Genomic DNA, 144,179 nt, shown 5'->3' on the forward strand with positions numbered 1-144,179 from the left:
CTGCTTCCTTTACTCTGGCATATTTGGATAAAACATCAAGACACTGAAAAGTCTAGGAAAATGGAAATCTTGATTTAGAATAAGTATCCCCTCTCTCTCTATTCTCTGTTTACTTCCAGCCAGTCTCCCGTAACCACATTCATAGACATTTTATGTGTTTCTGAACTTGCAAATCATACCATCAATCTATCTATAAACACACACACACACTTATTCATCTTTTTCCTATAAGACGTGCTTCAATGGATTGGGTGCTGAGATCAAACAAATAAGACATGGTCCTTGCTTCCCTAGAAGTTCTAGTTTAAATCAGACAATAAGAACACAAACATACAAACATTCAGGCAGCTGTGCAAACAATTACACTAATGAATAATGCATATCCATTTTAAAAATGTTAGTATACACCACCATGTGTAAAATAGATAGCTAGTGGGAACCTGCGGGGTAGTGCAGGAAGCTCAGCTTGATGCTCTGTGTATGAGCTAGAGGAGTGGGATGGGGCTGTGGGAGGCCCATGAGGAGAGGATCCTTGTACACACACAGCTGATTTCCCTGGTGCCTCAGTGTTAAGAACCCGTCTGCCAACGTAGGTGATGCAGGTTTGGTTCCTGGGTGTGGAAGGTCCCCTGGAAAAGGAAATGTCCACCCACTCCAGTCATCTTACCTGTGAAAGCCTATGGACAGAGGAGTCTGGTGGGCTATCGTCCATGGGGGTCTCAAAAGAGTCAGATAAGACTTGGTGACTCAACAACAACAAAATTAGCTGATTTACTTCATTGCACAGCAGAAACTAACACAACATTGTAAAGCAATTATGCTCCAGCTTTAAAAAATATTAGTAAACACGGGTTATGAGGGAGAAAATGGAAAGTGGACTGAAAAACCTTTCAATGGTTAGAACTGAAAGAGGACTTTGAGACTATCAGGGTCAGCAGCCTCATTGTACAGAAGGGAAATCTGCCAGCACTGTTTCAGAGCGTGGGTGAAGGGGAAGGAAATCATAACATTACCTTCCATTGGTGGAGCCAGGCTCTTTGTAGGTCAGATTTCTGACCTCTCTGAGCCGAAGGGATTGAGCTCTCTGTCCAAATGATGAGATACGTTATCAACCTGAAACCAACAAGGATTTTTCAAATGCTGACACTTGAAAAGGCCTTCTAAACCCCTATTTAGACTCAAAACCCTTCTCTTGTACCTTTAAGTAATCCCTTTTCTCAGAATCAGATATCTTGTGCAAATCTTCTCTTGCCATCTCAAACAAGCCTCCCAGCTTTTTGCCAAAGACACAGAAAATGGTCTCCAGGATAGATTTCAAGGTTTCCTGATTGCCAGACTACTGCAGTTAGGTTTCAAAAATGGTACTCCTGATTTCTGAGGTAAAGGATGAAGCTACATAGCACCTTTGCCCCCAAACACTAGCTTTTCTTTCTTTTTCAAGTGGTCCGAAGACACCAAAATGAAAGACCATGAAAGTCAATTTTAACAAGTCCATCTCAATATAACTGGGTGCAGAGGATCTTCAAATGTCCTATTTTATTCAAAATGCTATGTGGAGCAGAACAAGTAGTAATATAAAATGAATGTCTATCTTTTTCTGACCCCAAGTTCAATTGCATTATTAAAATATAAACCCTCATTTCCAAATATTATAATACTTTGAAAAGAACCTATAATATAAAAATGTTGAAACAGGCTTGGCTTTATTTTGGAAACTCTGACTGTCACCAATTTATCCCCAAAGGGAGGCATCAGCATTAATATTGACAATACCTTCCCTAAAATAGCCACCATGGAGTCCTGCATACACGGTGTACTCAGGAAAGCTTGCTCATCAATTTACTGACTCACTAAGACTGTTTCTGCTCTGTGTCATCAATTTAAAACATCTTTATCTGAAAATAATTTATAGAAATCCATGGTCCTTGAAAATTAAAAAAACATACTGTATTATTTTCAGATTTCACCATTCTGTTTTCTGATAAACATCCAAATGACAAGGCAGGCTTCAAGAACAGTCACTGCAGCCTCCTTTAATTCTTTTTACATGAGTTGTCCCTTCTTTTCTTTCTTTCTCTCTGTGTTCTGGCATAAATAGAAACCCCTATATTTAAATATTTAATCTAGAGGAGATTTCATTCCTGTTGGAGAGCCTTGGTTGATCAATGTGTCCAGTGATAATATCATCTTATTTAAGTCATTAAATCATCAAAACCATGAACTAAAGCCCCTGGTATAAGAGTGAGCATCCCCTTCCCATAAAAGCTTAAAAATCATGCATAACTAATGTAATTTAGTTCCCTGAAAAATATAAAACTTTCAACCTACTTGCATTTAAAGTTAAGAAACTAAGCACTTTTATTTATGAAAGCTATATGATCTGCTTACTACAAGAAGTTGACTTCCCTGGTGGCTCAGACGGTAGAGCATCTGTCTACAATGCGGGAGACCCAGGTTTGAGCCCCGGGTTGGGAAGATCACCTGAAGAAGGAAATGGCAACCCACTCTGGTACTATTGCCTGGAAAATCCCATGGACTGAGGAGCCTGGAAGGCTACAGTCTATGGGGTCGCAAAGAGTCAGACACAACTGAGAGACTTCACTTTCACTTTCATAGTGGAGGGGGGATAGCATAAACAGGGCAATGAGAAAGAAACGGAAAGGAAAACTTGAATATCAAAGTAAAAGATATGAAGACTCTGCCAGGAAAGTAAGCAGATTATTGTATTTGTTTCTGATTTTCTGACACTTAATGTGAATTTGTACTTCTATTTCAAGACCCAGGTCAGACAGCACCCTCTCTGTGAAGCCTCTTCTGAGTACCTAAGGGCCAGAACTCTAGTGGTCTTTTATACTTATGCTAATATGAGTACCTATCTGATTTTGTTACAGTACTACTTATAAATCTTCCTTTGTTTCTACGGTCAACTCAACTCACTAGAGTCAGGAACCTTCCCCTTTCTTAGGTTCCTATTGTTAAAACAGCATTTAGCATCCTCCAGTAACCTGATTTTCCTCTCTGGATGCTTTTGCAACTTTCCCATTATCCCTTGAGTTCTGAGGTGTCATATGTAGGTGAGTCTTTCATTCTGAAGACTTGCACTACCTTTCTTTGACTAGGACAAAACATGTATTAGAAATTTTTTCTAATACATATTAAATTATGTCAAAATTAAATTATGTCATTTTCATTTTCCCTACACTCTTTTCTATAACTCCCCCCCCAAAAAAAATCAGAGCCCCTGAATTGATTTTCAATAATCTATCCCTATTCTACTCATACATTTAATTCTTTTTCAATGTTTTGTGAGTTTATCAACTTTATCTTTCAAAAGAGATCACTAATTTGGTATATTTGATTTCCTTTGTAATTGTTCACAAAGAAAAGTTTTTAGTTACAAAAATGTTTGCTTATTTTTAGTAGTAGTCTGGTTTTCCTTTCTTCCTCCTTTTTCTTAAATATATTTAATATTGAAACAAATCTTTCTGAGAATGTAATCAGAATATCTAAGTTATCTTACCTTCACTGAACTATTTCTTTTTCCTCTATAGTCATTTGTTCTGTCCCTTTAGCTTGTTTCTTGGCACCCTTTGCATTTAAGAAAATCAGAACTAATTTTTTTAAACTCTCTGATCTTTTAGTTGGCAAATCATACTTGTGAATAAAGGACTTTATTGATGAATTAATTTAGCTGTTGCACCCTCTCTGAGTAGGTCTGGATCTATTTCCTCAAAAAGGCTTTCCCTGGAAATGAGCAGGCTGTTTTCCTGTCTGTGTGTAAATAGGTGAGGATGTGTCAACGTGTAGGAATGATTTAAGGATACGTGGCCAGAAGGTAAGCAGGCTACCTAAAATGCCAAAATAACAAAAATGTTACTCTGAGAATTGGGTATTTCAGTATGTTTTTCTCCTGACTTGAGAGGTCTTTCCTTTTACACCCCTTTTTGCGGTTGTACAGCTTGATGTGCAGTCAGCTGGGCTTCTGTCGCAAGAGACAAATGTCACACTGAATGGCTAGACCATCTTAGGCAGTTTATTTAATTTGTTTAGGAAGATGTTCTCTGGCTTAAGCTAAGGAAGAAATGCCTCTGCTGTCAGTCAATTTGTGGGGAAGTGGAGAAAACCACTAGAGTCCTGTTAGCCGGCAGATTTTTAAATACTTATCTTGACGACTGGTTTCAGTTCTCTCCCACCCCCATGCCTCCTGACTGAACTTGGAGTTTTTCCCAACATACCCAACACATCTCCTTTGACTGTGCTGCACTTCCTGTATGCTTTCTCCTAGTCTGGATTATTTATCAATAAGAACTTATTCTCTGGAAATCATTCACAATTTCATGTGTGCTGCTGGTATCACTTCTTATTTGCTTTGCAACTGTGGATTTACTTTTCCTGTAAAACAACTTTGATGTGTAATGGAACTGGGAAGGAAAAGGATAAACCCACTTCCTATGCTCTCCGTTTTTTAACTAGGGGCACTGTGAGCTTGGATTCCCAGTTGGAGTTTAGATTTGGTGCTTCATTTGGCCTCTGAGCTTCCAAAGGTAAGCATTTGTTATCTACTGTACCTTTAAATGTTTATTTAACTGATTTTCCATTCTTTAGAATGTTTCCTATGTCTAATTATTAATCTTTAGAAAGGTTCTAGTTTTATTCAGAAAATTACAAAAGCCAGACTCATAGATATTATCTTTGAGTCTATAATAGTGTTCAAAAAACATGAAGGTCAGCTGAATTCAGGCTCCGGGATGAATCTGATACCTGAGCCACAGGTGTCAATACAGCTGTGAATATTAAAGGGATAAAAATGTCCTTGATACAGATCATTTAATAACAATAAGAAGTAGGCTGCTTAAGTTAGTTAGGCTGCTTAATTAGTTTCAAAAAGTGTATCTAAGGTCCAATAAAAATCTGAATAATTGAGAGCATACATATAATATATGCTGTATCCTAATATAATATATAAGTACTACATATTGTATATAAATATGTATATGTATATATATTATATTTATATACCAATTTTTCTTTAAAAAAAGAGAAACAAAAGTAGCTCTCAGTTTCTTCATCACCTTTGATAAAAATTATCTTCTAAGAATTCTATCTAATTCTCTTCATGGAAAGTCACCAGCCATATGTTCATTTAATCCCACAATTAGAGTCTATCTTCTATTACTTTGCAGTCAGTGAGAATGAGAGGCCCTGACCTTCTCAGATTGCTCTGAAATCATAAGAAGTGCACTTTGAAAAAACAGTAGCTGTAGCTCTCTCTTGCCAGTTATTTAGTTTCAATACTTTTTAGTAATTCCAAAGACAAATTACATTTTCATTTTCCTTTGTGTTTCTCCATATTGATTCGGGCTAGAACATGGGTTTGTCTTTTGTTTTCTGGTGAAATTTATTTCATTAAATCTTTTTTAATAGGATAAAGTATATATTATTTTTCCCATATTTTTCTTTCTGTTTCAAACATACATTAAGCCACCTTTCACATACTCCAAAATACACTTTAAACCTTACCCAAGTATAAATTCATTGTGAAATTAAATATAATCTCCTATAATCTTTAAAAAAAAAATAACGTGTTTCATTCATCATGTCTAATTTTTCCAGTGAAAAAGTCAATATGTATCAGATCAGATGAGATAAAATTCACTTCACTGAATGAAGTCAAAATGCAAGAGAATGCAGGAATAATACTATATATGAAAGTGTGAGATGTACACATAGGGTGGAATGTAGACACAAGGGCTTAGGTGGATTAGTGTGGACTGAAATGCACTTCTCATCAACATTGAAGTAGGGACATAATAGCTACTGAATAAATGGTTATTGAATTAACAAAACAAACCATCAAGCAATGATGCTATCACACTGCAGTAGCCTGATGCATTCATTTCAAACATAGGATTGTTCCTCATTACGGAATTTGATTTCTATTGCATGCTAACATTTATTTACATGGTTTCTTCATCTAGGAACCTGTGGGATCTCTGGGTGCAAGGACTGTGTCTTATTTATTTTTATACCACAGTGCCCAGCAGCATACTTGGCACTGTTAGATGCTTAGTGACTTTCCTAATCAAATTGAAATAATTATATTAGCTAGACAAAATAGCCTCTCCCATTTAAGAAGTCTAGGAAAATTCCTAGCTCCAATAGATGAGCTTTTAAAGATGGTATTTACTGGGAAAACTACTTAGCTATACTAGCTTCATGAAACTCTCCATTCTCAGAAAATGACACTTATCAGAACACAAGCCAACATCTGATTTATGCTATACATATCACTGTCTGGTGAAGCTGGTCAAATTCTCTATAATTGTCCAAGTTGCATTTTTCTCCTTCTTAAAAATTCTCACTCGGTTCCTTACCTGTTCTTCCATGGTTTCCACTGCAAATGGCACACCGGCGTTGCATCTCTAAGGACCATCATCCACCCACTGGAAACCATTGTTTCCACCCACTGAAACGAGGACCACACTACTGCTGCCCTAGAATGTCTCTCTAACCCAGGGTCCTAACACTAACTGCATGTGCTCGACCAGCACCAAAGTAACTCTCAGCCTCCATCTGAAAGTGGTTTAAGGAGTTCTCCAGCAGCTCTCTGCTATCCCAGTGTATCGTATGCTCAGGAGCCTTGGAGGTAAAGTTAGTGGTAGATTGAGCACTGACACCTCTATTACAACATGTACAAAAATTTATTCTTCCCTGCCTTTTTATATGCTGATCTCTCCAGCAAAAAATCCATATAAAATACCACAATCAATATTTTATAAATTTTTCATTAAATTAACGAGCACCTTGATCAAATAATACATTAATCAATGGATTAAGAAAGCTGCATGTGCTTGGCAGAGCTGTTTACCTGCACAAGACTGCCTTGTTTTCTATTTCCTGTTCTCTAGCAACAGGGCAGCCAACTTCATGCCTTTTCTATTTTGAGATTTCAGGCAACTCTTTTGTCTTCTGTTCTAATGCATTTAGAAATGATAAATATAAATATACATATAAATATCTGACTCATAGTGAACTGATAGACAAAACACCAATTTTCACTGGAAACCCTTTATTATAACTCTATTAGAGGGATTTCTTCTGATATTTTTATATTAACATCACAAAGAACTTTTGCCTTTGGCATAACCACCAAAATAAGCTAAATAAACTATTGCACTATTTGTGTTTTTAATCCACCAGAGTGCTGGGGAGGCAAAGAACCCTAGTTGACTCAACTCCAAAACGTTAACAAATCCTGCTCTTATTTCTGGTGAGACATGCCCACTCTCACATTTGTTGAGTTGCTGTCAGGTCCGACTCTTTGCGACCCCATGGACAGCAGAACATCAGGCTTCCCTGTCCCTATCTCCCAGATATCTCCTCACTATCTCACTTTTAGTGGAATGGAAAGAGAACAAATATCTTATTAAAGGGTATAAGGAGGAAGAAACAAGCCACAGCTTGAATGAACTTCTAATGACCGTGGGAAGGCTGGCCTGACAGATACAATGCCAAGAAGACCCTGTCAGAGAGCGGATCCACACTCACCCAAGGACCCTTTTCCACACGCAGGTCTTCATTTGTAACACACTTATGGCTGACAGCTGGGCTGAGGACCCTCCTGAGAGAGCCTCCAGTGTGGCAGCCACTGAAACTAAGGTAGGCGATTTCAGAAGCCTGGAGGTAAGAGGAACGGAGAGAAAGCCTCCCAGGCAGCTTGCAGTGACCCTCGCGAAGCTAAAAGCAGAGGGGGAGGGCAGAGAGAGACAAAATCTCCATGGTTCAAAAAGATAGTAACTTCGCTGTAAAATGCAAAGATATCTCTGGAATCATGCTAGTACCCAGATGATAGAATTATCAAAGAGGGATTATTGAATAATGACAATAAAAATACCAAGGATCTAGTGGGAAAGATGGACCACATGTGAGGAGATGAGGAATTTTAGTGGAGAAATGTAAAACCCTGCAGGAGAACTATAGAAAAGATAGAAAGGAAGAATTCACAGCTTCACAGTTGGGCACAGAGGAAAAGATTGGCTCACTGGAAGTCGGGACAATAGAAAATATCCCAACTGAAATATAAAGAGGAAAAGAGTCCCTCTCTGTAGATCAATAGTAAACAGTCAGCATTGATGTAAAAATAATTTCAGGAGGAGAGGAAGGCGAGAAAATGAAAAAAAGAAATATTTAATAAAACATTGGATGAGAGCTTTCCAAAATTCAAGAAAATCATCCTCTCCATAGATATCAGAAACTCATTAAAACCAAAGCATAACAAATCCAAGGAAAACACGTACATAGGCATATGATAAACAAAATACTGAACACCAAAGATAATGAAAGCACCCTGAAGAAAACAGATACAGTACAACAAAGATATGTTATAAAAGATACATTGCAAAAAAGATACCAAAAAAAGAACCTCAATATGTGTGATGTCTGACTTTTCAACAGAAAAGAAGCCAGAAAAAGGAGGAACTGCACCATTAAAATGCTGAAAGAAAAAAGAAAAAGAAATTAATGTAGAATTTTATATTCAGAAAAATGCATCTATAATAAGAAAAAGGAAACACGTTTTCCTACTAACAAAAATCAGATATAGCTTGTTTCTAGACTTTTTGTACTATAAAACAAATGCTTTAAAAAGGGAGAAAGAAAATAATAGATTAAACCCTGGATCTACAGGAAAGAATGATGAACATCAGAAACATAAGATGTATTTTATAAACTATACATATCATTTATCTTTTCAAACTTTTCACTGTTTAAAATAAAAATAGTAATGTATTTGGTGTTTATAACATGTGTGAAGTAAAATATTAGAGCACAAAAACTGGGACTATGTGTTTAAGATGCATGAAAAAGTATCCAATTGTTTACAAGTGGACTATGATAAATTAAAGATACTCAGAGGGTAGCTCAGAGGGTAAAGGGTCTGCCTGCAATGTGGGAGACCCGGGTTCGATCCCTGGGTTGGGAAGATCCCGGAGAAGGAAATAGCAACCCACTTCAGTATTCTTGCCTGGAGAATCCCAGGGATGGAGGAGCCTGCTGGACTACAGTCCACGGGGTCGCAAAGAGTCAGACATGACTGAGCAACTTCACTTTCACTTTCATTTATTTATATTATAGAGTAGTTACTAAGCATATACACAAACACACATACAGAGGTTTACACACACACATACACACACAAAAAGGGTTCAATAAAATATGAAAAATACTTGATTCACCCAAAAAAGGCAAAAAAGGAAGAACATATTAAATAATGGATAAATATAAAACAAATAGTAGTTTCATAAATTTAAACACTTCAATATGAATAATTGTCAGACAAAATGAAAAAGCAAAGTTCAGTAAATGCTCTTTATAAGAAACAAATGATAATTATAAACAGAGTAAATACTTGAAAGTAAATATGTTGAAAAAGCTATACATGCAAACACTAAACATAATAAATCTGATATGGCTTTATTGCAAACCAGGGGTATCCAATTGTTGAACTCAAAGAAAACAAGACTCCCACTTCTGACCAACACAGAGTAAGAGAGGTTGAATTTATTCTCTTAATTGAATCAACCAAAAACAAACGAAATAAAGAAAACCACCATTCTGAAAGGACTGGGCACAAGGCAGTGAAGAAGAGCCACTTTTGAGGGTAAGGGGAGGAACCAGCTGAGGCCAAGGGTTCTCCTCAGAGGGCCTTGGGGGAGTTTCCAGAGTGCAGCACAAAGTGGGAGAATGTCTTTAGAACGATACGGATTCCCGAGTTGAGGAGACCAAGGAGGCTACAGTTCACGGCATCGACTGCAGGAACGTAGGAATTGTAGGAATCAGAGTGACGAAAGGAATCAAACATCTACCTCAACTTGGTTTTTCCCTCATTCAGCAAATTGTGTTGATGGTTTTTCCTCCAAAACAGTATTGATCAAATCTGGGGTATTTATTATTCTTCCTTGAAATTTCAGTAAGGCTCAAACTTGGTTGGTTGAAGATGGTTGTTGGTGGTGGTGGTTTAGTCACTAAGTCGTGTCTGACTCTTGTGACCCCATGGACTGTAGCCTGCCAGGCTCCTCTATGCATGGGATTCCCTAGGCAAGAACACAGGAGTGGGTTGCCAACTTGGTTGGCTGGTGCGGGGTAATTTAGCGTAAATCACTTTCACTTTTAGATAGTAAATGACCAAAAGTGCATTAGTCATCACAAATACTTGTTAGCTCATCTTCAAGTATTAGACCTTTCCTGTATCACAGCAGAGGCCCTTCACTACACCGTAACCTCAACCACTGAGCAAGCAAAGTTATAGTATTAACAGTTGCTTTGTTTCACGCTCAAGCTGACTGAGTTTTAGCAAGGGATGAAATAATTTTTACTGACAAAAATGTAGATGGTTTACATAGCCCTTTACAGCTTGGGCTGGAAACTTGAAAAAGAAGATGATAAACACCCTCCCACAGTTTTCTCAGGCTACTTGTAAATTAAACAATATCACATCTGTTTGTGAGTCAAAAGACTTAATCTATGGCTTTTGCCTTTTATCTTCATGTTTTCTACTCATAAATAATACATACATGACTATAGCTACACTGTATTTTAGTCAATATTGTTACATCCATACCTTTATATCTTTTTATAACACAAACACTATATTGTTTATATCATCTCCTGAGATCATATGGGAAAAAACATTCACTGTACATGATATGAAAAATTACCACCTCTTAACAAAAAAATAATGACTTGCAGAAATCATTAATTCAATAATGCAAAGTGCACTTTTATTTAGTGGACTTATTTATCATTCAGTGGAGAGAAACGACCATCAGGTCTACCTTCCTCAAACATATTCCATTAGTTTCAAATGAGTTGTTAAGGAAACTGTGATTTAGGATATTAGGAAAGACACCAGAACTAGAAGACAAGATGAAGTGCAACGGATAACAGAATTCATCAAGTGCAGGTATGAGTTTAGCCACAAGGATACAGAGCCAGCACGAGAGGCTTAGGGAGCTGAATCTGGAACAAAGCATTCAATAAGAGACCACTGGCTCATGCTGGGGTCTGAGCTACAAGGTGAGGTTTCAATGGAAATTTTAATACCTTCCAATGGGAAAGTAAAGATTAGTCTTCTTTTCTCCAAACTGTATTTCTCTGAAATTTGTACCAACTCTAGAAATGAGCTTAAACACAAAGGCTACAGTGTTTGAAAAGGGTTCTGGTTTGTAGGCTTCAATTACATCTCCAAGAAATAAGTGTGTACCTTGGTCCTTTGAGGGGCTTCTCCGGTAGCTCAGACTGTAAAAATCTGCCTGCAATGCAGGAGACCCAGGTTTGGTCCTGGGTCAAGAAGATCCCCTGGAGAAAGAAACGGCTACCCACTCCTGTATTCTTGACTGGAGAAATCCATGGACAGAGGAGCCTGGCAGGTCACAGTCCATGAGGTTGCAAAGAGTCGGACATGACTGAGCGACTAACTCTTTCACTTTCACTTTGGTCTTTTGCAGTTTTGAAACAAGACACCCTCTTCTCCCTCTGCAATAGCCTCTTTGGCCATAGTTTTTCTCAAAATAAACTATTCCATCCATAGGAAAATCTGCTGATGTGGGCAATGTCTCTCTTGATAAGGAGTACAGCAAATCACTTCCTCAGCAGTCAGCAGGCATTACCACATAATTTGATGATATATAGAAAGGATAACTGGCCTTGAGCTGGTGACTCATTCTGCTTTTCCAGAAAAAACAAAACAAAAAACTTTCATCATCAGCTCTTTCATCTCTACCTTCTCAAAGTCTTCTCTCTTGAAATAGTATTAGTTCAATAGGCATTTGCATTGATGCTGATTTTTCTAACCATGGTGAGTATTTTTAAATGAATAGTTTTTATTTTGTCTGTAACCATTCACTATAACCATTCTTTACCTTTTGCTGAGATAAGAATGCATTAACTGCCTAAATAACATGCATCACATGTTCAATGATTCTTTTGGTGTGTCCTTTTGAATTTTTCCTATACTCAAACAACTTTGCACTTCCAACAAGCTCATTTTGTTTCCATCATCATCATGATGCCTCTTCTTAAAACTCTCTTTCCGTATCTGTTGACCATAACAATTAATAATGGCCAACAGCAACACAACACGAAAGGCATTAAGCCTTGTAAACACTCACTGAAAGTGATTTTTAATCAGTTAAATTCAATTTTTTTTAATTTAACAAGTTATTTAATTTTTAATCTTAGTGAACACTTACCATAAATGTATACATTTCGGTTAACTTACTTATCTGCATTTATATTATGTGAAATGTATTTATAAGGATAGACTGAGGAGAAAAATACATTTATAAGTTGCTGTAGAATTATCTTCACATTTTTAGTATAGTGTTTTTCTCCCTGATTTTTTTCAAGATATTTTCTTGAAAATGATTCCACTGAATGTCTTAGAATAAAATAAATCTTCAAAATACCTTTTTTTCAAAGACAGAACCCAATAAATGCTCTTTATAGGGGATGAAGGAGACCCAGAGACTTTTAAAACCAGGTTTGTGTAAAGACCACTTTTAGTGCTATCTTAGTCATTATTCATATTTAAACAATAAGCATCCCACTCCAGTACTCTTGCCTGGAAAATCCCATGGATGGAGGAACCTGGTAGGCTGCAGTCCGTGGGGTCGCTAAGAGTCAGGCACGACTGAGCGACTTCACTTTCGCTCTTCACTTTCATGCATTGGAGAAGGAAATGGCAACCCACTCCAGTGTTCTTGCCTGGAGAATCCCAGGGAAGGGGGAGCCTGGTGGGCTGCCATCTATGGGGTTGCACAGAGTCGGACATGACTGAAGCGACTTAGCAGCAGCAGCAGCAGTGTGAAAATGATAGTAGCAATTTGTATAAAAGCAAAGACCATTTTCCATGAGCTATTGCCTCTGTGTGGAGAGTCCTTCTTCTTCCCTATTATTCCTAACCTTCAATTCCATACAAGTACAATTCTATACAGAAGTCACCTCTTTCAGTCAAACTCTCCCTGATTGCATCATATGGTAGATGTTTGTATCTCCCTCAAATTCATATGTTGGAATTCTCATGCCCAAGGTGATGGTGTGAATAGGTGAGGCTTTTGAAGGTAATTAGGTCATGAAGATACAGCCCTTGTGAATGGGATTAGTGCCTTTATGGAAAGTGACCCAGAGAGATCCCTTGCCCCTTAGCCTCGTGAGGACACAGGAATAAATCAGTGATCTGCAAACAAAAAAGAGGGTCTTCATGAGAACCCTACCATGCTGGCACCTTGATCTTGGCTTTCCAGCCTCTAAAACTATGCAAAATAAGTTTCTCTTGTTCTGTTGTATATTACCCAGTTTTTTATATTTTATTATAGTGGCTCAAATTGACTAAGACAGTAATCTAGCCAAAATGTGGGACTAAAATGTTCATACTTCCCTGCTCATGCCAGTTGTCATGGTAGGCAGATTTGAGTCACTATTCTTTTGGATCATAAGTTGAAAGATGCTATCTATACATAAAGCAAAAAACTGTAGGTAATTTGCTTTCTCTTTGTCCCATCCACCAGCCTGAAAGCTCTGTGAGGGCAAAATCATCTAAGGTCAATATCTCCAGTACATTCCATCACAAGTGTTCCATAATAATACACCTTCGTGTGTATTCTCTGAATTCAAATTTAAAAAAAAAAAAACACAAATTTATAAAAAATCTCTGATTTCAGAGGAAAGACAAAATTTCTTTAGAGTCACCTTTATCCACTTGCAATTGAACAGCAGAATTACCTAGGAAGATTTGTTTGAGGCCGCATATACTATGTTCTGCTGCTGCTACTTAGCAGTCGCATACTATCTTCTCCATACTGAATATGCTCTCATTTAAGAAAGTTTCCAGAACATAGTGCTATGTGTTTCTGATTTATAATCATAGAATTAAAGAATTTTTGATATTTGGATTATTTTTAATGTGCTATAGTCACAAGGCAATGAAGAAATAAATATGTATATGCAGGCCTTGTGAGCATGTGAGATGAGTGCAGTTGTGCAGTAGCTTGAACATGCTTTGGCATTGCCCTTCCTTGGGACTGGAATGAAAACAACATTTTCAGCCCTGTGGCCACTGCTAAGCTTTCCAAATTTGCTGGCATATTGAGTGCAGCACTTTCACAGCATCATCTTTCAGGATTTGAAATAGCTCCCCTGGAATTCCATCACCTCCACTAGTTTATTCATAGTGATGCTTCCTAAGGCTCACTTGACTTCACACCCCAGGATGTCTGGCTCTAGGTGAGTGATCACACCATCATGGTTATCCAGGCCATTAAGATATTCTTTGTATAGTTCTTCTGTGTATTCTTGCCACCTCTTAATATCCTCTGCTTCTGCTTATGTTAGGTCTATAACCTTTCTGTCCTTTATTGTGCCCATATTTGCATGAAGTGTTCCCTTGGTAACTCTGATTTTCTTGAAGTGATCTCTAGTCTTTCCTATTCTATTGTTTTCCTCTATTGCTTTGTATTGGTCACTGACGAAAGCATCCTTATCTCTCCTTGCAGCTCTTTGGAACTCAGCATTCAGATGGGTATTTCCTTTTCTCCTTTGCCTTTTGCTTCTCTTCTTTTCTCAGCTATTTGTAAGAGCTCCTCAGACAACCATTTTGCCTTTTGAGTAAGGTCATATTCAAAATATCCAAGGTAGGTTTCAACAGGACATGAACTGAGAACTTCCATATGTTTAAGCTGGATTTAGAAAAGGCAGAGGAACCAGAAGTCAAATTGCCAACATCCTTTGGATCATAGAAAAAGCAAGAGAATTCCAGAAAAAAAATCTACTTTTGCTTCATTGACTATGCTAAAGCTTTTGACAGTGTGGATCACAACAAACTATGGAAAATCCTTAAGGTTGGGAATAGCAGACCACCTTACCTGCCTCCTGACAAATCTGTATGCAGGTCAAGAAGCAACAGTTAGAAAAGGACATGGAAAAATGAACTGGTTCCAAGTTGGGAAAGGAGTACGTCAAGGCTGTATATAGTCACCCTGCTTATTTAACTTAAATGCAGAGTACATCATATGAAATGCTGGACTGGATGAATCACAAGCTGGAATCAAGATTGCTGGGAGGAATATCAATAACCTCAGATATGCAGATGACACCACCCTTATGGCAGAAAGCAAAGAGGAACTAAACAGCCTCTTAATGAAGCTGAAAGAGGAGAGTGAAAAAGCTGATTGAAAACTCAACATTCAAAAAGTGAAGATCACTACATCCAGTCCCATCACTTCATGGCAAATAGATGGGGAAATAATGGATTTAGTGACAGACTTTTTCCTTGGGCTCCAAAATCACTGTAGGACAGTGACTGGAGCCCTGAAAGTAAAAGATGCTTGCTCCTTGGAAGAAAAGCTATGACAAACCTAGATTGCATATTAAAAAGCAGAGACATTACTTTGCCAACAAAAGTCTGTATAGTCAAAGCTATGGATTTTCCAAAGAATTGATGCTTTCAAACTGTGGTGTTGAAGAAGACTCTTGAGAGTCCCTCAGATTGCAAAGAGATCAAACCAGTCAATCCTAAAGGAAACCAACTCTGAATATTCATTGGAAGGACTGATGCTGAAGCTGAAGCTTCAATACTTTGGCCACTTGATGTGAAGTGCCGACTCATTGGAAAAGACCCTGATGCTAGGAAAGACTGAAGGCAGGAGGAGAAGGGGACGACAGAGGAAGAGATGTTTGGATGGCATCACCAACTTAATCGACATGAGTTTGAGCAAGCCCTGGGAGATGGTAAAGGAGAGGGAAGCCTGGCATGCTGCAGTCTATGGGGTCACAAACAGTTGGACACAACTCAGTGACTGAACAACAACAATGAAAATATGCATGACCTGCACTTACTTACATATATACTATACATGTATATGCATATGTACATATTTAGAGGTAAATGCGCATGTATATATTTACCTATGAGTTTATTTACAGATTGATGAATATATAGGCAGATGAAATGGAAATAGTAGTGAAACATTTTATGTCTTTACACCCAAGAGTTGTAAATGCAGAATTCAAAAAATGAATAATATCAAATTTTTTGAATATGCACAAAGATGATTTAATTATTATAGAAAAAAAGAAAGAATAAGCATTTTTCAAAGTATCACATAAGCTGTTGTGCCCATTAAGGTATTAATCTGGTTTTCTTATAAATGGAGATGCTTCTGTATGTTGCCCTTCAATATTTCGAAATGCACATAAGGCAGGAGATTTACTAAACTTTTCAAGAAAAAAATTAGATATAAAGCATGTGTGGGACATCCCTGGTGGTCAAGAATCTTCGTGCTAATGCAGGGGTCATGGGTTTGATCCCTGGTCCGGGAGGATCCCACATGCTGCGGAGCAACTAAGCCTGTGCGCCACAACTAGAGAGACTGTGCGCTGCAGTGAAGATCCTACGTGTCACAACGGAGACTCAGTACAACCAAAGAAATAAATAAACATGCTTAAAAACATGTCTCCACCTCATCAAAACATTTTAACAATCAAAAGCAAAATCGAAGCTCATTTTTCAGTTTTAATTCTGCAGTGCCAAAGCTGGCCTTGAGTATAACAAAAACAAATGAGAGAAGGAGGGCCTTCACGATTACTTTTAGATGATCATGAAAATTATATACTACAACTGTCAAACAGATAAAATTGAATAAAAGAGTAAGTTGTATATATGCAGTATCATAAAGATGATAGTCAACTGTAGCAAAATACTAAGCATGAAATAAATGTAGTTACCTGGTTAACATCTGTGCCCTTCCCTCTTTCAGCCCTTATAGAGAGACTATTTGTTCTCTACTGCTGCATAGCAAACTACCCAAAATTTGGCAGCCTAAAACTTGTAGACATTTAGACTCCACATGTAAGTGGTATTATATGGTATTTGTCTTTGTCTGACTTACTTCACTTAGTATAATAATCTCTCTGTCCCATGAACTTATTTACAAAACAGAAAGAGACTCACAGACATAGAAAGCAAACTTATAGTTATCAAAGCAGAAAGTGGGGGGAGGGATAGGCTAGGAATTTGGGAGTGACATACACACAATACTACCTATAACATAGATAAATAACAAGGACCTATTGTATCACACAGGGAACTCTACTCAATATTTTGTAATAATCTATAATGGAAAAGAATCTGAAAAAGAATATATATATCTAACTGAATCACTTAAATATATACCTGAAGTTGGTATGACATTGTTTTTCAACTGTTTTTTTGTTTTTTTAACAAGTTGCTCAGTCGTGTCTGACTCTTTACTGGAGTGGGTAGCCTTTCTCTTCTCCAGGGTATCTTCCCAACCCAGGGATTGAACCCAGGTCTCCCGAATTGCAGGCGGACTCTTTATCAGCTGAGCCACAAGGGAAGCCCCAGAATACTGGAATGGGTAGCCTATCCCTTCTCCAGGAGATCTTCCCAACCCAAGAATTAAACTGGGGTCTCCTGCATTGCAGGTGGATTCTTTACCAACTGAGCTATGAGGGAAGCCCACTTCAATAAAAAAGAAAAAGAAAAAAACAGACTCGTAGTTTCAGCAGATCAGAAATCCAGGAATAGCTTAGCTAGATAGCTAAGACTCATGATTTCTCATGGCCTGCAGTAACAACTAGGTTGGGTAGGGAGGTCTCTTTCAAGCTCACTCATATCACTGTTGGAGGCCCTACTCCCTTACCACGTGGGTTTTTCCACAGGGCTGCCTCAAGGACTTGAAGCTGACTTTCCCCAGCTCTGAGCTATCCAGGAGAGAATGAGAGAGCTCAAACACCCACAAGATGAAAGCCACAATCTTTGAAACCCAGTCTTGGAAGTGGCAGCCTCTTACTTCTGCTGTATTCTGTTTACTGGAATCAAATCACTAACTCAAGCCTACACTTATTTCCTGGTATCACACAAAAAGGATTATATGAAAATCATTAGATGTCATCTCAGAAACTTTCTACATCAACCTGAAAAAGAACACTGCAAGCAATTATCACAACTCTGATGATGCCAGCAATTAAACTAGGTAGGGCTGTAAAAAGAGTAGGAATTTGCAACCCACTCCAGTATTCTTGCCCGGGAAATCTCAAGGACAGAAGAGCCTGGAGGGCTATAGAGTATAGGGTCACAAAGAATTGGACACAACTAAGCAAGGGCACACACCGAGAGATGTAAAAAGGGTAATCAAAATCCCCATTAAAGACACAGACAATTACTTCTACAAATCAGAAAGGAAAAATGCCCACAGACCGTTTCTTCCCGGTGGCTCAAATGGTAAAGAATCTGCCTACAATTCAGGAGACCCAGGTTGGATCCCTGGGTCAGGAAGATCCCCTGGAGAAGCAAATGGCACCCCATTCTAGCATTCTTGCCTGGAGAATTCCATGGACTGAGGAGTCTGGTGGACACAGTCCACGGGGTCGCAAAGAGTCGGACACGACTGAGCGACTAACACACACACACACACACACACACACACACGTAGAAGCTGAATACTGCCCTCTGACTGTTTCTCAAAGTTCCACTGAGAAAGATATCTTCCCACTCAATAGCTCCCATGCCCCATGGAACTGTGGAAGAGGTCTAGTAGGCTCCAAGCTGTGTTTGAAAGGATTAGAGTCCAGGAGTCAGAAGGACTGCAGTCTGGTTCCAGGTCTGATGATAAGTTTTCTAGGTATCAGCACCTCCAGGTATAAATGCAATGTTTTAAAGAGCTCCTTATGTCTTGCCAGTATTCAATAAATAACAGTTGGAAGAAAACCTGAGTAACACTACTTTCATGAGGCATTATCATTGTTTTTCTGCATATGAAATATAAACAAAAGTCTCATTTGAACTGCTTACACTTTTAATGCAGCTAAAGTCTCAAATGCCTAGACTTAAAACTCCAAATGAACGTCGACAACTGAGCAACTGAACACAACAACATTGCTGTAATTAGTCTTTTTTAAAATTGTAATTAACTCTTGATTGCAGGGTGTGTATATATGCATAGGTATTTAATAAATATTTAATTGGGGGATAATTTTGAATTTACTGAAAGGTTGCAAAGATAGTACAAAAAGTTTCCATATACCCATAACATAATTTTTCCTAAAGTCATCATCTTATGCAGGAATAGTGCATTTGACAAAAATGAAGAATAACATTGGTACATGATGATTAACTTAACTTCAGTCTTTATTCAGATTCCACCAGTTTTTCCTTTGTTCCAGGATCCAATCCAGAGCACTACAATGCATTAAGTCATCTGATCTCCTAATCTCCTGCAATCTGTGTGACATACTCAATCTTCCCTTATTTTTCATGACCATAACAATGTTGAGGAGTAGTGGTTATTTTGTAGACTATCCTTTCCTTTAGCTGTGTGGTATTTTCTCATGATTTGGCTGACAACATGACTTGAGACTTAGTGACTGAACAACAACAATAACAAAGGTTTGGGATAAAAACACAAAATAAGCTGACTGCTCATCACACCATATCAAGGGGTACATGATATCAGCATGAATTATTGCTGATGTTGTTAACCTTTATTCTTTGCTTAAAATGGTATCTGCCAGCTTTCCCCACTGTGCTTTTTCTTTTTTCCTTTACTATATCCTCTCAATAAAGATGAAAGTCACTACGTGTAGCCCACACTCAAGTGGATCAAAGGGCACATTTTATTATAAACATTATACCCAGCAGCAAAATTCATTTTGGAAATTCGAATACGAATACACCTTATCTCTGAACTTAAACCACTACGATTTTTCATACAAATTCATTTCCCAGTAAATGCTTCCTTACTCCATACTTCTCTTGCTTTAGGTCTACCTCGAAGAACATTTTGAACAGGAAAGAGAAGTATGAAACATTTAATCATCATTCTTTTTATTTGATTTATTTAGGGCTGCACTGGGTCTTCATTGCTGGATGTGGGCTTTCTCTAGTTTCAGGGACTGCTCCTCACTGCGGTGCCCAGGCTTTTCCTTGCGGTGGCTTCTCTTGCTGCAGAGAAGGGCTCTGGGCCCCCCAGAGTTCAGTAGTTGTGGCACACAGGCTTGTTACTCCGAAGCACGTGGAATCCTCCCAAACAAGGAAAGGAACATGTCTCCTGCATCTGCAGGTAGACTCCTAAACACAGGACCACTGTGAAAGTCTCCCATTGTTCTTGTTTTGTTTTTTTTTAATCGCAAGGCTAATGAGATTTTAGTTCCCTTAACAGGAATTAAACCCAAGCCCTCAGCAATGAGAGTCCTGAGTCCTAACCACTGGCCCACCAGAAAATTCCTAATCATCACTGAAGGACAAAGCAGAATAGAAACTACTGTCAAAATTGCATTAAATCTTAGTCATTTATCCTCAAGTCAATATGCAATGGTTCTGATGATGTATGAGGAAGGACACAAAACCAGAAAAACTGATTTTTTAAGAACTGGAAAAAATCCTGTATCTATAATTTCATGACAGAACACTTTAAATTATTCCAATTTTTTTTTAATGACAGTTAATTAGGCTAAAGATTTCAAAGACAAACTTTACAAAGTGATCTGTCCTTGCTAGGATGCTAACTCAAAGATCTTTTAGATTTCAGTCTTCCCAATTCGACTGTATGAACCCTGTCCACAGCTCTGAAGGTAATCTTCACCCATCTCAAAGGGCTAAAAAACTCTGTTTGCACAACAGAGTCTCCTCTTCCCTAAAAACTTAAAATAACAACATTTCTCTTTATCTCCTTCATTATTTAAGAAGCTTGGGTGTGATTCTCGAAGTAATGATTTGTGTTGCCGAATTTTGAGACTGGCAGAAAAAAAAAATCTCTTGATGAAGAAGTCCTACAGCTGTGAAATATTCTCTCACTGACACGGTTTCACTCTGGAGGCATTTAGAGCATGAGTAAGAGGCCACTTTTATTGGCTATGTGTGGGTTGTTTGGTTTCTTGGCAAACATGTTTTGCATGTTGAATGTTTCCCATGAATACTTTGTTTTTGTTTCATGTTTGGGGGCCTCTGGTTCTAGTAGGTAACCAATAAATTAAGCAAAACAATTTAGATATCCCTTTTTTTTCATGCTCTGGGTATACAAACTTCAGAGGAAAGTGTTTGGGGCCTAAATTTCCTACTTAATTGACTAAAGTTTAGATTTCTGTTTTGCTTGTTATAAGCCTTAAATGAGTTAGTAATTTCCTTTGAGGGTAGGGATTATCTAGTGTTTATTTTTTTCTACAGGCCTCCATACAGCATTCAGCATAACACATGACTTCAAAGTAGAAAGGGAAAAAAAAAAATCCCCAAAACAAAACAGAAAAAAACTACAAACCATTTTAGATTTTACTCATTCCTAAAAATTTTATAAAATGTTCATTAAGGAATGAATACTATAATACTAAATCAGGGTATAGCTTAAATATACAGTGACCAAAAGTTACACCAGTATTTCAGTAACATTTTTATACAAATCCTATGTTAAATATCGGTCGTTCTCGTTTATTTGTACAGTAGTCTTCTGCATAGGCTTCCCTGGTGGCTCAGAGGGTAAAGCGTCTGCCTGCAAGGAGGGAGACCCGGGTTCGATCCCTGGGTGGGGAAGATCCCCTGGAGAAGGAAAAGGCAACCCACTCCAGTATTCTTGCCTGGAGAATCCCATGGACGGAGAAGCCTGGCGGGCTACAGTCCACGGGGTCGCAAAGAGTCGGACATGACTGAGCGGCTTCACTTCTCACTTTTTCTTCTGCATATTTACTTTTCACCTCTCTACTAAATTTCTCATAGTTAACTTTTAAGAGAAATGTGAAACTCTTTCTTTTTTCCTATTCTTTCAGGTGTCCACTGTGTTACACCAAGAAATCAGCCTATTGAGATGGAGCAACAACTCACACATATTCATATATAATCTCACCTTATACAGTCTCTCACTGCAGCTCCTTTTCTATTCTACTATCCAGGCTCACATCCTCATCACCACAGCAGAAACCATCTACTATAGCCAATTCCTTCTTCATTTCATTTTTCAATTATTAATACATTTATCCTTATGACTCATCTTAACTCTTCCTTACTAAAATAAACCCAATAGTTTTCTACGTCCCATAAAGTAAAAAAAAAAAAAAGAAAAAGAAAAAGAAAGACTCCTAACAAATATTTCAAGAAAAATATAACATACAATAAACCAAGAGTTTATGGAAAAGAACATATGAGATGAAAATAGAAACATTAGATAGGTAGATAGCTAATAGAATAGATATGAAGATATTTCTCTATAATTTGAGGGGCTTTATTTGCTCCTTGGTAATGAGAAGTACTGAAAGATTTTTAGCAAGAAGGTGATACACTATTTGAATTTTAGGGACAGCTTTCAGACTTTATTAAAAAGGAAGAGTAAAAAGGAACTGATAGAAAATTTGGACAGAAGCCTATCTCAGTTGAGTACAAGTAAGAGATAAGTGGGTAGAAAGAAAGAGATACAATCAGGAGAAGAGTTGAAGGTACCTGATGACTGATTAGAGAATAGGAGGAGGAAGCTGAAAGAACAGAGAAAGACTTGAGGTTTCTAGTTTGGATGGTTTTTATCAATAACAAATATAGGAGATATTAGTGGAAGAATAGATTTGCTTGTAAGTGAAGAGCTGGGTGGTTCGTGATGGGAGTGAGGTATGAAGAGCCTGTTGAATTTAGTTTTGTATCTGCTGAGGTTGTGTGTCTTGTGGAACATACACAAAAGGCATTTAATATGAAAAATTTAGGCAGGATTCTGTGTATGTTTCTTTTATTTCCTGTAATGTTCAGAACAGCGCTTTTAGCTTTCAATAGAAACTTACCTGAATGAGAAATTATGGTTGAGGGAATGAATAAGTGAATGATTGCATTCAGGTTCCCAAACAGCAGAGGGATGTTCATAATTTTCCTCTACACCATCCTATAGGATGGCTCATGAGCACTTCAAGGAGCGAAGATCCCAGTCGAGTTCTCTGCAGGAAGACACCCTGTACTACCAATGTGATCAAGCGCCAGTGGCCATGTCCCACTTACTTGGTTCATAGAAACAACTAGCAAAAATAAAGTGTCCACTGATCAACCTCCAAATGTTCATCTATGCACAAAAATATGCTAACAGAAGCAAGAAAGGGTTTTTGTGAGTGAAAGTATTAGGTGCTCAGTTGTGTCTGACTCTGCAGCCTCATGGACTGTGGCCTGCCAGGCTGCTTTGTCCATGGAATTCTTCAGGCAAGAATACTGGAGTGGGTTGCCATTCCCTTCTCCAGGGGATCTTCCCAACCCAGGGACTGAACCCAGGTCTCCCACATTGCAGGCAGATTCTTTATCATTTTAGCAGTTCAGTTCAGTTCAGTCACTCAATCATGTCCGACTCTTTGCAACCCCATGAATTGCAGCACGCCAGGCCTCCTTGTTCATCACCAACAGTGGCCCGTAATGCTCCATGTGCTTGGAATTTATCTTTAATTTGTGTCTTCTCCTCCCCAACCATCCTCCTTTTTAAAAATTTCTTTTGTTTCCTAGGGCATCTTCTCTTCTTTTTGCTTTTCCTTTCCTGTTTATTAACTTTACTTATATGCAGAGTACATCATGAGAAACGCTGGGCTGGAAGAAGCATAAGCTGGAATCAAGATTGCCGGGAGAAATATCAATAACTTCAGATATGCAGATGACACCACCCTTATAGCAGAAAGTGAAGAGAAACTAAAGAGCCTCTTGATGAAAGTGAAAGAGGAGGGTGAAAAAGTTGGCTTAAAGCTCAACATTCAGAAAACTAATAAGATTATGGCATCTGGTCCCATCACTTCATGGGAAATAGATGGGGAAACAGTGGAAACAGTGTCAGACTATTTTTTGGGCTCCAAAATCACTGCAGATGGTGATTGCAGCCATGAAATTAAAAGACGCTTACTCCTCGGAAGGAAAGTTATGACCAACCTAGACAGCATACTGAAAAGCAGAGACATTACTTAGCCAAGAAAGGTCCATCTAGTCAAGGCTATGGTTTTTCCAGTGGTCATGTATGGATGTGAGAGTTGGACTGTGAAGAAAGCTGAGTGCCGAAGAATTGATGCTTTTGAACTGTGGTGGTGGAGAAGACTCTTGAGAGTCCCTTGGACTGCAAGGAGATCCAACCAGTGCATTCTAAAGGAGATCAGTCCTGGGTGTTCTTTGGAAGGAATGATGCTAAAGCTGAAACTCCAGTACTTTGGCCACCTCATGCGAAGAGTTGACTTATTGGAAAAGACTCTGATGCTGGGAGGGATTGGGGGCAGGAGGAGAAGGGGACGACAGAGGATGAGATGGCATCACTGACTTGATGGATGTGAGTTTGAGTGAACTCCGGGAGTTGGTGATGGACAGGGAGGCCAGGCGTGCTGCAATTCATGGGGTTGCAAAGAGTTGGATATGACTGAGCAAATGAACTGAATTGATTCTTCTTTTGATTCTTCTCATAAATATAATTTATCATATTTCAGAAATTGAGAAAAACTGCAGAGGGATTGTAGAAAATTTGAAAGTCATAATAGAAAAACTCAAAAACAATTTAATTCCACCTCAGCGTAAAAAGGGACTTTTAACTTATGGTTTAAAAGCGTTCAAGCAATATATGTTGTAACATAGGGATTCCCAGGTGGCACAGTGGTACCAAGAACCTACCTGCCCATGCAGGAAACACAAGTGACACCGGTGTGACCCCTGAGTCAGGAAGATCCCCTGGAGGAGGAAATGGCAACCTATTCCAGTATTCTTGCCTGGAAAATTCCATGGACAGAGGAGCCTGGTCCATGGGGTCACAAAGACCCAGACATGACTGAGGATGCACGCACAAACTCATGTTGTAATATAACTATTATCAAAAAAATCCAGAAATGGTAAAAATTAAAACCAGATACGTAAAATTTTGTTAGCAAGCATTTATTGTGTACATAAGAACAGTTCACAAACTGGTAATCTTCAAACCAAAAGCAGAGAAAAAAAAAGTAGAGAAGCTCAGGGATATGATACTGCAGAATCATCTTTATAAGCCATTATAAATATAAAGTGAAAACGAGGACATCATTTAACCCTTACGATGATTGGTAATTACAATGAGGATTTCCAGATGGCAGATTTTATACCATTTTAGAAAGATGAGTTAAGTTTATTTTATGATTATAAGATGAATACATATCTAAGTACACTAAGTTAAGTTTTGTTCATGAAGTAAGCTAGATTTAGCTTTGTTTATGTGGCTTAAATGACTTTATCTTCTTGGAGGATTATCAGGCCTGGTCTGCACTTTACTTTAACAACTCCTCCCTTTCGGTCACTCTCTCCACAAGCTGAGCATATGACCAACCAGTATAGTGCTATTTTCAGGTACCACTATGGACACAGTCATTCAGACAGATGGTCATGTAGCTGCTGTCACGTGACCAAACCGTTGCATCAGCATAACAGATATTGATACATGTGGTTGGATCAGTGACCCCTTTGACGTCTAATCTTGATGATACCATTTGAGATGTGAGTGGCAGCTACAATGTGTTTAAAAGCCTTGAGAGGATACAATGCACTAGGGAAGTTGTTAATACAATGACTGTGAGCAGGATAATAGCCAAGGATTTAAAATAACCCAGAGGAGACATTCCCAGGAGCAAAGATTGGAATAAATCAAATGAGTTATAATCAGATTCATGTTTCACATTTCTGAGTCAACTTACATATGCAGAGTAATACGCACTTGGGTTTCCATTTTTTCTTCTTTACAAGGCACACCATGTTGTATGAGCATCTCATATTCTCATGATTACTTAGGAAAGGATGGCATGATAATGTTTTATTTTAATTCATGAGATAGCATTGCAGGTGAGCTTCCACCTAAATTAGACCACTTATGATTTGAGGAATCAAACAATTTAGTATAAAGAATTTCTATGGAAACCAAACAGAAACAATGGTTAACAGTTGGAGCAAAATATAAACTCAGTATCTGAAATGAAGAGGTGCCAATTAAGAAAATTTCTAGATTTGAATTCAAAGCATCTTTAGATGGTAAATGTGGATGGCAGTTTCAATCTGATGAACCGTCTGAGTTTGCAGTTTGACTGTCTTTGATCGCATCCATGGGTGTTCTGCTGAACTCTTTTGAGAGTTCCATACAACAAGTCTGAAGGTTGTCCATATATCATCTGTTATGATTTCTCTGAAGTTTACATGGAAATAACAATATCTCAAAGACAGTGAAGAAGATTAGAATCTGATAACAGGTATACTATAGATTTCCATTAAAACCATTTTTGTCTGTATTTATATATTTTTGTCTACATTTTGTAAAAGTACTTTTATCAAAGATAGTTGCAGTGAGCCTAATGTGTTTATAAGTCTAGGCTCATTAAATATGGTCCGATTATTTACATGAAAGTAGCAAGAATAGTAATCACATGTATATTCTCAAATATAATGTTTTAGTCAAAGCTTTGGTAATATCCAGTGTGTTTATTAGCTCCATAAGGTTCAGTACTTAAAATTCTCAAGTAATAATAAATTCAGATGAGAACTTTAAAAGTCTCTTAGGCAGAGAAGCCAAGTTAGAGACTTGCCCAATTGTGTTCTATTATAGGGAGAACAGATTATTTAAGAACTTTTGCAAATACTTGTATTGTCATGAAAAATAAGAATATTTAATCAATGTTTCTGAGTTCTAGAGGAAATAGATAAGGAGGAAAAGATAAATGTTTCAATCTTTGCTTACAAAGGTATATTTTGCCAAACTGTTACAAGTTATAGATAGCTTAAAATTAAGGAGAAAAGTAGTTTGTTTAAATCTGGGGGGGGGGGGGGAGACAGCACTAAAGCACTAGCACTATTTCAAGCAAAGTCATAAACATTATTACCATCTTCAACTGTTCATTCATTTTTATGTAAACAATTCTTAATTTTCTTGATCTTGGACTAGCAGTTATTTGAATCAGTCAATTTTTCCACTAAAAATTCTTACTGAATTCAGCATTTTGATCTGAAATTAATAGAAACCCATATTCTAGAGTCATTGTCAAGTACTTTTCCATGAACCTGCTTGAAAGTGAAACAAGTTCGCCTGTAGTTGATTGTAAATGCTTTCAGAGGAGAATCAAGGGTAAAACAGTAATTGTCAGTGAGTGATAAAAGACCTAGAAAAAGCTACAGTAAACCATATAAGAGATAACATCAAACATACTAACATTTGCATTATAGGGATCCGAGAAGGAGGAGAGAGAGAAAAGGGACAGAAAACATTTAGAGAAATCAAGATTGAAAACCTCCCTAACCTGACAACAAAAGTAGATACTACATGATGATTAAAAGAGCAATCCAAGAAGAAGATGTAACAGCTATAACTACATATGCACCCAACATAAAAGTACCTAAATTCATAAAGCAAATATTAACAGACATAAAGGGAGAAATTGACAGTAACATGATAACAATAGGGGACATTAACTCCACACTTAAATCAATGGATACATCATCTAGACAGAAAATCTATAGGGACACACTGGCTTTAAGTGATACATTCAACCAAATGGACTTAATAGATTTAAACAGAATATTCCATCCAAAAGCAGCAGAATACACATTCATTTTAAATGCATGGGAAACATTTTCCAGGTCGGATCTCATGTTGGCCACAAAAAACGCCTCACAAATTTAATAAAATTGAAATAATATCAAGTTTCTTTTCCAACTAAAACATTATGAGATAAGAAATCAGCTATATAAAAAATGAAAAAAATAGAAACATGAGGAGGCTAAATACTATGCTACTAAACAACAGATGAATCACTGACCAAATCAAAGGGGAAATAAAAATATACCTGGAGACAAATGAAAGCAAAAAGAAATCATAATGATCAGAAAAGAAATAAATGTTCAGGGAACATGTGTACACCTGTGGCAGATTCATGCTGATATATTGGCAAAACCAATACAGTATTATAAAGTAAAATAAAGTACATAATAATAATAATAATAAAGAAAAGAAATCAATGAAATAAATGAAATAGAAACAGAAAAATAATAGAAAAGATCAATGAAACTGAGATCCAGTTATTTGGGAAGATAAACAATATTAATAAACTTTTAGCCATACTCATTAAAGAGAGAGAGAGCCCAAATCAATAAAATCATAAATTAAAAAGAAGCTGAAACCAACACTACAGAAATAAAAGAATCATAAGAGAGTACTATGAACCAGTATCTGTCAATAAAATGGACAATCTAGAAGAAATGGGCCAATTTGTAGACACATACTAAATCCCCACATTGAATCAGGAAGAAATAAAAATACAAACAGATCAGCTACCAGCAATGAAACTGAATCAGGGGAAAAAAAAAAAAAAAACTCCTAACAAAAGTTTGGGACTAGATGGCTTCACAGGAGAATTCTACCTAATATTTACAGATCATTAGGTAGGACCTATCCTTCTCACATTATTCCAAAAAATTTCATACAGAGGAACACATATCACTTATTCTACAAGGCCAGCATCACTCTGATACCAAAAGCAGAGAAAAATATCACAATAAAAATTACAGGCCAATATCACTGATAAACACAGATGCAAAAATCCTTAACAAAATACAGCTAATCAAATCCAACAATATTAAAAAGGATCATACACCATGAACAAGTGGGATTTATCCCAGGAATGCAAGGATTCTTCAATATCTGCAAATCAGTCTGATAGTCCACAGTAACAAACTGAAGAATAAAAACCATATGATCATCTCAGTAGATGGAGAAAAAGCTTTTGATAAAATTCATCCATTTATGATAAAAACTTTCCAGAAAGTGATCATAGAGAACCTATCTCAACATAATAAACGCCATTTACAACAAACTCACAACAAACATTATTCTCAATGGTGAAAAGCTGAAAACATTTCCTTTAAGATCAGGAACAAGACAAGGATGTCCACTCTAACCACTTTTTTTCAATAGTGTTGGAGGCTCTAACCACAAGCAATTACAAAAGAAAAAATAAACAAATGGCATCCAAATCAGACAGGAAAAATAAATCTTCTCCATATACAGATGATACAGTCTTATATATGTATTTTTAAAAGTCCCCAAAACCATAGTTATCTCCTTTTCTGAACAGAAGGATGACTTACTAAGAAGATTCCACAAACACAGGTATGTAAAATAAACTCAGAAAGTTCAAACTGCAAAAAAAAAAAAAAAAGAGAGAGAGAGAGAGAGAGAGAGAGAGCGCTTGAATCCAGTGGAAACTTATCCTAGGACCCTGAGACAAGTGAGAAAGCCATGAGTGCAATGGGCTCCGTGGGTACCAGCACATGGTTGCACATAAGCCTCAGAGTCACTGAGGGGGCTCTTCTTCGGTTCCTATTTCTGACACCAAGAACTATCAAAAATCCACTAACAGTAAAATCAAAACCAGATCAATAAAATAGTGTTCGTTGTGCATACAAGAGCAGTTCATGAACTAAGAGTCTTCAGACTAAAACTGTAATTAAGCTCAGAGGCATAATACTGCAGGACGGCTTATAAAGCAAAAATGAGGAAACTGTTTAACTCATAGAGTAATTGGTTATTGCACTGGGGGTTTCCAGATGACAGAGGACTGGTTAAAAATGATTTATCTTAAACCATTTTGGGAAAATGAGTTAAGTTTCTATTGTGATTATCAGAGGAATACATTTACAAGAAATGGCCTAAGTTTCACTTATTTCCATGAAATAAGTTAGATTTAGTTTTGCTAACATGACTGAGGGGCTTCCCAGGTGGCACAGTGGTAAAGAATCTGCCTGCCAATGCAGGAGATGCAGGAGACTCAGGTTCAATCCCTGGAGTGGGAAGATCCCCTGGAGGACGAAATGGCAACCCACTCCAATATTCTTGCCTGGAAAATTCCATGGACAGAGGAGCCTGGTGGACTACAGTCCGAGGGATCGCAAAGAGTCCGACGTGACTGAGTACGCAGGCATGCACGCACGCAACATGGCTTGGGCAATTTGCAAGCCTGGTCTCCAGTTTATTTTAACACTAGATGTTTTAGGAAGTATCTAGACCCCACCCACCCCACTCCAGTACTCTTGCCTGGAAAATCCCATGGACGGAGGAGGCTGGTAGGCTGCAGTCCATGAGGTCGCTAAGAGTCGGTCATGACTGAGGGACATCACTTTCACTTTTCACTTTCATGCATTGGAGAAGGAAATGGCAACCCACTCCAGTATTCTTGCCTGGAGAATCCCAGGGATGGGGGAGTCCGGTGGGCTACCGTCTAGGGGGTTGCACAGAGTCGGACACAACTGAAGTGACTTAGCAACAGTAGCAGCATTATGTAATCCAAGAGTTTGTTAAGTTTCAAAATATTTCAACAATGATGGGTTAAAATATCCTCATAACAACTAGAAATTTTGGTTTTTAAAAGTTCTTTTTCAAAGTATAGTACTTCAGATTCAAACTCCAGCCTGAAAGAAGAAATGGAATGTGTTAAAGATTTCTAGTAGGCTCAACAGTTTAACACTGACAATAGATGAACCATTGTTTTTTATTTTATTTTTGCCTGGGAAATGAGTATTCTCTTCCCAAATAGGTCTCCCATAACTGAAATGGAAAAAATACTTGAGTAGCTTAGAAAAAAAAATTTCTTGGTACACAACTCTCACTCAGTAAATATTTAAATATTTGTTAAATTAACAGATTTATCCTCAGAGTAGAAATGTATATGACTGTTTTGGTTAAATTATTACAAATTCTATTAGGCAGATTCGGAATTAGTATAATTCTTCTTTCTTGAGGCTGTATAGCAAAGTGGAGAAGAACATAGACTTTAGAGGATAAAAGTTTTTATGTAATTAATCCTCCAATTCTTATTAGCTACATGATAACAACTTGCTTAATCTAACTAAACTTCAGTTTCTGCTCCTGAAAAATGAAGACTATAGCACCTATCTCTTTGGGTTAGGTCAAATATGACTGTGAAACATTTAATACAGTAAACCCAAGTAGTACCTGTTAACTATTGCTATGTTCTGCAACAGTTTTTAATAGTTTTCATATAAGCAAAATAATATGTAAATTTATCACAACGTCAAACTACTGCTAAACAGTAATAGAAGAAATTTAGCTTTCTTTTATCAAATAATGAATGATGCTGAATGCTGTCACCTTTTCTATTGCTAACAAATCAAATTTGGTTTGCTTTACACATATTGAATTTCAGGGCTCTTTCTAGGGTACCTGGGGTCAGCATCATGTACCCAGATTTCTCAGGGGAGTATAAGTCAGGTAAGAAGATCCTTGCCAAGAGGCAGAGCAGGTCTAGTGACCTCTAGGATGTAGAGTGAAGAAAGTGCCAAGTGGAATTAATTTTACAGATGCTATTGATGAGCATGGGCAGCTAGAAAGTCCTTGAACAGGGGTCGGCAGCATGAGCCATTATTCTCAGCGAGTCACCTTTCTTGCAAAGATGGACAACAGGTGTGATATTCATGGAAATGACAGAGAAGGATGACTCACTGCATTTCAGTCTACATTACTTGTAGTGGGTAGGAATGTTCCAATTCAGAAGAGAGACAAAAGTTTCTATTATTTCTTCGGCCAGATCTTTTTGTTTGTCTTTGACCCTGCTTATCTCCAAATTAGATAAAGTAACAGAAATAGAGGTAAGGTTCATAGAGAGACCAAGATAAGAGAAAAGCCTGTGAAAATTCTGTCAGAATAGGATGGGAGAACTGCCCTGAACGAAAGGAACATGATCCAACTGTCACGAACTGAATAGGAGGAGAACCAGGACGTATAATAGCTATTTTCTTTCTATTTCAGAGAAGTATAGCTGCACATTTTTTTCCCTTTCAATTTAAACACTAGTAATGTAGAAGTCTTTCAAAATATTTGAGCTTTGTCTAGCACCTAGAAAATCAACTAAGACTTCCAATCGCTTCCTAGGCAAATAAGACTTGAGCCATTACTTTTTCCCCTTTCAGTTTGTTACCTTAATTTTGTTAAAGGAGCTCGAAGCCTTTATTAGCTAAAAACAAGGAAAGATCTGAATGGTGACAGATAAACGTGAGTGATAACATGGCAGAGTAATATACAGAAAGACTGTACTATTTTGGAAACAAGAGAATGAAACTTTCAGAACAAGCATAGCACATGCTCACATCAGTAACCAAACAACAGAGGGTCACTCTTTCCTTGACCAAAAGTATAAATATTTTGTGCTTTTAATCAGCTCACATAGTTGAGTCTTACCAGTCCTTGGAAATCTCTGACAAAAAGGATCTCTTGCCCAATTTTCCTAAATGAACATTTTAGGAGAAAGACTGAAATATATTACCTCTCCTCCCTCTCTCAAAGAGCTCAAAGCATGTTCAAATGAATGAATGAGTGAATAAACAAAGTAAATAAATCAATGCCTGGCTTAGTTAGAACTATTTAGCTCTCCCTGACACATGTTCCCTCATAGCAGCCTCGTAATCAGCTGTAGCTAAAACAGTTTGAAATGGTTTGCTCTCATTGTCATCATTTGACCCTTGTTTCTGAACTCAGTCCAGCATTTTTCTTATCACTGCATGAGGCACCATAAATTATAGTTCCAGTAACACTTCATTGACCTGCTTGCAGAGACTGTTTAAAGGGAATGAGTGTGGGGCTTTGGCACCAGTGACTTATTCTGTTATGGCTCAGTAAACAGGAACTATAAAGGACTGACTCTCTCTCTATGGTTGTGAGAGGAGTTCAAAGCCTGTGTTAGATACCTTCCTGCTGCTGAAGAATGGAGACATTCCCAAAATGCAGGGGAAAAACACATAGACTTACAACTGAAAGTTGATCTCAGATTTATACAAAATGGGATTTTCTTATTGTCTAAATAATGACTACAATGCAGTTTCCCTTGAACTAGACACAGCATAAAATATATTTCCAAAAGTTTTCTTAGAATAGTCATCCTAATGTAAAGCTACAAGCTCTTGTATTCTTTCAGTTTCTACGCGATATTCATCAAATATCCATTTCTAAGATAGCAACCCATACCTACAAACCTCCTAGGATATCAGGGCAAATGAATATATGAATAGAAATAAATCATGATTTATAATAATAAATAATGTTAGCAGCATATATGTTTAACTGACTTTAAATTGTGACAATTCTTAAACATTTTTCTTCCTTGGTGGCTAAAGAATCTTTCTGCAATGCAGGAGATTTGGATTCAATCCCTAGGTCGGAAAGATCCCTTGTAAAAGAGAATGGCTACCCACTGCAGTATTGTTGCCTGGAGAATTTCACAGACAGGGGAGACTGGCAGGCTACAGTCCATGGGGCTGCAAAGAGTTGGACTTGACTAAGCAACTAACACTTTCTTTCACTTTCATGTAGTTTAAGGATTCTAAATATGATAAATTCTATTCACAGTTCTCATAAATATTTGTGTCCATTTTTAAAGTCTTAGGTGAAATAGAATATTGAGTGGAGAGAAACCCACTCTGGTCAATCCAGGAATAAGTCAAATGAAGGGAAAGACTCCAAATAGAATATAAGCAACTCCACTCTTATTTGATTCTTCAACTTTTATTGACTGCTTTAGTAGTTCACAGATGAAAAGTCTGTGTTAAAATATACCACCCAAGACTGACATGAAAGTTCAATGAATGTCTAAAGCAGTCAGCCAATCACAGAAGGAAGACAGATACTAAAACTGGGTCATAACAGATGGTTCACAAGACCGTGGCACCTGTCTACATCCCAGGCAACCAGAAGGTGAAAAAAACAAAAGCATTTGTGCTTAGGGGTCTTCCTGGTTGGTCCAGTGGTTAAGAATCCTCTTTCCAATGCAGGGGATATAGGGTTAATCCCTGACTGGAGAAGTGAGATCCACCTAAGCCCATGCACCGCAACTAGTGAGAAGCCTACATGCCCCAACAAAGAGCCTACATGTGGAAACGGAAGATCCCAGATGCCAAAACTGAGGCCAAAAGCAGCCAAAAGGAAATAAATGCTTAGGAGCATTTTTATGAACGAGGCCTGGAAGTGGAAGATTCACTTTTATCCCATTCTGCTGCCTATAATTCAATCACGTGTCTACATTAACTTCAGGAAGGGGCTTCTCTGGTGGCTGACTGGTAAAGAATCCACCTGCCAATGCAGGAGACACTAGTTGGGCTCCTGGGTCAGGAAGATCCCCTGAAAAAGGAAATGGCAATCCACTCCTGTATTCTTTCCTGGAAAACCCCCATGGACAGAGGAGTCTGGTGGGCTATAGTCCATGGGCTCTGAAGAATCAGACATGTCTTAGTGACCAAACAAACTTCAAGGAAAGCTGGTTATACACACAAGTTGTGTGCCCAGGAAAATGAAGAGAATATGAATTTTAGTGAATGTACAATAATTCTTTCCATACAGTTAATCCTCAAACTTTTCTAAATTTTAATCTTGAATAGATTCAGATAGTCTTTTTTTTTTTAATGTGAATAAGTCAATAAGGTTCAGAAGATCAAGGTTCCAGGAAAAAGACAATATAAATGGTTTCCTATAGGTACATTTCATGCAAACATGGATACAATAAAGGAAAGAAATGGTATGGACCTAACAGAAGCAGAAGATATTAAGAGAGGTGGCAAGAATGCACAGAACTATACAAAAAAGATCTTCATGACCCAGATAATCACAATAGTGTGATCACTCACCTAAAGCCAGCTGTCTTGAAATGCAAAGTCAACTAGGCCTTAGGAAGCATCACTACAAACAAAGCTAGTGGAGGTGATGGAATTCCAGTTGAGCTATTTCAAATCCTGAAAGATGATGCTGTGAAAGTGCTGCACTCATTATGCCAGCAAATTTGGAAAACAGCAGTGGCCACAGGACTGGAAAAGGTCAGTTTTCATTCCAATCCCAAAGAAAGGCAATGCCAAAAAATGCTCAATCTACCGCACAATTGCACTCATCTCACATGCTAGTAAAGTAATGCTCAAAATTCTCCAAGCCAGGTTTCAAAGGTACATGAGCCATGAACTTCCAGACATTCAAGCTGGATTTCGGAAAGGCAGAGGAACAAGAGATAAAATTGCCAACACCCACTGGACCATCTAAAAAGCAAGAGAGTTCTAGGAAAACATCTATTTCTGCTTTATTGACTATGCCAAAGCCTTTGACTGTGTGGATCACAACAAACTGGAAAATTCTGAAAGAGATGGGAATACCAAACCACCTTACCTAACTTCTGAGAACTCTGTATATAGGTCAAGAAGCAACAGTTGGAACTGGACATGGAACAACAGACTGGTTCCAAATTGGGAAAGGAGTATTTCAAGGCTATATATTGTGATCCCACTTATTTAACTTATATGTAGAGTACATCATGTGAAATGCCAGGCTGGATGAAGCACAAGCTGGAATCAAGATTGCCAGGAGAAATATCAATAACCTCAGATATCAGATGACACCACCTTCATGGCAGAAAGTGAAGAAGAACTAAAGAGCCTCTTGATGAAAGTGAAAGAGGAGAGTAAAAACGTTGGCTTAAAGCTCAACATTCAGAAAACTAAGATCATGGCATCTGGTCCCATCACTTCATGGCAAATAGATGGGGAAACAATGGAAACAGTGAGAGACTTTCTTTTGGGGGGCTCCAAAATCACTGCAGATGGTGACTGCAGCCATGAAATTAAAAGATGCTTGCTTTTTGGAAGAAAGTCTATGACCAACCTAGACAGCATATTAAAAAGCAGGATATTACTTTGCCAACAAAGGTTCATGTAGTCAAAGCTATGATTTTTCAAGTAGTCATGTATGGATGTGAGAGTTAGACTATACAGAAAGCCAAGCACTGAATAATTGATGCTTTTGAACTGTGGTGTTGGAGAAGACTCTTGAGAGTCCCTTGGACTGCAAGGAGATCTGACCAGTCTATCCTAAAGGAAATCAGTTTTGAATATTCATTGGAAAGACTGATGCTGAAGCTGAAACTCCAAAGAACTGACTCATTTGAAAAGACCCCGATGCTGGGAAAGATTGAAGGTGGGAGGAGAAGGGGATGACAGAGGATGAGATGGTTGGATGGCATCACTGACTCAATGGACATGAGTTTGAGCAAGCTCTGAGAGTTGGTGATGGACAGGGAAGCCTGGAATGCTGCAGTCCATGGGGTCATAAAGAGTTGGACACGACTGAGTGACTGAACTGAACTGAACTGAACGGTACATCATGAGAACCTCTAGGTCACCTCTGGGGAGAAAAACAAAATTGATAGCCAGGGGTCTTTTAGCTTATTTACATGAGAAATTGTGTCAACGTGAAAATCACAGTGGTTTTACCAAAGATCCATAAACATCTTACTCTTGGAGTCTCTAATCACTAGCAGAATGTTTAGGTGTTTGAGACTATTGAACAAGCTTATTTTGTAATTATTTGAAAACTAAAATCCCATCTGTAGTCAAGAGTTTCCATTTTTTAAAATCTGTTCTGCATAAATTATCTCTAATTTCAGTTGTAATTTTCCTATTCCAAAGCATTGTCATTCAAATAAAAATACACTCAGTCCTAGAAGTTAAAAATTAAAATATGATATTTTTTCCTCTTTAAGTATGTCTTAGTTAATAACATAAGATTAACATTAGAGATACATTAGAGATACATTGTTTGAGGAAGAATTAAATCTATGTCTAAAACTCATCTTTCTTCTTTGATTTTTTTCAAGAAGAAAATAAATGCTCTTCACCCTGCATGTGTATTAATTTGTCTAATTTTTTGAATATACGATGAAGATAATTGGGACATTTTACCAAATTCTGAATGAAAATGACAATGAGCCATTTTCCCATTTCCTATGAATATTTGGGGGGAATTGATGGCAATTAAACCTAATAAATCTTTTGTTTTCATTTTTGATTGAACATTTTATTTTGAGATAATTGGAGATTCACTTCTAGTTGTAAGAAGTAATACAAGGAGATACTTTGAAACATTTACTCAATTTTCACCCAAAGCTTGCAGAATTATAGTATAATATCACCACTAAGATATTGACATTGATATAATCCACTGGTCTTACTCAAATTTCCTCAGTTTTATTTGCATTAATCGTGTGTGTGTGTGTGTGTTCAGTTTTGTGCAATTTACCATGTGTGTGTTTGTGTACCTACTGCCACAGTCAAGATGCAGAAAGTTCCTTCAGAACAAAGATTCCTGACTGTATTCTTTCATTATCAAGTCCACCTCCCAATTCTTCACTACCCTTCACCTTCCCTCAGTTCATTTCAGTTCAGTTCAGTCGCTCAGTCGTGTCCGACTCTTTGCAACCCCATGAACCGCAGCACGCCAGGCCTCCCTGTCCATCACTATCTCCCGGAGTTCACTCAGACTCACGTCCATTGAACCCGTGATGCCATCCAGCCATCTCATCCTCAGTCGTCCCCTTCTTCTCCTGCCCCCAATCCCTCCCAGCATCAGAGTCTTTTCCAATGAGTCAACTCTTTGCATGAGGTGGCCAAAGTACTGGAGTTTCAGCTTCAGCATCATTCCTTCCAAAGAAATCCCAGGGCTGATCTCCTTCAGACTCCTGGCAATCACTAATCTGTTCTCTATTTCTATAACTTTTTCATTTCTAGAATATTACATAAATAGAATCATAGTGTATATGTGAAAATAACTTTTTTTCACTCTATGTAATTCTCCTGAGACTTATTCAAGTTGTTGTGTATGCTACTAATAAAATTTTAAAATGTTAATAAAACAAATATAATCTTAGTCTTAACCTAGTTTTAGAATCACTGACTGACTTTTTTCTTCTTTTAATGGTCTAGTCTAGTGCTTCTTAGTCACCTAGAAGCTTGTTAAATTAAAATGCTTGCTGTACTTGCCTCTAGAGTTTCTGACAAAGTAGCCTGAGAATGTACCCTGGTGGCTCAGATGGTAAAGAATCTGCCTTCAGTGCAAGAGACCCGGATTCAATCCCTGGGTTGGGAAGATCCCCTGGAAAAGGGAATGTCTACCCACTCCAATCTTCTTGCCTGGAGAATGCCATGGGCAGAGGAGTCTGACGGTCATTCACTCGAACATGAGTGAGTGACTAAGCACATAAAAGGCTGATGCTTCTGGCTCTACTTTGAATAGTGCTGTTTAAATTTATATTAATAACTAAGAGAGCTCATCCTAATTCATGTTTGAAATATTGTTCTAAAATAATTCATTCTCACTTGTCTCTACCCAAAAGTTGTGGGTCTGAAAGAGAAGGTAGTCTGTTCTCAGACTTCTCAAGGAATACTCCATGGTTCCCAGGAGGAAAACAAATTTTCTAAATCAAATACTAAATAAACAAATAGAAAACAGGCAGTGTACAAAGGAGGAAATATAAATAGTCATAAACATATGAAAAATGTTTCTCAGTAGTAATTAAGGAAATGCAAATTAAAGAAGTGAGTTCATAATATCTTATGAGAAAATCATTTAAAATTTTAGTAACATGACATGTGGGTAAGAGAACAGAGAAACATGCAGCCATAATATATAGGGGGTACAACTACTTTAATGGGTAATTTTTCATAATTTAGTAACATTAAATATGCCTTATGATTCAGCTATGGCAGTACCAGATCTCTTCTCTGTAAAGAGAACAAAACATATGCCTAATACAGCATATTGTAAGAGAATCTGTTGCAGCTTTTTGATAAAGTAAACCTACATAAATGTCCATAGATAAAGGGAAAGCTAATCAATATCTCTCGGCATTTTAAGAAAATGATATCACTCTCCATGCACAAAGGTGGAAAAGGCTTATAATTTAGCACATATCTAGGGTCTGACTGCCATCCTACCTGAAGACCAAGGAAGCCAGTGGACATTTCCTCTGCCTTCTTCCTCTAGACTACTATAAATCACCAGTACTTCCCTGGAAGGAGCTTATACATAGTCTGCACTCCAGGCTAGGTGGCTGCCTTGTGACAGACAGGCTCCTGGATTGCCTGGTTCTGAAACCCAACAGTATTGTATTCACAAGTCCCATAGGATTGTAGCAAACAAAGAAGCAGTTCTTAACTGGCTATCTTCCCAGAACTCAGAGCAGAGGGGACAGAGAGAAACAACAGAAACACTCATCTCCCAGTCTGTCTCTGAAAGCAGTCAATTTGCATACTTTGAAAGCTGCTGCCTGAGCATCAAATTTCTAATTTAGCACACACCTATGGACTGAATGACATTCTTCCTGGAGACCAGGAAGCTTGTGGAACCTCTTCTGCTCTCTCCCTAGCCCACTTCAAGATGACAGTATATTTTCTGGAAGAAGCTTGTACACACACTTGGTTCCCCAACTTTTCCAGCTCTGCCCAGGATGGGCACTTGCATTACCTGACTGAGAGCTAACAGTGCTTTCATTCCCAAGTCCCATAGGACTTCAGGAAAGAAGCATTTTAATGGGTGCAGGAGCACCTCTACACACACAGTTTTACACTTGGACCAAGCACAAGGGGAGTAGGCAAAATGCCAGCATCCTGGCTTTTCCCTGGGTGTGGCCAAACTACAAATTTTCTAAGATGCTGAGAGCCCTGTTTCCAATAAACTGGCCTCTAAGTGCTGGCTGTGATTCTCCCCCTTTAGGACACTGATGGGTCTTGGTACATCATCAAATACTGACAGGCATCAAGAACAAAGAAGGCAGCTTGGTATTTACAAAAATTTAAGGGACAACTAAGACTTCAGGCTAGACTAATAGACAAGGTTCATCTCCCACATGAGGTCATCCAGTCAAGACTGGAAGAGGTGGATGCTTTATCTATGTGCAGAAATCAATACAGACAGCAAGAAAAATGAAGAAAGAGAATATATTCCAAAGAACAAAATAAAACTCCAGAAATAGATCTTAATGAAATGGAGATGAATGATTCATCTAATAGAGTTCAAAATAACAGTCATAAAGATATTTACCGAGGACATGAACAAAGTAAGAACATCAAAGTAGGAATATAAAATATTTAAAAGTATCAAACAAATCATAAAGCTGAAGAATACGATAAGTTGACTAAAAAATTCAATAGCAGGAGGGCAACAGCAGGCTAGGTGAAGCAGCAGAAGGAATCAGTGAACTTGAAAACAGGACAATGAAATTCATTTAGTCTGAGAAACAACAAAAATAAGAAAAACAACAAAGATAACTTAAGAGACTTTTGGTACATCTTCAAATGGAAAAATATGTGCTTTATAGGAATCCCAGAAGGACAAGACAGGTACAAAGAAACTGAAAGCTTATTCAAAGAAAAATAATGGTTGAAAATTTCCCTAATCCGGAGAAAGAAAGAGACATCTAAACCCAGGAAGCTCAGATTACTCTAAGAAGACATGTTGCAATGCTTTTTGACATGTTGTGATTAAATTGTCAATTGTTAGGGAAAAATAAACCTTAAAAAGCAAGTACAAAACAACTTGTTACATACAAAGGACTCTCCATAAGACTATCAACAGATTTTCAGCAGAAACTTGGCAGACCAGAAGGGAGTGGCATGATACAGCCAAAGTACTAAAAGAAAAAACTGCCAACCAAGAATACTAACCATGGCAAAGTTGCCCTTCAGAACTGAAGGAGAGATAAAGAGACAAGCAAAAGCGGAAGGAGTTCACAATCACTACACTGGCCCTACAGGCATTGTTAAAGTGAGCTTTTGTTGAAATGAAAAGACACTAACTAGGAGCAGGAAAACACATGCAAGTATAAAACTCACTAGTAAAGGTAAATATATAGTTAAATTCACAATACTGTAATGTAACAGTGGTGGGTCAATCACTTATAACTCTAGTATAAAGGTCAAAATACAAAAATATTAAAATTACTGTAACTACAACAACTTTGAATAGATACCCAATTTAAAAAGAGGTAAGTTGTGATATCAGATACATAAAATGTGAGATGGAGTGGATAAATGTAGAGCATATATATATATATATATATATATACACATGAAGTTGATAAATTAGTGTGATATACCATATTAAGAAAATGAAAGATAAAAATCATATGATCTTTTCTTATCTTTTTTTATTTGATGCATTTGATGAAATTGAACATCTGTTCTGGATAGAACCTCTCAACAAAATGTGTATGGAAAAAAAATCACACCTCAGCTTCAGTTCAGTTCAGTTCAGTAGCTCAGTCGTGTCTGACTCTGCAACCCCATAAACTGCAGCACACCAGGCCTCCCTGTCTGCCACCAACTCCTGGAGTTTACTCAAACTTATGTCCATTGAGTCAGTGATGACATCCAACCATCTCATTCTCTGTCAATCTCTTCTCCTCCCACCTTCAATCTTTCCCAGCATCAGGGTCTTTTCAATGAGTCAGTTCTTTGCATCAGGTGGCCAAAGGATTGGAGTTTCAATTTTAGCATCAGTCCTTCCAATGAATATTTAGGATTGATTTCCTTTAGGATTGACTGGCTGGATCTCCTTGCAGTCCAAGGGACTCTCAAGAGTCTTCTCCAACACCACAGTTTAAGTGCATCAATTCTTTGGCACTCAGCTTTCTTTGTAGTCCAACTCTCACATCCATACATGACTACTGGAAAATCCACAACTTTGACTAGATAGACTGTTGTGGGCAAAATAGTGTCTCTGCTTTTGAATATGCTATCTAGGTTGGCCATAACTTTTCTTCCAAGGAGTAAGTGTCTTTTAATTTCATGGCTGCAGTCACCATCTGCAGTGATATTGGACCTCAGCTTAATAAAGGCCATATATGACAAGCCCATCATAACAAACAGTTAAAAGCTGAAAGCTTTTTTTCTAAGATCAAGAACAAAACAAGGATGCCCATATTTCCCATCTTTATTCAAAATAGTATGAGAAGTCCTAGCAAAACAATTAAGCATGAAAAAGAAATAAAAGACATTCAGATCAGAATGGAAGAAGTAAAACTGTCACAGTTACAGATGAAATGTATTAAACATAGAAAACCCTAATGATTCTACCAAAAAACTATAGAACTAATAAATTCAGTAAAGTTGCAGGATACAAAATCAGTTGAATTTTTGAACATTAATAACAAACTATCAAAATAAGAAATTAAGAAAACAATCTAATTTATAATAACATGAAAAATAAAATACCTCAGAAAACATTTAATCAAGGAAGTGAAATAGCCATATATGCAAACTCTAAGGCATTGATGAAAGAAACTGAAGAAGACACAAATAAGTGGAAAGATATCCTATGCTCATAGGTTAGAAGAACTAATATTGCTAATTCCATACCACCCAAAGTGATCTACACATTCAATGCAATTCCTATCAACAGTCTAATGGTACTTTTCAAGAAATTGAAAAAAAAAAATCCTGAAATTTGTATGAAACAGCAAGCAACCTCAAAAGCCAAAGCAATATTGAAAGAGAAAAACAAATCTGGAAACATCACAATTCCTGATTTCAAACTATATCACAAAGCTATAGTAATCATAATGGTATGATATTGGCTTTAAAACAGACACAGATCAATGGAATAGAAGTCCAGAAATAAACCCACACATATATGGACAACTAATTTTTCATAAAGAAGCCAAGAATGTAAAATGGGTAAAGTACAGTCTTTTCAATAAGAGTTGTAGGGAAAATTTGCCACATGTAAAAGAATGAAACTGTACCTTATCTTACACCATATGCTCAATCAACTTAGAATGGCTTAAAGATCTAAGTAAACATAGAGTGGATAATTTCCTTGACAGCTATCTCAGCAATGAGTTTTCTGGATTTTATATCAAAGCAAAGGCAGCAAAATAAAAAATAAACAAATGGTACTACTTCAAAATAAAAAGTTGCACAGAAAAGAAACCATCAATATAATGAAAAGGCAATCTACAGAATGGAAAAAAATATTTGCCAATCATATATCTGATAAGGGGTTAACATAAAATATATATAAAGGATTCATACAACTCAATAGCAAAAAAAAAAAAAAGACAGCAATAACACTCTGCTTAAATATGGGCAGAGGAATTGAATAGACATCTTTTCAAAGAAGATAGGCCATAAAAAAGCATCACTAATAATCATGGAAATGCGTATCAAAAACACAATAAGATATCATCTTACACCTGTTAAAATAGCTATCACCAACCAGACAAGAGATTAAAAAATGTATTAGTGAGGATGTGGAGAAAAGTGTGGATAAGGAGGTTGGTAGGAATATAAATTGCTACAGCCATTATGGAAAGCCATACAGAGGATGCTAAAAAATTAAATAGTTTACCATAGAATCCAGAAATCTTCCTTTTGGATATATATTCATGAGACACAAACAGATTCCTGCAGTCCTGTGTTCACTGCAGCCAATAGCCAAGATATGGAAACAATCTAAGTGTCTATCAATGGATTAACTAATAAAGAAGATATGGTGGGGCTTCCCGTGTGGCTCAGCTGGTAAAGAATTCGCCTGCAGTGCGGGAGACCTGGGTTCGATCCCTGAGTTGGGAAGATCCCTGAGTTGGGAAGATCCCCTGGAGAAAGGAAAGGCTATGCCCTCCAGTATTCTGGCCTGGAGAATTCTATGGACACAGTCCATGGGGTCGCAATGAGTCAGACACGACTCAGTGGCTTTACACAATGATATATTGCTCAGCCATGTATCAGAGACAAAGGATATTTTCTTGCTTGCAACGAGGATGGATCTTGAGGGTGCTATGCTAAGTGAAACATGTAAGATAAAGAAAGACCAATGCTACATGATCTCACTTATATGTGGAATCTAAAAAAGTCAAGCTCAAAGACTAGAATAGTGGTTATCAGTGGATAGGGGATAGGAGAAATGAGGAGATATTGGTCAAAAAGTACAAACTTGCAGTTATTAGATGAAGAACTTCTGCAGATCTAATGTACATCATGGTAACTATAGTTAACAATACTGTATTACTTACTTGAAAGTTTCCAAGAGAGAAAATTTTAAATGTTATCAACGCACACAAAAAAAGGAAATAATAATTATGTGATGTGATCCAGATGTTAGCTAATGCTATGCTGGTAATCATTTTGCAATAAATATCAAATAAACATGTTATACATCTTAAACTAAGCAATGTCATGTTGAACTGTTAGACCCACCAGAGAAGCCCTTCACTTACTGAATGCTTACTGTATCTCAGGAACTGGTATATGCATACTATACAGCCCTGTTTATTTTTTGTCTGTTTCATAGGTTTCCAAGGTGTACTTAATAATCTGAAGTAAGAAGAAAAGATATCCTGGTAAAGCTAAGGATGTTAGCAGCGATTCAGAAAGCTTTTCCTAGGGGCCAGTCATTAATTGACTCCACTCTAGTAACAAGGAAAGTTTGTCTCCCCTATCAAAGAACAAATTCCCAGAAGACAGGCTGGGTTATCTCAGCTTGGGCATAATGCCTACTCTACGGGTTAATGAGCTTTGCTCAGAATGGTAGAATCACCAGATCAGACATATGTACATTTTGTATAGTCAGTATCTACATGTTTTGACTCATCTGTGATAGTCAGATCACAGAGTGAAGTTGGAGGAAGTGGGCAGGAACAGAGTTAAAAGCCAGGATGTTCACTCCAGCTCTTGTCCCCCTCATTCTGTGAATCTTCTGGTATTGGCAAATAGTAAGTGGGAGAAATGGATTCAACTAACACAAAAGGTTTTTACGAGTACCTCAGCTGTGCCTGGTACTTTAACAATTTGCCTTTGTGTGTCACACCTTACAGAGATCTTTTACATAGACCTGTCTTGTTTTATTCCCCAAGCCACTGTGGGAATACAAGTAGTGAAAGAGCACACGCCCCCATTTTTACAGACGAAGAAACTCAAGCTGACAAGTAGCTTGCCCAAAAGTCACATGTCTGGACAGAGGGGACTGGAAATGGGACTCTGACCCATGACTTTTTAATCCCCAGCCAATACTCTTCCCGCTAATGCTTACTTGATGTGAGCATTTAGTACTGACTTGGAGGAAAAAGTACTAAGAACAGCTTATTTCATTGAGAAGGAGGAACTTAATGTTCAAGGAGGTGAGTAATAGCATCCAGATGAAAGATGTAACTAGCTATAAAATGAAAATGATAGCAGAGACAATTTATTCACAAAGGAACAGCAAATTTATTGATGGGATTTATCTAGTAAGTGACAGTGAGGAATAAAATAGACTGCTATTCTGATTTAGGAGAAAATCACTCTATGCAGAATAAATAGAGCAATTTTCTCTGATGATACAGAAATACTCCACACTTATGTCAAGATGATGAGCAATGTTGTCAGGCCAGCATTAGCTTAGGGAAGAAAATCAGTGGTGAAAAATATCAGGCTTAATTTTAACATTCTTGGCAAAGATACCCCTATATGATGACTAAACAATTGCTTCACCACACACATTCTTGCCTGCCCCATCTCTGGCAGGTTAGGGTTGAACTGGAGTTACAAAGTGTTAGTCGCTCAGTCATGGCTGACTCTTTGTGACCCCTTGGACTATAGCCCACTAGGCTATTATGGACAATTCCATAGAATTTTCCAGGCAAGAATGCTGGAGTGGGTTGCCATTTCCTTCTCCAGAGGATCTTCCTCATCCAGGGATCAAACCTGTGTCCTGCACATTGTAGGCAGATTCTTTACCATCTGAGCCACCAGGGAAGCAAATGAAATTGTCAGGTCAATGTCCCAGGTTCCTCCTCAGTCAAGTTTATTCCTTCTTAGGAAATAGTCCCATGAGGACAGGGCCCAGAAATAACAAGAATAAGAAATGGGCTGTGGGGCTTCTCTGGCTGTCCAGTGACTAAGAATCCAGCTGGCAACGCAGGGCACACAGGTTCAGTCCCTGGTCTGGGAAGATCCCACATGCTGCAAGGTGACTAAGCTTGTGCACCACAACCACTGGGCCCACGTGCTGAAACTACTGAAGCCTGATAAGCCTAGACCGCAGGCTCTAAACAAGAGAAGCCGCCACAATGAGAAGCCCATGCAACGCAACTGGAGAGTAGCCCTCGCTCGCCGTGATTAGAGAAAGCCCTTGTGCAGCAGCAAAGATCAAATGCAGCTGAAAATGAAAAGAAAGAAGGAAAGACAATGGCTAAGTGTCTTTTGATACAAAGAAAATGATTGCTTCACCTTGCTTTCTAGAGTCTTCTAGGCAATTTCATATGTTACCTCTAACCCTAGCTAATATAAAATGAAGAGAGAACTGTAGCAAAACAGAATACTGTCACTTTTATTGTCTTTTGTTGCCACCAGATGAGGGAAGGTATTTTGCCTCCACAGTCGTCAAATAAAAATACTGAGTCTTTGAAAGTCAGCATGCTTTTCACTGAATTTATCCTGAGGCTGGGTTCCAAAGGCAGCGTATCAGCTAGTTGCATCATCAGTGGTCTTGTCATTGTCATTCTCTGTGATAAATGTTGGGTTCATTTGATTACATCCCCTCACTCTCTCTTTCCTTGCTGAAAGAAAACCTTTCTATTTATGTGGTGCTAAGGATTCTTTCATACCTCCAAGATATGGAAAGAGAAGAAAGCAAGTTGAAGAACAATGTTCCACATTCAGTGGTGTGCACTTAGGGTCCAACACAGAGCACTGGACGGAGGAACAGCTAACAGTTGAGAACTGTTGCATCTGGGGATAGGAGGGGAAAGCAAGAACAACGTCAGATGGGAGAAGGGGCACATTCATGTTTTTTTCTAAATATTTCTGTGTGGTTTGACTCTTTTACAACAATAACATATTCATGTATGACTTGTGTGATTTTTTTTAAAAGGACAATAAAATAAAAGATGCATTCAGCCAAAGAGAAATGGGGCTTTTGCTTGCAATGCTACTTAAAGGTTAATTTTTGTGAAATCAACCAGTGGTCTTAGGTTCCAAGGCAATTTTTCTGTTTGGGTCTGTTACCCAGGAGATCGTCTCTCTAGGAGATTTTCGTTATCTTTAAATTATTTGCCTGAAAAGTTGAAGATATCAAAATATTTCCAATGTACTTAAAGTTTTAGCTTTGGGCAGCATTAACTAGAGCTGTCCAGAAATGAGAATATACTACCAAAAATTTAGACTTGTGACTTTTCTTCTAGTACTTTTCCCAGAGTGAAGACATTAAAAAAAAATGCTTTTAAGGGTCTAAGTTGAGAACTTAGGTATCACCCTTCTCCACAGCCATTTACCAAACTCTACAGGTAGCTTAAACCTTGGCTTTGGGTCCCTAAACCACTTCTTTGTTGTCGTTGTTGTTTCCTTGATGGTTTAGTAATTATCATGAGAGAGTTGTGCAAAGGTACACTGTCAAGAGGCACCGAGGAAGAAGAGAGAAGACTCTCAGGCTGTCCTTCTTGACACCTTGACAAGTACAGCGTTTTCAATTTACATCAGCTCGGAAACTGCAGATCCGAGGTGTTTGTTCTTGGTCTTCCATTCTTCTTACACTTGATCCTGCCTTTTCCCCAAGTCTCAATTAATCATATGGAAATAATACTCTCAAGCTTGTAACATAGCCCAGATCTTTCAGGTGTGTGCTAGGTACTTATCTACCTCCAGCTGCATAGTTCACACCTTCAGTCAGATAGCCCAGAAGAATGACAGCTTAAAAGGAATGAAGGTGGACTCATCTCTCTCTACCCCAAATCTACTCTACCTCCTATGAACCAGTAGTTCCCAGCCAGTGGTGGTTCTACACCCCCTAGTTATATTTGGCAATAGTATCTCAAGACAACTGTGGTAGAGGAATACTGGGCATTTGATGGCTAGATCCAGAGACGCTATTAAACATCCTAAAATTTACAGGACCCTCTCTCCCACTAAGCAGCAAGAATATTTCACCCAAAATGTCAGTAAGGTCAAGTTTAAGAAAATATTCATTTCTGAAATGACTGAGAAATGGTGAATTTAATGGTTGCTGCTGCTGCTGCTGCTAAGTCGCTTCAGTCGTGTCCAACTCTGTGCGACTCCATAGACGGCAGCCCACGAGGCTCCCCTGTCCCTGGGATTCTCCAGGCAAGAACACTGGAGTGGGTTGCCATTTTCATGGAAAATGGATTAATGACTCATAAATAAGGACAACATAATCCACCCTTAAAGTCATCCCTGTTTTCTCCTTCTCCCACTTCTGAATCTAGGTATTCATGAGTCCCACGGATTCTAGATACAATGGATCTTCACGCTGCTCCTGCCACAATCCTGACTTTGGTTCATACTGTCTTCAGTGATACATCACTCTTTTGATTCATTTCCCCTTTCCCTATCTCCTTCCATAGTAGTCTATTCCTGGTATTTGAAGGAATTTGCCAAAAGATAAACATATTCATTTCAGTTCAGTCGCTCAGTCATGTCCAACTATTTGCTCACCCATTGACTGCAGCATGCCAGGCTTCCCTGTCCATCACCAAGTCCTGGAGCTTACTCAAACTCATGTCCATTGAGTCAATGATGACATCCAACCATCTTATCCTCTGTCGGCCCCTTCTCCTCCTGCTTCAATCTTGCCCAGCATCAGGATCTTTTCAAATGAGTTAGTTCTTCACATCAGGTGGTCAAAGGATTGGAGTTTCAGCTTGAGCATCAGTCCTTCCAGTGAATATTCAGGAATGATTTCCTTTAGGATGGACTGGTTGGATCTCCTTGCAGTCCAAGGGGGTCTCAAGAGTCTTCTTCAACATCACAGTTCAAAAGCATCAATTCTTCAGTGCTCAGTTTTCTTTATAGTCCAACTCTCACAGCCATACATGACTACTGGAAAAACCATAGCTTTGACTACTTGGACTTTTGTTGGCAAAGTAATGTCTCTGCTTTTTAATATGCTTTCTAGGTTGATCATAGCTTTTCTTCCAAGGAGCAAGCGTCATTTAATTTCATGGCTGCAATCACCATCAGCAGTGATTTTGGGGCCCCCAAAATTAAGTCTCTCACTGTTTCCATTGTTTCCCCATCTATTTGCCATGAAGTGATGGGACCAGATGCCACGATCTTAGTTTTCTGAATGTTGAGCTTTAAGCCAACTTTTTCACTCTTCTCTTTCACTTTCATCAAGAGGCTCTTTAGTTCCTCTTCACTTTCTGTCATAAGGGTGGTTTCATCTGCATATCTGAGGTTATTGATATTTCTCCCGGCAATCTTGATTCCAGCTTGTGCTTCATTCAGCCCAGCATTTCACATGACGTACTCTGCATTTTAGTTAAAAGAGCAGGGTGACAATATACAGCCTTGACATACTCCTTTTACTTCACTCTCACTTAAAACCCATCATACTGTTTTCATTGCCTGTGGATAAAATCGGAGCTAATTTGATCCCTTTCAATCTCTTTAGTGCCTTGTTTTTCAAATCCCCATCTCGGTCACCAGCTCCTCCAGTCCTCCATACATATCAATGAATTGAAGATCTAGAGAATTTATTGCTATTTTCAGCTTCTGTGCCTTTGTATGTCAGCATGGAATGCCATCTCCTTACTCTGTTTTTTCTGGTTCACTCATAGGTGTTATTCAAGATGCAGCTCATGTGTAAATTTTTCTGAGAATACCTTTTTTCTAACCAACCTAAGTCTACAGAGAATCCCATGCTTGTCAAAATTCATGGTTGAAAGTAACAGAATAAGATTCTAGATAATTTAGGTCTAAAAAGAAATTGATTAAAAAGGGTAGTAACAGCTGTACTGGGTTGAGTAGTGTCTTTCAAAAATTTATGTCTTACCCAAAGACTGTAAATATGACCTCATTTGGAAATAAGGTCTTTGCAGATATAAACAAGTTAGGATGAGATCATACTTAGTTGGACTTCCCTGGTGGCTCAGATGGTAAAGAATACACATGCAGTAGGGGAGACTGGGTTCATCCATGGGTCAGGAAGATCCCTGGCGGAGGGAATGGCTACCAATTCCACTATTCTTGCCTGGATAATACCACGGATAGAAGAGCCTGGTGGGCTACAGTCCATGGGGTTGAAAAGAGTGGGCCATGACTGAGCATGATGAAGCATGCATATATGCGTGTCTGCACACACACACAGTTAGGGGAACCCTAAATTCTACATGATTGGCATTCCTATAATAAAGAGGAAATTTGGACATAGACATACAAACCTACAGGGGAGAAGGTCGTGTGTATGTGATGGCAAAGAGAGAGACTTAAGTGATGTGTCTCCCTAGGAACATGCCAAGGAAGTCCAGGGCCTCCCAACAACCACTGGGAACCAAGGAGAGAGGCTGGTACCTTCAGAAGCTTCAGAAGGAACCAGTCTTGTAACACCGTGATTTCAGACGTCTGGCCTGTGGAATTTGGAGATAATTGCTTTCTACTGTTTAAGTCACCCAGTTTGTGGGTATTTGCTATAGCAGCTTTAGGAGGTTACTTATGAAAGACCAGATACTCAACAGGAAGAATAAAAATGTGTGGTATGCGTGGTGTTGCTAATTGTCAAGGTAGAGTTCAAACCCTTCTCCAGAATGGTTTCATGAGAAAGCTGTCTCTTGACACCTGCTATTACCACCAGCCCCACCAACCCACCAGGAACACTTCTAGAACTCTGAACTCTACCACTTCTAGACATTTCCTGTTGCATCCTGAATCTACAGCTCATTTCCAGGTGCCATAAGCTCTTCCCAGCTTCCTACATGACTCTGTTCACTCTCTTGGGTGAAAGGTGTTCCTGGCAGGGACGAGCTGTACAATTTGTGGAACCCAGCACAGAATGAAAATGTGAGGTCCTTCATCCAAAAATTATTAAGAATTTTAAGACAGTGAGAGAAGAGCATTAAACCAATTGCCAGACCCTTCTAGGCACACGTCACACACCTATTACACTAGCCTTGGCTTTTAATCATTCTTGAGTGATATACCCACAGTCTTCACTGAGAATATTCAGAGGAATACTGTCTACTCTCCTCAATCTTTATAATGAGGAACAAGGTCCCCCTCCTCTTACATGCACATCCCTCTAAAATAGGAAAGTGATCTGATATTTGGCAACAACAAGATAAATGTTTCAGGGTAGAGCTTATATATATTTTATAGCACTGCATTACAACTGACTACTTTCACATCTGTCTCCTTTACTAAACCGTTAGAAGACAAATGCTGAATTGAACAACTATAATCTTCTTCTGTGGCCAACACTTTAAAACAGGGATGACTCACATATATGATATGCTAAAATTTCATTTTTTGATGCTTTAGTCCTCTTTGCATAGATAACTTTAATCATATGAAATATCTGCAGAAAGTTGTGATACTTTGTGTTTATTTCATATGTACTCAATTGCCAGACAGCACATTTTTTAACGAATGCATTATAATGAAGATGTTACATGTATTAAAACGCAAACTATTGTCTAGGTTCTGTCTTGTAAAACATCACCCATTTGTAGGCCAAATCAGTTCCCATGTGTCCTCTCTCCTTTCTACCAACTGGTAAAGGGCTCTGTTTTCTGACCACCCCCACATGACTTCATGTGCTCATCCAGTTTCTGTTCCAACTTTTCTAGGCAGTCCAACCTCCGGAAAGATTGGATCTCAAGACTGAATGAACTCTCCACATTCTCTTTTGAAAGATAAACATGCACTCTATAAACTTCATCGGCCTAAACAACAGAAACATCTGTTTAGGCTCATGTGCAGCTTTTTGGCTGAGTTCAGCAACAGGGAGGTTTACCAAGTGTGTTCATCAGCTGTGTTCCGCAGCACCCAAACATCATCGCTGGTCAGAATGATACACTCGAGAGATTACCAAGCCTGGGAGTAACTAAACTGGATAGCTATCCATAAACAATCCTGGTAACACTATTACACTATCCTCACATCCCAGTTTTGTCTTCCATGAGAAATGATTTTAGGATATAAATAAGCATGAAACGTAAAAGATTGCTTAACTAGATAGGGTAATTAGATCACTTCAATGGACATAAATATTGAGTTATAGAACAAAGCCCAGAGGAGCTTCCCAAAGGCTATTTACTCTATCCACCAATGCCTGTAGCCAGTCATTCTCACCAGATTAAAAGCCCCGAATATTCTTCTCTGTAGGTTATGAGTAACATCAGACCTGTTAGCCTTAGGATTCTAGTCCTGTGGACTTGGTGACTCAGCAGTGAGTGAAGAAGTATTTATGAAGTACCTACTATTTGACACAATCATGTGAAAAATCATACAGATTCTTAACAGTCAGCATCAACCTTCAAAATATGTGTCACTATCTCCATTTGATGAAAGGAAGAGTCAAAGCTCAAAGAGTTTCAGGGACTTAAATTCAAAAAGATAACAGATGAAACGATCAAATTATAAATGTAGAACTCTTGAATCTATATTTCCTTACTGTTGATATTTTTCTTTTCTCCTATGCACTATGCTGCTGCTGCTAAGTCGCTTCAGTTGTGTCCGACTCTGTGCGACCCCATAGACAGCAGCCCACCAGGCTCCCCCGTCCCTGGGATTCTCCAGGCAAGAACACTGGAGTGGGTTGCCATTTCCTTCTCCAATGCATGAAAGTGAAACATGAAAGTGAAGTTGCTCAGTCGTGTCTGACTCTTCGTGACCCCATGGACAGCAGCCCACCAGGCTCCTCCGTCCATGGGATTTTCCAGGCAAGAGTACTGTATAAACCCCTTTTAAAATTTCACATGTGTTGGGTAGTTTGAATTTGATATTTCTAAGTCACCTGTAATTTAGTAGGAGCTAAGTTACCATATAATTTCTAACATTACAGTTAGTAATGAGCAAGTTTTGAGGAAGAAGGTACAGAAACAACTTCTCGGAAAGAGCTAGGAGTCAATAACAAAGAGTAGCTAACAGGAAAGTATGAAACAGTTGAAGAAAATCCATCCATTTCACATTTTTAACAGGCCCAATCCTGTTCCTGTGTATCTTTCTTGGGAAAAAAAAAAAAAGTGAAAGACTCTGTACCTAACTTTATGCAAACATTTATGAAAGCTTTTTATGACTCTACTTGATGTTACTGGTTTTTATAAGACACATATATATTCCACCCAAGAGTCCCACTGTGTTTCTTAGTATTCACTTTTAAAATATGATATGTGTATATGTAAGATTATTTACATATGTCTCTGCGTATATTTGTGTTTATGTGTGTTCTGCAATTATGTTTCATAAATCTGTAGAGAATCTGTGATTGACTTTTAAGATTCTGGCAACAAAAATGAGCATTCAAAGTCCTGAATTCACTTCTCTTCTACAAGAGCCTTTGTTCTGTCATTCAGATTCAAATTGAAATACAACTGACTGAATAGAAAGGTTGAAGCTGAATCAAGTCCTTTGACCTCAGGCAGAATAGAAAAGAAATGCAGACTGAGGCTCAATGGTAAAAAATCTGCCTGTACTGTAGGAAACTCTTCGAGAGAGTTCCATCCCTGGGTTGAGAAGATCCCCCGCAGGAGGAAATGGAAACCCACTCCAGTGTTCTTGCCTGGAACATCCCATGGACACAGGAGCCTCGTGGGCTACAGTCCATGGGGTCGCAAAAGAGCTGGACACGAGTGAGCAACTAAACAACAGCAACAGACTGTTTAAACAAATCGTTTCCATACTCTATTTTCCAGAAATGTTATTCATACTGAATGCCAAGTGGTGAGCCCTGCTGCTGTGGCCTAGGTGCTCAGTAGTGTCTGAGTCTTTGCGACCCCATGGACTGTAGCCCGCCAGGCTTGAACACTGTGAAGCTAAAAATCACAGGTTCACCCTCTAATTCAGCAAGAAAAAGCCCAGTTCCGAAATTAAGGGTCTTTTTGTGTTGCTTTGAGTCAAGACTTTCATCATACTCATTTATAGAACAGTTCAATGGGCTTTTAAAGATATTGTTGTAATTTAGAAAGTTAATGCATACTTATTGACAAAGATTTAAAATATAGAAAAGTATACACTTCTTATATTCACAACCATCTTTTTTAAGGCATATGAATAAATATCCAGCCTTTTAGATAGAGTGATAGAAAAAATAAAATTAGTAATACTTTAGTAAAAGAGTATAATGTCTTTTTAAATTTAAATAATTATTTATTTTAAAATCTCATCAATGGAAACGTATGAGCACAAAAATAGAAGAAAAATAATCACCATACTCACCACCCTTCTAAAGGGATTATTTTACATTAGTTAATTTTCTCATCACCCTTCTAAAGGTATTATTTTACATTAGTTTATTTTTGTGCCTTTTTGCTGTGCATGATGCTGATGACATTGCAGGCATAGATTCTGGGGCAAATATTCACAGATAGAAGAGATGGGATAACATAGAGTCTTGATGACAGATAATATCTATCGAGGCTGGTTTATTAATTTTCTTTTACAATCTAAAACACAGCCCACAAAGACTCAGGTCTTTCCATAAGGGCTTTAACGATCCAGAAAAAAGATGACTGAAATTCCTTGGCACTAAAAATGATTTCTCTTTGTGCAGTTCGGCTTTTGCGGATAGAGGCAAAAGCACTGTGTTCAACTGCTCAATTTCATAGATAGTTTAGACACGGTTAACAAGGGCAAGTACAGAAGGACAGTCTTGAGGTTTTAAGCACCTTGCATCCATACTGTGGGATAAACAGAAATAAAGGCTTTTCCTATGATTATCAAAGGGCAGAAGCAGAAACAAAGCAACTGAAGAAAACATAGAGGTCCAAATTCCACCCTGAGCTACAGAATTCACCTGGCAACATATGACCCAACTGGATCCTTGGGACTGGGATTTCAATCAGTTAACAAATAACCCATAAATAATCCACAAATCCATTTATACCAATATTGCTCCATTCTTAAGATTTTCATTTCAACTTATCATACATTTGACCAAATTTAATCTTTAGGTATTTTTAAGAACAGTGTGACATTGTGCAAGTCCTTGCATATTTAAGAATGCGTTGTAAGACACATTTAAGACAATGGTATTAAATATAACTGGAGGGTTACCACTTTGTCCTTTTGAAGTCCTATTAGGGAATCTCTTTTGTTGACCAACATTTTGTTGTGCAAAAGAACCTGATTTTGACTGCTATTACCCTGCTATGGCAGATGATACTCGAAACCTATCACAGCCTTCTTCAGTACCTCTTTCAGTGCCTCTGCCTATACTGCAAAAGATACAAATCACAATTTGCATTTTCCTAATTTCTCTGCAGCTAGGAACCTGGATTTGAGCTACATTTTACCACTTAGATGCAGGCACGTGGTACCTAGACAGAGGAAGTAAGCTGTGCTTGGCCAGCTGTGCTTGGCCATAGAAATAGCCAAAATAGAAGGAAGATGCCTCCAAAACCCAAATGCACTGGGTTTCCTTGTAGCAACATTCAAGGATCCAGTCACCAGCTACATGAGTGTTTAACAGCAGTGTGGCAGCTTTCTAAGCCCTTCATTACAATTACGGCAGTATGCTATTTTTTAATTGAAGTGTAATTGTATGTTAGTTTCATGTTTACTACATAGGGATCTGACATTTATATACATTTTTAAATGATGTGGTAAGTCTAGTAACCATTTGTCTCCATACAAAGTTGTTATTGCAATATTTCTGTCCATATTCCTTATGCTATATATTACATCACTGTGACTTATTTCTATAATTTATTTGTACTTCTCAATCTCCTTCACCATTTGCTCCTCCATCCACCTCCCTTCTGGCAACCACCCATTTGTTATCTGTATCTATGAGCATGTTTTCATTTTTTCGTTATTATTATTTTGTTTTATTAGATTTCAGATATAAGTGAGATCATAAGATACTTGTTTTTCTTGAAGTCTGTGTGCTCGCATGCTCAATCGATTCAGTTGTGTCTGACTCCATGCGACCCGATGAACTACAGCCTGACAGGCTCAAATGCCTGTGGGATTCTCCAAGGCAAGAATACTGGAGTGGGTTGCCATGCCCTCTTCCAGGCGGTCTTCCAGGGATCGAACCTGTGGCGTCTTCTGCGTCTTCGGCACGGCAGGAGAATCTGTTACCAGGGAGCCACCTGGGAAGACTTTCTTTGAATCTAGAAGATTTCAAATGGTGACCAACTGATTCTTCCCCTTCCTAATTAAGATGTGCTCCATTTCTGGCCAGTTCAGTGATGTCGTTCAGGGAGTTTTTAACTTAAAAAGGCTAACCAAGATACTCCCTAAAGACCTTACAACAATAATTCTTCTATTATATTCTCTTTTACTTAACATAGCCAGGATGTGTTCAGTTTCTTGCAACTGGATCCTAACTGATACACTTTCTTAGATGCTTCTAGAAGGTTGTTCTGTTGTTGTTGTTTTTCTTGTAACTTTCTATAATCTGAGAAGAGATTTTATCACCTTATGCTTATAGCTATGGTCCTATTAACACAATTTCAATGGCACCATGCTCAAAATATTTGATCACAATTGTTATAATCTTTCACAGGATTCTTGTCCCCCAAGTGTATCCAGAATTCTTCAGTGTGCTTCTGTATATCTATGAATCATCCTTAGTGTTTACTGCTGGATTAGCTCAGAAATTCTCAACTCCACGACTCATTTGTACCACAGGGATGTCACTTACAGCTGGAATCCTGTTCATAGCACAAGCCACCCAGTTGTCATTGCCCAGGTACTGGAGAAAATTAACAACTACAATGTATCTTTTTACCTCGGTGCCATTTAAGCTAAAACTCAGTCACTTTAAAGTGCTGGAAATCTACAGAAATGTGATGCCATGAATTTGGAATCCCATGAAACTATAACAGTAGAGCTGGAATTCAACTGTGTTTTGATCCCAGAAATCCATGTCTTGATTCCTACAAACTACATATGCTGCAGTGAAGAGGGACATTCTTGAAGTGTTCCAGAATCCCATGATGGGGTTCTTACAACTCTGCTAGGCATACACAGAACTCCTGATGGACTGGACGATTTCTAGCAGTGGCCTCCAAAGGAGACTGGGAAACATGCTCCAGTGTTCTAAAGAGCACAGTTAGTCACATAACACTTTCATTGGTCTCTTCTCTACCTGCTTTTGTCCAACAGCCATCTGATTCTATTTACAGAAAGGATTACAGTATCTCCTTATCTTGACAAATCCCTAAAAGTGCCTTAACTGTGCAAAGAAATGTTCAAAGATAATTGGGAAGGCACATAGCTTAATCTTAATCCGCTGGGAGCTTTTAAGTTTCACCTTCAGTCTAATTAGAACACATTGTTCCAACTTTAGTTTAAAAAATGTTGCCAGTTCCCTTCTAGAACTAGATTCTTTACAGTAATTTTACTTGGAACACAGATCAAAAGTATTTTTCTTAATATCTGTTTTGCTTCTGTTTCATTTTTATTTCTACTTCAGAAATGAAAGTTACTCAAAAGTTAGATAGTTATTAAGCCTCCTGTATTCATTCAGTTCAGTTCAGTTCAGTTCAGTCCAGTCACTAATTAGTAAAAGTGCATCCTTGTCTAATAGTACTCTACGGATTTACTCCAAATATTAACAGCAAAGTTTATTTTATATATAAATATCAGTTCAGTTCAGTCGTTCAGTCCTGTCTGACTCTTTGCGATCCCATGAATCGCAGCACGCCAGGACTCCCTGTCCATCACCAACTCCCGGAGTTCACTTAGACTCACGTCCATCGAGTCCGTGATGCCATCTGGCCATCTCATCCTCTGTCGTCCCCTTCTCCTCCTGCCCCTAATCCCTCCCAGCATCAGAGTCTTTTCCAATGAGTCAACTCTTTGCATGAGGTGGCCAAAGTACTGGAGTTTCAGCTTTAGCATCATTCCTTCCAAAGAAATCCCAGGGTTGATCTCCTTCTGAATGGACTGGTTGCATGTCCTTGCAGTCCAAGGGACTCTCAAGAGTTTTCTCCAACACCACAGCTCAAAAGCATCAATTCTTGGGCATCAAAAGCATCAATGTCTCTGTTTGTCAATATGCTGTCTAGGTTGGTCATAACTTTTCTCTCAAGGAGTAAGCGCCTTTATTCATTACCCTCCCTCATTATTTTTTTATATAATTTCTCTTTCCTTTTAGTTATGAGAACACTTAAAATCTGTCCTCTGTCTCACTCATTTCTTTTTCTGCACAATTTTTCTCTTTAATTCTTTAGTAAACTATAGTAAATTCTTTAACCCAGTATGAACTTTAATTCTACCCTTATTATTTTTGTTACCTAACATGGATTATCTACTTTTTAAAATATTGTCTAATATCTACTTTTCACTTCATCGAGTCCTCATTTTGGTTCAGTTTCTCATATTCTCTTTAAAGCTTTATGCTTCTCAGGAGAGGAAGGAGGATGGGATGAATTGGGATTGGGATTGACACACAGACACTACTGTGCATAAAATAGATAATCCATGAGAACCTACTGTGTAGCAGCGGAAAACAGTGGCTGACTTTATTTTTGGGGGCTCCAAAATCACTGCAGATGGTGACTGCGGCCATGAAATTAAAAGATACTTACTCCTTGGAAGGAAAGTTATGACCAACCTAGACAGCATATTAAAAAGGAGAGACATTACTTTGTCAACAAAGGTCTGTCTAGTCATGGCTACTGTTTTTCCAGTGGCCATGTATGGATGTGAGAGTTGGACTGTGAAGAAAGCTAAACACAGAAAATTGATGCTTTTGAACTGTGGTGTTGGAGAAGACTCTTGAGAGTCCCTTGGAATGCAAGGAGATCCAACCAGTCCATCCTAAATGAGATCGGTCCTGGGTGTTCGTTGGAAGGATTGACGTTGAAGCTGAAACTCCAATATTTTGGCCACCTGATGTGAAGAGCTGACTCATTTGAAAAGACCCTAATATTGGGAAAGATTGAGGGCAGGAGGAGAAGGGGACAACAGAGGATGAGATGGCTGGATGGCATCACCAACTCAATGGACATGAGTTTGGGTAAACTCCACGACTTGGTGATAGACAGGGAGGCCTGGCGTGCTGCAGTTCATGGGGTCACAAAGAGTCGGACACGACTGAGCAACTGAACTGAACTGTATAGCACAGGGAACTCATTGGTAACCTAAATGGGAAGGAAATCCGAAAAAAGAGGGGATTTATTGATTCATATAGCTGACTCACTTGTCTATATAGTAGAAATTAACACAACATTGTAAAGCAACTATAGTCTAATAAAAATTAATTTTAAAAAAAAGCATTATGCTTCTCTGATGGAAAGTAAGCCTTCTTCTAATAATGCTTCATACCTTAAGTATAATTGACTATATCAGCGCTTTCTTTTGATTCAGTTCAGTTCAGTTCAGTTCAGCCGCTCAGTCGTGTCCAACTCTTTGCGATCCCATGAATCGCAACATGCCAGGCCACCCTGTCCATCACCAACTCCCAGAGTTTACTCAAACTCAGGCTCATTGAGTCAGTGATGCCATCCAGCCATCTCATCCTCTGTCGTCCCCTTCTCCTCCTGCCCCCAATCCCTCCCAGCATCAGAGTCTTTTCCAATGAGTCAGCTCTTCACATCAGATGGCCAAAGTACTGGAGTTTCAGCTTCAGCATCAGTCCTTCCACTGAACACCCAGGACTGATCTCCTTTAGGATGGACTAGCTGGATCTCCCTGCAGTCCAAGGGACTCCCAAGAGTCTTCTCCAACACCACAGTTCAAAAGCATCAATTATTCAGTGTTTAGCTTTCTTCACAGTCCAACTCTCACATCCATACATGACCAATGCAAAAACCATAGCCTTGACTAGACAGACCTTTATTGATAAAGTAATGTCTCTGCTTTTGAATATGCTCTCTAGGTTGGTCATAACTTTTCTTCCAAGGAGTAAGCGTCTTTTAATTTCATGGCTGCAATGATCATCTGCAGTGATTTTGGAGCCCCAAAAAATAAAGTCTGACACCGTTTCCACTGTTTCCCCATCTATTTGCCATGAAGGGATGGGACAAGATATCATGATCTTAGTTTTCTGAAATGTTGAGCTTTAAGCCAACTTTTTCACTCTCTTCTTTCACTTTCATCAGAGGCTTTTTAGTTCCTCTTCACTTTCTGCCATAAGGGTGGTGTCATCTGCATATCTGAGGTTATTGATATTTCTCCTGGCAATCTTGATTCCAGCTTGTGCTTCTTCCAGCCCAGCATCTCTCATGATATACTCTGCATATAAGTTAAATAAGCAGGGTGACAATATACAGCCTTGACATACTCCTTTTCCTATTTGGAACCAGTCTGTTGTTCCATGTTCTTTTGATTAGCAGTTGCCTATTTCTTCTTCCATTTTATTTTCTATCATTCTGGATCCTCATATTTAAGTTGACTATCTTATAAGTGCCACATAACTATCATTTGTAGTCTTCTACTTGGAGTACTCAGTTCATTTCTTTTTAATATTATTGCTGAAGCTATTTGAGATTTGTAATATTACTATTTTTTTAATGTCCTGCCTAATCCATGTTAACTTTTCTCTCCCTGTGTCTCTTCTTTTTTGATTAATCAAGTAACTTCTATTATGCCACATTTTGTTCCAAATTATCCTATTATTTACAATATAGTATATTACATATGTATATGTATTAAATCTATATGTTTATGTATTATGTATATGCATTGGGTTGGCAAAAAAATTCATTCAGTCTTTCCATCAGATCTTACAGAAAAAAACTCTAGCGAATTTTCTAGCCAATCCAATATAATGTGTATTAATATGCTCTACTGTATAAATAACAAGGTAATAGGAAACAAACAGTTTATTTTCCTTTTTCTTTCAACAATCAAGCTTCTCTTTCATAGAAATAAGATTTATCTCATGCTACTGAGATTGCCCTTCTGGATCATAAAAGGGGCTTACATGGCCATCTTAGTACCTTATTCTTCTGAAAAACTAAGTTAAATGATCTAAGATTAGATTTTTCAAGAAGTGGCAAAGTTAATAATTTATACTAGATTCTTCTTTTGCTGGTTACACTAAAGATTATAGCATTCTACATTGAATTATTAAAGAAAACCAGTTATAATGATAAAAGTGCTTGTGCAACAGAAAGATATAATTCTAAATATGTATGCTTCTTATAACAAAGCCTCAAAATATGTTTTAAAAGAAACAGAAAGGATATGTCAAACTACAATAAATTCTATGAGTTCATTATTAAACTTTTTTCATTCTAATAACTTTCTTCAGTCCTCATGGTCTTACAGTTTTGAATTGACATTATTTTAAAATATAAACAGAAATCTAAATGGTATGTCTTCTTTAAAAATTTCTATACTATTTTAAGTAATATGTATAAAATACTATAGAAAGAAAAAGAATTGCATTAACTCTGAAAACATATTTAACACAAATTAAATCATACCTCTAGACTCAGCAATTACTATTTATTCCTATTGTATCAACACAGATACGAGGCAAAGGGCAAATAAGTAAATGACTTGATATATGAAGCGACCCAGTGTCTGAATCAAAATTCAGTTCAGTTCAGTTCAGTTCAGTTGCTCAGTCGTGTCCGACTCTTTGTGACCCCATGAATTGCAGCACACCAGGCCTCCCTGTCCATCACCAACTCCTGGAGTTCACTCAGACTTATGTTCATTGAGTCAGTGATGCCATCCAGCCATCTCATCTTCTATTGTCACCTTTTCCTCCTGCCCCCAATCCCTCCCAGCATCAGGGTCTTTTCCAATGAGTCAACTCTTCGCATGAGGTGGCCAAAGTACTAGAGTTTCAGCTTTAGCATCATTCCTTCCAAAGAACACCCAGGACTGATCTCCTTTAGAATGGACTGGTTGGATCTCCTTGCAGTCCAAGGGACTCTCAAGAGTCTTCTCCAACACTACAGTTCAAAAGCATCAATTCTTCAGCGCTCAGCTTTCTTCACAGTCCAACTCTCACATCCATACATCACTACTGGAAAAACCATAACCCTTAAAATCCGTGAATTTTGGACTCACTAGCATTATGAGTCCAAAATTTGTGAATTATGGATAAATGCAGAAAACCAGCTTGATTTATTCCATGTGACATCTACTTTACCTTGAACAATTTCTTGAGTCTGCATTGTAAAGATGATCTTCAGAGTGGCATGGTGGCAACTTCTACCCAACTCCAGTAGGTAGATGTCCCTTGGTGATTTTATGGGTTTTATTGTTCTGTTAATTTTGTTTTGCAAATAAAAGAAAACCAACTTCTCCAACTAACTACAGCAAGAATAGAGTTCATGTCTTTGCATCCAAAGGAGCTCTCTCGTCTCTGCCATTCTCTGCTTGTTGATTTAATCCTCCAAGATTGACATCTTCTGTGAGTCTGGAAACATGTTCCATGTTTCAGATGCCTATTATGACCAAGAGAAGCTGAATCTAGTTTTTTCTTTTCCTAAGAAAGGACTTTGAAAGGTGTAGATTTAATTACATTCTAACCTCTGTGTCAACTAGCGGAATGCATTCACTAGAACTAGATAACTGAAATGGGTAAAAAGTGTTTTGTTTTTTTTTTTCTTCCCCAGAAGAAAGTTGCTATTCCCAGAAACAAAGAAGAGTGCGCTGTTGTAAATTTTCTCTCACACTCCGCCCCCCACAAAAGATATGTTGAACTCTTAACATCCAGAATGTCAGAATGTGACCTTATTTGGAAATAGGTTGATATAGATACAATTGGCTAACATGAGGTCATACAGGAGTAGCCTGGCCCCCAATCCAATATGACTGGTGTATTTATATAAAAATGACTGCATGAGGACAGAGAGACGCCACAAGGAGAATATCATGGGAGCACAAAAGCAGACATTAGAGCTGTGCAGCTTCAAGCTAAGGAACACCAAAGATCACCAGGAATCCACCAGAAGCTAGGAAGAGGCAAGGAAGCATTCTACCCTTCGGGTTTGAATGGAGCATGAACCTACCAACACTTTGATTTCAGACTTCTAGCCACTGAAACTAGACAATAAGTTTTTGTTGTTTTAAGCCACTCAGTGTATGGCACCTTGTTTTAGTGGCTTAGGAAACGAATAGAGATCTGAATATCTCGTTTCACTGCTATCTTAGGAATAGGGTTTGATGAGGGGATCCTAGAAAGACAGGTGAATGCAGCTCACAATTTCCAAACAGTGCATCCCTTGGGAGTAATATATTGAGGTTTACACAATGGCCAGAAACCACTTGGATGACTGGCAGATATTCAAAGGAAACAAGAGGAATGATCAGGGAATGTTAATAGAATACATTTAATTAAAACATAATGCCAAGTTATATGAGAGGATTCGTAACCTTTTTCTGTTTCAAAAATTGACCTCAATTTCAGTTTTTACTTCTAGTGCATGCTTTTATTAGAAATAGAAAATTATTTAAACATTTATATAGGATTTTTATGTGCAAGAGTAACTTCTACATTTAAAAATTTTCCTTTTAAAGCTCAGCAAACAACGTATAAAATGTTGGGAAGTCTATTCACTCCTTACAAACCATTTCTTCCTTAACAACTTTCTCTAATTTCAGAAAAGATCATTACTACTTCTTTGCTATATCAAGAGAGAAGTAAAACCTTTTTTAAAAGGCAGATACTGTTTGACTGATTGCATATTTGACCAACTGTGTCAGTGAAGCATCCTTTAATGAGTAAAATAACCACCATTACTTGTTCCTTTGGGTTATGCTATTAGAAATACAAATTTTTAAAAGGCTGTGTTTTCTGGAGGAGTAATATGACAGCCAAGTTAGCAATTAAACTTCCAATTTCAACTGAAAGAATTATCTGATTTATTTATATGCTTATTTAAACTACACTCTTCTTTATTACAGAAGAGATTTTTAAGTGGTTGAGCAACGTCCAGTCCATTTCTACCACTGACTAGATACATGAATTTTAATTATATCTTAGATTCTCCATCTTCAAATTGGGGAAAATGAGCCCTTATTAGAGAATGTTTTTGAAAATTAAAAGGAAAATTTTATATCAATGTTTGTCATAAACAGTAAGTGCTACCTGAATGCTCATTGCTATTATTTGTTTTCCTAGCTGAGATCAGAAATATAAAGAGATGAGACCCACATGTGCTTTTGGAAAGGAGCTGGGGTGGGGTGCTGGGTACAGATCAGCTTGGTGAAGCTCACGTGGAGAGCCCTGATCACCAAGGAAACAAATGAAAGGATGAGGAGAGACACAGTGACGACCAAGGAGGAAGTTTAAAAATGAACTTAAAGTGATACAAGCCACTTTGAAAGACTGTTGGGTACATCTTACAAAGCTAAATGCTGTCTTACTACATATACTCCAGCAATCATGCGGGAGTAAGCAAATGAATATCAATATTAGTTGATGGTTACTAACCAAACATACTGCGGGACATTTCACAGTCTTGTATAAGTCAAGTCATTATGCAGCACCCTTAAAACTTACACATATGCTGTATGCCAATTACAATCTCAGTAAAACTGAAAAGAAAGGACAGCATGTTCACATAAAAACCTGCACATGGATGTTTATAAAAAGCTTTATTTACAATCACCAAAACTTGGAAGCAATCAAGATACCCTTCAATAGATGAATCAATAAATAACCCGTGGTACATCCAGACAATAAGATAGTATTCAGTGATAAAAAGAAATGAGTGATTAAGTCACGAAAAGACTTGGAGGAAACTGAAATGCACATTGCTATGTAAAACAAGTTCATATGAAAAGGCTACTTACTGTATGATCCCAACTATATGACATTCTAGAAAAAAACAGGACTATGGAGACCAGGGGAAAGTGGGCAGGTTGCATAGGTACAACACAGGAGATTTTTAGAGTAGTAAAACTATTTTGCATAATATGGTAATGATGGATACATAACATTATCAAAACCTGTCAAACTATAAAACACAAAGAGTGAATCCCAATATAAACTGTGCAGTTCACCAGGCTCCACTGTCCATGGAATTCTCCAGACAAGAATACTGGAGTGAGTAGCCATTCCTTTCTCCAGGGGATCTTCCCGACCCGGAGATCAAATCAAATCTGGGTCTCTTGCATTGCAGGCAGATTCTTTATCATCTGAGCACCAGGAAGCCCAATATATTACTATTGATTCATCAAGTGTAACAAATGTGCTCCCACTAATGTAAGATGTTAATAACAGGGAAAGCTATGGAGAGAGTAGAGGGATTCTCTGTACTTCCTGCTCATTTTTTTTTTCCCTCTAAATAGAGTCTGTTAATCTAAAGCAAAACAGACTCAGTAACCTCACAACTAGAGCATGTCATATCCTAGTTACCGTTTGATGTTGCCTTTGAGACTTTGCATAGAGTCACAGGATAATATCTATAGCAGCACTTTTGTTTATTAAATGTATTTTCTAATCTTGTTCCAAACAGGACTTAAGTAAGCTAGATAAAAAGGCCTGGGTACCAGTGCTGTGAGGTTTCCCAGGTTGCACTAGTGGTAAAGAATGTGCCCGCCAAATAAGAGACTCAGATTCCATCCCTGGGTCGGGAAGATCCCCTGGAGGAGGAAATGGCAACCCCCTCCAATGTTCTTGTTTGGAGAACCATCTCCATGGGATCATGGACAGAGGAGCCTGACAGGCTACAGGCCACAGAGTTGCAAAGGGTCGAACACGACCGAAGTGACTTAGCACACACCAGTGCTGTCATGGGTAAATACCTGTGCAAGCTCTGAAGCCAGGGTGGACCAGTCAGGCTGCTGGTCCATTGCTGCAGATGGTCTCTGGGCCAATGGCACTGAGGTCATCACAAAGTGCCCCTGTATTTGCTCCCTTTTGCAGACAGGCTGCCTGAAGCCCTGTAGGTATTTAATACACAAATTATCTAACCTCAGAAATGTGTCAAGCATTTCATCCCCATAATTCAAGTCTAAGAAATGTCTTCTTGAGAAGTCACTTTCATTAACTGCAGTCACCCAGGGCATTTGTGAGCAGCTTTAGACATTTCTGTTCAGAGAAAAGATCTCATTCTTGTCTACTTTAGAATATTTACTCTTTCATAGGCTTCCTCTTCAAGTCTATTTGCTTTAGTTCATTCATTTCTCTTTAATAACACCATCTGGTCTTTGATTCTTTTATAAAATTGCCAACCTAAGGAATATGGTCCAATAAACACAAAGCTCTAAACTGAACTTCTCTTCCCTTCAGACTCACAGATAGTGTATAGGGGGAGACGAATGCTCTCATAACAGTTTCCAGCTTTCTCTTTTCCTTAATAAAGCAGTGAATTGAGCCCCAAAGAAACTCTGCAAAGCCTAGGACACCAAGATCACCACTGGAAGCTAAGAAGAGGCAAGGAAAGATTCTCCCTACAGGCTTGAAAGGAGCATGAACCTACCAATAGGGAGCATGAACCAACCCTTGCTAGGTGGGTTCTGAATCTATCTCAGGAAAAAAAAAAGAAGGAAAAACCATAGTCTCTGACTTATCACATACATTTCAGCCACTGGCAAAACCTACCTTTTCTTTTGGAGAAGTAACTGTGTGATAAACCATATCTAGAGATGACCCAGAGTCCACTCTTCTAACAGGTTTAATTATCTAAACTAGTATTTACCAAAATATAATGTACAAACCACTCTTGGTGTGAAAAGATGTGATGTTATACATGAATAACCGTAGTATATGATAGTTGTGCATTTATTTCATTGTGCTTTATAAAATATAACTATCACATTAAATACATGGTTTTATGGATATTATAGCATGGAAATGAGAGGGGAGAGACTATTGTTAAAGATGATATAGGTGATACATAGCTAAGCAAAATTATTGTTGCTGTTTAGTCACTAAGCTGTGTCCAACTCTTTGCAACTCCTTGAACTGCAGCATACCAGGCTTCCCTGTCCTTTACTATCTTGCAGAGTCTGCTTAAACTCATGTCCACTGAGTCAGTGATGCCATCCAACCATCTCATCCTCTGTTGCACCCTTCTCCTTTTGCCCTCAATATAGACAGGCAAATTCAGATAATAAGGCTTGAGAAACACAACTTTCAACAAGCAATATGGACACATGAAATTTTCCTAATAAATTACAGTCATAACTGACTCTGGCTTTTAAAAAATAAATCTAACCAAGGGAAATGAAAGGCAAGGAGAATCTAAAAGTGTTGGGATTAAGTCCAGTTAATTCGTAAAGTTTGTTGGTTATGTCAGTCTTTCTAATCAAACTTTCCTTCAAAGTCAGGTCATGGTTTTAAGTTTAAAATTCTCTGTAAGATGTCCATTCTTATGCCTTAGACTTCCAAAAAAGATCACAAGTCCATTTTTACATGTCACAATATTTCCCATTTAACATTGCCAAGACAAACTTCAGTGTTGACTCCCAAATCTACTTTTTTTTTTTTTACTTTTTGCCCCAGTTAATGGTTATCTTTAGCCAACCAAGTAGAAAATCTTTCATGCTCGTGAATATTACTTCATGGCCTATTACTTCTACCTCTTAAATAACTTCCAGACAAATTCACTTCTACTCATTGATATTATGGTTTCCTAGGCCTTATTATCTCTCCCCTCTTTGGGTCCAATTTTCGCATCTCTTTCTCCAAGGAAGTTTCCCTTCCACTGAGTGCCTTCAAATGTTTCCCTAAAGCACTCATTTCTTATCACACTCAATTATAATTTTCTGTTAATTTGTCTCATTGTCTTTATTAGACAAAAGAACTGCTGAATCTATCAACCTTAATCATTGCTGCATCCCCATCAATTGGTAACACAGACATTTAGTAACTATTTTTGAATGAATGAATAACATGAAATGAAATAATGCAAAATAAAATGACTAATGGATTATTTCAATAGTTTGTAACTGGTTTATCTCAAAATTTGGCATCTCTTAGTCCATTATCTGAAGCTGGAATTCTTGCTGTAAAATACAACCTAATACCATGGTGTTATTTCAGACTTCTGGGTTGAAGGTTATGTAAAATGAACTTAGGCTCACTGAAAAAAATTAAAAAGAGGAATTAACTTCAAGGATTGTAGCCACTAGTGTCAGTTCTCTTGCCCATGCCTCCTTGGGTCAGTACCTGTCACCCACCAGGGGGTCCTGGTGGGCCCGTGCTCTCAACAGCCAGACCTAGAAGCTTCTCTCAGCCATAGGCACAGAAAACTAGAATTCTCTCAACAGTGGGGTCTTCTCAGGGAGGGTTCTTCTTCCTTTTCCTCTTTTTTTGGCCATATCATGTGGCATGTGGGATCTTAATTCCCTGGTCGGGGATGGAACCCAGATTAGAAGCTCAGAGTCTTAATCACTGGACCATCAAGGGAGGCCCCAGTTCAGTTCTCAGCAAATGACTGACAGACACAGTGGTAGGAACATCTGGGGCTCCCTGCACCTCTGACTGTGCAAACTCCAGGGGGATGACCAACACTGCCTGCAGGACTGCCCTGAGGTGTTGAGCCTGAGCTCCCCCTCCACTGGGTTTGTCTAAACACTGCACCTCCTTTTGTTCCCTGATCCCATTTATTCTACTTTCTTATTTTCCTGGGAATGCTTCTAAAATACTTGTCTCATGACTCTATATTTTAAGGTCTGCATCTAGGAATCCAAACTGAGATAAGAATGCATGCTGTCTAAGTTAAGTTAAGTTGCTCAGTCGTGTCCGACTCTTTGCGACCGCATGGACTGTAGCCAACCAGGCTCCTCTGTCCATGGGATTCTCCAGGCAAGAATACTGGAATGGGTTGCCATTTCCTTCTCCAGGGGATCTTCCTGACCCAGGGTTTGAACCCAGGTCTCCTGTGTTAGAGGCAGATGCTTTAACCTCTGAGCCACCAGGACTCAAAACTAGGAAAGCGTTCAAGTTTTTGTTTCTTTTAATTTATTTATTTTAATTGGAGGCTAATTACAATATTGTAGTGGTTTTGCCACACATTGACATGAATCAGCCATGGGTGTACATGTGTCCCCCCTGTGAACCACCCCCACCTCCCTCCCTATCTCATCCCTCAGGGTTGCCCCAGTGCACTAGCTTTGAGGGTCCTGTTTCATGCCTCGAACTTGGACTGGTCATTGATTTCACACAATTCAGGTTTTGATAGGAGCTAAGACTAGAAATATCCTTGGAAAGATCGAAGGCAGGAGGAAAAGGGGGAGACGGGATAAGACGGTTGGATAACATCATCGACTCAATGGACATGAGTTTGAGCAAACTCCTGGAGATAGTGAAGGAACCGGAGTCCTGGTATGCAGGAGTCCATGGGGTCACAAATAGATGGGCACAACTGAGCTACTGAACAGCAACAACAATTTCAGGAGAGGAGTTTCACTTTGTCTCCAGGCTCAACTTTTCTCTTGATAATTGCTCCATGTTTACCTCTCTGCTTCCAAATTCTCTTAACAGAATATGTAATTCCATGGATCCCAAGTTAAGATTCCCATCTCTACTTTTGGGTGGTCCTCAGATCCAACTCAAAAGACACAGAATCTGATGGAGCTAACCTGATTAGTGCCTGTATCTGAAGTTTAGCCAACAATCCACAGCCAGGGAGATAAGGTCCTATAGTACAAAACAAAGGAGGATTAAGCAGAGATTCTGCAGAGGAAGAAAGAATAATTGTTAGCTGACTAGGGTATATATAAAAATGTAAAGTAACACAATGATTCTGTACTTAAAATCCTTAAGCAGCCCCTAATACCTTTAAATTCCAAAAACTTTTCCAAGACATGTAGGGTCTTTATCATGCAGCTTCAGCTACTGTCTCTACCTGTTTTAGAACCCATGTTAACTGTTTATTACACATTTGCTCTCTTATCTCTGATGCTTAGAATTTACTGCTCTCTCTTACTGAAGCATCTTATACCTTCTATATACACATCCTTAGTCTCACCAACTCCCATTAGTACTTCCAAATTAACACAAGCATCAGAATCTCTGCAAAACCTCTGCTGATACACTGAGTCTGTCTGAGGGACTCCCCTTCTCTATATTACACCACACTGTAACTTTTTGTCTGCTCAGCTTCTTCACAGATAGAATAGAAAGTCCTAAAGGCAAACAAGCACTATTTCTTATTACGTGTTATTGAAACTGTTTGTCACAGGTTGGGACTTGAACACATGTGCTGGGACTCGAACCCAGCCAAAATCCTACTTGGGACTTGAAACCACATACCTGGGACTTGAACCCAGCAAAAGCCCTTGGTACCTGGTTTCAGGACCTAATGAAGTTCAGGGTCTTGATGTCTCATCACAGAATGAATTCAGTAAGAGAAAAAATGATATGTTCAGTTCGGTTCAGTTTAGTTCAGTCGCTCAGTCCTGTCTGACTCTTTGTGACCCATGGACTGCAGCACGCCAGGCCTCCCTGTCCATCATCAACTCCCGGAGTTTACTCAAACTCATGTCCATTGAGTCAGTGATGTCATCCAACCATTTCATCCTTTGTCATCCCTTTCTCCTGCCTTCAAATTTCCCAGCATCAGGGTCTTTTCCAATGAGTCAGTTCTTCACATCAGGTGGCCAAAGGATTGGAGTTTCAGTTTCAGTCCTTCCAGTGAATATTCAGGACTGATCTCCTTTAGGATGGACTGGTTGGATCTCCTTGTAGCCCAAGGGACTTTCAAGAGTCTTCTCCAATTCGAAAGTATCAATTCTTCAGTTCTCAGCTTTCTTTATAGTCCAACTCTCACAGCCATACATGACTACTGGAAAAACCATAGATTTAACCAGATGGACCTTTGTGGGCAAAGTAATATTTCTGCTTTTTAATATGCTGTCTAGGTTGGTCATAGCATTCTTTCCAAGGAGCAAATGTCTTTTAATTTCATGGCTGCTGTCAGCATCTGCAGTGATTTTGGAGCCCAAGAAAATAAAGCTTCTCACTGTTTCCATTGTTTCCCCATCTATTTACCGTGAAGTGATGGGACCAGATGCCATGATCTTAGTTTTCCAAATGTTGAGCCTTAAGCTGACTTTTTCACTCTCCTCTTTCACTTTCATCAAGAGGTCCTTTAGTTCTTCTTCATTTCTGCCATAAGGGTGGTGTCATCTGCATAACTGAGGTTATTGATATTTCTCTCAGCAATCTTGATTCCAGCTTGTGCTTCATCCTGCCTGGCATTTTGCTTAATATACTTTGCATATAAGTTAAATATGCAGGATAACAAGATACAGCCTTGACAATATACCCATTTCTGATTTGGAACTAGTCTGTTGTTCCATGTCCAGTTCTAACTGCTGCTTCTTGACCTGCATACAGATTTCTCAGGAAGCAAGCCAGGTGGTCTGGTATTACCATCTCTTGAAGAATTTTCCACAGTTTTCTGTGATCCACATAGTCAAAGGCTTTGGCGTAGTCAATAAAGCAGAAATAGATGACTTTCTGGAACTCTCTAGCTTTTTCTATGATACAAAGGATGTTGGAAATTTGGTTCCTCTGGTTCCTCTGCCTTTTCTAAATCCAGCTTGAACATCTAGAAGTTCATGGTTCACATATTGCTGAAGCCTGGCCTGGAGAATTTTGAGCATTACTTTGCTAGTGTGTGAGAAGAGTGCAATTGTGCAGTAGTTTGATCATTCTTTGGCATTGCCTTTCTCTGGGATTGGAATGAAAACTGACCTTTTCCAGTCCTGTGGCCACTGCTGAGTTTTCCAAATTTGCTGGCATATTGAGTGCAGCACTTTTACAGCATCATCTTTTAGGATTTGAAATAGCTCAGCTGGAATTCCATCACCTCCACTAGCTTTGTTCCTAGTGATCCTTCTTAAGGCCCACTTGACTTCACATTCCAGGATGTCTGGCTCTAAGTGAGTGATCACACCATCATGGTTATCTGAGTCATTAATTAATATCTTTTTTGTATACTTCTTCTGTGTATTCTTGCCACCTCTCCTTAATATCTTCTGCTTCCATTAGGTCCATACCATTTCTGTCCTTTATTGTGCCCATCTTTGCATGAAAAGTTCCCTTGGTATCTTTAATTTTCTTAAACAGATCCTCTAGTCTTTCCCATTCTATTATTTTCCTCTATTTCTTTGCATTCATCACTGAGGAATGCTTTCTTATCTCTCCTTGCTATTCTTTGGAACTCTGCATTCAAATGGGTATATCTTTCCTTTTTTCCCTTTGCCTCTCACTTCTCTTCTTTTCTCAGCTATTTATAAGGCCTCCTCAGACAGCCATTCTGCCTTTTTGCATTTCTTTTTCTTGGGGATGGTAGGTAGGAAGTAGATTTATTCAGATTGAAAGAGAAGCACACTCAACACACAGAGTGTGGGGCATCCCAGAGGCCAAGTGTGGCTGTGTGGTTAGTGGTGTGGAAACGTGGTGTGGTTAGTTTTTATAGGCTGGGCAACTTCATATGCTAATGAGCTGTATCATGGAAAAAGCAAGAGAATTCCAGAAAAACATGTATTTCTGCTTTATTGACTATCCCAAAGCCTTTGACTGTGTGGATCACAATAAACTATGGAAAATTCTGAAAGAGATGGGAATATCAGAGCACCTGACTTGGCTCTTGAGAAACCGATATGCAGGTCAGGAAGCAACAGTTAGAACTGGACATGGAACAACAGACTGGTTTCAAATAGGAAAATGAGTACATCAAGGCTGTATATTGTCACCCTACTTATTTAACTTATATGCAGAGTACATCATGAGAAATGCTGGACTGGAAGAAACACAAGCTGGAGTCAAGATTACTGGGAGAAATATCAATCACCTCAGATATGCAGATGACACCACCCTTATGGCAGAAAGTGGAGAGGAACTGAAAAGCCTGTTGATGAAAGTGAAAGAGGAGAGTGAAAAAGTTGGCTTAAAGCTCAACATTCAGAAAACGAAGATCATGGCATCTGGTCCCATCACTTCATGGGAAATATATGGGGAAACAGTGGAAACAGTGTCAGACTTTATTTTGGGGGGCTCCAAAATCACTGCAGATGGTGACTGCAGCCATGAAATTAAAAGACGCTTACTCCTTGGAAGAAAAGTTATGACCAACTTAGATAGCATATTCAAAAGCAGAGACATTACTTTGTCAACAAAGGTCCATCTAGTCAAGGCTATGGTTTTTCCAGTGGTCATGTATGGATATGAGAGTTGGACTGTGAAGAAAGCTGAGTGCCGAAGAATCGATGCTTTTGAACTGTGGTGTTGGAGAAGACTCTTGAGAGTCCCTTGGACTGCAAGGAGATCCAACCATTCCATTCTAAAAGAGATCAGTCCTGGGTGTTCATTGGAAGGACTGATGCTGAAGCTGAAACTCCAGTACTTTGGCCACCTCATGCGAAGAGTTGACTCATTGGAAAAGACTCTGATGCTGGGAGGGATTGGGGGCAGGAGGAGAAGGGGACGACAGAGGATGAGATGGCTGGATGGCATCACCGATTCGATGGACGTGAGTCTGAGTGAACCCCGGGAGATGGTGATGGACAGGGAGTCCTGGCGTGCTGCGATTCATGGGGTCGCGAAGAGTTGAATGTGAATGAGCAACTGAACTGAATGAATGGGAGAATTATTCCAACTATCTTGTGGAAGGGGTGAAGATTTCCAGGCTTTGGGCCGCCGCACACTCCTTGGTTTTTGACAGTGCCTTGGAACTCTCATGGCGCCTCTGGGTGTGTCACTGCACTTGCTGTTGAAGATCAAGGTCTAGTCTTATCTGCCATCATGGTCCCATCTGATTCTAATCGGTTTATGTTGTGTCCTTCGGCTATGTCATCCTTGCCTCTTTCCCTCCTGTTACATTATTGCCTCAATACTCAACCAAGTGCTTAACAGTCCTGTCGGACTCTTTGGGACCCCATGGATTGTAGCCCACCAGGCTCCTCTGTCCATGGGATTCTCCAGGCAAGAATATTAGAGTGGGTTGCCATTTCCTTCCCCAGGACATAGATACACAGTATATTTTTTTAATGAAGAGAGGAAGAGAAGAAAGAAAGAAGCTTGCAAGAACCAAAGCATAGACCAGAAGTTTACATGATCATATTTGCATTTTTAACAGATTACTCTGACAGCATTGGGGAGAATAAATTGGAAAAAGGGATGTATTTTTAAAATTTTGTTTAACATTGGAAGGCTTAGTTTCTGGAACAGATAATTAGGAACTCCTCCCTATCTTAATCTGGTTTTCTGATAAGCCCCACCTGGCATGTGTCTGAGGGGTGACATAACAGAATTCCACCCCTTCTGTATCTTGTAAAAATATAGTCCAAGATACCATCTACCAGATAATGTAGTGTCCCTTGTAGAGCCTTCCTGTGATAAATTTCTCTCAAAATCTAAGTAAGGAAGTGAAGTCGCTCAGTCGTGTCTGACTCTTTGCGACCCCATGGACTGTAGCCTACCAGGCTCCTCCGTCCATGAGATTTTCCAGGCAAGTGTGTTGGAGTGGATTGCCATTTCCTTCTCCAGGGGATCTTCCCGACCCAGGAATGGAACCGAGGTCTCCCGCATTGCAGGCAGACGCTTTACCGTCTGAGCCACCAGGGAAGCCCCAGCCATATACAACAGGTATACACTTCACTCTCTGATACTGTATAATACTGGGTTGGCCAAATCATTCATTTGGATTTTCCCATAAGCTCCTACCCAATACATTGCTTGCTTGTTTGGTGCTCAATCATGTCTGACTCTTTGTGACCCCATGGACGGTAGCCAGCCAGCCTCCTCTGTCCATGGAGTTTTCCAGGCAAGAATACTGGAACAGATTGCCATTTCCTACTACAGGGGATGTTCCCAACCCAGGGATTGAACCTGCATCTCTTGTGTCTCCTGCACTGTTAGGTGGATTCTTTTCCACTGGGCCACCTGGGAAGTCCCTCCCAATACATAATTTAGAATCTTTCTAGAGATGTTTCTGGAGTACTAACTTTTCCCAATTAGCATGTGCATCAGAGATTATGCCTTTAATTTAAATTCTCTTGTATCCATAGTAATGCCTAACAGAATGCTAAAGCGCACTCATTCCATTGCGTACAACTGTAAACTGAAAAACATATATTCAAATAATATGCAAGCAAATGTAGAGCTATGAAATAAATCAACTTGGTTATTTGAACAGAGATGAAAAGCAATAGTCATGCTAGAAAAGAAGGATTACTTCAAATTCTTCATGCTACTTAATCCCAGTCTCTGGAGACTAAACTCATCTTTTGGCAGCACAAATACACTGAAAAAATTGTAATGAACAGACTCACATATCTCATTAATTAATTACAGTTGCATAAGCTCTTACCGGTCCAGCCACCTCTTGTTTGATTTTCTGGCAGGCCTTTGCAGTACAGAAAAATGAGTGATGCTTTACTTAAAAATGGGTTTCTTTGAGGTCATTACTATTGTTCTCATTTTACAAATAAGAATTAGGCCTAGAGTTATCAAGTGTCCTCCTATAATGGGGTAGAGAGTTGATACCAGGTTTGTTGTTGGGTGTTGTTTAGTCACCCAGTCATGTCCGACTCTTTGCAACCACATGGACCGTAGCCTATCAGGCTCTTCTGTCTGTGGGGTTCTCCAGACAAGAATACTAGAGTTGATAGCCATTTCCTCCTCCAAGGGATTTTCCTTACCCAGGGATTGAACCCAGGTTCTCCTGCATTGTAAGCAGATTCTTTACTGTCTGAGCCACCAGGGGAGCCCAGGGGTGGACATTTTCGTTATCTGAGCCTGTGCCTCCTTTCCAGAAATCAAGTTCAGCAGAGACATGCCTTATGTGAACTCACGCCTGTAGCACATGAAGTCCACAAACCAGGTTAAAGGGAGACCCTAAGCAAGAGAAGTTCCAAAGTCTCAAGCTCAAGAAAACAGAAGACAACCATCAGATTAAAGTTGAGGGGCCTCTGGATCTCAGTTTCCTTATTTATAAAATGCAGATGATCAGAGATTTAGTGATTAAAGCGAAGGCTACGTGTAAAACACTTAAAGTAAAGCCCTGATCAATAATTCTGAGCTATTATGTCAACCACAGGACCGGCAAGATTGAAGAAATGGGATCCAGAAGTTAAAGCTGGAAAGGTTCCCAGAAGCAAGATTTGTATATAGAGAAAGAGCCCGAAGCAACAAAAGGCAGTTTGGGTGATAGAGGGGAAAAAAATAATGAAAAGAGTATATAATTTCACAAAGTCAGCACAAAGATGAGAACAGTCTTCCCTCCCTGCCCTTCTGACTTCTCCCCACACATCTCAAAGTTCAGTGTCAAACCCTTCTTGAAAAGTTACCTATCCCTAGACAGTGAATATTAACAGAAAGAGAAATTCTGGTAAACTTTCTAATAAAAGCTGACGTTGAGTGATCACTTCCAATCAGAAATTTTAAGATCCAGTTCAAGATTCACCATGCTTCCTTTTCCCTCTGCGATGACCATGGAAACTTGGGTCACTTGGGTGACCCGGGGAGCCTGGGTCCTTGAGTGACAATGATGCGCAAAGCCCCCGAAGACTACATTGTTCCTGCAGTATAGACCAGAAACCACTTCTGTTCTTGTTAGCCACTGAGATTTGGGATTGCTTGTTACTGCAGAATATTCTAGCCCAGTGGTTCTCAAAGGGTAGCTTTGCATCAGAAGCATTCTTTTGGAAACTTATTAGAAATGCAAATTATTGGGTCTCATCCTAGACCTACTGAATCAGAAACCTTGGGGTTGGGGCCAGACATACTTTAGCCTCTAGGTGATTCTCAATCATGGTAAAGTTTCAGAGTACTGATCCAGTCTGTCTTTCCTGCTACAAGCTACCTAGTAGGAAAGGAAATGGCAACCCATTCCAGTATTCTTGCCTGGGAAATCTGAACAGAGAAGCCTGGTGGGCTACAATCCATGGGGTCAAAAAGAGCCAGATGTGACTGAGCAACTAACACTTTCAGGAATGGAAAGTTCAATCATTCCAGGCCTCCACATGAGAGGAAAGAGGTAACGTGACCAAAATCATATAATGAGTAAGTGGCAGAACCTAAATGTGGGAATAGCAATCAGGATTCAAATGTCAGACTCATAATCATTTTGCTCTCTCCACTGGCTATGGCATAGTAATTGACTTCATTGGAAATTTTAACTTGAATAACCAAAGAACAGATTGTTTAGCATATGGAACTCTGCTCAATGTCATGGGGCAGCCTGGCTGGGAGGGGAGTTTGGGGGAGAATGGCTACAGTATATGCACGGCTGAGTACCTTTGCTGTTTACCTGAAAGTATCACAGCATTAATAGGCTATGTGTGCTGTGCTTAGTTGCTCAGTCATGTCCAACTCTTTGCAACCCCATGGACTACAGCCTACCAGGCTCCTCTGTCCTTGGGGATTCTCAGCCAAGAATACTGGAGTGGGTTGCCATGCCTTCCTCCAGGGAATCAGTTACACCTCAATATGAAATAAAAAGTTTTTTTTTTTTAATTTTCTAACCTGAAAAGGTTAAAACACTTTATCATATTTTTTTTAATTTTGCATTTTATTACTACAAATATTTAGATTCACTTTGTCTAAAAAATAATGGCATCTAGAAAATTATGACAAAGGATATTTGACTTACTTTAAGAAATAAATTATTATGGTCTGTAAAATCAGTGAGTTGAAGTTTATGGGCAAATAAATTCCCAAAGGGGTTACAAAGAATTTACTAAGGTTAGATGCTATTCTGGCAGTTTTGTGTGCCTCGAGTTTTTGAAGTGATGTTAAAGCTGTCCAGGATTCTTGTTGGGAGAATCCCATGGACAGAGGAGCTTGGCAGGCTACAGTTCATGGGATCACAAAGAGTCCAACATGATTGAGTGACTAACATTTTCACTTTTAACACTAAACTGTCCATCCTTGGGATTATTGCCCCAGGATCTCCCAGAAGCAGCCTAAACCTACAGTTCTAAGGTGAACTAGAAGTAGTCCACAATAAAGAGGCCAATAGAGCTTCCCAGGTAGCTCAGTGGTAAAGAATCCTCCTGCCAATCCAAGAGATGAAGGAGACACAGGTTCAACCCCTGGGTCGGGAAGATCTACTGGAGGAGGAAAGGCAACCCACCACAGTATTCTTGCCTGGAGAATCCCATGGACAGAGGAGCCTGGTGACTCCAATCCATGAGGTCACAGAGTCAGACATGACAGCAACTGAGCACTCATGTGCATGCGCGTGTGCGCACACACACACACACACACACACACACACACGGAGGCCAATACAGATAAAGAGGTGTGAGTGAGGGTAGAGAGATGTAGGAGATGAGGTTAGAAACACAATAGGAGTCAGACTGAATTGCTACAGGATCTTATACGCTATGGTAAATTTTTCAGTATGTGTTCCATGAAAAAAAAAAAAAAAGATTATGTGATCAGAAAATCATGGAGTAAGTAGAGTTAAATCAGTTTCTCTACTCTAAAATTTTTCATAGTAATGGCTATAGCTGTTACCTTGCTAATAAGTTCAAGCAGTTGAGAAGCTGTGGGTGTGTGCTATGGAGTGGATAATGAAAACAGCTGACCATAGTTGAGAATAGAGAAGGCAGATGAGGTATGATCAGAGCAGAAACAACGAAGTGAGTTAACACTTAAAATGTAAACTACACGAAAGAGAGATGGGTGGATTCCAAGACGGCAGAGTAGAGGGAGATGCACTCATCTTCTCCTGCAAGAACTCCAAATTTGCAGCTCACTGTTGAGCAAGCAGGCTTCCTCGGTGGCTCAGACGGTAAAGCGTCTCTCTGCAATGCAGGAGACCTGGGTTTGGTCCCTGGGTTGAGAAGATCCCCTGGAGAAGGAAATGGCAGCCCACTCCAGTATTGTTGCCTGGAAAATCCCATGGATGGCAGAGCTTGGTAGGCTACTGTCCATGGGGTCACAAAGAGTCAGACAGGAGAAAGTTGGATCCCACCAAAAAAAGATACCTCATGTCCAAGGGCAAAGGAGAAGCCCCAAAAAGACAGGAGGAGGGGAAAAATCACATTTAGACTCAAACCCCATAACTGCCAGAGATGCTCGGAGGGCTCAAACAAAAGTTTGTGCACATGAGGACATCCTTGCCAACATCCCTTGGATTATTGAAAAAGCAAAAGAATTCCAAAAAAACATCTACTTCTGCTTCATTGACTATCCTAAAGGTTTTGACTCTGTTGATCACAACAAACTGTAGAAAATTCTTTAAAAAATGGGAATACCAGACCACCTTACCTGCCTCCTGAGATATCTGTATGCCGGTCAAGAAGCAACAGTTAGAACCAGACATGGAACAATGGACTGGTTCCAAGTTGGGAAAGGAGTACGTCAAGGCTATATATTGTTACCCTGCTTATTTTACTTATAGGAAGGGTACATCATGCAAAATGCCAGGCTGGATAAAGCACAAGCTGGAATCAAGATTGCTGGGAGAGATATCAATAACCTCAGATACACAGATGACACCACCTTTATGGCAGAAAGTAAAGAGGAACTAAACAGTCTCTTGATGAAAGTGAATGAGGAGAGTGAAAAAGCTGGCTTAAAACTCAACACTCAAAAAACTAAGATCATGGCATCTGGACCCATCACTTCATGGTAAATAGATGGGGTGGGGAAAAAATGGAAACAGTGAGAGGCTTTATTTTCTAGGGCTCCAAAATTACTGCAGATGGTGACAGCAGCCATGAAATTAAAAGATGATTACTCCTTGGAAAAAAAGCTGTGACCAACCTAGACAGCATATTAAAAAGCAGAGATATTACTTTGCCAACACAGGCCCATCTAGTCAAAGCTATGGTTTTTCCAGTGGTCATGTATGGATGTGAAAGTTGGACTATAAAGAAAGCTGAGTGCCAAAGAATTGATGCTTTTGAACTGTGGTGTTGGAAAAGACTCTTGAGAGTCCCTTAGACTGAAAGGAGATCAACGAGTCAATCCTGAAGGAAATCAGTCCTGAATATTCACTGGAAGGACTGATGCCGAATCTGAAACTCCAATCCTTTGGCCACCTGATGTGAAGAACTGACTCACTGGAAAAGACCCTGATGCTGGGAAAGATTGAAGGCAGGAGGAGAAGGAAACGACAGAGGATGAGATGGTTGGATGGCATCACCAACTCGATGGACACAAGTCTGAGTCAGCTCCGGGAGTTGGTGATGGACAGGGAAGCCTGGTGTGCTGCAGTCCATGGGGTCACAAAGAGTGAGACACGACTAAGTAACTGAACTGAACCGAAAAGAGTGATGAGTTTAGATCTCAGGCAAAAAACTTCACACATAAATATATAAATTTGAGAATTAAATCTAAATTTTATGAAGTCAATGATTATGCTACTCATGTTTAAAAAAGAGCAAAGGATCATCTATTACATTTACAGAAGGAATATCAGGGTCTGAACTTCCTACTTGACTTATTTGATTTGCATTATGTAAATCCCTTGAAGAACTGCTCTTTTCTCTCGATCACGCAGTCGTGTTGATGTACAAACTGACTCCAACATTTATTTCTCAACCTATTTTCTTTTATATTAGGCAGTAACTTAATATTTGGACTTACTGAACTTTACCAACAAATGCAAGAAAGCAGGTAGAAATACAGAAAAGGAGGGAGGATGGGATGGACAAAAGGAAAGGAAAGAAGAAAAGAAGAGAAAGAATATGTTCACTTACTTTCCTTCTTTGAAGATTACGGTGCTTCTGTTTTATATCATCGTTTTTTTTTTTCCAGACCAACTAATGTGACAAAAGCAATATATCCAAGAGATGACTCACCTTTCCAAAATACTGAGAGATAATTTAACTCACATCTCAAAAATCACCTTCATTTTCCCTGGCGTTTTTTTTTTTTTAATCTGGAAACAAAAAACTGAATACTTTGGTAATTGAGTAACTTGGATCTTTGCTTAGTTTAATGGCAAATTTGAGCTAACGTACCAAATTAGCAAGATGAATCATAGTTACTGTTCCCTACCCAGACTTATTAAATTCCTACTATACAGTCACTTGAAGTCTCTTTCATGGAAATGTGTCTACCTTCCTTCCAAAGACCTTATACTATACTCTGAACAGTATTTTAATTCTAATGAGGAGTGATTTATCCAATGAACTTGATTGTCAGATTAAACCATATCTGATTCTAAGGCACTGATTGTAAACGTGAATACTTGAACTTGATTCAGAACTATCAAGCATGCTTAGAACTTCAGTCAGTTAATCCTGCTGGAATCTTAGTCTCTAAAGACCAAAGTCACGGAAGTATGTTTTGGCTTTAACATGCAGACATTTTTCCATTGCCATAGTCCTTTTGTTTGAAAATCATTTCCTTGAGAATCAAGCAGGTTTCCTTTTAAGTTAGCAAGCTGATTTTTAGGAAGCATTAATTTTATTTTCCTAGTTATAGAATATAATTTGTGTTTTCATAGTTTTGGAAAAATGTTTACACTGCAAAATCTCAGTGAATTAGCTATTCATTGGGATCTTTATTAAGAGTGAAATAATAACAATAGTTAATATTTAAATGCTTACTTATGTGCCCAAAACTCTCTAACAATACATGAGTTAACTACTTCTCAAGTCTCCATTTTTGTTCCTATTTACAAGTGAGAAAACTAAAACACAAGATGAATTAAGTTGTCAGTGGTCACAAACAGTAGAAACTAGATTTCAATCAAGGCAGTTAGAATCCAGCACATGTGCTTTTAATCTCTCTATTATAGTACCTCTCAAATAGAAGGAAATAAAGAAAAAAAAAAGAAAGGAAGAGAAATTGTCCATATAGAATAAGCCAAATAGAACATGCTTATAGCAACAAATAAAGAAAAAAAGGGAAATAAAGTCAGATTATGTAAGAGATGTGGCCCACAGTTTGGGAGTTGTTTTCTTTTTTTTTTAAGTTTAATTGACAAAATTGCAAGATATGTAAGGTGTACAATGTAATGATTTGAAAATGTATAGACTGTTAATTTAATTAACATATTCATCACCTCACATATTTATCTTTTCGGTGTGTGACAGAGACAGAATATTTAAATTCTATTCTCTTAGCAGTTATACAATACAGTGTTATCAATTCTTGTCTAATAAGTTACCTAAAATTAGACTCGTTACCTCAATCAAAATTTAAACTGCTTCAGAATAATCTATGATATCAGTTCAGTTCAGTTCAGTCACTCAGTCTTGTCCGAATCTCTGTGACCCTATGAACTGCAGCACACCAGGCCTCCCTGTCCATCACCAACTCGCAGAGCTTGCTCACACTCACGTCTACCGTGTCGGTGATGGACTTTTAGGTTAAAGTGTTTTTGTTTCTATTTTTATTTGGTATCAGTCAGAAAGCCCAAAGAAATTCAAATGAACATGACAGCACTGTGTCTGTTACCTAGAATTGCCTTACAACAGAAGTGACAAAAAAGCCTGGTTCACCAAGACACGTGTTGTGTGCCCTCCTGTTATCCAACCCCTTTTCAGTAATTCCTCCTTTCATTTTAACGTATCCTTGTTAGAAGATAAATTTTATGGTTACCTAGATATAATCAGGCTCTTCAGTTCAGTTCAGTTCAGTTCAGTCGCTCAGTCGTGTCCGACTCTTTGCGACCCCATGAATCGCAGCACGCCAGGCCTCCCTGTCCATCACCAACTCCCAGAGTTCACTCAGACTCACGTCCATCGAGTCCATGATGCCATCCAGCCATCTCATCCTGGGTTGTCCCCTTCTCCTCCTGCCCCCAATCCCTCCCAGCATCAGAGTCTTTTCCAGTGAGTCAACTCTTCGCATCAGGTGGCCAAAGTACTGGAGTTTCAGCTTTAGCATCATTCCTTCCAAAGAACACCCAGGACTGATCTCCTTCAGAATGGACTGGTTGGATCTCCTTGCAGTCCAAGGGACTCTCAAGAGTCTTCTCCAACACCACGGTTCAAAAGCATCAATTCTTCAGCGCTCAGCCTTCTTCACAGTCCAACTCTCACATCCATACGTGACCACAGGAAAAACCATAGAAAGGGATAAAATAAATGCTATGAAAGGCAGTTTTCATTTTTCCAAGTTTTACCCCATTACATACTGATGATTCCCATGAAATGGTCTGTATTCAGTGTAGTCATAAAATAACTCATATCTAAAGGACTATTGTTCAGTAAGTAAGTATAACTCTTTTAAGAATTATATTTTAGCTTTCCAAAGAGCCTATACCAAAAGCACTGAGGAATTAAACAAAAATCTCCAATATCTTCTGGCTCAAGTTGAAAAGAATTCATGCTTTCAAGGATGGTAGCAGTAAGGGCAAGAAGACAGCTTGACATATTGAAACTCTTAATGTTAATGAAATGAGGTTGAATCAACAGTCAGTTTAGGTTCTTTGTAAAACAAAGTTACTTAAAAAAATAATCAGCTTTCAACATGTACTCATGTGATACTTTCATCCCATTTTTTTTTTCTTTTCAGAGTTTGAGAAACACACAACAGATTATTTAACTTGGTAGTTTGCATGTGATCTATTTTCTAATTTATTAGATGACCTGTGTTACTCTCGAATTTTTTCTATTTTTATTTACATTATTTTAAATCCAAGTTGGGGCCACAAGAATACCTCAGAGAATGCTCTAAAGATAGTGCAATCAGTTTTTTTACAGCTGCTGCCGCTGCTAAGTCACTTCAGTCATGTCTGACTCTGTGCGAGCCCACAGACGGCAGCCCACCAGGCTCCGCTGTCCCTGGGATTCTCCAAGCAAGAACACTGGAGTGGGTTGCCATTTCCTCCTCCAATGCATGAAAGTGAAAAGTGAAAGTGAAGTCACTCAGTCGTGTCCGACTTGCAGTGACCCCATGGACTGCAGCCTACTAGGCTTCTCCGTCCATGGGATTTTCCAGGCAAGAGTACTGGAGTGGGTTGTAATTTCCTTCTCTGTTTTTTACAGCTGTATAACAAATTGTCACAAACCTAAAACATTATTTGACAGATGCGAGTCAGAAGTCCAATCACAGCTTAACTAGGTTTTCTGTTCAGAGGCTTCCAAAGCTGCAGTCAAGGCTGTGTTCTTTTCTAGAACATGAGGGTCCTCTACCAAGCTCATGTGGTTGTTTTCAGAATTCAGTTTCTAGTGGTTAAAGGACTGATGTTACTGTTTTCCTGCTGTCAATCATAGGTCACCCTTGGTTCCTTGGAGTAGTTCATAGTTTCTGGCATGTGTTCTCTCGGAGGCCCTCTTGTGACAGGAACTTACTTCTTCAAAGCCATTGAGCAAGAGTCTTACAAGATGGCAGAGTCCAGCTTTTAAGGACTTCCATCTGATGATATCAGGCCCACCCGGGATAATCTCCATTGTGCTTAACACAAAATCTACTATACCTGTATCTGAAAATCTCCTTCACATTTGCCACACACATAATCTAGTCATGGGAATCACGTCTCATCACTACTGTCATAGCCTATTGGCTAGAAGCAAGTAAGTCACAAGTTCTGGTGGAAATCAAGGGGAAGAGATTATACGAGGGCATGATTCACTGAAGGTGTGTCCATCACAGGTTGTGACAGGACATTTCACAGCCGTTGAAACTCCCTAAAGTACTTGGCAGAGACGTTACTTTACCAACAAATGTCCGTCCAGTCAAGGCTATGGTTTTACCAGTGGTCATGTATGGGTGTGAGAGTTGAACTGTGAAGAAAGCTGAGCACTGAAGAATTGATGCTTTTGAACTGTGGTGTTGGAAAAAGACTCTTGAGAGTCCCTTGGACTACAAGGAGATCCAAACAGTCTATCCTAAAGGAGATCAGTCCTGGGTGTTCTTTGGAAGGACTGATGCTGAAGTTGAAACTCCAATACTTTGCCCACCTCACTCGAAGAGCTGACTCATTGGAAAAGACTCTGATGCTGGGAGGGATTGGGGGCAGGAGGAGAAGGGGACGCCAGAGGATGAGATGGCTGGATGGCATCACCAACTCGATGGACGTGAGTTTGAGTGAACTCCAGGAGTTGGTGATGGACAGGAAGGCCTGGAGTGCTGCGATTCATGGGGTTGTAAAGAGTTGGACATGACTGAGTGACTGAACTGAACTGAACTGAAAGTACTTGGCAAACAAAAGATATGTATTAATATTTGTTGATTTTAATACTTAAAGGCCATTTAGATGGTTCCAAAAGGTATTCTCAGACAAAAGAGTGTGGATTTTAAGAAGTGGTATGGTATTAAGAGATGTAGGTCTGACAAGCTCACCAAATTTCAGGACTAATTTAGAGAATCAATGACGATCTGTTTTTCCATCAGAAAAAAAAAATCTTCCATAAAATATCTTCCTTGACCTCTACTTATCTGTTTTGAAGAAAAATGCATTAACCAGATGGCAAAACTTTCTGGGAATAGAAGTGAGGAAGATAGTATAGATCTTCATAGTGATCAGCTGGAAAAGCACTACTTAATCAGTCTAAGTCAGTCATCAGAAGGAATGAAGTGCCCCACTTATCACAGATGAACATTTCAGTGAAGTATTCCTCTTAAGACATCTTTTTTTTTTTTTCTGTAGCCAGCAGTACTATTATGAAAATAAACTGACGCTTTGGTTGTTGAGAGAGATACTAGAAAGATTTGTGAAGTCATATCATTTCATAATGTTTTTGTAACTTAGATGATTAGTTCTACTTAGTAATATGTAAAAATAAAAAAGGCTTAAAAAACTTCAAACATAAAACAGATGTTCAAAGGACCATTTGGAATAAATAAATTATGAGCAACGGAAGAAGTGACCATGCAATCACACTTTCACCTGCTCACGCGCTTCACACGTGTAGCTCACTGGCAAAAAAACTTGCTTATGAGCTTTGGGGTGTAAACCAAAACCATGTCAGTCTGTTTTCACTGATGTTGCCAAAAAACTCATGATCTGCCAACATAGTTCCAAAGACATAAACTCAGCTGAAGCAAACTGCTTGTTACTCGGTGGGAAATAGAATCATATTTCATCTGTACCTTTATTTGTTCCCTCTGTAATGAGAATTTTTCGTGAAATGAACACCTGCGAGTCAGTATTCTACATCTATGGAATCTTTCAATAATGTAAAGAAAATAAGTTGCCTTTTAAGTTACCGCAAAATTGTCCTTGTGAATAACAATTAACAATGGACAATAGATAATACATGAAAATTTCTGTATCATTAAAAATTTCTAAAACAACTCAAGATGTTGCATTAAATTAATTGCTGCAGGACTATTTGTGAAAGCAACTACTATTTAAGGGGAAAACTTTACCATATCTGAGTTTATACTAAATCTTACCAAGCCCCTGGAAAAGAAAATCCAGAGATGTGATGATCAAGGCTATAACTCTAGCTAATCTCAAGAAATCTTGGGCCATGATAAAAAGACACAAGAGCTGGGGAGTTATGGGGGAAAAAAGTGAAACACTGATTTTACAAAGTAAAAGAAGAGAAAATGGGTCGTGTTTACTATCATTTGAGTCCCTGTCACAGACTTTAAATAAATACTTATTGAGTATTTATTTCACTTAATACTTAATGGGTGAACTTTGAAAGCAAGACTTCATAACCTAACCTGTAATTTGCCTCTCATGCAAAGTGTGAAGACAAATTAAAAGCATTAGCTACTACTATTATTTCTTTATACTTTTAGTTGTGTTAGCTGCTATAATTTAGTGTGTTAGTTGAATTTATTGCTCATACTATACAGACAAATGCCACCTACAGAGTTCTCATAGTGTCTCTGACAAAGTGAGACAAAGTGGGAGTATTTGTTGAAATTTTGAAGTCTGGTTTACCATGCATCTTTCAATGAAGAGGCTTGGTTAGAGCATGTTTGAACATCTGCTTCATGTTTAATGGTTTTTAAAAGTGAATTTATTGTTTTATATGTTATTAAATAGGAAAAATTACCTAAAAGTACAAATACACTCTGAAACAATATGATTACATGAATCCTTCCTAGTATCTTTCTAGGCAATCCAAAATATTAGTTTATTTCCATAATACAACTGCTGGTTAGAGAAAAAATATAAGATGAGGGCTTCAGTTGCCTAAGTAAGAACCTAAATGTCCATCCTTTCGTATCTTCTGCTGACTGACTTGGACCTACTTATGTTCTGCTGGTCATCACTATGCATGTCTATAATGCCTTCTCCCCCACCTCCATTGCCAGAAAGCTGATGATACCCATACAGTGGAATTTTCTTCAAAGCAGAAAGATAAAGAAAAGGGTTGATCTTATCAAAGATTTATCTTCCCCGATGGTAAAATTTTTGTTTGAGATCCTCATAGAATCTCTCAATTACTTGTGAAATTTGGAAGATGTTTCAGGTCAAAGAATGCCACACCATGACACTCTGTTCTACTTAACAAAGTCTTTAGAAGCATCCAAGTGTCCACTTTTCTTTTAATGTTTTGAAATCAACAAGTATTAATTAATGATCTTTTGTGTGCCAAGTATTATTAGGAGATTTGGAAGACATAAATCATGTTTTCACTGCCTTTGGACAAAGTACTCTGGCTATCTCCATGGCCTAACTTTGGTTAAAATAATGTAGAGACAGAGCAACATAGAATACTGGTCATCAGTAATAAAGCAGAAAATATATTACAAGGAAAATAACAAGTTAAATCATCAGAAAAGAATGCAAAGTGAAAAAAAATCATTCATGCAGAAAACTGATTGTTTCTTGAAACAGTGTTCATGAAGAATCTCAGATTATTGCCATTTCAGATTCATTTTATTGACATCCTGAATTTTGATTCATCAATGTATCTTCCTCCACTTATAACAACTGTCTGAGAAATTATTTTTTAAATAGAAGAAAAACTTTAATGAATAAAAAACATGTGGCAGAAAATCCCTGCTAACATTTGAACACATACCTATTATCAAATAATTCAAACAATAGAGTTAGAGAATTCAAAATAAATGGCAACCCACTCCAGTACTCTTGCCTGGAGAATCCCATGGAGGGAAGAGCCTGGTAGGCTACAGTCCATGGGGTCGCAAACAGTCGGACACGAGTGAGCGACTTCACTTCACTTTTCAAAATAACACTTGTTAATCACTTTTGTGAAACTTCCCAGAAAAAAATTCTGACCATACAAAAACAAGTATGGAAAAATATAATTTTCCTTTAAAAAAATTATTAGTTTTTGAATAGGTGATATAATCACAGTTCACATTTTAAGATACAAACAAGTAAAGAGGGCAAATTCCTCTCTCACTTTGTCCTCTAGCAAGCCACAGTTATATCTTTTTTAATGGTAGAAATTATTATTTATTTTTCGATAACAACTTCACCTCCTCTACATAAACCTCTAAAGCAATTTCTTTTTAGTTTTAATCAGAGGATAATTTCTTTAAAATGTTGTGTTGATTCTGCTGTACAACATCACAAATCAGTCATAACTATGTATATGTGTGTGTATATATACATATATACATATACACACACACATATATTCTCTCCCTCTGGAGCCTCCCTCCACCACCGCCCCCATCCTGCCCCTTTAGGTCATCACAGAGCACCAGGTTGCGTCCTTGTGTTAAATAGTAGCCTCCCATACACTATCTGTTTTACACATGGTAATATATATATATATCAATGATACTTTCTCAATTCATCCCACTCTCTCCTTCCCCTGCTGTGTCCACAAGTCCATTCTGTATGTCTGTGTCTCCATTCCTTCCCTGCAAATATGTTCATGAGCACTGTGTTTCTAGATCCCACATAAATGCTTTAATATTCTGTATTTGTTTCTCTTTTTCTGACTTACTTCACTCGTGTAACAGGCTCTAGCTTCATCCATATCACTACAACACTCACATTCACTCCTGTCTATGGCTGAGTAATATTTCACTGTACATATGTCCCATGGCTTCTTTATCCATTCATCTGTCAGTGGGCACCCTGGTTGCTTCCATGTCCTGCCTGTTGTAGAGAGTGCTGCAGCAAACATTGGGGTACATGTGTCTTTTTGGATTGTGATTTTCTCAGGGTATATGCCCGGTAGTGGGGTTGCTGGGTCATATGGTCATTTTATTCATATGGTAGTTTTATTTTAGTCATATTATAGCTTAATTTTTGAGGCATCGCCATACTGGCTATATCAATTTATATTTCTGACAGTGCAAGAACATTCCCTCATATTTGTATCTTTGCGGCAACTGGTATACCAGCTATTGTGTATACTTTCAAAAATAGTTATCAATGTACAAGCAAACATATATTTATTTCTGGTTTAATCTCATAGATATCTGAATGTTATATCTTTCCATCTATTTCCTGATAATAAGCAGGGTTTCTTTTATCTGTTCACCTACTCTGGTTAAGCTTCTAGGTGTTTAGTGTTAAAGCTCTTAATTATCACCACGTTCCTACATATTCATTTATACAGCCAGGAAGAAAAGAAAACAAAGCAAAATCCTTACATTTTTCTTGTGATATACTGGTAATTTTCATTCGTAAAAATGTGAACATTTTACTTGACCCCAAATTTAACAAGTCCAAAATGTATACTGAAAAAGCTAGAGTATTTTTACTTCCTTAATAACAGTATGTATCTAGATAAAATTTGGTTATAATTGGAACTTTATATCTCGTTCTATGCACCATCCTTTAAAGGATTATTAGCCAAGTAGCCAAATCATTCAACCAAAAAAAAAGAAAAAGGCTTATCTGAATAAGGATCTCCTGAGAGATTTCTTTATATGAGGATTGCTTTCTAAGACTAGAGGTGTTGGTTTTGGAGTAGATGAGCTGGGAGAAAACATGCAAATACGTTTCCAAAATGTGAAGAACTCTCATACTGAAGAAGTATTGTGTGGATTCTGAATCAGTTCTGAAGGACTAGCTGACAGGGAGTAGTCAATCTCAGGAAGTGACTGCCCTCAGAAGCTGAAATTGTTAACCACAATTACATAATAATTTTCCCAGAAACAAACAAGAAATACCTAACTTTTCTAGGACAGGGAAGGAAGAGTGTGGAAGGAGAGGGGAGACTAGAAAACATAGGTCTTTGGAAAACTCTGCATTTAGGTAATGCCAGTGGGAAAATGTTATAAAGAAGGCTAGAACCAGAGCATGAGGATCAAATAGGTCACTCTTCTGCCAACCGAATTGCCACATCCCTTTCTCAAGATTGGATTTATGCTTTCATCTTTTTCTCTGCTGTGTTTGAGAACATGACCCAACTTTTCATTGCCTAGTGTTTTCCTAACTGTAAACTCAATTATTAGTGAGAGTGTTGATGGGTGCCAATATGAGATTTGATTACTCTAATTTCCCCACTACAATTTGCTTTTGGAAGGCATCCAAGTTGATATTTCTCAGCATCTAGATTTTCCAAAGCTGCAAAATGACTTTGACTTCATTGCGGCACAGCAATGGATTTCTCTCTCATACGAGCAAAAATAAAAGTGTGATAATAGTCTTTAATGTGTTAGGAAAAATGTTTACAGCTCTTTGAAGATTGGGAAGGCTGCATTTGAAATTATTCAGGCACAAGAGGAAATGAAAGCATGTGCTAGGATTATGTGAAGGCGGGTCTTATCTCAGAGGGAAAGGCTTTATGAGAAAAGTCTGCTCACCACAGCTGGGTCGGCTTGGAAAGCACAGAGAGATGGGAAGAGTGGAAAGTCAACAATCATACCATGAGGCTAGGGATCTCTAGGGTGGAATTAGGAGGTACAACAGGAAGTGTTCCTGTACAAAAGGAAGTTTTATAAATGGTTTTGACATTGATCATGGGATTTCAATAAGTTTAATTTTATCAGATCATAAATTGTGCAGAAGTAGAAAAAAAAATTGGAGGGCTCTGTGGTCAGAGACGGTACAAATATCTTAAATGGTAAATCTGTGAATTATATTGTGTAGGTAAAACTTTAAAAGACTGTTAACTTAGTTTTGTTCTTTATATGTTTCAACAACATACAGCACTGAAGGTCAGAATTTGGCTCTTTTATGGTGTATTAAAAGAGATAACATATTCTTTTTTAGATTTCTGAGATCACTTCATTATTTAAGAGATCTTATTTTAAATTATTGAATACTATATAATAGTTAATCTTGTTTGAAAATTACATTAAATCAAGTGCAAGTTGAATGCATAGCATAACTTAAAACAATATAAGCCATTAGCATCTGTTTAGGCTTCTGCCATGAGTCAGAACAACTTAGTTGAGTATATGCACTTCAGTGGTTTTTCAGCTAGTAAACCAGATGTCTGGCCTGTGTGCATGCTCAATCCCTCAATTACGTCTGACTCTTTGTGACCCCCATGGACTGTAGCCCGGCCCACCAGGCTCCTCTGTCCATGGGATTTCCTAGGCAAGAATACTAGAGTGGGTTGCCATTTCCTCCTCCAGGGGATCTTCCTGACCCAGGGATTGAACCCATGTCTCCTGTATTGGCCAGGTGGATTCTTTACCATTCAGCCACCAGGGAAGCCCTGATGTCAGGCCTACATGACATCAAACATCCAATTTGTCTAAATAAAATTATTCACCTTACTAAAATGATTTAAGTTCTTCAAGACAGCTGCACTCTGATCATTTATTTTTGTGTCACTTGCAACACCTATAGAGATAAAAATAAGTCTTTCTACATAGAAATGTATTGGGAGATTTTGAATTATTGGGCTATTTTAGTGCATACATGATCTCTGCATTTTACTTTATTCTGTTGATCTAATCTCTATTTCCTTCACTATACACAACAAATAGGAAGTTTGCTAAGCACTAAAGAGATGTGTTGTGCTAACTTCTGTAAAACATATTTCTTCTCACATGGAATATCAGGTAAAAATGAGCATTTCCAGTTCTCTTTGCATCAGACCATTTCCTCTGGCTTTGATAACTCCTGTCAGACACAGAAGAAGTTTGCTTCATGTTCATTAACAGTCAGCCACTGTCTAAAATTCCTGACAAAAATGCATCAGTAGCTTTATTTAAAAATTATTAATAAAATGTCAATAGGCTTAATCTTCACTGAAACTAAGTTTTGCTCTTTGTCATCGTTCCCAATATAATTTGACTTTTGCTTTAATGAGTTCCCTTCCTCTCAGGCACAGCATTCATTTTCTTTCTACAGGACTCTATCACTGTGTTATTCTTAGCTATAATGTAACTAGTGCAGCCAGTTTGTACTTCATCAGTGAAAGAAGTTGTTTATTCATTTTATAAAAATGATTTATGGATGAGAACTTTAAGTACACAGAGAGCAAGGCAAAAATAAGAGAATAACAGTTCTGACCATGAATGCAGGTGCTGTTTAAAACTCCAGTGCTTTGTGCATAAAGGAAACTTTTACACGTTATAAGAGATTTCACATATTATGCTAAGTGAATTTAGATGATGCCTTGAAGAATACTGTTCCTTGGGTCCAAATTTCTGACAAATATCTACATTCATTGGGAGGATAAAGGAAAAAAGGAGGTTCTCCATTTTATAGCACAAGTGGTGTTTAAAGCATCTGTAGCTGTCAGCTTGAAATTAAAACAAGAAATCTGTTTGCATGTGACAAGCTTAAATCAACTCCAAACGATGTCCAAATTGGACGGAGTTTAGATTTTGTCACCATAGCCCCAACATTTCAGTTTAGATTAAGAACAGACTCATTTTCTACTGTGTCTCTGGAAAGGATGGCTCCTCCTCTTCCAGCTGCTCAGAGAGGAACCCTGACTCACATTAATTACTGTCACACAACATTGTCACACAATACTAAAACACACAGCTACCTTAAGTACAGAAATTCATTTTCCTAACTCTTAAAAAGATAAGTACTATAATATGCATTTTTTGTTTTTTTTTTAATCCATATCAACATGTATAAGAGAAACATGCTGTGTTAAACTTTTCACCTTTATAGTTTGTATTATATTGAATAAGACATAGAAAACAACTGGGAAAACTTTTATTTAGGTGAATGCTTTTATGTATAAAAACACTATGTCCATTACTTAATTAGTATTATAGCTCATGTCTTAAATGATCACAGTGTATCTGCCAGAAAACGTTATTGTATATTAATACTACTTTGGATTAAAAAAAGAGAGATACAGAAAGAAAAGTCAATTGATTATGAGGATAAGTCTAGATTTAATATATTACAATTTTTTAAATTTTTATTTTATATTGGAGGAGAGTTGATTTGGAGAAGAAAATGGCAACCCACTCCAGTATTCATGCTGTGAACAGAGGAGCCTGGTGGGCTATAGTCTGAGGAGTCTCAAAAGAGTCAGACATGACTTAGCAAATTACCAACAAGGGTTGACTAGCTATAAAATTATTTTAAAAGATGATCAATATCTGAAGGAAGACAAAAACTATTTCTATTAAAAGAGAAAGATATAAGTGATGTAAACCTTGTGCAATAACAAAAGTGGTCTCAAAGTCTTTGAACTCTTTGTTTAGGAATATTAGAACTACAAACCGTTCACCAACCCACCCATCCTTCTGTGGAGGCAGGTCCATAGTGACTTGACTTCCATATGTTTCCTCTTCTACTCACTCACACTTGGAGAAGACGAGTAAGTTATCTTCTGAGACACCCTGGAGTAGCGGAATGTATAGATTTTGTATGTGCCCTTGTGTCAGTTACTCACTTCAAGGGGCTGTAAGAATTTGAAATATCATGTAAGATTCTAGAAAATACTAAGGACTCAAAACATGCCTACTTAACCTCCTCCAGATCACCTCCCTTTTATCTGTTCATTCACTCATTCCTTAAAAATTAAACATTCAGAAGAACAACAACATATTGGTCAGAATGTGACGCTACAATAAAAAATTAGACCCTAACATTACAGTCACTTAACAAGATAGACCTGTATTTCTTGCTTCAGCTACAGTCCTGTTTCTTTAAATGGGTGAGGTAACTTCTCTACACAATCATTCAGGACCCCTGGCTCCCATCTCAAATGTAGGTATTAAGATCACCTGGACAGTTGCCATCCCAGTCCACTGGGAAGGGAAAAGAGAAAAGAAGAGCACGTGGGAGCTTTTAAACGGGCCAGCGCTGGCACCCAGACTCCTCTCCGCAGAACTCAGTCATATGGCCACAGCTGATATCAGAGAAACCAGGGAAAAGACTCAGCTGTATGTCCAAAGGAAGAGAAATTGGTTTGCGTATAGTGGTCTGTGCCACATCAAGTTTAGGGGGAAAGTTTTTTTTTTTACTTTTTATTTTGTATTGAAGTATAGCTGATTAACAATGTCTTAATGGATTCAGATGAACAGCAAAGGGACTCCACCATACATACACATGTACCCAATCACCCCCAGACTCCCTCCCATCCAGGCTGCCACGTAACACTGAGCAGAATTCCATGTGCTATACAGTAAGTCCTTGTTGGTTATCTATTTTAAATATATTGTGCTATCTAATTTAAATATTTTAAATAGCAGTGTGTACATGTCAGTCCCAAACTCCCTAACTATCCCTTTCTGGGGGAAAAATTGTTTAAAAATGACAACAAATATGTTTGTCTCTTAATAAGATAAATTTTGCTGCAATAATACTGATAATTATTATTACTAAGACTGGAAACATAAACGGGCAGATTCTAAATGTAGGTGAGGCATGGGCTCAAGAGAACAGAAGAGATAGCGAAGGCAACGAAAACGCAAAACATCTATTTTCAGGGCAGCAACGGAGACGCATTGCTGAGGACCCCTGGTAGCTCAGCTGGTAAATAATCTGCCTGCAATTCAGGAAACCCAGGTTCAATTCCTGGGTTGGGAAGATTCCCTGGAGAGAGACAGGCTACCCACTCTGGTATTCTTGGGCTTATCTGGAGGCGCAGACTAAAAAGAATCTTCCTGCAATGTGGGAGACCTGGGTTCGATGCTTGGGTCGGGAAGATCCCCTAGAGAAGGGAACGGCTACCCACTCCTGCATTGCTTGGAGAAGTCCATGGACAGAGGAGCTTGGTGGGCTACAGTCCATAGGGTCACAAAGAGTCAGACAGGACTGAGAGTCTTTCACTTCACTTCACAATGGAGATGCAGACATACAGAACAAGCTTGTGGGCACAGTGGGGGAAGGCGAGGGAGGGACAAATTGAGAGAGTAGCATTGAAGCATACACTGCTGCTGCTGCTAAGTCGCTTCAGTCGTGTCCGACTCTGTGCGACCCCATAGACGGAAGCCCACCAGGCTCCCCCGTCCCTGGGATTCTCCAGGCAAGAGTACTGGAGTGGGGTGCCATTGCCTTCTCCAGAAACATACACTACCATATGTTAAAAAGATAGCCGTTGGGAATTTGCTGTGTGATGCAGGGAGCTCTAACTCTGTGCTCTGTGACAACCTAGAGGGGTGGGACAGGGTGGGCTATGGGAGGGAGCTTCAAGAGGGAGGGGGACACATGTATACCAATGGCTGATTCATGTTGCTGTATGGCAGAAACCAACATAATATTGTAGAGCAAGTATCCTCCAATTAAAAAATAAATAAATTTTTTAAATGTAAAAAAAAAAAAAAAAAGAAAGAAAAGAAATGAAATGCAAATTCCATCAGAGTGTCCATACTCTGTCATTCCTCAGCTGGCGACTTCAAGTGAATTATCCAACCTCTCCCAGTCTCAGTTTTATTCATCTTTAAGAAGAATAATATAACCTCCTCTATTAGGATGCAGTGAGGATTAAATGTCACACACAAAGCAATCAGAACATGGCTTAGTAATGTAAGTGTTTAACAAGCTCATGTTATTATAATAAATACAATGAGAGTTTTGCTCATGGAGTCTCTATTTTAATTCCTTGCTAGAACCATTTTCAGTTTGTTTAAGCCCAGGGAATTGTAAATTAATTGTAAAGAGATTTCAATTTCAATTCCATTAGTCAGTGGGCTCAGTGATTTGCTCAAGACCTTCTTCCTTCATGAGGTGGATCCAGAACCTCTTCCCAGGTGACACAGAGGTAAAGAATCCACCCGCCAATGCAGGAGATGCAGGAGACATGGGTTCAATCCCTGGGTCATGAAGATGCCCTGGAAAAGGGAATGTCAGCCCACTCTAGAGAATTCCATAGTCAGAGGAGCCCTAAGGGCTACAGTCCATAAGGCTGTAAAGAGTCAGACAGTACTGAGCATACACAGGCATGCATCAGAACCTCTAGGATGCGTGGAGACCATCAGGGTCATAGCGCCGTTCAGTCCTGCTGCTCACATAACACGGTTCCTGCTCCAGCTCCACCCCCAGCCCCACCAGAAAGGAAACGTCAACATTGAAAGCAGAGCTGAAGAAGGACACTGTTCGGGTAAGAAGAGATTTTATGGCTGGATAGAGGTGGTCAGATGTGGTCATGGAATGAGAGACAAGGGAGCCAGGGATTGAAGTGCAGGAGTGAGCATGCTGATGGTGGGTCAAAGTCTGTGGTCACTGACAGGATGCAGAACAGGTCCAAGCACAGAAACTCAACAGCAGGCACAGGGACTGATGTTTTCCGGTGCTACTGGAACCACCTATATCACTATGTAGTTACTGGTGATCATATAAAGCCAGTCTGGCCTCCCTACCCGTCTGCCCCTCTATATTTATTATTGCAGTCTTTTGTTGTTGTTGTTGTTAATTTGTCTGTAAGCACGGCTTGTGGGATCTTAGTTCCCAACCAGGGATTGAACCCCTGTGCCCGGCAGTGGAAGTGCAGAGTCCTGACCACAGGACCCCACCAGGGAAGCCCCTGTTGTTCTTTTTCTTTTTTAAATAAAATATTGTGATATTTGACAGTATTGGTGCTGCTTTGTGTGTGTGTTTCTTAATTTATTGATCTTTCAACTGAAGGATAATCGCTTTACAGAATTTTGTTGTTTTCTGTCAAACATCACCATGAATCAGCCATAGGTCCTGTTGTTCTTTTTAACAGCGTTATTGAGATATATTTCACCTACCATTAAATTCACCTTTTAGTGTTTACAACTCAGGGCTTTTAATATACTCAGAATCATGCAACCATGATAACAGAAAAGTTTATCACCAAAAAGAAACCCCACACTTGCTAACAGTTATTTCTCACTCTACCCTCCCCATAGCTCCCACTGTCTGACCCACTGTCTGTCTCTGCAGATTTGCCTGTTCTGGACTTTCATGTAAATGGAATCATATACGTGGGCTTTTGTGACTGGCTTCTTTTGCTCAGCCTACTATTTTCAAGGTTCATTTATATTGTAGCATGTATAAATACTCCATTCCTTCTTATGGCTGAATAGCATCCTCTTGGATGGATATATCACATTTTGTTTATTTGATTATCAGATGGCAGATATATAGGTTGTTTCTCCTAATTGGCTATTATGAATAATGCTGCTACAAACATTCATCTGCAAGTTTTCCTAAGAATACATGTTTTTATTTCTCTTATGTTTATACCTAGGATTGGGATTGCTTGGTCATAAGATAATTTCATGATTATTTTGAGACACTTTCAAACTGTTTCCCAAAGGAATCATTTACATTCCCAACAGCAATGTATGAGAATCCCCATTTTCCCACAGCTTTGCCAACACTTATTATTGTCCTATTCTGTTAAAGCCATCCTAGTGGATGTGATGTAGTCCCTTGCTGTGGTTTTGATCTCCCATTTCCCTAATGAGAGTGATTGTGAGTATCTCTTCATGTGCTAACTGGCCATGTGTATATCTTCTTTTCAGAAGTGTCTATTCAACTTCTTTACCCATTTTCCAACTATTTTTCTTTTTACTGACTTACTAAGTGGTAAGCTCTTTATATAATCTAGACACAAATCCCTTACCAGATGTATGATTTGCAAATGTTTCCTCCCATTCTTTATGTGTTCTTTTCACTTTGTGGACGGTAGCTTTTGATATATAACAGTATTACAATTTGATGATTTCCAATTTATCATTTTCTGATTTATTGCTCATGTCTTCAACTCATATCTAATAAAACATTGTCTAATCTTAGAAGATTTTACTATTACATTTTCCTGTAAGAGTATTATAGTCTTAGCACTTCCATTTAGGTCTCTGATCCATTTTGAGTTGGCTTTTGTATATGGCATAAAGTTGGTATTCAATTATTCTTTTGCATATGGATGTCTAGTTGTTTCCTCACCATTTGTTGAAAAGCATGTTCTTCCATGATTGAAAGAACATGCCAAATTGTCTTGGCACTCTTGTTAAAAATCAATTGATCAGAACTATAAAGGTCTTTTTTGGACTCTATCCCTCTATCTTGCTTCAACTGCAAACCCAGAAGATTGCAGACAGAAAATGAATCCAGACCATGGAAATTCTCCATGTGAGTATAGTGTAACTGGTCAGTTTTACCTTGGCTGCCTCCCAGGCCTTGGAGTATTGGGTGGGTTTTCCAGGGCTTCCCTCGTGGCTCAGAGGTTAAAGCGTCTGCCTCCAATGTGGGAGACCCGGGTTTGATCCCTGGGTTGGGAAGATCCCCTGAAGAAGGAAATGGCAACCCACTCCAGTATTCTTGCCTGGAGAATCCCATGGACTGAGGAGCCTGGTGGGCTGCAGTCCACAGGGTCACAAAGAGTCAGACACAACTGAGTGACTTTACTTACTTCCATTGACAGGCCCCTGCTAATGGAAATGAACACTTGAATGGTCACCAATGGCCATCTATAAATCAAATTAATTTGCTGTGCTTTAAGGACAATTCTCTGATTTTTAACATATTATCCACCTCTCTTTGAAACTTGGCTTCATTCTTCTCCTACCCGTATGGTTGGTTTTAAGTCTACTTTACCAAGTTAAATGATATAGGGATCCATCTTTAGCCCTCTTTTCTATTTTATTTTTTTTTATTTAAAAGCTTCCTGTTGCCATTCAATATCCATTCTTGTACTTTTGCAATAGCAAAACCTCACGTCTAGCTGGACACATTGCTTCAAACCTAACTTATATTTCACAACTTTTCTGGTAGTTATGTGACTAAACTCAGGCAGTACTGTAAGCAAAAGTGTGACATTGGGAAATTCCTCTAAAAGTTAGGAAGTGCATCCTTGATTTGTTCTTCCTTTTGCTGGTGACCTTATGCAGCTGGCATGGCTGGAGCCCCAGTCACATCTTGGACTCTAAGGATAAGGCAACACGCTACAAACAGCAGAGTAGAGAACAGGAAGAAAATTGGATGTTGATGACATTATGGAATTGCCATAACAATTCTAGACACACATCTAAGTAATCCTTCCTAATCCTTCCTCTGGGCTTCTGTAAGAGAAGCCAAAAGTTTTTCTAATATTTTTAAGTCACAATAATTTTGGATTTAAAACTCTTTTTAAAAAGACGACATGCTATATATTATGTCCCCAGAACTCATTCTTTCTATAACTGGAAGACTGTACTTTTTGATCACCTTCATTCATTTCACCTACCTACTACCCTGAACTCTGGCATCCACCAGTCCGTTCTACGTATCAATGATTTAGTTTTCTGTTTTGGCATTTTGTTTTTAGACTCCATATATAAGAGATATTGTACAGTATTTAACTTTCTCTGTCTAAAATATTTCATTTAAACATACGGTTTTCAAGGTCCATCCATGCTATAATGAATGACAAGGTTTTCTTCTTTTTATGGCTGAATAGTATTCCATTGAGTGTATATATAAATATACATATATAATATGCCAGTGTGTGTGTGTGTGTGTATATATATATATATATATATATATATATATATATATGTAACATCTTTTTTTTTCTAGTCATCTGCTAATGGACACAGGTTGCTTCATTGTCTCAACTATTATAAATTATGATGCAATGACTATGAGGATGCAGGTATCTTTTTTTTTAAATTGTGACTTTGTTTCCTTCAGATAAATACCCATCATATGGTAGTTCTGGGGTCCTTTAGGAGTTTAATGAAGTTTATTATTTTTTTTCTTCCAGTTTTATTGAGATGTAATTGACATACAGGTTTGTAAAGGTTTAAGGTATATAGTATAATGATTTGACTTGCATACACCATGAAATTATTATCACAATAAGTTTAGTTAACATCCATCATCTCATGTAGATACAAAATTAAGGAAATAGAAAAAAAAAATGTCCTTGTGATGAGAACTCAGGATCTACTCTCTTACCAGCTTTTGTATATAACTTGGTGGTGCTGCTGCTGCTAAGTTGCTTCAGTTGTGTCTGACTCTGTGTGACCCCATGGACGGCAGCCCATCAGGCTCCCCCGTCCCTGGGATTCTCCAGGCAAGAACACTGGAGTGGGTTGCCAGTTCCTTCCCCAATGCATGAAAGTGAAAAGTGAAAGTGCAGCCGCTCAATCGTGTCTGACTCTTAGCGACCCCATGGACTGCAGCCCAGCAGGTTCCTCCGTATATAACTTAGAGCAGTGACAATTGTATTTTTCAGTTTCACATTACATCCCTAGTGCTTACTTATCTTATAACTGGACGTTTGGGGCCTCCCTAGTGGTTTAGACAGTAAAGAATCCGCATGCAATGTGGGGAACCCAAGCTCAATCCCTGTGTCAGGAAGATCTCCTGGAAGAGGGCACAGCAACCCACTCCGGTATTCTTGCCTGGAGAATCCATGGACGGAGAAGCCTGGTGGGCTACAGTCCACGGTCGTAGAGAGTCAGACACAACTGAATGACTAACACACACACAATCTTTGACTGCCTTCATCTGCTTCCCCCTCCTTCAACACCTCTCATCTCTGGTAACCATGAATTTGATCTCTTCTTCTTGGGCTTGTTTGTTCATTTTTGAAGCATAATTGACTTTCAACACTATGTTATTAATAGTTCTTGATAAACAACATCAGTTCAGTTCAGTCACTCAGTCGTGTCCAACTCTTTGCGACACCATGAATCACAGCATGCCAGGCCTCCCTGTCCATCACCAACCCCCGCAGTTCACTCAGACTCACATCCATCGAGTCAGTGATGCCATCCAGCCATCTCATCCTCTGTCGTCCCCTTCTTCTCCTGCCTCCAATCTCTCCCAGCATCAGAGTCTTTTCCAATGAGTCAACTCTTCCCATGCGATGGCCAAAGTACTGGAGCTTCAGCTTTAGCATCATTCCTTCCAAAGAAATCCCAGGGCTGATCTCCTTCAGAATGGACTGGTTGGATCTCCTTGCAGTCCAAGGGACTCCCAAGAGTCTTCTCCAACACCACAGGTCAAAAGCATCAATTCTTCGGTGCTCAGCCTTCTTCACAGTCCAACTCTCACATCCATACATGACTACTGGAAAAACCATAGCCTTGACTAGATGGACCTTAGTTGGCAAAGTAATGTCTCTGCTTTTGAATATGCTATCTAAGTTGGTCATAACTTTTCTTCCAAGGAGTAAGTGTCTTTTAATTTCATGGCTGCAGTCACCATCTGCAGTGATTTTGGAGCCCCCCAAAATAAAGTCTGACACTGTTTCCACTGTTTCCCCATCTATTTCCCATGAAGTGATGGGAGCGGATGTCATGATCTTAGTTTTCTGAATGTTGAGCTTTAAGACAACTTTTTTACTCTCCTCTTTCACTTTCATCAAGAGGCTTTTTAGCTCCTCTTCACTTTCTGCCATAAGGGTGGTGTCATCTGCATATCTGGGGTTATTGATATTTCTCCCGGCAGCTACAGTATTGTTGTTTCTGTTGTTTAGTTGCTAAGTCCTGTCCAACACTTTGCAATCCCATGGACTACAGTCCAACAGGTCCCTCTATCCATGAGATTTCCCAAGCAAGAATGTTGGAGTGGGTTTCCATTTCCTTCTCCAGGGGATCTTCCCAACCCAGGGACTGAACGCCAGTCTCCTGCTTGGCAGGCAGATTCCTTACCACTGAGCCACCTGGGAAGCCCCCTAGTTATATTATGTCACCAAACAATTACATTACATAGTTATTGACTATGTTCCCTACACTATACATTTTATAGCCTGACTCACTTATTTTGCAACTGGAAGTTACCTTTAAATCTCCCTCACTATCTATTTTCTCCCTGTACTCTTCTTCCCTTCGGCAACCACCTGTTTCTTCTCTGTATCTATGACTTTGATTTTGTTTTGTTATGTTTGTTTATTTGTTTTTTTTTGAGGGGGGATTCCATACATAAGTGAAACCGTACACCACATTCTTTCAGTCTGATCTATTTCACTTAGCATAACATCCTCTATAACCATCAATGTTGTCACAAATCGCAAGATGCCATTCTTTGAGAAGGCTGACTAATAATCCATTGTGTGCATGTGTATGTGTGAGTGTCTGTATCTCACATCTTTTTTAACCATTCATTTATTGACGGGCACTTAGGTGTCTTCCATATCTTGGTTATCACAAATAATGCTGCAATGAACATACATCCTGAAAGATGATGCTGTGAAAGTGCTGCACTCAATATGCCAGCAAATTTGGAAAACTCAGCAGGGGCCACAGGACTGGAAAAGGTCAGTTTTCATTCCAGTCCCAAAGAGAGGAATGCCAAAGAATGCTCAAACTTCTGCACAATTGACTCATCTCACACACTAGTAAAGTAATGCTCAAAATTTTCCAAGCCAGGCTTCAGCAATAACGTGAACTTCCAGATGTTCAAGCTGCTGGTTTCACAAAAGGCAGAGGAACCAGAGATCAAATTGCCAACATTCACTGGATCATAAAAACAGCAAGAGAGTTCCAGGAAAATGTCTATTTCTGCTTTATTGACTATGCCAAAGCCTTTGACTGTGTGGATCACAAGAAACTGTGGAAAATTCTGAAAAAAGTAGGAATAGCAGACCACCTGACCTGTCTCTTGAGAAATCTGTATGCAGGTCAGGAAGCAACAGTTAGAACTGGACATGGAACAATAGACTGGTTCCAAATAGGAAAAGGAGTACACCAAGGTTGTATATTGTCACCTTGCTTACTTAACTTATATGCAGAGTACATCATGAGAAATGCTGGGCTGGAAGAAGCACAAGCTGGAATCAAGATTGCCGAGAAACATATCAATACCTCAGATATGCAGATGACACCACCCTTATGGCAGAAAGTGAAGAAGAACTAAAGAACCTCTTGATGAAAGTGAAAGAGGAGAGTGAAAAAGTTGGCTTAAAGCTCAACATTCAGAAAATTAAGATCAAGGCATCCGGTCCCATCACTTCATGGCAAATAGATGGGGAAACAGTGGAAACAGTGGCTGACTTTATTTTTGGGGGGCTCCAAAATCACTGTGCATGGTGATTGCAGCCATGAAATTAAAAGACGCTTACTCCTTGGAAGGAAAATTATGACCAACTTAGATAGCATATTCAAAAAGCAGAGATATTACTTTGCCAACAAAGGTCCATCTAGTTTCCAGTGGTCATGTATGGATGTGACAGTTGGACTGTAAAGAAGGCTGAGTGCTGAAGAATTGATGCTTTTGAACTGTGGTGTTGGAGAAGACTCTTGAGAGTTCTTGGACTGCAAGGAGATCCGACCAGTTCATCCTAAAGGAGATCAGTCCTGGGTGTTCATTGGAAGGACTGATGCTGAAGCTGAAACTCCAATACTTTGGCCACTGATGTGAAGAGCTGACTCATCTGAAAAGACCCTGATGCTGGGAAAGATTGAGGGCAGGAGGAGAAGGAGACAACAGAGGATGAGATGATTGGATGGCATCACTGACTCGATGGATGTGAGTCCGAGTGAACTCCGGGAGTTGGTGATGTACAGGGAGGCCTGGCGTGCTGCAGTTCATGGGATCGCAAGGAGTCCAACATGACTGAGCAACTGAACTGAACTGAACTGAACTGAACATACAGGTGCATGTATTGTTTCTAGTTAGTGTTTTCATTTTCTTCAGATACTCAGGAGCAGAGTACTGGATTATTGGGCAGTTCTATTTTTAATTTTTTTGAGGAATATCCATTCTGTTTTCCATAACAACTGCATCAATTTACATTCCCACTAATAATGCATGAGGGTTCTCCATTTAGCCCTATCCTTACCAACACTTGTTGTTTTTTGATTACAGCCATTCTGATAGATGTGAGATGAGATCTTATAATGGTTTTAAGTTGAATCTCCCAAATGATTAGTGAGTGATGTTGAGCACGCTCTCATAAACCTGTTGGCTATTGGTATGTCATTTTTTGGAAAAAGATCTATTCCAATACTCTGCTCATTTTTACATTTGGTTGGTTTTTCTTTGTGATTAAGTTGCATGAGTTCTTTATATACTTTGAATATGAACCCTTACCAGATACATGGTTTGCAAATATTTTCTCTATCACATAAGATGCCTTTTCATTTTGTTAATTGTCCTCTTTGATGTGAGGAGCTTTTCAGTTTGGTATAGCCCAATTTTTTCTTTTGCTGCCTTTTTCTTTAACATCAAGTCCAAAAAAATTATCACCAAAAGCTAAATTCCTGTGTTTTATTCTTGGAGCTTTATAGTTTCAGCTTTTTGTTGTTCAACCACTCAGTTATGTCCGACTCTTTGCAACCACATGGACTGCAGCATGCCAGCCTTCTCTGTCCATTATTAAATCCTGGAGCTTGCTCAAACTCATGTCCATAGAGCCATCCAGCCATCTCATCCTCTTTCATCTTCTTCTCCATCCTTCAATCTTTCCCAGCATGAGGGGATTTTCTAATAAGTCAGTTCTTCCCATCATATGGCCAAAGTATTAGAGCTTCAGCTTCAACATCAGTCCTTCCAATGAATATTCATGTTCGCTTTCCTTTAGGATTGACCAGTTTGATTTCCTTGCAGGCCAAGGGACTCTCAAGAGCCTTCAACATCACAGTTCCAAAGCATCAGTTCATTGGTGCTCAGCCTTCTTTATGGTCCCACTCTTACATCCATTCATGATTACCGGAAAAACCATAGCTTTGACTAGAAAGATCTTTGTCAGGAAAATAATGTCTCTGCTTTTAAACACACTGTCTAGGTCTGTCATAGTTTTTCTTACAAGGAGTAAACGTCTTTTAACTTCATGGCTACAGTCACCACCTACAGTAATTTTGGAGCCCAAGAAAATAAAGTTTGTTACCATTTCTGTTGTTTCCCCAACTATTTGCTGTGAAGTGATGGGACCAGATGCCATGATCTTAAAGTTTTTTGAATGTTGAGTTTTCAGCTAGCTTTTTAACTCACCTCTTTCACCTTCAATAAGAGGCTCTGTAGTTCCTCTTCACTTTCTGCCATAAAGGTGGTTTCATCTGCATGTCTGAAGTTATTGATATTTCTCCCAGCAACCTTGATTTTAGCTCGTTCTTCGCCCAGTCTGGCATTTCACATGATGTACTCTGCATATAAGGTAAATAAACAGGATGAAAATGTACAGTCTTGATGTACTCTTTTCCCAATTTTGAACCAGTTTGTTGTTACATGTCCGGTTCTAACTGTTAAATCTTGACCTGCATACAGGTTTCTCAAAAGACAGGTCAGGTGGTCTGGTATTCCCATCTCTTTCAGAATTTTCCACAGTTTATTGTGATAAACACAGTCAAAGGCTTTAGTGTAGTCAGTGATGCAGAAGTAGATGTTTTCCTGGAATTCTCTTGCTTTTTTGATGATCCAACAGATGTTGGTGGAGAAGGCAATGGCAGCCCACTCCAGCACTCTCGCCTGGAAAAATCCCATGGAAGGAGGGGCCTGGTGGGCCACAGTCCATGGGGTCGCTAAGAGTTGGACACGACTAAGCAACTTCACTTTCACTTTTCACTTTCACACATTGGAGAAGGAAATAGCAACCCACTCCAGTGTTCTTGCCTGGAGAATCCCAGGGACGGGGGATCCTGGTGGGCTGCCGTCTATGGGGTCGCACAGAGTGAGACGTGACTGAAGCGACTTAGCAGCAGCAGCAGCAGCAACAGATGTTGGAAATTTGATCTCTGGTTCCTCTGCCTTTTCTAAACCCAGCTTGAACATCTGGAAGTTCATGGTTCACATACTGTTGAAGCCTGGCCTGGAGAAATTTGAGCATTAACTTACTAGCATGTGAGATGAGTGCAACTGTGCAGTAGTCTGAGCATTCTTTGGCATTGCCTTTCTTTGGGATTGGAATGAAAATTGACCTTTTCCAGTCCTGTGGCCACTGCTGAGTTTTCCAAATTTGCTGGCATATTGAGTGCAGCATTTTAACAGCATCAGCTTTTAGGATTTGAAATAGCTCCCCTGGAATTCTATCACCTCCACTAGCTTTGTTCATAGTGATGATTCCTAAGACTCACTTAATTTCACATTCCAGGATGTCTGGCTCTAGGTGAGTAATCATACCATTGTGGTTATCTGGGTTGTGAAGATCTTTTTGTACAGTTCTGTGTATTCTTGCCACCTCTTCTTAATATCTTCTGCTTCTGTTAGGTCCATACCATTTCTGTGTCCTTTATTGTGCCCATCTTTGCATGAAATGTTCCCTTGGTATCTCTAGTTTTCTTGAAGAGATCTCCACTCTTTCTCATTGTATTATTTTCTTCTATTTCTTTGCATTGATCACTGAGAAAGCCTTTCTTATCTCTCCTCGCTATCCGTTGGAACTTTGCATTCAGATGGGTGTATCTTTCCTTTCCCCCTTTGCCTTTCCCTTCTCTTCTTTTCACAGCTATTTGTAAGGCCTCCTCAAACAACCATTTTGCCTTTTTGCATTTCTTTTTCTTGGGGATGGTCTTGATCCCTGCCTCCTGTACAATATCATGAACCTCTGTCCTTAGTTCTTCAGGCACTCTGTCTATCAGATCTAATCCCTTAAATCTATTTCTCACTTCTACTGTATAACCGTAAGGGATTTGATTTAGGTCGTAACTGAATGGTCTAGTGGTTTTCCCTACTTTCTTCAATTTAAGTCTGAATATGGTAATAAGGAGTTCATGATTTGAGCCACAGTCAGCTCCTGGTCTTGTTTTTGCTGACTATATAGAGCTTCTCCATCATTGGCTGCAAAGAATATAATCAATCAATTATATTATGTCCACTGATATCTATGTGTAGAGTCTTCTCTTGGGTTGTCGAAAAATGGTGTATGCTATGACCAGTGAGTTCTCTAGGCAAAACTGTATTAGCCTTTGCCCTGCTTCATTCTGTACACCAAGGCCAACTTTGCCTGTTACTCCAGGTATTTCTTGACTTCCTACTTTTGGATTCCAGTCCCTTATAATGATATATTGGGCTTCCCTTGTGGCTCAGCTGGTAAAGAATCTGCCTGCAATTAGGGAGACATGGGTTCTATCCCTGGTTAGGAAGATCCCCTGGAGAAGGGAAAGGCTACCCACTCCAGTATTCTGGCCTGGAGTATTCCATGGACTACACAGTCCATGGGGTCAGAAAGAGTCAGACATGGATGAGCAACTTTCACTTTCACTTTCCCCTATAATGATAAAAGGACATCTTTTTTGGGTGTTAGGACATCTTTTTTGAGACTTGACAGAGTTTGTGAATAAAAGGAAAGTAATCCGGAAGAATGTGTGATTCACAAATGCAAAGATCTAAAAGTCTGTGGTTAGTCTACTAAAAGAGGTACTTTGGGGTTAAGAAACTAGAAACTTGGTCAATAGTTCCAAGATCACTTCTAACAAGCTGAGTTTGAACAAGTCACTTATCTCTCTGGTCCTCATCTGAAAATGAGCGGATTGAACTAGACTTACAAACTTTTTCATCTTTTTACCTCAATGATTCTGTTTTCACAATATTCATATTCATTAACTATTTTTCTTATTACATAAGCAGTAGAAGTCCACTGTGTCGTTATAACAAATAAATAATATAAAAATTAAAGTTTAAAAAAGTTTGTGGTTAATTTTAAAATGAATTATTAGGTGTGGTTAGAGTAGGCTATGTGTTTGTGTGTGTAAGAGAGTCAGAGAGAAGGCAGAGCCTAAGAGGCAGAAAGGATGATAATGTTGCAAGGAAATAGAAGTTTTGGGTCTTGTCAAACTAATAATTTGTTTTTTAGTTTATAAATCAGAGGTAGAAAATACATTCCAATCCTTATGTCAATTTTAGTTTGTCTGTTTAAGCCACAATGTTGAGAAGAATTTTGAATCTACACCTGAGATCATCAGGAAAAGTGACATAAAGTATTATAAATATATACATGAACTTAGGAGGTGTGATGATTAATTTTATGTGTCAACTTGACTGGGCTGTGATGCCCAGATACATTATCAGACATTATTCTAAATATTTCTATGAGGTTGTTTTGGATGAGATTAACAGTTAAAAGAAAATTTTAAAAAATTCCTCACAATGCTAATGCATAATTCTCCTGTATTAGGCATGGGTCTCAAAAGAAGCCAAAACAATAGGAATGTATATGTGGATTTATTTTACAGAGGCTGTGGAGGTTGGTTGTAGAGGCTGACCAGTCCAAAATCTGCTGAGTGGATCAGTAGGCTGCTGACTCAGGAATGCGCCAAAGCTGCAGTTCAAGCCCCCAAATCTGCAGAACCTGCAGAATTCTCTCTCACTCAAGAGCTTTCAACTGATTGGATAAATTCCACCCACATGATGGAGGGCAATCCGCTTTACTAAAAGTCTATGAATTAAAAGTGTCACATAAATAGTCGCTGCCTCAAGTCTTCTGGGAAAAGTAAGTTTGGGAGGGAAGATAAATTCTAAAAAATCATGTTGGTCTCAGTTCAGTTCAGTTGCTCATTCATGTCCGACTCTTTGCAACCACATGAATTGCAGCACGCCAGGGCTCCCTGTTCATCACCAACTCCTGGAGTTTACCCAAACTCATCTCCATTGAGTCGGTGATGCCATCCAACCATCTCATCCTCTGTCGTCCCCTTCTCCTGCCCTCAATGTTTCCCAACATCAGGGTCTTTTCAAATGAGTCAGCTCTTCACATCAGGTGGCCAAAGTATTGGAGTTTCTACCTTCAAAATACATGCAACCTCCAACCACTTCTTGGCTCGTTCGCAGGTACACTCTGGGACACACTACCATCCTCTTTCCTCTGGATACTGCAGTAGTCCCCTACTCATCTCACTTCCCTTGATCCTCTATTGACTATTCTCAAAACTGCAATAGGATCCACTTTGGAAACATATATAAGATCAGTTTGCCCCTCCATTCAAAAATCTTCAAAGGCTCACAACCTGAGCCAAAGCCAACATCATCATAGTGGTCTCCAAGCTTATAGAGGGTCTGCCCTACCTCATTTACTCTCTGGGCTTGCTCTAATCACACTGACCTCTACCATTTTACAGAGCTCTGGTACAAATCAGGACCTTTCGTACTAGCCACTCCCTCTCCCTAAAATAGTCTGCCCAGAGAACCATAGGGCTCACTCCTCCAACCCTTTCAAGTCTTGAAGTAAATGCCATCTTCTCAATGAGGCCTATCCCACCAATCCTGTTGAAAATGGCACTCTGTCACTTCCCACTTACCTTGTTTGCTTTTTTATTTCTATTTCAATGGCAATCAAGAATATTATAGGAGCTCATTTACTATTTACTAAATGAATACACACTATACCTTTAATTCAAATATTGTCCAAAGCCTGGACTCCATTCTCTGGTCAAGCAAGGACCCTTAAGGGGCCACAGTCTTACCACCACCTAAGACTTCAGTTTTGTCACTACTGCTTAAGTTTGGATACAGGAGCAATTGACTTTTTCACCCCTGTGAGGGTGTAATTCTGGGACTCTCAATCAAGACAGTTTGGCACCACAGGTAGAGAAGTTCTTCAGCAAAGAAGCAAATCTTCAGCAGGTCTATTTCTGCTCAAAATACTCATCTAAATTCAGTTGCAATGTCTCTCTCTATCTTAAGTCTTCTCTAAAATCATTGTGTAGCAGAGAAGACTTTCTCACATTCTCAGTTTGTTGAACTTTCCCCTTTATGTTTGACTTCAGTCCATAGGTGGTATGCTTTCCAATGGGATAGTTTGTCTATGTTCTTCTATGACATTACAATGGTCAGTGGCTCTCTAGAGTACAGAATCTACACTGTCTATTACTCAATTGCCTCTGCTATGCCATTGCCACATTTTCATTTTTTTTTAAATTGCAGCATTCCATTACTAGTACCAAATCCTACTACATAGTTAGGAATGTTTGGCTGAATATTTAAAAGAAAAAAACTGGCTTAAACAAAATACAAGTTTTATTCATCTCTTATGCAATAAAGATGAAAGCATCTTTAATTGCTCAGCTCCAACTAAAAGTATGGTCTTCATTTTTAAAGTTCAAGCAATATGCTAGAGCTCCAATCATATCCTCTTTTTTTCCAGGTAGTGTATGAAGGAAAGGGGTATGAAAAAAACAATTCTATCATTAACAAGACTTCTAGGAATTTACAGGCAACATTTATGCTTATTTCTAATTGATTAAATAGGTTGCATGGCCATTCCCAGATTCAAGGAAAGCAGTAAGAAGGAGTCTTTTATCATGAAGGAAAGAGGTTTTGTGAAAAATCAGGATTCCCATTTCTATCAAAGAAGGGAAGAATGGATAGTGGGACAACTAGCAAATTCTGCTATGAAAATCAATCTATAACCTTCCAAGAGAGGAAGATAGACTATAAAATTATAGTCTAATAATTGAAAGCTAGAAGACTCTCCAAGCATTACTGCATATCATCCTATAGCTTTCAGAATTGTCTATCCTACTTAGCCTCACAGCATGCTGTGAAAAGACCAAAATCCAAATGAGACACAACATCCAGCTGGACCTCTCACATCCATCACAGAGCATACTATGGTTCTTGTCAAACAAAGTGTTCAGACAGATTAGCAAAGCTCTTGTTCACAAGAGCTATAAAGTGAAGAATATGACATATAGTGTGAAAACACCACTCTTGATACAGTTCCCGGCTTTTCATTCCAACTTAGGAAAAAATTCTAAGCATCATGTTCTTTGCCTTGGGTTAAATATCATACTCTCCTGAAATATTGAAAGAAATGCGTATAAACAAACTTTAACCAAAAAAAAAAAAAAATTAAGATCCCTCAAGTGGTTACGGTTTCAAAATATGAACTAAATGCATTATTTGAAAACCTATGCCGTGGAATTAAAGAGAATTGGCAGAAATGTTTTAATTAGCTCTTCTGTTACATTTTGTGAAGTAAAACCCAATTTGCATTTAAGAATCAAAAGAAATTCCATGGGGGGAGAAAAAAAGAATTTGAAGAGTCAGATAATTTATTTTCATAGAATCCTATCAATCAGAAAGGACCACCTTTCAGGCAGCTGATAAGTGCAAAGTGGTGCTGGGTCGCAGTCTATGTCCCTTCAGTTGACTTAGGCTATAAAGTCTGGACTCATTTCGTCCAAGTGGGCTGCCCTTAAACTGAAATGAGATGGACTCATAAATTCAGGCAAGCCTTGTAGGGATAAATGAGTCCAAACTTTGTAGCTTTCACTTGTTAATTCAATTCAAGAAGACAATCCTACAGCTTTCTGCCCAGGAGCATTTCTAAACTGCCAAGGAGAAAACTAGTACCATAAGGTCAGTGGAGAAGAAGCAGTATTACACAGTGACACATTTTTTTAAAAAGTATTACACAGTGCCATTTTTAAAAAAGAAGGAAAAAACATTCCAGGAACAGACTATCACCCCTTTAAATCTTGCCTGCGTGCTAAGTTACTTAAGTCATGTCTGACTCTTGGAGACCCCATGGACTGTAGCCCACCAGGCTCCTCTGTCCATGGGATTCTCCAGGTGAGAATACTGGAGTGGAGAGCCATTCTCTTCTCCAGGGGATCTTTCCCACCCAGGGATTAAACCTATGTATGTCTCTTACATATCCTGCCTTGACACTACGCCAGATCTGAAAATTGTGAGCTTAATTTTGGGTAAAAACAATTCAAGTCCCATTGTGACAAACAGAAACTTCAGTCATGAAAAGCAGAAACTTCCAATGTGTACACCATATTGGAGGAGGGTAAAGTTTTTTCACAGTCAAAAATACTCTTGGGGATTTTTAGGGCAGTGCTTGTGTTACTGTGTTCCTTTCGTGAAGGAAAAGTTTTTAAAACAGAAAACCCAAGCCTAAAAAGGGGAGAACATTGACACACGTAATATAAATTTATGTTATGGCAAATGTTTACAAGTGACAGACTGGAAAAATACATGCAATGTAACTGACAAAAGGTTAGCATGTCTAATGTAAAAGATCCTAGGAATTCTAAAGAATCAATAGCCTGGGAGTAAACAGGCGGAAAACATGAACAAACCCATCAGAGAAAGAGGAGTTAAACAATCTGCAAGGATGAATATTGACTTTTCCTACTCCCCCTTCCACGTAAGTCCAACCCTTTGGAGAAAAAGTGAAAGTCAGTTGCAGCCTAGCCAGGATAAACTATATATATCCAGAGAGTTAGTTTATGTTTTTTCCTAATCCATGGTTCCTTTGAGGTAGCAATGTTTATTAAAAAAAAAAAAAAAGATATCCTGTGGTATTTATCACCTACACAGCCTTGACTTACGAGGAAAAACAGCCGTCTAGTAGCACGAAGAAGTCTTCTCTCAAGAGTGTGGGCTAAATTTAATCCCTCACTATAGATTCAAATTCTATTTTTCCCACGTGTGTGAGATAAAATCTCACTAATCTCGCCTGAGCTCTCACCCCAACCAAAGTAGAGTTAATAACCCATACATGACCCCACCACACTTTGGGCTGGTTCTCTGCAAAAATATATCTACTCCCAAACAACCAAAACAATCCCACAAGTGATAGCCCATAAAACTGTCAAGGGTCGATTCCATCTTTTCAAATTATGATAGGTTTACTTCAGTTTCATGCTTATTCTTGAGTCTCTTTTGACATATTTAAGAAAACAAGATCTGTTTATCTCAGTTTTCAAATTTTGCAGCCTTTAAGTTTTTGTTGGATATTATCTAACATCTCCAGTATATTTAGTTATCCCCCTTTATTCCAAATGTTGTTACCTATGTTTGCTTTGATCAAAGCTGTCAGAGTTCTGTTTAATTGGTGTTATTAGTTTCTTCAAGGAAACTGACGTTTCCTATGTTGATCCTTTTTAGTATATTTTTTCACCTATTTTGTGAACACCTGACTCTTATTATTTCCTTCTTTCTACTGTATATTATAAACATTTTTTATGATGTTTTAGCTCGATGGATTAGCTGATTCTTAAAGATAGCAAAGGTCCCAGGAAGAAGCATGCCCTTGATATGCAAACTAACCAACAGAGCCACACTTCTTCATCCAGTTCTTATACCCCAGAGCAATATTCCTCTGCCTTTGTCGTCCAGTCCAGAAGCCACTCAGCTCAGCAAGGAACCACTCTTGTACACCAAGTTCAGTCACTCAGGTCAGTCGCTCAGTTGTGTCCGACTCTCTGTGACCTGATGGACTGCAGCACACTAGGCCTCCCTGTCCATCAGCAACTCGAGTTTACTCAAACTCATGTCCGTTGAGTCGGTGATGCCATCCAACCATCTCATCCTCTGTCGTCCCCTTCTCCTCCTGCCCCCAATCCCTCCCAGCATCAGAGTCCTTTCCAATGAGTCAACTCTTTTCATGAGGTGGCCAAAGTACTGGAGTTTCAGCTTTAGCATCATTCTTTCCAAAGAAATCCCAGGGCTGATCTCCTTCAGAATGGACTGGTTGGATCTCCTTGCAGTCCAAGGGACTCTCAAGAGTCTTCTCCAACACCACAGTTCAAAAGCATCAATTCTTTGGTGCTCAGCTTTCTTCACAGTCCAACTCTCACATCCATACATGACCACTGGAAAAACTGTAGCCCTGACTAGACGACCTTTGTTGGCAAAGTAATGTTCCTGCTTTTCAATATGCCATCTAGGTTGGTCATAACTTTTCTTCCAAGGAGTAAGAATCTTTTAATTTCATGGCTGCAATCACGATCTACAGTGATTCTGGAGCCCCAAAAAATAAAGTCTGACTGTTTCCACTGTTTCCCCATCTATTTCCCATGAAGTGATGGGACCGGATGCTATGATCTTCATTTTCTGAATGTTGAGCTTTAAGCCAATTTTTTCACTTTCCACTTTCACTTTCATCAAGAGGCTTTTTAGTTCCTCTTCACTTTCTGCCATAAGGGTGGTGTCATCTGCATATCTGAGCTTATTGATATTTCTCCCGGCAATCTTGATTCCAGCTTATGCTTCTTCCAGTCCAGCATTTCTCATGATGTACACTGCACAGAAGTTAAATAAGCAGGGTGACAATATACAGCCTTGATGTACTCCTTGTCCTATTTGGAACCAGTCTGTTGTTCCATGTCCAGTTCTAACTGTTGCTTCCTGACATGCATATAGGTTTCTCAAGAGGCAGGTCAGGTAGTCTGGTATTCAGGTCTCTTTCAGAATTTTCCACAGTTTATTGTGATCCACACAGTCAAAGGCTTTGGCATAGTCAATAAAGCAGAAATAGATGTTTTTCTGGAACTCTCTTAATTTTTCCATGATCCAGAGGATGTTGGCAATCTGATCTCTGGTTCTCTGTCTTTTCTAAAACCAGCTTGAACATCAGGAAGTTCATGGTTCACGTATTGCTGAAACCTGGCTTGGAGAATTTTGAGCATTACTTTCCTAGAGTGTGAGATGAGTGCAATTGTGCTGTAGTTTGAGCATTTTTTGGCATTGCCTTTCTTAGGGATTGGAATGAAAACTGACTTTTTCCAGTCCTGTGGCCACTGCTGAGTTTTCCAAATTTGCTGGCATATTGAGTGAAGCACTTTCACAGTGTCATCTTTTAGGATTTAAAATAGTTCAACTGGAATTCCCTCACCTCCAATAGCTTTGTTCGTAGTGATGCTTTCCAAGGCCCACTTGACTTCACATTCCAAGATGTCTGGCTCTAGGTGAGTGATCACACCACCATGATTATCTGGGTCATGAAGATTTTTTTTGTACAGTTCTTCTGTGTATTCTTGCCACCTCTTAATATCTTCTGCTTCTGTTAGGTCCATACCATTTCTGTCCTTTATTGAGCTCATCTTTGCATGAAATGTTCCCTTGGTATCTCTAATTTTCTTGAAGAGATCTCTAGTCTTTCCCATTCTGTTCTTTTCCTCTATTTCTTTGCATTGACCACTAAGGAAAGCTTTCTTATCTCTTCTTGCTATTCTTTGGAACTCTGCACTCAGATGCTTTTATCTTTCTTTTCCTCCTTTGCTTTTCACTTCTCTTCTTTTCACAGCTATTTTGCTTTTTTGCATTTCTTTTCCATGGGAATGGTCTTGATCCCTGTCTCCTATACAATGTCATGAACCTCCGTCCATACTTTATCAGGCACTCTATCTATCAGATCTAGTCCCTTAAATCTATTTCTCACTTCTACTGTATAATCATAAGGGATTTGATTTAGGTCATACCTGAATGGTCTAGTGGTTTTCCCTACTTTCTTCAATTCAAGTCTGGATTTGGCAATAAGGAGTTCATGATCTGAGCCACAGTCAGCTCCTGGTCTTGGTTTTGTTGACTGTATAGAGCTTCTCCATCTCTGGCTGCATAGAATATAATCAATCTGATTTTGGTATTGACCATCTGATGATGTCCACGTGGAGAGTCTTCTCTTGTGTTGTTGGAAGAGGGTGTTTGCTATGACCAGTGCATTCTCTTGGCAAAACTCCATTAGTCTTTGCCCCACTTCATTCTGTACTCCAAGGCCAAATTTGCCTGTTACTCCAGGTGTTTCTTGACTTCCTACTTTTGCATTCCAGTCCCCTATAATGAAAAGGACATTTTTTTGGGGTGTTAGTTCTAAAAGGTCTTGTAGGTCTTCATAGAACCGTTCAACTTCAGCTTCTTCAGCGTTACTGGTTGGGGCATAGACTTGGATTACTGTGATATTGAATGGTTTGCCTTGGAGACGAACAGAGATCATTCTGTCATTTTGAGAGTGCATCCAAGTACTGCATTTCAGACTCTTTTGTTGGCCATGATGGCTACTCCATTTCTTCTAAGGGATTCCTGCCCGCAGTAGTAGATAAAATGGTCATCTGAGTTAAATTCACCCATTCCAGTCCATTTTAGTTAGCTGATTCCTAGAATGTCAACATTCAATCTTGCCATCTCCTGTTTGACCACTTCCAATTTGCCTTGATTCATAAACCTGACATTCCAGGTTCCTATGCAATATTGCTCTTTACAGCATCGGACCTTGCTTCTATCACCAGCCATGTCCACAGCTGGGTACTGTTTTTGCTTTGGCTACACCCCTTCATTCTTTCTGGAGTTATTTCTCCACTGATCTCCAGTAGCATATTGGGCACTTACTGACCTGGGGAGTTCCCCTTTCAGTATCCTATCATTTTGCCTTTTCATACTGTTTTTGGGATTCTCAAGGCAAGAGTACTGAAGTGGTTTGCCATTCCCTTCTCCAGTGGACCACATTGTGTCAGACTTCTCCACCATGCCCGCCCATCTTGGTTGGCCCCACAGGGCATGGATTAGTTTCATTGAGTCAGACAAGCCTGTGGTCCTAGTGTGACTAGACTGACTAGTTTTCTGTGATTATGGTTTCAGTGTGTCTGCCCTCTGATGCCCTCTTGCAACACCTACCGTCTTACTTGGGTTTCTCTTACCTTGGATGTGGGGTATCTCTTCACAGCTGGTCCAGCAAAGCACAACCGCTGCTCCTTACCTTGGACGAGGGGTATCTCCTCACCACCACCCCTCCCAACCTTGAACGTGGAATAGCTCCTCTTGGCCCTCCTGTGCCTGCACAACCACCGCTCCTTGGACGTGGGAGTAATATATATATTACTTCACTAAATTTTGAAAAGCAAAGATGTAATAATTATGAAAGCCAAAATGCATCATTTTGAACTATCATTTTAAGCTTTTCACAGGCTAAATTTTTATTTAAATCCAAGATTATATATTTCAAGATAAAATGTCCCCATTCCTAACCTATTATCCTTTCACCTCCTTTCTTAAACTTCAGAATTTATCTACTTGCTCTTTTGGAAGACACAGGTCTTCCGGGAAATCTACTTGGTGGTTATTTCCATCCTTTGTCTTTGAGAAATGGGCTTCTTCCCAGTGGAAGCTTCTAAAGAGATTTTTCTGAAGGAAAAAAAAGAAAAATAAAGAAAGTGAAGTCGCTCAGTCATGCCTGACTCTTTTGTGATCCCATGGATAGTAGCCTGCACCAAGCTCCTCTGTCCATGGGATTTTCAAGGCAAGAAGTACTGGAGTGAGTTGCCATTTCCTTCTCCAGGGAATCTTCTCAACCCAGGGATTGAACCCAGGTCTCTCACATTGTAGACAGACACAAAGGAAAAATCACACCACAATGAAGTGACTTCCCAGGCAATTATTCTAGGAAAACTTCTCCTGGTAAGTTGGCGAGACAAGATGAAATTGGATCAATTTCTTTATACCCTAAAGAGAAGGATAAGGCACTTGGGAATAAATAGGGTTGAGGTGCCAAAAAGAAAATCTGAACACAGAGGAAGGAGGGTTTGAGGACCGAAGCAGGAGACAAAGATGGATGGCTTTGCTGGACCGGAAGCTTTGTCCTGTCCTTTCTGTGGTCCTCTTTGGCACTGCAACCTTGTTTTTCATTGTAAAATAAAAACAACCAAAATGAATAAACATATAAACGTCCTTCATAGCAGATTATGGGCCCATTAGTCAAGCATTGGAATTCCAGCATATGTGATACATTTGACCCACTGAAAATAAGACACCACTGGAACTAGCAAAGTCTATTTTTGTAATCAGCAAAACTTCTTGGCTTAGTCCTTCAATATTTGATCAGCATGCTCGGAAATATTTCCTTTAAGTGGAATCCTTGCCATGAAGCGTTTTTAAATTTGGAAAATAACTTTAATTCCCATGAGGAACTATTATTGAGAATTATAACTGTCAATAATGCTGAGAGAAACTGTAAAACCCCTTCTCACTTCTCATTAAGAAAACTTAAGATCTAGAAAGGTGTTCAAATTCATTCAGCTGGCTAGAAGCAGTCACATCCAGACCTAAGTGTTCATGATTCATAGCCCCCTGTTCTTACCATCAGATCACTAGTCAGTATTCTGCTAAGTAGGATATAAATATAATAATGATTCATACAGATACAAATGTAAATTATTTCCGTATGGAAAATAGATTTGAAGTCATGAATTGAAAATTTCGTCATTCTTTCTTGGTGAGAAGGGTTGATAAAGTTGGCTTACCTTAAAGAAGTTTTACCAGTTCAGTGCTTTCACTACATTTTATTGAAACACTGAAGCAAAAAGACTTTAATAAATCAATTAATTCCACTTTTACATTGTCCACATGAGTACTAGTCATTCTTATGACTACAGAAAGTAGATAGTTAACTAATTCTCAAATTTAAACTTAATAAAGTCAGGTTGACAATGAAGTAGATCACAGAGCGTGAAATTATGTATTGTGACCCTACAATATATATATATCTTAACTCAGCACTCAATTTGGGAAGTAGGTTTTTATTGCTACTGTTTTTCCTCAACTAATGTAGCTTCTAAGAAAGTCTAGATGGTAAGAAGTTTCAGGTCAGCCTCTATATAAAATATATGCCTGAACTCTGTGGTTGGTTGAACAAGGAGAAATAATACTGATGCTAACCTAAGTGACATAAAATAACAAGAAAATCAGAATTGATTGAAAATGGCCCCTTTGGGTGTTTTTCACAGTTACTAATGAAAAACATACTATATTTGTGTAAACAGTATACTCAAAAAAGTGACCTTAAATTTCAGATATGGACCAAATGAGAAATTTCCCTGGAAATGATCATTTGAATAGCAGCTCAAAAGCTGCTGAGTATGGAACTTGAAACTGAAAAATAAAGCAGGCAATGAGGAAATCTGAGCACGAGGCATGAGGGACTGCAAAATCGAAACCACAGCCTTTGCACTCAAATTGCCTCACGTCTAGTTGGCAGGCAGAAATGTAAATGTAACCCGCATGTTGGCTGGGGTTGCTCCTGTCCTTTGAGAGTTCCTATAAAATGGGACTAATTCCATGGGGTGTGTATTCTAAGGCTAACTTCTGATTCTGGTGTTTTCTTGCAGAACTTTCTTATCTCACAGCCATCCTGCCCTGCACTGTTATGACCAGTAAAGTTCCCCGTGCTTGATTTCACCTGAAACATCCACACACCAAGGCATTTGGAGGCGGCAGACTTCACTGAAGGTTTGTGGTAATGGGTGTTAGACCACAAAATCCAACAGCAAAGAACTTGGCCGTGGCATTGAAGATATCCCTGTGCTCAGAAGCCCTTCAGCCATTTTTTTCTGCTCCCTTTCCTCCGTTTCTCCACCTGCCCATCATCTCCTGCCTCCGCACCCCTCTCTTCCTTCTGCTCACTCTTCAGGCCCTGGTTCTCCTTAACCCCTTTAAGTAGCTTTCTTTCTTTATTTCACTAGCTTCTCAAGCATGCTTTCATATCTTCCCCTAAGGCAATGTTAGCATGTTTTTCTAAATAGAGATAGCTGCCTCTCTGAGAGGAACTCAAGATCAGGTGTTAAAACAGGAAAGTCCTCTCTAGCAACATACATGACGTGCTTAGTTGTTCAGTTGTGTCTGACTCTTTGCAACATTTTGAACTGATCCTACTAGACTCCTCTGTTCATGGGGTTCTCCAGGCAAGAATACTGGAGTGGGTTGCCATTTCCTTTTCAAGGGGATCTTCCTGACCCAGGGGTCAAACCTGTGTCTCTTGTGTCTCAGTATAATAATACCTATAAGACTCAGGCAGTATAAGCATCAGCAGACACAGAGTAAGAAAGCAGTGGGGACCCCAGTTTTATTGACCATATTAGTAAAACTTATCAGTTGTCTCTTTTCTCAGACAGTTACTGCAAGGATTAGCTGATGATACGTGTGAACTCTGAGTTATATTCGGATGACACGGATACTATTCAATACCTTGACAAGTCTGGTCCACAGTGAGCCTCCAACTAATCTGACAGGCACTCTTCTAGACCTACCACATGGCAGAGAACAACTTCAGGAAAATTCCTGAGAAGGTTTCAGGAAGAACAACAACAGGAAAAGCTTCAACAATGACCCTTTTTAAACATTTAGCTTTGAAACAAGCCACCATAGGGGTATCCTTGGAAGAGAAACAAATTAGCAAAGAGAGGAAAGAAAACACACCATAAGTTCACATTGGGGAGTAGTAGAATATAAAATAATACACCTAGGTTGGGCAGGGCCTTGGGGGCAGGATGATGACTTTGGATTTAATTCAATACATGCAAAATAAAAAACATTGCTCTCATGTGTGATATGATGATGACTTTGATTGCATCATCTCATCAGAGTTCCCTGAGGGAGAGATATCAGAGTGTGTGCCCTTTGCCCTGGTCAAGAAATTCTATAGAATCATTTTCAGCTGGTCCCCACTCACTCTCCCACTTTGAAGATCTTTGATCAACTCATTATAAAAGAGAGGAGTAGCAAGGAAGCCTAGCATGGGAACACATGAGGAATTACCCTGTAGAGCAGAAACTGCAAAAGGCAGTATCAGATGTCACAGGCTGGGCATTCTTGGAAACATGGTTTGGTATTTTCGACCTTTGCATTCTCAGTGCCTGCATATGGCTGTGACTCAATAAAGGTCTGTTGAATGAGTGAATGAATAATTGAACGGCTGGCTGTCATAGAAAACAGAAATTAAATTTGTTCTTTGTGTCTCCAAAGGGCAGAGGGTGTTGAAAGTTGCAGAGAGAGAGACAGAGACAGCAGCTTAACATAAAGAAGACTTTTAACAGAAACCCTCGGCAATGAATGGAGCGACGGCCAAAGCTGGCCAGGTTTCCACTCCCAGGCTGGGGTGAGCAAGTTTGTGCTTAAAAGCAGATGACTTAAACATCCCTGGCTCTCCGTGACTCTTCAGCTCTGTCTACAATTATAAGCATGATACGGATCTCTTATAATGATTAGTAAGAATTTTGTCAATGCCACCTCTGTATGCAATAGCAAACTGCCTGCCAAATACGCTTCTTAGACTTAGTTTTTGAATTTTATTTTGCTGAGTTTCATGGATCGCATACTGGAAAGTACACATGTACACACACAGACAACTCCCATTGCAGCCACAGACACTTGTTAGATGAAGTTTCCAGTGCATCCAACTGAAGATGTCAAATCTTATCAGAGGTTGGCCGGCTTTACCTCCAAAGCAGATATAGCATATCTGAACACACTTTCTTTTGCCTCTATAGTTCCTGAAGGAGGCCTGTAATTGTTAATTAGATTTTCAAGCTAGAAAGTTTTACAGCTGGCCTTTTTATATTTGTATTTATACTCCCATCTTGGAAAAAAATTTGCATTCACAGTTACATTATTTTGTTTACTACAATCAGTTCCTCACCTCATTCCTGAACTAAGTTCAATGCCAAAAAGAATAACCTCATCTAAGGAAGAAAAGTCGCTACTCAGATGTGGCTGAATATCTCAGCCCAGGTGGACCACAGACCACATACTGTGCATATAAGTAACCATGTAACCATGAAGGTAACTAAATTCATATTTTTTTACTATTAAATGATCTTCATTGAATATATTTTCTGGTAATTTCTTAATTCAGCCGTTCTCTTTGATATGTCCTGGGTGTACGCTCAGTTGCTCACACAGAGTTATGTCTGATTCTTTGCAATCCTTTGAAGCCTGGCATAGACTGTAGCCTACCAGGCTCCTCTATCCATGGAATTTTCCCAGCAAGAGTACTGGAGTGAGTTGCCATTTCCTCCTCCAAAGGATCCTCCCAACAGGGATCAAACCTGCATTTTCCGCATTGGCAGGTGGATTCTTTACTGGTGAGCCATATGGAAAGCCCAGTTCCTGGGAAGTATGGACAAAAAGAATCTTAGCACTTACATAATTATGAGAAGAGATATACTAAGAAGGTAAGAACATGGTAAAGAATCCTTAGAAAACATGAGAAAATGTGAGAGTTGTGTCTTTGATAACAAAAGCAAGAGTCTTGCTATGGACTAAATATTTGTATATCCCTTCAAAGTCATATGTTGAATCCTAATTCCAAATGAGATAGAATTAGGAGGTGAGGCTTTTGGGATGACTGGTTCATGACAAAGGTGGACCCTTGTGGGATTAGTAGGTTTATTTCTCTTTCCACCAGGTGAGATTACAATACGGTGATAGTCTCCAGTGCATGAAGCCAGCCCTCACCTAACACCAAATCCCCTGGAACCTTGATCTTAGACTTCTCAGCCCCCAAAACTGTGAGAAATCAATGTTCATTGTTTAAGAGAACTAGTCTATGGTATTTTTTTTTATAACAACCTGGATGGACTAAGATAATACCTTGATATCTGTGCAAATGTAATAGTAATTTAAACCAGCTAAATGATAACCATCCTTCCAGAAATTATGAGAACAAAGTTCTGACGCTTTTTTTTTAAGATAAAAAGCATAATAATTTAAGTGACTACCTTTAGACACTCTTAATAGTAACAACTGTACCTAAAAGAACCCCAAGTTCAGTTCTAAAAAAGATGACAAACTGGGCATATTAAAGATATTCAGGCAGCAGATTTATGTCAGTTGTGGTTTTAGGATTTATGGCCCTATTTTTATGGTGCAGAAATTCATTTATTTATTGAATACTTATTCTTTGCCAGATGCTGCCATGGTTTTGCTTTATTTAAACAAAAATAGGACAAAATCCATGTCCTAAAGAGCACCTTAAAAATTATGCTATTTTATTATTCCTTCCTGCCATGAGACGTGATTAGATCCTGTATAAAACTGAACAAATTTTGAAAATATTTTAAGTAATATCATAAGAAAAAATAAGTTTTGAAGAAAATAGTACTATTCTATAAATCATTGTTATTTTCACACTTGATGCTATGGCTAAAAATTCTAACAAAAATAAATGTATTTAATTTAATATAATTTAGACTTTTTAAAGGTCATTTTCTCCCAAAGCACTCCCCAAAATTCTAGACAGGTTAATCCCTCTCTCCTTCTCTTCCCCCCCTCCCTTTTTCTCCCCCATGTGTCTCCCTGTCTCTTTTCCCTTTCTCTCTCTTTTTATTTCCAGCTTTCTCCCTCCCTTCCTCCCTCCCTTCCTCCCTCTTTCTCTCTCTATATATCAGATTTTTTCTTCCACAGTCTGTAGAAATGCTGACTTTTATAATGAGTAGCAGACTGATCAGTGATGAGAGAAGGCAGAAATAGATTTCATAGCAGAGGAAAACAAACCCATCACAGTTGTAAATGAATGGAGAAGATAAGAGTGAATAATACCCAACAATGGAAGCAGAAAAGAACACAATGTCAGTTGGAAAGCAAAATTTTACCAAACTTTCATTTGATCTTCAGCAGCACAAACAGAGCTCTAGTGCACAAAGTATGTATCCCAAGAAACACTGGAGCTGCAGAACGTAAGCAGTTGCTAAGCACAAACATCAAACAAACAAACACCAGTCTTGGAGGGATGATTCCCCCTGTGATATGTAAGTTAATGAAATGATGTTTATACAAGACTGCTCAAGATCTTTAATTTTCTAGTTCAAGTTACATATTATAACTAACTTTCCATGAGGAGTATGTAATTTTCAACATTTATGAAATGTGCTTGACTATGGAAATATTTTCTTGAAGAAATACCTTCCCAAAGTTTCCAGGAAACTCAAATTCAGGTGTTGAGAGGCTAAAGGAAATGAAGTATGTAAAGCACCCACTGCAACATCTGGCACAGAGCAGGCACCCACTGAAAGGGGCTGGTGGTCACGGCCATAATGGAGGAACTGTCTACTATTGCTGTGCAAGGACAGTCATAGATTTTATGATGGCCAGCCCACCCCAAACACATATAAAAGTGTTGCTTAAAACAGGAGGGATCAGGGTAGGGGTGGAAATGAGCAGATTGTGTGTGCCACAATATTTTAAGCATGCCAAAACATTGTCATTTAATGAAGTCAATTTATTATGCCCATTTTACAGTTAAAGAAACTGAGTTTCAGAGTGTGCTAAAAGTTCCACAGTGAGTAAATGATAGACTTCCCTGAACTCAGAACTGTTTTTCCTTTGTTTGATCACATGAATTCCTTAAATACACTCTTGATTTTATACAGCACAGAGGGTTTTTTGTTGTTGTTGTCTTAGTATTTGCCTTATATTACACCAAATGGAATAGTGCAAAGATCATAGCTCCAGAGAATAAAGCAAAGCTGAGGGTGAAACTCATTTCTGCTACTTATTTAATATTACATTGAGCCTCAATTATTTATTATTAAATAGAAATCTTCCCTCTTCCCTTCTCTTCCAAGTAACAGCAGCGATGTTTGAGCAGATGAAGGGGAGAGTGAAAAGAAGTAAGGCTGAGGGGCTAAGCACAATGATGGAGGATATTCTAGGTCATGGGAGGAAGACTGAGTTTTACGTTAAATATAAGGGGAGCCATTGCAGGATTTTAAAAGCAAGGGAAGAATGAGATCAGATTATCACTGAGAATTTCCCCTTTGCTGCTCTGTGTGGAGGAGGGGGGTGCAGCTATAAGGGGAGAGGGTGAGGCACACATGTGAAAGTGGAAAAATCAGTCAAAGGCTGATGTTCATGGAGGCAAGAGACAGTGGAGGCCTGGACTAAGAAGGTGGCCATGGACATGAAATAAAGAGTCTCAGATATATTTTCAAAGTAGCATCCATAAGGCTTACTAATATACATGATCTCTAGTTTAACAGAAAGGAAGGACTCTTAGATATTGGCTTGAATAACTTGCTGAAGTGCAGTGCTTTTAACACGAAAGTAGAAGAATAGGAGTTTGAGAAGATGAACATGGAATGGGGAAAGCCCAGAATTCCACTCTGGATCTGTTAAGTTGCAGAATCGAAGACACGTCCAAGGGGAGACATGAGAAGACACTGAGACGTGAAAGCACGGAGCTCAAGAGAGAGGTGTGGCCTCCAGTGCAAACGGGGGCTTTGTCAGAACAAGAGAGCTCACACCCTCGGGAGCTGGTGAGATCACTCAGGGACAAAGGTGAGAGACGAAAAGACGACACAAATCTTGAGGTGCTCCAAATGAGACAATTGGAGAAGGAGCCAGTCAGATTACGAAACAATAATGGACTGAGGAAAGAAGGAAAGCGAGAGAGAGAGTGTTTCAAAACCAAGAGAGTAGAGTCCTAAGTGACAGGTACAGAGCATAAAAAGTAGCAAATCAATGAAGGTGTTAAATAGAGGGTATTTTGAAATAGTGACTCTTTCTTTCTCTCAGGTGGGATGGAGAGTTCAGGTGATGCTGAGGAAGAGACACTTCCTCAATGGTATATGGATGCAAGTATGGGTTAGTTTAGACCTGAGAAGGTGAGAAAGTCTATTTCTGATGATGACAATTATCCCAGAGAAGCATGTAACTCTTAGATCAAATCTCAGATACATGGAAACAAGGGCAAAATTTCAATATGCAGAAGTCTCTGTAACAAGGTACCCTGCAAAGTGAGGACTGTCTGCATAAACGTATAATAGGGTATGGAGGCAACGGAGATTGTACAATTTCAAAATATGCTATAGCATAAGGCCAAATGAGCTTTCTGTCAAAGCTGAGCCTGTACAGTACTTTACTGAACAAAAGAATGTACTGTTAGCTGCTTGGAGGGTAGCCTTCCTTAAAGGGACCAATGGCCCAGAGGAAAGAGGAAGTGTTGACAGGGAATGAATGAGAGATTTCCTTCCACTCATTCCTCTTTCTTTCCACTGTTAACATTGACTTTGCTCAAGGCCATTATCACACTCACAGTGGAAGGACAGCCTAGGGACTCTGCACCTCAGGATAAGTAGCAAAGACAGAGAAGGGCACATTGATTTTACAGACTGACCCTGACCTTAGTCTCTTAAGTTGATTGTACCTGATGACTGGAATGGTATAGCAAGGATTCAGTTGAGATGCCTCCTGATAAAATCAACCTCCAAGGTGACAGAAGACATAGTCTGAGATCCTCGTGAGCAAAGGTCCATTGGTACTGCAACTGTAAAACTGTGGAAAGCTTATGCGTGCTCAGAATGTGCTGATTCTAAACTAATACGCACATCACGTTTCACACACTCAATCAAGTTTCACACACTCAATCACACATAGCTTCACTAAGCTGAGGGAATGAGTGTATTATAAAGTACTCATTGTTTCTTCCAGTCTTCCCATAACTTGGAATTGACCTTCCCTTTAGTTCCCTGGGCTCTCAACTGTGTTTCAGGAAATACTCAGGAAGCCCAGGGGTACTGAGACTGCCCACTGTTCCACCTCTGATGTCACAGCCAGCTCCCGCTTCTCTGATCTCAGTTACTCCTGGTGTCTGGATCCCATGCTTTCCTCCCACACTAAAGAGGTAGCTCTCAAAATTGAATGGAAAAAAAAAAAAAAACAAAACAAAACACCAACAAGGAGATACAATTGCCTACCTATTAGATCAGTGAAAATCCAAAACACTAACACCATCAAATGCTGACGTCAGTGTGGAGCAACAGGAACTCCTATTCATTGCTGGTGGGACTGCAAAATGGTACAGCTGCATTGGAAGACAAGTTGGTGGTTTTTCAAACAAAATTAAACATAGTCATTATATGACTCAGCAACTGTGCTTCTTGGTACTTAGCCAAATAAATTTAAATTTTATGTCCACATAAAAACCTTCACACAGATGTTTTATAGCATCTTTTTTTTTTTTTTTCAGAATTGCTGAAATTAGGAAGAAAATAAGATGCCCTTCAGTAGGTGAATGGATCAACGGGTACATCCAGACAACAGAATTTAGAGGTAAAGAAAAATGAGCCATCAAACCAAGAAATAAATGAAAGTATATGAAATGCATTTTACTAAGAGAAAGAAGCTAAACTGAAAAGACCACTTACTGTATAATTCCAACTATAAGCCATTCTCACGTCTCCTGCATTGGCAGGCAGGTTCTTAATCACTAGCACCACCTAGGAGGCCCATAAGGGATTCTAGAAAACCATGGAGACAGTAAAAAAGATCAAGAGTCAGAGAGGAAGGAGGAATGAACAGGCAAGTACAGGGGATTTTTAGGGCAGTGAAACATTCTGTATACTACAAAGATGGGTACACATCTTTATACTGGGTTGACCAAAATTTCATTGGGGTTTTTCCAAAAGATGTCAATATATTTGTCAAAACCTATAGAATGCATGACACCAAGAATGAACCCTAATGTAAATTATGGACTTTCAGTGACTATGACATACCAGTGTAGGTTCACTGACTGTAGCAAGTGCACCGCTCTTGTGGGAGAATCAACAGTGGGAGAGCCCGTGCACATGTGAGGAAGGAAGTATATGAGAATTCTGTGTACTTCCTGCTCAATTGAGAACCTGAAACCTCTCTAAAAAAATACAGTCAGTTTTTAAAAATGGATGGAACGCTATCCTTTCAGTAAGTATTCATCAGGTTAGCCGAAAAACCCTAGATCTTTCCTATATGTAGGGCATCCTATATGTAGTCCAGTCTAGAACATCTTATTTAATTCTCTATTTAGCTGAGTAAAAGGAAGAGTCTTAAAACTTTTTTCTTTAGTGACACTAATTCCCCGTGGAGACTCTATACTTCTCTCCCTACCAACCCCACCCCATACAGTCCCAGTTCCAATAGGTTATGTGTATTCATACATACTTCAAGGATAATCCATATTCTGGACAGCATAGCAATTATAATCCATTGGGTTTATATTTTTATAATCTCTAAATTAAAAAAAAATCACAGGTGAAGAGCAGAACAAAGTTTATTATTTAAGACTGTCTTTATTTTGAGAAAGTGACTTCAACAGGCCATAGTGGGCCTGAATTCAGACAGAACAAGCCCAAATTCCATCCTTCACTGCCATGCTAAACAGGAAGGAACGCATAAAACTGTCAGGCCATTTCACTGAAAGGTCTGTATTGGAGTTTAAAAAAAAGAAGAAGAAACATTTCCAGTAGTCGTCTGGAAGGTTTTATTTCATTTGTTTGCCTTATAAAGTCGTGCTTGGTCATCTTATTAAAAGACAACCTTGCTATAGAAAACACAAGCTTGCTCCCTGAAATTATGCATCAGCAAATATTGATTTGCACCAGACTGGACCTTGATTTCAGAAAGGCAAAGCACTGGCCCAAAGAGTCCCATTGATTCAGGATAGAAGAACTGTGTCTTCTGTCTGTTTTGACTCTCCAGGATTTCCCTAACTTTTCCCTCATCAAAAATATATCAGTCTGTGGACTGAGGTGTTGGGTGACTGTGCCAGGCGTGTTGGGCAGGGATGGAGGACTCTTTGCACTGCCCAGCAAAGTCCTGCCTGCCCAGTCACTGGCAACCTGGCCTCGCTTTCCTCTCTAGCCACGGCCCTGGCTTCAGGCTAACTTCTTTACTGAGCTTTCACTCAAAGGCCTTTTTACCAGTCCCAGAATCAGACAGACCTTCACAAATATGGGAGAATCAAAGTGGATTCCAGTTTGGGAATGCAGTAACTACTTATTCACAGGAGAGCTTGATGAAATACAGTTGACCCCTCAGGTTACATACTTTATTTTATTTTGCCTTAAGGAAAATGAACAGGCAGGCATATTGCAGGCAGTTGTACTATGACGTGGGAATGCCACAAGGCATCATGAAACATCTTCACTCAGATAATTCTTGGGGGCTGAAATGGCCAGTCAGGTAAGTCTGTCTTGAGAAGCAATGATTAAACTGAGACTTGAAAGATGGAAGCATTTGACAAATAATGGTAAAATAGGTAAGGTAGAAGATGGAAAATGCTGGGAGGAATCTTACTGTAGCCATTCATCATCTCAGGAACTCAGAGAGATGAAGTCACTTTCTCAGGACTACGTAGTCATTGACTAGCAGAAGTGGGATTCAAACTGTCTGCAGAAGGGACAGCAAGACCTAGGTTCAAGTCTTAATACTTCACTCCATAAGACTAGCTCCCCTCATTTTTGAAGTGATAATAAGCTAAATGCTTACTGTAAATTGAGAATCAATCAATGGATACTATTAATTTGATCATTTCTATTTACTTCAATGGATTGTAAGCTCTGAACCTACAGACAGTTTGTCCATCTTGCTCAGTGGTATATCTGAGGGCTTCACCCAAGGCCTGGCATGTGAGAGAGGATTCTCATGTATGGAGAAAGTATTAAGAGAATGAAATAAAAAAAAAAACATATATGAAGTTCAGGGACAATGCCAGCAGTTTCTTAGCAAACGTTAGCTCTCCTTACCTAACACCAGGTCAATAAGACAATGCCTTTTAGCCAGATAATTCCATTGATATTTAGAAATATGTTTGAATAGTTCTAGAAGTCATTTGGTATTGGAATCCAGTTCCAATACTGCACTTAATGGCTGCTGCTGCTGCTGTTAAGTCGCTTCAGTCGTGTCCAACTCTGTGCAACCCCATAGACGGCAGCCCACCAGGCTCCCCCATCCCCGGGATTCTCCAGGCAAGAACACTGGAGTGGGTTGCCATTTCCTTCTCCAATGCATGAAAGGGAAAAGTGAAAGTAAAGTCGCTCAGTCGTGTCCGACTCTTAGCGACCCCATGGACTGCAGCCCACCAGGCTCTTCCATCCATGGGATTTTCCAGGCAAGAGTACTGGAGTGGGATGCCATTGCCTTCTCCTGCACTTAATGGCGAATAGTTGTCTAATCTATGGTCTTACCAGGTGGTGCAAGTGATGAAGAATCCACCTGCCAATGTGGAGACAAAAGAGACAAAGGTTCAACCCCTGGGTCCAGAAAATGCCCTGGAGGAAGAAACGGCAACCCACTCCAGTATTCTTGCCTGGAAAATTCCATGGACCAAGGAGTCTGGGAGGCTATAGTTCTGTGGTTCACAGAGAGTCAGATGCAACTGAGCACAAAGGTCAAGCATGATCCACAACTCCAGGCAGTAGCACCATCTCCTACTAGAGACAGTAATAAGGAGACATGGTGTATCAAGACAAAAGGTCACCCTACCTATTCCCAGGACCTTTCAGTTGTCCTCAGGGGAAAACAGCTAATAACAAAGGCTGTAAGTCATTCTTCTCACATCTTAAGTTTCACTCAGTCATGTCCAACTATTTGCGACCCCATGGACTGCAGCATACCAGGCTTCTCTGCCCATCACCAACTCCTGGAGCTTGCTCAAACTCATGTCATCCAGTCAGTGATGCCAGCCAACCATCTCATCCTCTGTTGTTCCCTTCTCCTTCTGCCTCCAGTCTTTCCCAGCATCAGCGTCTTTTCCAATGAGTCATTTCTTCCCGTCAGGTGGCCAAAGAATTGGAGCTTCAGCTTCAGCATCAGTCTTCCAATGAATATTCAGGACTGATCTCCTTTAGGATGGACTGGTTTGATCTCCTTGAAGACCAAGGGACTCTCAAGAGTCTTCTTCACTGGGGTATATGTGTCTCTTTCAATTCTGGTTTCTTCAGTGTGTATGCCCAGCAGTGGGATTGCTGGGTCATAAGGCAGTTCTATTCGCAATTTTTTAAGGAATCTCCACACTGTTCTCCATAGTGGCTGTACTAGTTTGCATTTCCACCAACAGTGTAAGAAGGTTCCCTTTTCTCCATACCCTCTCCAGCATTTATTGCTTGTAGACTTTTGGATCGCTGCCATTCTGACTGGTGTGAAATGGTACCTCATTGTGGTTTTGATTTGCATTTCTCTGATAATGAGTGATGTTGAGCATCTTTTCATGTGTTTGTTAGCCACCCATATGTCTTCTTTGGATAGCCAGGACATGGAAACAACCTAGATGTCCATCAGCAGATGAATGGATAAGAAAGCTGTGGTACATATACATAATGGAGTATTACTCAGCCATTAAAAAGAAGACATTGAAATCAGTTCTAATGAGGTGGATGAAACTGGAGCCGATTATACAGAGTGAAGTAAGCCAGAAAGAAAAACACCAATACAGTATACTAACACATATATATGGAATTTAGAAAGATGGTAATGATAACCCTGTATGCGAGACAGCAAAAGAGACACAGATGTTTAGAATGGACTTTTGGACTCTGAGGGAGAGGGAGAGGGTGGGATGATTTGGGAGAATGGCATTGAAACATGTATACTATCTTGCAAGAAATGAATAGCCAGAATATGTTCAATACAGGATACAGGATGCTTGGGGCTGGTGCATGGGGATGATCCAGAGAGATGATATGGGGTGGGAGGTGTGAGGGGGGTTCAGGATTGGGAACTCATGTACACCCGTGGCTGATTCATGTCAATGTATGGCAAAACCAATAAGTATTGTAAAGCAAAATAAAGTAAAAATAAAAATATAAAAAAAGAGTCTTCTTCAATACCACAGTTCAAAAGCATCAGTTTTTCAGCAGTCCTTATGGTCCAGCTCTCACATCCATGCATGACTACTGGAAAAACCATAGTTTTTACTATACAACCTCTGTCGCTAAAGTAGTATCTCTGCTTTTTAACATGCTATCTAGGCTTGTCATACCTTTTTTTCCAAGAAGCGAGTGTCTTTTAACTTCATGGCTGCAGTCAACATCTCAAGTGATTTTGGAGCCCCCAAAAATAAAGTCTGTCAGTGTTTCCATTGTTTCCCCATCTATTTGCCATGAAGTGATGGGACTAGATGCCATGATCTTAATTTTTTGAAAGTTGAGTTTTAAGCCAACTTTTCCACTCTCCTCTTTTACTTTCATCAAGAGGCTCTTTAGTTCCTCTTCACTTTCTGCCATAAGGGTGGTGTCATCTGCATATCTGAGGTTATTGATATTTTTCCCAATAATCTTGATTCCAGCTTGTTTCATCCAGCCTGGTATTTCGCATGATGTACTCTGCATATAAGTTAAATAAACAGGATGAAAATGTACAGTCTTGACACACTCCTTTCCCAATTTTGAACCAGTCTGTTGTTCCATGTCCAGTTCTAACTGTTACTTTTTGACCTGCATACAGATTTCTCAAAAGACAGGTCAGGTGGTCTGGTAGTCCCATCTCTTTCAGAATTTTCCACAGTTTGCTGTGATCCACACAGTCAAAGGCTTTAGCATAATCAATAAAGCTGAAGTTCATAGTTCATATGCTGTTGAAGCCTTGCTTGGAGAATTTTGAGCATGTGAGATGAGTGCAATTGTGTGGCAGGTTGAACATTATTTGGCGTGCCCTTTTTTGGGATTGGAATGAAAACTGACCTTTTCCAGTCCTGCAGCCACTGATGAGTTTTTCAAATTTGCTGGCATATTGAGTGCAGCACTTTCACAGTATCATCTTTTAGGATTTGAAATAGTTCAACTGGAATTCCATCACCTCCACTAGCTTTGTTTGTAGTGCTGCTTCCTAAGGCCCACTTGACTTTGCACTCCAGGATGTTTGGCTCTAGGTGAGTGATCACACCATCATGGTTATCTGGGTCATTAAGATCTTTTTTGTATAGTTCTTCTGTGTATTCTTGCCACATCTTAATATCTTCTGCTTCTTTTAGGTCCATACGATTTCTGTCCTCTATTGTGCCCATATTTGCATGAAATGTTCCCTTGGTATATCTAATTATCTTGAAGAGAGCTCTAGTCTTTCCCATTCTATTGTTTTCCTCTATTTCTTTGCGCTTTCTTACCTTGCCTTGCTTTTTTTTTTTTTTTAACTCTGCATTCAGATGGGTATATTTTTCCCTTTCTCTCTTGCCTTTTGCTTCTCCTATTTTCTCAGCTATTTGTAAGGCCTCCTTAGACAATCATTTTACCTTTTTGCATTTCTTCTTCTTAGGGGTAGTTTTGATCACTGCCTCTCATATAATGTTACGAACTTCTGTCCATAGTTCTTCTGGCACTCTGTCTGTCAGATCTAATCCCTTGAATCTACTTGTCACTTCCACAGTATAATTTTAAGGAATTTGATTTAGTTCATACCTAAATGGTCTAGTGGTTTTCCCTAGTTTCTTCATTTTAAGTCTGAATTTTATTCTTGTGATGCTTTTCTTTTCCTGTAAGAAATGTGCATTTCTATGACTTTCTCCTGGTATTTTGAATCTTTCTTAGACATAGATTTCAGCTTCTCAATGGCTGTCTGATTGTGGTGGCCAGAAGACTCTTGGACTCCTCTGGGCATTGTTCAAGAGATCCAGTGCAGTTGGGGAGCAAGGGAATGAATTTCTCATCAGGAGTCTCCTGAGATGGTCACAGCCATCATATCAGGAACCATTCTGACCACTCTTACAGAGAAGAAGAGGTTGAAAGTTTGGGATTTGCTAAGTCTCCCCTCTAACACTTGCCATCAATCCCCATGATAAAGACTGGAGGCTTAGCCTGACCCTGAGTGCTGAGGCAGTCATCAGCTTCAAGAAGAGGGCCACACTGAGGAAAATACAGGGGGCTCTATCAATACTCTGTAATGACCTCCATGTTTAAAGCATCTTAAAAAAGAGTCGCAGAGGCAGAAAACAGACTTATGTTACCCAAGGATAGGGCAAGGAGGGATAAATTGGGATATTAGGATTGACACGTACACACTACTATATGTAAAACAGAATCAACAAGGACTTACTGTACAGCACAGGGACATCTACTCAGTATTCTGTAATGATCTACATGGGAAACGAATCTAAAAGAGTGAGAAAAGTATTAAAATTTCTTAAAAATCTAAAAATATAGTTACGATATGATCCAGTGATCCCACTCTCAGGCATATATCTGGAGAAAACTAATTCAAAAAGATACACTCACCCTAACGGTCACACCAGCATTATTTTCAATAGCCCAGGCATGGAAGCAACCTGAATGAGCACTGAGAGAGGAACAGATTAAGACGTTGCGGTGTATATCTAAAGTGGACTCCTACTCAGCCACAGAAAAGAGTGAACTAACGCCATTTCTAGCAACACAAGTGGGCCTAGAGATTATGATACTAAGTGAAGAAAATCAGACATATAAAGACAAATATCATATAATATCACTTGTATATGGGATCTAAAATATGACACAAATGCATTTACCTACAAAACAGAAATAGACTCACAGACAGAAAAGTTTACTAAAGGAGAAAGGGAGGAGGTGAGGTGAAGTCGCTCAGTCATATCTGACTCTTTGCGACCCCGTGGACTGTAACCTACTAGGCTTCTCCATCCACGGGATTCTCCAGACAAGAATACTGGAGTGGATTGCCTTTTCCTTCTCCAGGGAATCTTCCCAACCCAGGGATCAAACCCGGGTCTCCCACATTGGAGGCAGACGCTTTAACCTCTGAGCCACCAGGAGAAAGGGAAGGAAGGATAAATTAGAAGTATGGGGTTAAAATATGCATACTATTATATATAAAATAGATAATCAACAAGGACCAACTATAAAGCATAAGGGACTATATTCAATATCTTGTAATAACTGTACATTTTACATAATGTAAAAGTATATATATATATGCACTGAATCACTTTGCTGTACTAACAGAACATTGTAGATCAACTAAGTTCAATAAAAACAAAAATTTTTTTAAGTGCATCAAGTATCACTTCCCCTCAACTTTCTTTAACAATCAGAAACATGTTAGGGAGCTTCAAAGAGACACAGCAAGCAAATTAACGTATGCTAATGAAATTTCTGAGAATAATTCTCATAATCATTCTAGAGGACCCACATGATCTGATTCCAGTCAGGTTACCTGGTGTTGCATCCCATGACAATCAATTTAGTAACAAAGACACTATTTCATTAGGACTCTATTCTGTGCCCATCCACCCTCAATTTAATCCATGTAGGACAAAGTATACCACAAAATGGAAGTGCTAATATAAGTACTCATGTTATATTAGTTATTATTAAATAGATAAAATGTTTTATTATAGAAGTAATAAAATTCCTGGCAACAATCATTTTTTAAGAATATGAAAGTGTCAGTCACTCAGTCATGCCTGACTCTTTGTGACCCCATGGACTCTAGCCCACCAGGCTCTTCTGCCCATGTGATTCTCCAGGCAAGAATACTGGAGTGGGTAGCCAGTCCCTTCTCCAGGGGATCATCCTGACCCAGGGATCAAACCCAGGATCCCACACAGCAGGCAGATTCTTTACCATCTGAGCCTCCAGGAAATCCTTTTAAGAATATATAGATGACCAGTGCAAGTTCAAGGCATGAATCAGGGCATTTAAGCAGGTGCTCTGGGACAACCATGGGGTATGAAGGGAGGTGGGAGGGGGGTTTAGGATGGGGGGATACATGTACACCCATGGCTGATTCATGTTGATGTATGGTAAAAACTACCACAATATTGTTAAGTAATTAGCCTCCGATTAAAATAAGTTAATGAATTAATTTTAGAAAATACAAAGTTACAGTATTAACTGAAAAAAAAATAACATAATCATTAAATAAAATGAAGAAAAGTCTGGGCACTCTTCTGGTGGCAAAGCTGCGCTGCATGTGCTGAAGGGTGGCGCTCCCCTGGGGCCTGGTTTTCAGGGATGCCGATCAGATGCCCCCACAGGTTAGGACCCTTGAGCCTGAGGCTTTCCATGAACTGTAACCATCTGTTGTTTGTTTCCCCTTGGGTGCCCCCTACATTCCAGTAGCATATTCAAGTACAGTGAAAGTCTCTCAGTTGTATCCAACTCTTTGGGACCCCATGGATACAGTCCATGGAATTTTCCAGGCCAGAATACTGGAGTGGGTAGCCGCTCCCTTCTCCAGGGGATCTCACTGACTGAAGGATCAAACCCAGGTCTCCCACATTGCAGGTGATTTCTTTACCAGCTGAGTCACAAGGGAAGCCCATGTTCAAGAAGAGGATAATCATAAACTGGACATTTGCTCTGAATATGGCAACATGTGGACTGAAGAGTCAGCAGACACCTACAGGGCTCAGTTGGATGGAACCAGTTGCATTTAAGAGGCTGATTGGAAGGATTTTTTTTTTTTTTCAGTTTTGCCAAAAGGTCATTTAAACAAATCTGTCATAGAAAGTTTGAAGGTTTGCCAATTAATGCATGTCTCTTTTATTCCCAGATTAAATAACCTGCATAATATCACAAACACCTGGATAAGCAATAAGGGACAGTGTGGACTCCTGAATAAACTCCATATCAGAGTCACTTAAAACAGATGACTTCACTTAATAGTGGGTAAAGACCGGTTCTCCTGCCCAAAGCCTAACCTTCTGCATGTACTAGAGATTCCAGTCACTTGTCTGTTGGGGTTCCTGCAGGCATCCCCCCATGTCTCTTGCACTAGGAGCTTCTTCTTCCCTCCTGGGTCACTGACGTCTGCACTTTCATCCCATATATCAGCTATAAAAGGCCCAATATCAAAAAGTCCTCTCCTCCCTACCTGTGGTCTTAAGTCCATCTCCAGCCTCACTTCTCTGCTCCTCCTCATAGCAAATTTCTGTGAGTAGTGTTCTATCTGCTCTCTTCCTTCTACCTCCAACCATTCTCTCTTGAATCCATTCCCAAGCAGGGTTTTCTCTCTCTAGCTCAACCCCAATGAAAGCAACCTAGCTAAATCCATTCCTGGGACCTCGAGACCACATTTACACGATTGATCGCGCCCTCCTCCTGGCAACACTGCGGCACTTGCCTCTCTCCCCGCTGGCTCTCTTCTCCTTTGCTGGTCTTGAGTCTTCCCCTCTTGCTTCATTTTACTTCCTTCCCTGCACCAGGGTCCAGGCTGTAACTATGCTCATTCTCAGGTTAGCCTCATGGGGCCCTTGTGTTTAAATTCCATCTATCTATAAGGTGATGACATCCCAATTCAGATCTCTAGTTCCAATATTTGCTGAGTTTCTGACCCAAAGGGTAGGTACCCGACCTCACTGCTTGGATGGCCAACTGAAACTCTGCCCAGGGTCTTGTCTTCTCAGTAAACATGCCACCGTGCAGGCCCTCATCTCAACACCCAGGGCTCTGTCTTACCACGTCACTATCTTTTTCCACACACATCCAATCCAGCTACAGTTCCTGCCAGCTCTGAGTGGCTTTCTCTTCTCTACCCAGAAGACACAAATTATATCACGTTAATTCCCTATTCTAGACACGCTAATGACTTCCCATCCATTATATTTCAAATAAAACCAAAACTAATGCATGTCTTTGTATGTATGTGTGTTCAATTGTATCCAGTTTGCTGTGACCCCATAGACTGTAGTCCATCAGGCTCCTCTGTCCATGGAATTTTCCAGGCAAGAATACTGGAGTGGGTTGCCATGCTCTCCTCCAGGGGATCTTCCCAACCCAGAGATCAAACCTGAGTCTCCTGTGTCTCCTGCATTGGCAGGCAGATTTTTACCATTAGGGCCGCCTGGGAAACCCTCTTACAGAACCATAAAATACCTAGTTCCATTTATCTCTGCTTCCCTGGTGGCTCAGACGGTAAAGCGTCTGCATGAAATGTGGGAGACCCGAGTTTGATCCCTGGGTCAGAAATATCCCCTGGAGAGGGAAATGGCAACTCACTCCAGTATTCTTGCCTGGAGAACTCCATGGACAGAGGAGCCTGGTGGGCCACAGTTCATGGGGTCGCAAAGAGTCGGACACGACTGAGCAACTTCACTTTCCTTTCCCATTTCTCTCTCTAGCCCTCCACGTTGTCCACTCTGTTCAGGCCCCCTCCACTCTAGTCACTCAAGCAGCAGTGCCATACTTCGGGCACACCATGCTCCGTCTTTCCTCATGGTCCTTGTAGCTGCCATTCTCTCCGCCTGGCAAGCGCGTCCTCCAGATTCCCTCAGGCCACTCACTGGCTCCATGGGCTCGGACGTCAGCTCCTCAGAAAGGACCTTCCCAGCCGTCCTTTATAAAACAACTCACTGTCTAGCCCTTTATTTTTCTTCACAGCTCTTATCACTACCTGACATTATAGTCTAGATGTATTTATTAACACATCTATTATAATTCTTCCTAATGAGAATGTAATTTGACAGGGCAGGAAAATAATCGTCTTGCTCAAGTTTGTACCCCTAGTGCCCAAAACAGTGACTCACACATAACACACACTCAATAAACAATATTTTGAATCAAATAATAGATAGTACATTTGGCTAGGAAAAGTATTAAGCATATATTTTCCTTATCATACTCTTAAGTCATTATCAAATCACTTTTATTTATTTATTGACCACACTGCCCAGCATGTGGGATCCTAGTTCCCCAACCAGGGATCAAACCCATATCCTCTGCCTTGGAAGCTTGGAGTCTTATCCACTGGACTATCAGGGAAGTCTCTCAAATTGATTTTAAAATAACTTAGATGGGAAGAGGAAATATTGTGGGAATGAACAAACAGGGAGAAAATGCTCTGGAGATACTTGCTCTAAAAAAATACTAAATACATTTTTAAACCTACAGTAATTAACAATGTGGTATCACTAAAAGCGTATCACAAAGATAAACAGAATAGCTGCCATATCTATGCAGGAAGCCCTGGCATGTATAAAAGTCCATACATCATGAAGGAAACATCACAAGCCAAAAAATTAATGATACTCTTTTAAAAGGTATTGGGCAAATCAGCAATTTGGGAAAACTCCAGTTAGGTCCTAATTCAGGATGATTCAATAAGAATGACAGCAAAATGTTGGACAAACCAAAAAAAAAAAGAAAAATTAGATGCAAATTATAAAAAGGCATGACAAAAATAGAAGTAAATATTTAATAGATCTTTGGGAGAAAGAAATGCTTTCCAAAGCAAAATGTTTATAGAAAAAAATTCAATAACAGTGACCACATTAAATAAATAAAATAACAAAAATACTTTTGAGTGCTAAGAAATATAAACAAATGGAAAAAGGCAATTCTCAAACTAGAAATAATCCAGAAAATATTTCTCAAAGACTAATAAACTTAATATTTTTAGAAAATACATCAACCACTCCTACAAATCAGTTACCTCATGAAGAAATTAAGGAAAATAGCTTTTACCTTGCAAGGGTTGGTATCTGACCAACATTTGGTAGATATTCAGAAAAGCATACTTAATAATAAATTTAAAAGAAAGCCACTAATCTTTTAATGGAAAATAAAATAAAATAACAAAAACAAGAGGTTATCAAGTAGTCTAATCAAACAAATAAATGTAGATTAAAATCCTGGCTTATTTTTACTGGGCAATTAAAAAATGCTCAATATTCAAAAACCATTTTCAAATTGTTAATAAAAGTATAAATTGATGGAACTTTTCTTAAAGATATTCAGCCCATACTATCCAAAGCACTCTACAGACTTAATGCCATCGCTATCAAAATTCTAGTGGAATTTTCTACACAAATAGAAAAAGCAATCATAAAATTTATTTGGAACTACAAAAAAAAAAAAAGAAAAAAACAGAGTAGCCAAAGAAGAAAAGCAAGAAGAACAAAACTAGAGGCATCTCATTTCCTGGTTTCAAATTATGTTGCAAAGCTATAATGATTGAAACAGTATGGTACTAACATAAAAAGAGATATTCCCTGGTGGCTCAGAGGTTAAAGCGTCTGCCTCCAATGCGGGAAACCCGGGTTCGATCCCTGGGTCAGGAAGATCCCCTGGAGAAGGAAATGGCAACCCACTCCAGTATTCTTGCCTGGAGAATCCCATGGACAGAGGAGCTTGGTAGGCTACAGTCCATGGGGTCACAAAGAGTCGGACGTGACTGAGTGACTTCACTTCACTTCATAGACCAGTGGAACAGAATAGATTCCAAATGTAAAACCACTTATAGAAAGTCAACTAAAATCTTCAACAAGTGTACCAAGAACACACAAAGGAGAAAGATAGTCTCTTTAATAAATGGTCCTGGAAAAACTGAATACTCACACGCAAGAGAATGAAATTGAACACTTATCTTAAACTATACACAAAAATCAACTCAAAATGTTTTAAAGACTTAAATGTAAGACCTAAAACTGTAAAACTTTTTAAAGGAAACATTGGGAAAAAGCTCCTTTTCATTTCTCTTGACAATGAGTTTTTGGATATGTATTACACCAAAGCATAGACAACAGAAACAAAAATAAACAAGTTGGACAACATCAAATTAAAAAGCTCTGTACAGCAAAGGAAACAATCATGAAAAGGACAAACAACATGCTGAATGGGAGAAAATATTTGCAGACTATTTATTTGATAAAAAGGTAATGCGCAAGATACGTCAGAAACACATAATCTGATGTTAAAGTGGGCAAAGCTTACACAGTGATGTATGCCAATTATTTCTCAATAAAACTAGGGGAAAATACATTTTTAAAAGTGGGCAAAGAACTTGAAGAAACATTTTTTTCAGACAAGATCTACAAATTAACAACAAGCATATGCAAAGCTGGGCTTCCCTAGTGGCTCAGACGTTGAAGAATCTGCCTGCAATGCAAGAGACTCAAGTTCAATTCCTGGGTTGGGAAGATCCCCTGGAGAAGGGAATGGCTACCCACTCCAGTATTTTTGCCTGGAGAATTCCATGGACAGGGGAGCCTGACGGCTCAACTTCACTAATTTTCAGAGAAGTACAAATCAAAACCAAAATGAGATATCATCTCACACCTGTTTATTATCAATAAAACAAAAGATAATAAGCGTTGGCAAGATTTTAGAGAAAAGGAAAACCTGGTACACTGGTGATGGGAAAATAAATCAATACACTTATTATGTAAAATAATATGGAGGTTCCTCAAGAAGTAAAAAATGGAACTACCATATAATCCAACAACCATATAATCCATTTCTGGATATTTAGCCAAATAAATTGAAATCAGGGTCTCAGAGAGACACCTGCACTCCTATGTTCACTGAAGTATTATTCACAAAAGACAACACATAAAAATAAGCTAAATGTACATCAACATATGAATAAGTAAATAAAATACAGTGGTGGTTGTTGTTCAGTTAAGTCATGTCTAATTCTTTGCAACTTCATGGACTGCAGTATACCAGGCTTCTCTATCCTCCACTATCTCCCAAGGTTTGCTCAAATTCATGTCCACTGAGTTGGTGATGCTATCTAACCATCTCATCCTTTGTAAAATGCATGGGAATAATAGAGACGAAAAAAAGTAAGAAGTGGGCAACCTTGAGCCAATGAGATGTGTTATCACAAGAATCTTAACACAGAAGGAAAATCAAACTCAAATCAAAGCTGGTGCAGTATGTTAAATAGCAGCCTCTCCCTGCTCCCAAATATATGCTCATATCCTGATCTTCAGAACCTGTTAATATGACTTCACTTGGAAAAAGGATCTTTACAGATGTAAGTAAGTTTAAGATCTCTAGATGAGATTACTCCAGACTTCCAGGTGACCCTAATTAAAAGACCAGTGTCCTTATAAGAGACACACAGAAGAGAGCCACACAGGAAGAAGAGGAGGGGGCCACATGAAAACGCAGGCAGGGACTGAACTGGTGCAGCCACAAAAAAGAAAGGGCAGGAGCCACCAGAAACCGGAAGAGGCAAGGAAGGATTGTTTTCTAGAGCTCCACAGGGAGCACAGGCCTGCCAACAACTGAATTCCAGGCTTCTCGCCTCCAGGACTGTGAGAGTAGATACTTCTGGTGTTTGAAGCCATCAAGTTTGCAATAAGTTATTATTGTAGATCTAGGGAAGTCAATCAGGAATATAGTCAAACATTTTTCTAAACAGGGAGGAAATATAATGAATAAATAAAAATGTGAAAAAGAAGTTTGAAAGAACATATACCAAAATGTAGCATGCGGGCATGCCAAGTTGCTTCAGTCATGTCCAAGCCTTTGTGATTCTACAGACTGTAGCCCACCAGCCTCCTCTGTCCATGAGATTTCCCAGTCAAGAATACTGGAATGGGTTGTCATGCCCTTCTCCAACCAAAATGTAGATACTGAATATATTTGTGTGAAATGATCATATGAGATATATGTTTTCTATAATGTTTTCCTCCAAATTTTCCAATTTTTCCACTATGAGCATAAATAACTTCTAAAATCAGGGGAAAATAATAAGTGATATCAAAATACAATAGTGAAAGAGGTATTTTCATTACTGAATTTTTTTTTAGAACAAAATTGTTCTTTACTAATTCTCCTCCTATAGTTGAACTATGCCTTTTCCTCATGGTCCATTCTAAACTTTGTATTTATAATTAAACAATGTATATACTGTCATTCAAATGCAAAGAAGAAGCATTCCTTAAAATTTCTCTAATGCAAAACTTTGGAAGGATTTACTTCTGTGTGTGTGTGTGTGTGTGTGTGTGTGTGCGCGCGCACACGCTCAGTTGCTCAGTCCAACTCCATGGATTGTAGCCCACCAGACTCCTCTGTCCATGGAATTTTCCAGACAAGAATACTGGAGTGGGTAGCCATTTCCTACTCCAGGGTATCTTTCTGACCCAGGGATCAAACCCATATCTTTTATGTCTCCTGCATTGGCAGGTTGGTTGTTTATTACTGCACCACTTGGGAAGCCCTTATTTCTGTATATTTTCTCTCTAAAATATGTTCACTTCTTAATTCATCCCCATAATTCTCCTTGATCCCTGTTTTCATCTCCTGCCAAGATTTCTTATAAATACATTATTAGTGATAAGGTTTAGGCTGATCCTATCAAGAGATTTATGGCTAATAAGAATGCACTTTGTCCTGGCATTTGAATATATCAGCTTCTTCATATCTTTTTTGTTTTATTACAAATATTATTATAATATTTTAAGTTAATAGACTTTAATTTTTGAGTAGTCTTAGATTTATAGAAATGTACCCAGAAAGTCCAGAGAGTTCCCATACACCCCTAGCACTCCAACAGTTTCCTCCTCTTATTAACATTGCCTTAGTGTGGTACACATTATAACTGATGAGCCAATATCAATACTAATACATTCAGTTCAGTTCAGTTCAGTCGCTCAGTCGTGTCCGACTCTTTGCAACCCCATGAATCGCAGCACGCCAGGCCTCCCTGTCCATCACCAACTCCTGGAGTTCACTCAGACTCACGTCCATAGAGTTGGTGATGCCATCCAGCCATCTCATCCTCTGTCGTCCCCTTCTCCTCCTGCCCCCAACCCCTCCCAGCATCAGGGTCTTTTCCAATGAGTCAACTCTTTGCATCAGGTGGCCAAAGTACTGGAGTTTCAGCTTCAGCATCAGTCCTTCCAATGAACACTGATCTCAGGACTGATCTCCTTCAGAATGGACTGGTTGGACCTCCTTGCAGTCCAAGGGACTCTCCAGAGTCTTCTCCAACACCACAGTTCAAAAGTATCAATTCTTTGGTGCTCAGCTTTCTTCCCAGTCCAACTCTCACATCCATACATGACCAGTGGAAAAACCATAGCCTTGACTAGATGGACCTTTGCTGGCAAAGTCATGTCTCTGCTTTTTAATATGCTATCCAGGTTGGTCATAACTTTCCTTCTAAGGAGTAAGCGTCTTTTAATTTCATGGCTGCAGTCACCATCTGCAGTGATTTTGGAGCCCAAACAACTAAAGTCTGACACTGTTTCCACTGTTTCCACTGTTTCCCTATCTATTTCCCATGAAGTGATGGGACCAGATGCCTTGATCTCTGTTTTCTGAATGTTGAGCTTTGGGCCAACTTTTTCACTCTCCTCTTTCACTTTCATCAAGAGGCTTTTGAGTTCCTCTTCACTTTCTGCCATAAGGGTGGTGTCATCTGCATATCTGAGGTGATTGATATTTCTCCTGGCAATCTTGATTCCACCTTGTGCTTCTTCCAGCCCAGTGTTTCTCATGATGTACTCTGCATAGAAGTTAAATAAGCAGGGTGACAATATACAGCCTTGACATACTCCTTTTCCTATTTGGAACCAGTCTGTTGTTCCATGTCCAGTTCTAATTGTTGCTTCCTGACCTGCATATAGGTTCCTCAGGAGGCAGGTCAAGTGGTCTGGTATTCCCATCTCTTTCAGAATTTTTCACAGTTTACTGTGATCCACACAGCCAAAGGCTTTGGCATAGTCAATAAAGCAGAAATAGATGTTTTCCTAGAACTTTCTTGCTTTTACGATGATCCAGCAGATGTTGGCAATTTGATCTCTAGTTCCTCTGCCTTTTCTAAAAAAACCAGCTTGAACATCTGGAAGTTCACGGTTCACATATTGCTGAAGCCTGGCTTGGAGCATTTTGTGCGTTACTTTACTAGTGTGTGAGATGAGTGCAACTGTTATTAACTAAAGTCCATAGTTTACATTAGGGTGGCTCAGAGAGTAAAGAATCTGCCTGTAATGCAGGACATTTGGTTTTGATCCCTGGGTCGGGCAGATCTCCTGGAGAAGGGCATGGCTAACCACTCCAGTATTCTTGCCTGGAGAATTCCATGGACAGAGGAGCCTGGTGGGCTGTAGTCCATGGGGTTGCAAAGAGTTGGACATGACTGACTGACTAACACACAACACACATAGTTTACATTTGGATCCACTCTGATTTGCATATTCTATTGGTTTTGAAAAACATGACCTGTATACACCATGAGAATATCAAGTAGAATGTTTTACCTCCCTGAAAATTCCCTATACGTTCCTAATGCCTCCAAAACCTCTGGCAATCACTTATCTTTTGACTGCTTTCCTAGTTTTTCCTTTTTCCAGAATATCATGGAGTTTGGAATAATTTAATACATATCCTTTCAGACTGGCTTCTTTGACTTAGCAGCATACATTTAAGGTGCATTTCATGGATTGATAGCTCGTTTCATTTTAGTACTAAATGTACTTCATAGATTCTTAAGTCAAAATAGATTCAGAGAAAACTTGTAAACAGCTTTCTCTGTTGCTACATAAGATGCCTCCTGACCTCTACATGTTTATATCAGTGTCTATATCT

At 39.1% G+C, this 144,179-nt stretch overlaps 1 long non-coding RNA gene across 2 annotated transcripts; it reads left to right on the top strand.

The window, feature by feature from the left end:
• Positions 1–3,790: 3,790 nt before the first annotated feature.
• Positions 3,791–108,070, top strand: LOC138445210 (uncharacterized). 2 transcript variants are annotated; one of them, XR_011258752.1, is made up of 4 exons: positions 3,791–3,835; positions 4,474–4,544; positions 7,573–7,659; positions 107,856–108,070. It is a non-coding gene; the product is annotated as an uncharacterized lncRNA (long non-coding RNA). The 2 variants fall into 2 exon arrangements; XR_011258751.1 differs by lacking the exon at positions 107,856–108,070 and adding an exon at positions 50,092–50,311.
• The last annotated feature ends 36,109 nt before the right edge of the window (positions 108,071–144,179 follow it).

Source organism: Ovis canadensis, chromosome 8 (genome assembly GCF_042477335.2).
Source record: "Ovis canadensis isolate MfBH-ARS-UI-01 breed Bighorn chromosome 8, ARS-UI_OviCan_v2, whole genome shotgun sequence".
Classification (NCBI taxonomy): Eukaryota; Metazoa; Chordata; class Mammalia; order Artiodactyla; family Bovidae; genus Ovis; species Ovis canadensis.